Source organism: Oncorhynchus mykiss, chromosome 22 (assembly GCF_057628025.1).
Source record: "Oncorhynchus mykiss isolate SJ-2025 chromosome 22, ASM5762802v1, whole genome shotgun sequence".
NCBI classification, from domain to species: domain Eukaryota; kingdom Metazoa; phylum Chordata; class Actinopteri; order Salmoniformes; family Salmonidae; genus Oncorhynchus; species Oncorhynchus mykiss.
In genome coordinates, this window is record NC_143043.1 from 30,345,888 (window position 1) to 30,490,066 (window position 144,179).

A 144,179-nucleotide genomic window follows, 5' to 3' on the forward strand; every position below is an offset into this window, starting at 1 on the left:
AGACATTACTGACACTCCCCTGGGTTCAGTTTTCTGTCCTGTTGGCATTATAGATTTACACACACCCCAGTTTCAATCCAAATATGTTTTGTTTTCTCAGAAGGCCATTAACTATCCAAACATGGATTCAGAAAACAGGCAATTTCATTGTCATTCTGTGCCAGCATACGTTGATTGGGAGGTACAATGAATCATCCTTCACAAAGCCAATGAATCATCCCGTAAAAGCAGCAATTAGTGTATCTGCCCCATTATACAAAGGAACAACTGAGATTAGAATCTGTAAAGTGTTCTAACATGTCTCTGAGGGAACTCCTCCTTTAAAATAACCCTGATGATGAATGACATTCTGCCGTGGAGCAGTGGCATCTCTATCTCTCATTGATACTGACATAGGAAATTATACAAATTAAACACAAAATATATGTAATATCTGTAGATTAAAACAAGGCTGTGTGTGTGTGTGTGTGTGCGTGTGTACATGCAAATGACTTTCGGTGTCATTTTCATTTCCTTTGTTCACTTCTGAAAATAATAAAGGGCAAATTGTTTGTGAATCTGTCGAATCCCTGTGACAGTGGGTCTGACCGGACATATCCTGTGTTTTTGGTGCACTTAAATGCCACTGTGAGGACCAAATGAATTGCGTCTTGTTTTGTGTGTGTGTCAGACACTGACCTTTTCTAAGGATATTATTCTAATAGCTTTCCCATATGAAATCAAGTCCTGCATTATCACTAACCTTTAGAGGACTTCTACTATGTTTTCTTCCTATTCGCTTCCTCAGGCTGTTCAGTCTACAGCACATTGGAAGAGTTTATAATGTGTATAATGATCGGAGTATGTGGACAGCTGCTCGTCGAACATCTCATTACAAAATCATGGGCATTAATATGGAGTTGGTCCCCTCTTTGCTGCTATAACAGCCTTCACTCTTCTGGAACGGCTTTCCACTAGATGTTGGAACATTGCTGCAGGGACTTGCTTCGATTCAGCCATGAGAGCATTAGTGAGGTTGGGCGTTGATGTTGGGCGATTAGGCCTGTCTTGCAGTCGGCATTCCAATTCATCCCAAAGGTGTTTGATGGGGTTGAGGTCAGGGCTCTGTTTAGGCCTGTCAAGTTTTTTCACACTGATCTCGACAAACCATTTCTGTATGGACCTCGCTTTGTGCACGGTGGTATTGTCATGCTGAAACAGGAGAGGGCCTTTCCCAAACTGTTGCCACAAAGTAGGATGCACGGAATCGTCTAGAATGTAAGGTTATGCTGTAGCGTTAAGATTTCCCTTCACTGGAACAAAGGGGCGTAGCCCGAACCATGAAAAACAGCCCCAGACCATTGTTCCTCCTCCACCAAACTTTACAGTTGGCACTATGCATTGGGGCAGGTAGCATTCTCCAGGCATCCGCCAAATCCAGATTTGTCCATTGGACTGCCAGATGGTAAAGCGTGATTCATCACTCCAGGAACGCATTTCCACTGCTCCAGAGTCCAATGGCAGCCAGCTTTACACCACTCCAGCTGACGCTTGGCGTTGCGCATTTTGATCTTATGCTTGTGTGTGGCCATGGAAACCCATTTCATTAAGCTCCTGACAAAAAGTTATTGTGCTGACATTGCATCCAGAGGCCGTTTGGAATTCGGTAGTGAGTGTTGCAACCGAGGACAGACAATTTTTACGTGCTACACGCTTCAACATATGGCGGTCCTGATCTGTGAGCTTGTGTGGCCTACCACTTCGTGGCTGAGCCGTTGTTGCTCCTAGACGTTTCCACTTCACAATAACAGCACTTGCAGTTGACCTGTGCAACTCTAGCAGGGAAGAAATTTGACAAACTGACTTATTGGAAAGGTGGCATCCAATGATTGTGCCACATTAAAAGTCACTGAGCTCTTCAGTACGGGCCATTTTACTGCCAATGTTTGTCTATTGAGATTGCATAGCTGTGTGCTCAATTGTACACACCTGTCAGTAACAGTGTGGCTGAAATAGCACTAGTTTGAAGGGGTGTCCACATACTTCTTGTTTACGTACTGCAGTGTATTTTGTTTTGCTATCTTTGTGACGGAGGATAATATAGAAAAAAAGAAAGAAAGGAGACAGTGTGAGTGTGTGTAGCAAAGTCATAACACTGAACATTCTCTCTGCCACCATTGGAAAATCAGCATCTCTTATCGGACGTTAAGGAGGGCTTTCCAATCCTGGACTACCTCCCCAATGCATTAAGCATTCTGTAGGCACACGCCACCAGCAGAGGCATTAATATCTCATGTCTCTTGTGTGTGTGGGTGGGTGTGTGTGAGTGTGTGTGAGAGAGAGAGATCCCACTCATTTACCTCTGTTTCAATCTGTTCCACAGAATGACGCTACCACTGGGATAGAGAGTAAGTAAGTCTGTGTTATTTGTCTTTGTTCTCATAAAAAATCATAATGGAAGGAGCTAGAGAGGTCATTGTAGTAGTGCATTGCTTTATCTTCCTACAAGATGTAATGCAAAGATGCACTCACAAAATGAAATCAAAATCAAGATCGCAGTGTATAAATCAGAGCCACATCCCGCCAAGTTACTTTACACCTTTGCCTGAATCTGGTGAATGTTCCTCTCTCTCCCCCGCACACTCTATCATGCTCCCCGGGCTCTGCTCTGACATCTGGGGGACATCTGCTTAAAGTACATTCTCTCTCCAGCCTGTATGTCTGCCTGAAAACCCTCTCTGCTCACTACTCTGCTCTCTGCTCTCTCATGCTGTCCCTGCATACACACTCCAGGCTGAAGCCTTCCCCACGACTCTGACATCTATGCCACAGTTAGCAGATGAAAGGGGAACAGAGAGAAACGGATGAGGCAGAGAAGGTCAGTGGGCAGATCTGAGTGCCTCCGGTGCGCTGAGGATGAGTAGTAATTAGTCAACAGTGTCCATGTGAGTAAAGCTTGGGGAAGGCTTTGAGTGTGACTCCTCTCCCCCTCTCTCCCTGGAGGGGACGATTTTTAACACAACACACTCTGTTTTTTTGCTGGAGGAGGAGGAGCGTGAGCAGCAGATGGTTGTTATTCAGCAGCGATAATGTTGAGCCAAGGAGATACTGAATAATTGTTTTTCAAAGAAAACCTGTCCTATACCCTACACTCAGCCTCAGAGATGAAGGATGAAGGCCCCATGCCATCTAATCACCGTCTCTTGACCCAGTCCCCTAGATTAAGGCAAAGTTCTGTTTCTACATGGTCTACTCACAACACAATATCAACAATGGAGATTAAATCAAATCATGAGAGATTTTAGATTCCATACATGCATTTGGGGCAGCCACACAGAACAGGCAGGCAGTCTGTACTGCTCAAATACATTATGGACCTGCGCTCGTCAAATATTACCTCACAAAAGCACACCATACATCTTTCTTTGTGAAATTGACAGCATTCCACTCTCAAGGGCTGAGATCACAATAGATCACAACACAATTAGTACAAGCAGAGTGGATGAGGCAGAGACTAAGGGGTTTGTCTGAAATGGAACCCTATCACCTAAATAGTGCACTACTTTTGGCCATAGTGCATTATTGTAGGGAATAAGATGCCACTTCTGACGCAACCACATGCATGAAGGAAACCGCCAACCTGACCAAGAGAAACGCCCAAAAGAGACCATCTAATATGAAGAATAAGGTGTCGCATTCTGTAGCCAGATTAAAGACAAGACATAATAAGGGTATGTTCGTAACTCAGAGAGAGCAGTCATGTCCAGTCAACAACATCTGATTTGAATTTGAAAACGTCAGCCTCCAAATAGTATAATCTACAACATGATGTCATTTTTACACAGCTGCATAAGCAGGTGATTTGGGCTAAATCGACACTGTAACAAATTGCCGTAGGAGGAGAAAGAATCTCATTTACATACTGTATACTGTATTGAGGCATCTCCCATTGGTGAGAATGCTATATCTCACAGAATATTTTTTGTCTAAAAACTTGCGTAAAAACGAGATAAACACGAACATACACACTGAGTGTACAAAGCATTAAGAACACCTGCTCTTTCCATGACATAGACTGACCAGGTGAATCCAGGTGAAAGCTATGATCCCTTATTGATGTCACTTGTTAAATCTACTTCAATCAGTGTAGATGAAGGCGAGCCAATTGAGACAGGGATTGTGTAGGTGTTCCATTCAGAGGGTGAATGGGTACGACAAAAGATTTAAGTGCCTTTGAACGGAGTATGGTAGTAAGTGTCAGGTGCACCAGTTTGTGTGTGTCAACAACGACAATGTGGCTCGTTTTTTCACTCTCAACAGTTTGCCATGTGTATCAAGAATGGTCCACCACCCAAAGGACATCCAGCCAACTTGGCACAACTGTGGGAAACATTGGAGTCAACATTGGCCTGCATCACTGTGGAACGCTTTTGACACCTTGTAGAGTCCATGCCCCGACGAATGGAGTCTGTTCCTAGGGCAAAAGGGGGTGCAACTCCATATTAATGTTTTGTACACTCAATGTATATGTTTTATTGTCACATATACACTGTAGATTCTAGAAATACAGCATGTGGCTGTAGTCAGGTGTTCCAGTAATATGCTGTAAATTGATATTTTAGTAAAGGTCCTGTAAATCTACAGGCTTCTGTGCTGCCAGTGTTTTACTGTATGAATTACAGGACATTTTTGACAGTTTAGATGTTGCTGAAGCCAATCAGTAATGTCTGTTGAATCTTTCCCCTGCTCAGCTGAGTAACTTTACACACCCTGTTAGCAGCAACACAAACACACACACCAACAGTGCAGTGGATACATGGACAACATGGCGCTTTAGATGGCAACAGAGCACATACACTGTACACAGCAGATCAATGATATGCAACACAAGTTGTTGTGTCGTCAGTTTTCTGCAGAGACCGAGCTGTTTTTGAAAAAGCAAGGATGCACCTCTAAAAGAGACAAATGAGCTGGATCCAGACTAACAGCCTAAATATACAGTAACAGTACCTCCCTAATACCCCACATTACTTACTTTCATTATCGCTGCTGTCTTCGGTAAGGTTGGGTTGGTTTGGTCGCAGTTGAGTCTGGCCTCCAATCCACATCCAATCCAGTCTGGCTAAGACCATGATGTAGCAACACCGTATTTACAATGTCCGTCATGAAATACATAGTCCACAGCACAGCAAACAGATGATACTCGAAGAAAGATCAGCATTTGCAGGCACGCACTTATAGTCCACAACAGAGTTTCTCATCATCAGGACATTGACAACACTAATAATAAGCACATCATCAGCATTGTAAAAACCCAAAGCAACGTGAAAATAAGTAGAAACTTTGCAAATGGTATTACTAATACCTGTTCCACAAGCTACTGCACCTCAACCTCATAGCGTATCATTCAGGAATATACCCCCATACCAACACATAACCCTTTTATTCTACCCTGATGTTAGTTCCCATCCTCTATCAGGGGTTCAACAGTAAAAATGAATGCAAGCTGTTTTAATGAGTCCCAGATGATAACGAAATAACTACATAGGCTACATACCATTAAATGAAACATTGTTTTCCATCGCTTGGGACAAATGCTAATGAAAAACAGTGCTATTATATTTCCATTATTTTCTTTTGTTTTTCAACTATTGAACTGTGTATAACTGTCCTTTTCCTTTGGGTATGTTGGGTATTCATTTTCCATAGGCCATGAGTATTTTCCCTTTTTAAAGGACTACAGGTTGGATCTACCCATTGACATACAGTAGGTTAGTTTAACTAGATAATACATCTCTGAGCCAATTGGTCTTGACATTAGCATTACAGTCATGGTCTTGTGTTGACTTCCCTATAGACTGTGGGTGCATCTCCCCTAGCCTTGGGCGGTATACCGGGGGAATTTTGAAATTCCGACAGTATGATTTTGAATACCGTAAATATATAAATGCTACGCCACTGCTCATAACTATATGTTAAATAAGTCAATCCCCTCCTGGATCCTGCCCAAATTTGTTTTGTGAGTAAAAAAAATAAGAATTGTTTAAATGTTTTGTTGGTGTTGTTTTTTGCTTTCGAAAATAAATAGCCCCCCTTGTGTGCAATGCCGGTAATAACTTGTACCCCGGTATGGTACAGGAATGGTAGGAAGGTTTGAAAATCTGGATACCGCCCAAACCTAATCTCCCCCATACTTAATGACCACAGGTTAATGTTTTCCCCTATAGAAATGACTAAACCGATCACATAACCACATATCTCTCTGGTCTCCCCTGTCCCCCAGTCAGTCAGTGGTCCCTCCCTCAGCACGCCCCATAGTGCTGACTGTGGTGTAACTAAACTTGGACATGGACACCCCCAAAGCCATTGCGTCCTCCTCTCCATCCCGCAGCCCTTGGCGTCGGCAGGGAGGACGACAGCAGCAAGCAAAGGTGGCAAGCAGCGACTTGCGGAAGCGAGTGTTCATGAAGCAGTAGATGATGGGGTTAACGCAGGCCGAGGTGTAGGACAGTAGGTGGATGAAGGAGATGGGGGCACCAGAGAGGGCACGGCGGGCAGAGGCTGGGTGGAAAGCCTTCCAGGTGTTGGCGCAGTATAGTGGCATCCAGCACAGGAAGAACAGAGCCACGATTACCACCAGCATCCGGATCACACGCTTCTTGGCTAGGAGCTTGGCCTCTGAGGAGTTGCTGCGGGCATGCTCCACTTTGGATGTGCTCGCAGTAGATGATGTCAGGGTGGACATCTCCATGGAGTGTGGACGCTTGGAGACCTGGACGTAGCAACCATCGCCGTCGTCGCTGCCGCAAGACACGGTGCCGGTCAGGCCATTCTTTAGACCTGTGAAGGGGCGAGCAAAGAAGAGTAAGTAGAGGTCCAAAACTGTGGTGAGGGGTCAGATCAATTACGTTCCGTAACTAATCATTTCAGAAGTTCACAAAAGTCTATGATCCATTTAACACCCCATACATCTGAATTGAGGCAAAACGAGCCACACACACACACACACACACACACACACACACACACACACACACACACATATCCCCTGCTTATCTGTACTTTCCACCTGTACCAGGTTTCTTCTCTTCCGTGTCTGATAATTGGCACAATTAAAGATCCCAGTGGAAATTGTTTCTGTGAATCATGCCTCTTAAAAACAGTCGCTCACCTTAATTGATACGGCGATGAATCACCAAAAAACCTGCGTCATCTTACATCTGAGGGCTAATGTGCCTTCGCATTCTCTCTTTCTCTATATCACAACTCCCTTTGTCCCTCACTCTCTCATATTGGACCGACAGATGGTGAAGGCGAGGCATACTGCCATCAGCCAGTTTCATCCTCTAATGAAGCATCAGCAGCAAATACACTCTACACATTTGATCATCCCAGCTATTTCACTTAGGGGCCGATTACGACCTGAGTTAAACATGCTTAAATGGAACATCATTTCCTTTTTATGCACCTTTCCTTCTACGCGTATTCTGACCTTGAACAGGTACGAGAATAGCATACTATTCACCCACTAGATCAAAGAAGTTAAGGTGTGGCAGAGGTGCGTCTATAGATACGCCATATTTTGACCTTGACTTAATTCCCTAATAATTCCACCTTTGCCCACAGTGAAAAGATGAATAAGGTCAAGCAACCTGTTGGTTCCAAGTGGAACAACATCTACTTTTTTTTTTATGATAAAAATAACACCGTTCTCCATGCACTGTAATTTACAAATTGATAGTAGCTATTGATAAGAGCTAGGTACATGAGTAAGCCATTTGGATAAGGGGATTGTAAATATAAATTGCAATTGTTTTAATCTATTTTATCTTATGATCGCTGGAGACAAATGTGAAACCAGCTACATGGCAGCAGACTGAAGCACATCAACATATCACCTTTTCCACAGTGAAGTTTATGAAATGCTGGCCTTATAACTTGCAGATATGAAATGTGGAAACCCAAGCTATAGGCTTCTGTAGCCATGTGCAAATGCCAGTATAATGCCAACCTACCGAGTTGATTTATGATTTCTATAATATTTTAATTATATAATTATATTCCCAGACCTTTCGCTGTATTTTTTACATTTTGTATTATGTTAAATATTAGCCACTATCGGTAGCCACCATCAGTTATACCAACATACATTAATAACTGTCACTTTAGTGTTAGTTTCCTTACATTTTGCGTCATCCCATTACATTGTTCGTTTACCTTTCTTTCCTCACATTTGTGTGGTTGTTCCTGAGGATTTCTAACAACGGATTACAAGTTGTACAATCATTTGGAACATGTAACCTTTTGAATCCTTTTGGAACGTAGACCACACGTAGCAGTTTAAACCCTGGAGCCTGGTATATGCTTCCCTATGACTGAACAGTTGTCATCACAGTTCTATGGTTAGTGAGGATTATTAAGGTAGATATATAGGAATACTGGTCAACCCCTATTGTACACTTTAATCACTTTACAATATTTAATGGAAAGAAACAATTGAATATAGCTACTTTCAGGATATATATTATGTTCATTTACATATTTTGTGTGTAAAAGCTCTCTAAACCATTTTTTAAAATTCATAAATACTTTCCTAACCCTAAATAATATACAAGCTCAGAGTATCTACCAATTGGTACTGAAAAGGAGACAAATGTGCATGTTTAGATGGTTTCTTTCATTGATCCCTATTCTGAACCCGTTTTCTCAATATATATTCTAGTTTGTCTTTCTAGAAAATTCTAACATGAGAATTCAAGTTAATGGAACACCATATTTAAAGGAATGGCTTTAGATACAGTAAATGTACTGAAAACACTATTGAATGAAAACTCCTTGAGAAAATCAGTTGGACAGAAAGTGGGAGAGTTTTCAGCAGTTGAATTCAATTAATTCAGTGCGTGCCATGGAGCCCCACCTGCAAAGCCTGTTACTCACCTGCATATAGTAAATCTGAATACCAACTTCTAATAAGTGCTTAAATCAAAACGTGTAAAAAAGGTTTTGTAAATCTGAACTGAGCCCTTTCGTACTGACTAAAGAGTATTTTGCTCACACCTGCAACACATGACCATGATTGTACTGCTAATAAAATGTTTATTCTGTGTGACCATAATTAGGATTATCATGCTGATAAATCAGAGAGAGAGAGAGAGAGAGAGAGAGAGAGAGAGAGAGAGTGCACTCAAATCCAAGATAATCTGGATCATAAAAACATCTGGGAAGCACTAATGGGCAGAAACTAGAAGACACACAATATGTTCAGTACTAAAATTAAAACATTTGTTGTTCATGCCAATTCCGCATTCTAATGTCTTCTTACTTACCCAGCTGCTGAAAGAAGTGAATACATGTCTGAATAATTAAATAGCAGTAATGAAGGACTCACTGGGGGATGATGTCTTCTGACCCAGCTCAAACTGGATTCCCCGGTACAGCTCTCTGGAGATAAGTCCATAGGCTACGATCATCACCACACCCGGAACAACAAAGAGCGTAAGCAGCAACATCATATTCCTGGGACACACACAGGAACTGGGATTAACAAGTCAGTTGTACCTTACCCCTCTAATGATTGAGGTTAGGATTTTTGGAGGATAAGCTGATCCTAGATCTGTGCCTGAGGACAGCTTCCACAAGGAGTACTGATATTTTATTTTTTATTTAACCTTTATTTAACTAGGCAAGTCAGTAAAGAACAAATTATTATTTACAATGACGGCCTACCCGGCCAAACCCTAACCTGGACAATGCTGGGCCAATTGTGCACTGTCCCATGGGACACCCAATCACAGCCAGGTTGTGATACAGCTTGGAATCTAACCAGGGTCTGTTGTGATGCCTCTAGCAGTAATATGCAATGCCTTTAGACCACTGTGCCACTCGGGAGCCCATGGTAGATGCATAAAAGAAGAGGGCTTGCTCACGGGAGACTTCCAGAAAGAGGTTAGGTAGAGGAAGTTCTTGAATATCTATGCTGGGATACAACCGGTGGAGACATGACATAATGGTTACTACCAATGTTTCCTCTAAGCTGTGCGCGTGTGCGGGCTTGCAGCTCCCCTTGGACTGCCATGCAGAAGATACATCAGCCCGTGCTGAGAAGCACGAGATTGAACTCCACTCATCTTTCTAGTTTTCCCCTTTAGTTAAGACTATCAATGTTTCCCTCTACTGTGGGAATTGCCAATATTAGCCACTTTCAATGCAACATACCAAAACAAAACGAACTTTGCAAGACTTAGTATGCAAATTGATCTATGCAATAGATTTTATTGTAGGGAGAATGCACCAGAGTAGTATTCTATTGCATTGACAGGCACAACTCAGCCCGTACTCTACAGACCAGTGCAGTATAACCAATCAGAGCTGCAGTACCCCTATATGCAAATAGACCATTGCTATATATGGTCTGTGCCATTCACTTTGAACTGGACTGTGTTTACAGCATGAGTGGTCGTGAGTAGATGCACTTGTTGTGAGATCAAAGCGAGAGCTGCATGTAGCCATGTGTTCACATTTGTTCATATTCTTTGCTAGTAAGGGAGTTATTACCCGAGTTATAGCTAATTTCTAGTCAGCAAAGGGGAGTATTTGCTTCCTACAAGAGCACAAAACGTGTGCATTTCTAGCCATCTTTGAAAAGTCAGGTAAAGAGCATTTTTTCTATGTCAAAGGGGCAGGGTTACATTTTAAGGCAGGCTTGAATAAACTAAGTAGCCAATAGACAGAGGGTAGCATAATTTGTCTGATTCTCTGTAATAAATGTATGGGAATAATAATGAGCTTTATTTTGTAAAGGGGTTTCTTACATCAAACAACACATTTTCATCATGACTAAACAGGTTATTGTCAAGCCCTACATATCTTTTCCTAAAGTTTCATAGAATGTAGGCCAACCACACATTGGCTGCTGCTGTAGGCTGAATTATAGAACAGCTGTTTCCATAAATGTTGTGGGATGCATTTTCACCATTGTTTTTGATGGTAGGCCACTCTGATAGGCCTACATTGTTATCAAATAGCCACAGTAGCCTACTTCGCCACTGTTATTGGTAACTTAAAGCAGGTACAGCCTCACTGTTCACAATAAAAACACATGCCAGAAGTTGCACAGAATGTTCACAATGTTGGAGTTTATGCTCAGTAGATCTGAAATTTGCTCAGTGCTGAAAAAAGGAATATTGGTTACTACTCTAACACTATAGAAGACACCACGATGTTGTTTCTTATACTATCCATTCCAACCAGTTGTCATCATGAAGGACAAAATATCTGGAAAGAGGAACTCTAAATACATTTGTAAGCGTAATGTCTTGATTGTGAATATTCTATATATTATAGTCTCTTCTCCAGAGGACACGTGGGACTTAGAATAAAATAACTCACAGGTTACAACAGATAAAGTATTTAGTCTTGTATTAGTTCTCCTTCACAAGAACAGCCAGGAATCACATCAACATAATAGCTCCTTCTCCTTGACTCTGACACAAGCAGGTGGCTTCTGGGAATAATTAAGTGCTTCACACTAAAAGCCTTAAACGGGTACAATCAATACTAGTGACTAAATACAATTTCAGAATACAAGTAATAGTGCCAAAACCAAGGCTACATCTTCCTAGAAACATTGATCTGGTGAATTGAGAATGGGAATTGTTAGAATTTAACTACCGCTCTGGGGAAAGTCACATGAATGAGAGCCTCAATAGCTCATTGAAAAAATGTTGGGTTTTCCTTTGAAGAGTTACCACGGCCATTATAATTATATTCCTCAATCATAAGAGAGCCGGTAGCAATTTAGAATAATTTGATTTGCATGCATTTTCCGTTGCAATAATTGTTCTCATATTTGGTTCGTAGTGTTCTAGACTTTGTAACTCACAATTAAACCCTGAGTGGAAGAAAAGGTCAAGAGAACGTTTTGTGCATTTGATTCATCTCAATAGTGGTTTCAAATGGATGTCTGACAACCGAAAGGTTGGAGAGGAACCCCAGAGAGCCCTGTGAATGACAGCACTGGATGTTAACACACAGTGGAAGACAGAACCCCAGAGAGCCCTGTGAATGACAGCACTGGATGTTAACACACAGTGGAAGAGAGAACACACTTAACAAGTTAACATTTACATGTATGGTTGATTTAGGTCAGAGTTCCTCAGAGAGCGGGGATGAGGGATGAAGAATGAGGAGATGAGGAATGAAGGGTTGAGAGAGACAGATGGACAGACAAACAGATGGAGAAGGGATGAGGAGGCAATAGAAAGAGGGCTATGAAGAAGAGGGAGAAGAAGAATTAGAGGGTTAGAGAGATCGTAAGATGTGAAAGAGAGTAAGGGGTTGAGAGGTTAGCGAGGCCGAGAGCGGAGTTAGTACTGGTGGAGATACTGGAGGGCGATGCATAAACCGTGAGACACTAGGCTACCCCTGAGCCTGCTTTGTAGGGAAAGACCAAAACAAAACAAAACTGTTGAGGTGTGTTTCTCTCTTAAGGCTCTTTTACTGACTATAACAATGGCAGTCGGTGCCATTTAAGATGAGGGAGGATGTAAAAATTTTTTAATGAACATGGCCTTATTTCTATTACAGCATATTGGATGACTGTTATTCATATTCCATTCACCTAGTTTAATGTAACATCATTGATACTCAACTTTCCCATATACCCATCATGAGGTTACTAGAACCTAGCCTAGGAATGAAAGTTTACAGCATAGGTCCACACAGGTCGAGAGAAAGATTTGAGGTGACAGACATTGACAGATGGACAGACAGTGACACATTCTATACTGCCTTGCACACTCTTGCCTGCATCTAGCTGACCTAGGCTGTAATCATTAGTCCAACAGTTGCAAATGAGAATTTCTATTGAAAGAATTCAGGTATGTTTATCCCCGTTTCGTTACGTTTGCTTCCATTTAAGAAACGTTTTTCAACAGAATCTACGGAATGAACACACCCCTGATCAAACGCAAATAGTTCACTTTCATAGCCACAGAAACAGCCTGTTGTATTCCTTCTCGCATCTACGTGGTCTCCTCCTCTCGCCTTTCCCTTTGCCTGTGGACTTCAATGCACAACACATCAGCTGTCTGTGACCAGGCAAAAAAAAACTTTCCAAAATCAAACCTTCATATCATAACCGCTACAGACAGCCTACATTGTTGTCACCACATTGGCTAAAATAACATAGCTAATAGAACTAATGCATTAGTAAACCCGCTACAATCATGCAGTACAGTGTACAGACAGTAAGTAGTTTAGCAGTTACACGGCGGGCAATAATTTAGTCAAACCAGAAGCTTACCTGGAAGAGTTCCAGTGTTGAATAGTCATAGCCAGCTTGCTAACATAGCATCCATCTGGATGAGCTGGTTGTTTGAGTTGGCAAAACTGGCTAGCTGCATTTGCTAGCTAAGTAAGTGAAAGTGAAAAAAAGGACAAAAAAGGTGACTATTTTTATTTTTATGAAATTCACTGAGGAGGATGGTCCTCCCCTTCCTCAACTGAGGAGCCTCCACTGGACTATAGTTGTTATTTTCTGTAGACTGGAAAGCCTCAAGTTTCTTTTTCTCACAGGACTGCACTCCACCAATAAGGGGTTATGGCAGTAGGCTACCAATATAAAATAATAATGAGAGAGCAGCAGTGCGTCTTGTACTGTACACAGGCTGTGTCTAATTCCTCCCCCAGAGGAGCCCTACAGTCATCCACAATGCACCTGGTGACCTGGGATGCACTTCTACTACAATGACACATTAATGGCTTCTCTGGTGGGAAATGGTCAGCTGAAGGACAAGTTTAAATTATTTTGCTGTTGAGAGCATTTTAGTGATTGTTTTATATTCTACTGTGTATACAAACACAATATTTCTGTATCATCAATTCATAAGTGTAGGAAGATTTTCCTTTCTTTGTAAATACAGTTCCACCCAAACCCCATAAAATGAAGTAGTAGGAAAACAGTAGTAAGCAAAAAGTAAGATGAGTATGAGTATGTACACACCCACACTCCCCACCCAAACCCCCCCCCACCCCACACACACACACACACACACACACACACACACACACACACACACACACACACACACACACACACACACACACACACACACACACACACACACACACACACACACACACTCACCAGGTCTGCTCCACCTCCCTGTGGGGCCAGATATGGCGACACATGCGTGCGATGGTGATGTTGTCCTTCAGGGGGACATGGACCAGGTGGCTGAACACCGGGTAGGGACTCATGATCATGAAAGACAGCAGCCAGGTGGCAGTAATCACCCGGTAGGCATGGGAACGGGTCTGCCACGCCCGTGACTTTAGCGGGTTGCAGATGGCGCTGTAGCGCTCAATTGCTATGGCAACCAGGCTGAAGGTGGATATACTCACGGAAACACCTGTTGGAAAATAAAGAAAAATAAACTAGATAACAAACAAAATTTAAGAGTTTAGATTATATACAGTTGAAGTCGGATGTTTACATACACCTTAGCCAAATACTTTTAAACTCAGTTTTTCACAATTCCCGACATTTAATCCTAGTAAAAATTCCCTGTTTTAGGTCAGTTAGGATGACCACTTTATTTTAAGAATGTGAAACGTCAGAATAATAGTAGAGAGGGATTTATTTCAGCTTTTATTTCTTTCATCACATTCCCAGTGGGTCAGAAGTTCACATACACTCAATTAGTATTTGGTAGAATTGCCTTTAAATTGATTAACTTGGGTCAAACGTATCGGGAAGCCTTCCACAAGCTTCCCACAATAAATTGGGTGAATTTCGGGCCCATTCCTCCTGACAGAGCTGGTGTAAATGAGTCAGGTTTGTATGCCTCCTTGCTCGCACAAACTTTTTCAGTTCTTCCCACAAATTATCTATAGGATTGAGGTCAGGGCTTTGTGATGACCGCTCCAATACCTTGACTTTGTTGTCATTAAAGCCATTTTACCACGACTTTGGAAGTATGCTTGGGTCATTGTCCAATTGGAAGACCCATTTGCAACCAAGCTTTAACTTCCTGACTGATGTCTTGAGACGTTGCTTAACAATATCCACATAATTTTACTTCCCTCGTGATGCCATCTATTTTGTGAAGTGCACCAGTGTCTCCTACAGCAAAGTAACCCCACAACATGATGCTGCCACCCCCGTGCTTCACGGTTGGGATGGTGTACTTCAGCTTGCAAGCCTCCCCCTTTTTCCTCCAAACATAACTGTGGTCATTATGGTCAAACAGTTCTATTTTTGTTTCAACCAGACCAGAGGACATTTCTCCAAAAGTATGATCTTTGTCCCCATGTGCAGTTGCAAACCGTAGTCTGGCTTTTTTATGGCGGTTTTGGAGCAGTGGGTTCTTCCTTGCTGAACGGCTTTTCAGGTTCTGTCGATATAGGACTCGTTTTACTTTGGATATAGATAGTTTGTACTTGTTTCCTCCGGCATCTTCACAGGGTCCTTTACTCTTGTTCTGGGATTGATTTGCTGTCATGCCCTGACCTTCAATATCTCTGTTTTCTATATATTTTGGTTAGGTCAGGGTGTGACTAGGGTGGGTACTCTAGGTTTTTGTATGTCTAGGTTTTTTTTGTATGTCTATGGGTTTTGAATGTCTAGGGGTTATGTATGTCTATGTTGGCCTGATATGGTTTTCAATCAGAGACAGCTGTTTATCGTTGTCTCTGATTGGGGATCATATTTCAGGCAGGCCTTTTTCCCACTTTCTGGTGTGGGATCTCGACTATGTGTAGTTGCCTGTCTGCACACTATTGTATAGCTTCACGTTTAGTTTTTTATTTTGTCAGTTTGTTTGGTGTTCATTCTTTTAATAAAGAGAATGTACGCATACAACACTGCGCCTTGGTCTCCTTCATACAACGAATGTGACAGAAGATCCCACCAAAAATGGACCAAGCAGCATGTTCAAGAGGAATGGACCTAGGAGGAGATTCTGGAGGGAAAAGGACCCTGGACGCAGGCCGGGGAGTATCGCCGACGTAAGGAGGAGATAAGAGGCAGCAAAAGCGGAATGGCGACGATACGAGGAGATAGCTCAACAGAGCAAGCATGAGAAGCAACCCCAAGAAAATTTAGGGGGGAGAGCAGTCGGCGGGGCCGAGGAGCGAACCAGAGCAAGTCAGGGAGTTGGATGAGGAGCTCAACGCAAGATTCCGGGGAGAGGTGCTAGTTTTGAGAGCGCTGCAGAGCGGGCGTGCTGAGGTGCATGTTATCAGCCCGGTGTTGCCTGTTCCGGTCCCACGCATCAGGTCACCAGTGCGCATTCATAGCCCAGTGCATCCTGTGCTAGCTTCCCGCACTTGCCGGGCTGGAGTGAGCATCCAGTCAGGAAGGGTGGTGCCTCCACTCCGCACTCGCCCTGAGGTGCGTGTTATCAGCCCGGTGCCACCTGTACCGGTCCCACGCATCAGGTCTCCCTTGCGCCTCCACAGTCCAGTACGTTCTGTGCCTCCTCTCCGCACTCGCCCTGAGGTGCGTGTCATCAGCCCAGTGCCACCTGTACCGGTCCCATGCATTACGTCTCCAGTGTGCCTCCACAGTCCAGTACGTCCTGTGCCTCTTCCCCGGACTCGCCCTGAGATGCGTGTCATCAGCCCGGTGCCACCTGTACCGGTCCCAAGTATCAGACCTCCAGTGGGCCTCCACAGTCCAGAGCTTCCGGCGACAGTTCCCAGTCCAGAGCTTCCAGCGACAGATTCCAGCCCAGAGCTTCCAACAACGGTCCACAATCCGGAACCTCCAACAATGGTCCCCAGTCCGGAACCTCCTGCGACGGTCCACAGTCCGGAACCTCCAGCGACGGTCCGAAGTCCGGAGCCTCCAGCGACGGTCCCCAGTCCGGGGCCTCCAGCGACGGTCCCCAGTTCGGGGCCTCCAGCGACGGTCCCTAGTTCGGGACCTCCAGCGACGGTCCCCAGTCCGGGGTCTCCATCGACGGTCCCCAGTCTGGGACCTCCATCGACGAGCTGCAGTCCAGAGTCTTCGGCGAAGAGCTGCAGTCCAGATCCTCCAGCGGTGGTTCCCAGTACTGAGCCTCCGGCGATGATCCACGGTCCGGTTCCTCCGACAACGATCCACGGTCCGGTTCCACAGAAGCGGAGGGATCAGTGTAGGGAGCGGGGACTGCGTCCAGAACCGGAGCCGCCACCGAGGGTAGATGCCCACCTGGACCCTCCCCTATAGGTTCAGGTTTGTGGCCGGGAGTCCGCACTTTTGGGGGGGGGGGGGGGGGTTGTATGTCTAGGGCTTTTGTATGTCTATGTTGGCCTGATATGGTTCCCAATCAGAGACAGCTGTTTATCGTTGTCTCTGATTGGGGATCATATTTCAGGCAGGCCTTTTTTCCACTTTCTGGTGTGGGATCTTGACTATGTGTAGTTGCCTGTCACCACTCTATTGTATAGTTTCACGTTTCGTTTGCTATTTTGTCAGTTTGTTCGGTGATCATTCTTTTAATAAAGAGAATGTACACATTCCACGCTACACATTGGTCTCCTTCATACGACGAACGTGACATTTGCACTTTTCGCACCAAAGTACATTAATCTCTGGGAGACAGAATGCGTCTCCTTCCTGAGCGGTATGACGGCTGCGTGGTCCCATGGTGTTTATACTTGCATACTATTGTTTGTACAGATGAATGTGGTACCTTCAGGCGTTTGGAAATTGCTCCCAAGGATGAACCAGAGGAGGTCTACAATTATTTTTCTGAGATCTTCCCTGACTTCTTTGGACTTTCCCATGATGTCAAGCAAAGAAGCACTGAGTTTGAAGGTAGGCCTTGAAATACATCCACAGGTACACCTCCAATTGACTTAAATTATGTCAATTAGCCTATCAGAAGCTTTTAAAGCCATGTCATCATTTTCTGGAATTTTCCAAGCTGTTTCAAGGCACAGTCAACTTAGTGTATGTAAACTTCTGACCCACTGGAATTGTGATACAGTGAATTATAAGTGAAATAATCTGTCTGTAAACAATTGTTGGAATAATTACTTTGTGTCATGCACAAAGTAGATGTCCTAACTGACTTGCCAAAACTAAAGTTAATTAACAAGAAATTTGTGGAGTGGTGGAAAAATGAGTTTTAATAACTCCAACCTAAGTGTATATAAACTTCCAACTTCAACTGTATGTAAGTGTATGTATGTACAATTCAAGTCAGAAGTTTACAAACACTTCGGTTGGAGCCATTTAAACTCATATTTCAATCACTCCACAAATTTCTTCTTAATAAACTATAGCTCTCGCAAGTGGGTTAGGACATCTACTTTGTGGATGACACAAGTCATTTTTTCAGCAATTGTTTAAGTCTTAAAGTTCAAACTTTTCAAACCATCAGGGATCAGATTAAATGTGACCCTAACTGCAGCTTGTGAATCAGAGATCAGTATGCACAGTGGACTTCTAAATGAAGATGTGATTAAGGTCATATGGATGTGTTAGTAAAACATGATTGGGAGATTTGGCTAGATAGAGTGGATCAGAAAGTTAGACAGATATCCGTCCGTCCGTCCGTCCGTCCGTCCGTCCGTCCGTCCGTCTGTCTGTCACTCCAGCCTCGATATCTCCCACACGCGCCCTCAACATTTCCAGTCCCCCATTCTTACCCATGAGGTAAGCCACTATCTTGCACATGGTGGGCCCGAAGATGAAGTCCTCCAGGAGGTTGGGTATGAGGGTGAAGGGCATGCAGAAGATGGCCATCATCAGGTCGCTGACCGCCAGGGACAGCAGGAAGGAGTTGGTGACCGTCCTCATGCGCTTGTTGACCGTCAGGACCACAATGATTAGCAGGTTGCCAAACACACTGAGGAGGAAGATTACCGAGTAGAGCAGGATACGCAGCGAGTCCACCTCTGGAGGGAGGAGGAGATGGAGGAGGATAAAAAAGAGAGAGATAGAGAGGGGGTATAAAAGAAAGAGGGGGGAGCATGAGAGAGAGGGGTTGACAAAACCTGATTAAAGCAATAAAATCCCACCATTCACAATCCAACACAGTATTTGTGTTGTGTTCTTCAGCCACAGGTGGTTAGATACATGGTTATTATGTCATGTCACCAGAACACTACTCTTCCCCCTGCCAAGCCTGGAGGAGGTCAGGTAAATTCTTTATAGAAGCCCATCGAGCGAGAAAGTGAGTGAGGACAGGAGCCCTGGTCCAGTTTAACAGATTAATCAGCACTGTTGAACATACAGCTCAATACAATCAGCCTGTTTCACTGTGTTTCTATTGATTTCTACATCTAACTGGCTTCTGGGTGCACCATAGTGATAGTGGTGGGAGGGAGGGAGTGAATGGGACACCATTCACTTACAGACCATGGCCTAATGCACGCAATGAATTACACAATTACATTTCCAACGGGGTCGGTTAGTGATGAGAAAGTAATTGTGAAGAGAAGAATGTTTCCCATAATGATTAATTAAAAGGGATAAGGAATGTTAATTGGAGAGAAGTGCTGATAGTGTACAGTAAAACACTATTTGAATGTCACAGAGTATGTTATCATGTATGTCTCTGACACAAACTCACTGTGGGCCAGATCAGATCTAGTTAGCACAACTCAAATATTAATGGGATTATAACATACTTACATATCTATGTAGAGTTCATGCAACCTCCTTTTTCAAACAAATGTCCTACCTACTGTACCAATGCTTTCTCTGCCTTTCTGTTCCACTCAGACATACTACCCACTGGGCACACTCTGGTTGAATCAACGTTGTTTCCACATCATTTTAATGAAATTAAGTTGAACCAATGTGGAATAGATGTTGAATTGACGTCTTTGCCCAGTGAGTATCTCCCTCCCCTCCACTGACTCTGGCAAAGAGTCCATGTTCTCTCCTCTTAGTACAGTATTTGGGTGGTCAAATTATAGGAGAGCCAGCATGAGCTCTGAGGATTAGGATCCCCAGTGGGTTGTATCCTGTTAGTGCCCCATCTTCCTCTGTATAAAAAACCTCCAGTCCGTTCCACCATGTTGTTTTCACCTGCAAAATTATCAGACCAGTGAAGGGGAGTCAATGAGGGAGGGAATAGATCAAAGCTGAGGGTGCAACTGTTTGAAATGAAATGCAGCTCAGGTTTAGAAGAGAAAGAGAAAGAGAAAGAGGTGTTTGGTTAGTCAGGTTTTAGAAGATGCAGCGACAGCAGCCCCAGTGTATTTTGGGCTCCAGCGGGTCATATCCTGTTGAAGTCCCGTCTCTCTGCCTGTCACTCAAATCTCAGCCTGCCACCCCACCCGTCCCCCGCTGACACATAGACCATCTAAGCACGCTCCAAGGCATCCATGCCCAAGGGATAAGAGCCGCTCTGTATGTTCAACTACAAACACTCACCCTCCGGGCCTGACAGCCTCAGGCCTGCGTGTTTGTTCGTGTGTGTGGGTGGGTGTGTGCTCGTGTGTGCATGTTTGCGTAAACGTGGCATGTGTGTGTTTGTTGGTTGTGGTGCTAGTGAGCTGACACACTGGTATTGCAGATAGGGTTTGGATTTACTCTTATGCAAGACTGCACCCCAATTAACAAACTGTCTCTGCTGCTCACTCTGATTGTCTTTCACACATACAGTACACTCTAGCTCTCATTCTCTGCATGCTATTATATCACAGGTCTTTCCTCTCCTTCTTTATTGCTGTATTTCTTTAGCTCTCTCTCTGTCTTTCTCTCTCTCCGTCTTTCTCTCTCTCCGTCTTTCTCTCTCTCTCCATCTTTCTCTCTCTCTCTCTGTCTCTGTCTCTGTCTTTCTCGCTTTCTTTCTCTCTCTCTCTGTCTTTATCTCTGTCTTTCTCTCTGTCGCTCTCTCTCTCTGTCTTTCTTTCTCTCTCTCTCTGTCTTTCTTTCTTTCTCTCTCTCTCTCTGTCTTTCTCTCTCTCTGTCTTTCTTTCTCTCTCTCTCTCTCTGTCTTTCTCTCTCTCTCTCTGTCTTTCTCTCTCTCTCTATCTCACAACCTCTACCCATCTCTTTCCATGTCTATCACTTCCTCTCTCTCGCTCTCTTTGAGACCTCCCTGCTTATCATCCACCTGAGATGCAAGCTGCATCAATCTCTTTATCTCAATGCAGTTCTGATATCTGTGCCCTGGTGAAATACTTTTTGGGGGGAGGATAACATTTGTTATAGATTAAGGGTCTTCTTCCAGCTTATACATACAGTACTATATACATTTATGGACACAGTATATTTTACATGAGTTATCTTTTGTTTGTTTTTTGCCACATATTTTTTGATTGTTCTGTAATGTATCACAAAAGTTCTAAACCCATAGAAATTTTCCAGACATAAAAAAAAATATTACATGAGTTATTTTGTATTTTTTTATTTTATATTTTTCACCCTTCAGATCCCCTCAACCCCTCCCATCTCTCTCTGAACACTATCCAATTTTGATTTGTTTTGTTTCTATTTGCCATATTCAACTGTGCTGTGATGTTTCACAAAATAGAAAAACTCTGTTTTGAATCAGGCGTCGTTCATATACCATATACCATGGAATCGGTACGTTGAAAATCTTTTACCAACTACTTTAAAATCTGTATGGCACAACTGTCACATTTTTGGTCCTTCAATGAAACTTGTATTCTTTTTAATTTCTCATAATTTTTCTTCAACCTATTTTGGTATTTAATGCAGGGTGACAGACAAGTTTCTTACTTTCTCCCCCTTCCGCTTGCCTCTTCCATTTTTGATGTAATGCTGCAAATAGTTGGTTGTAATTTTGGATAGAGCAGACATTTGCACGTTTTTGTTAGCTGCATGCGTGACATAACCCCACCAGTGGTATTTCTGATATAATTTTCAAAGATTATACTGTTTATAAACACTCTTTCTAAAAAATAATGATATATATATATATATATATATACAATTGAAGTTGGATGTTTACATACACCTTAGCCAAATACATTTAAATTCAGTTTTTCACAATTCCTGACATTTAATCCTAGTAAAACTGCCCTGTCTTTAAATCAGTTAGGATCAACACTATATTTTAACCTTTCGTGACTAGGGGGCACTATTTTCATTTTTGGAAAAATAACGTTCCCATAGTAAACAGGATATTTTGTCAGGACAAGATGCTAGAATATGCATATAATTGTCAGATTAGGATAGAAAACACTCTAACGTTTCCAAAACTGTAAAAATATTGTCTGTGAGTATAACAGAACTGATATTGCAGGCGAAAGCCTGAGAAAAATCCAATCCGGAAGTGCCTCATGTTTTGAAAGCGCTGCGTTCCAATGCATCCCTATTGAGCAGTGAATGGGCTATCAACCAGATTACTTTTTGTCCATATTCCCCAAGGTGTCTACAGCATTGTGACGTAGTATTACGCATTTATGCTGAAGAATACCCGTAAGCGGCTACATTGCGCAAGTGGTCACCTGATGGCTCCCAGAGTGATTCTCCCGTAAAATGCAGAGGTAGCCATTATTTCAATCGGTCCTACTGAAAAACCAATTGTCCCGGCGGATATATCATCGAATAGATATTTGAAAAACACCTTGAGGATTGATTATAAACAACGTTTGCCATGTTCTGTCGATATTGTGGAGCTAATTTGGAATATTTTTAGAAATTTTCGTGACTGCAATTTCCGGGCGATTTCTCAGCCATACGTGAAGAACAAACGGAGCTATTTCGCCTACAAAAATAATATTTTTGGAAAAAAGGAACATTGGCTATCTAACTGGGAGTCTCGTGAGTGAAAACATGCGAAGCTCATCAAAGGTAAACGATTTCATTTGATTGCTTTTCTGATTTCCGTGACCAAGTTACCTGCTGCTAGCTGGACAAAATGCTATGCTAGGCTATCGATAAACTTACACAAATGCTTGTCTAGCTTTGGCTGTAAAGCATATTTTGAAAATTTGAGATGACAGGGTGATTAACAAAAGGCTAAGCTGTGTCCCAATATATTTCACTTGTGATTTTCAATAGGAATATTTTCTAGGAATATTTATGTCCGTTGCATTGTGCTAATTAGTGTCAGTCGATGATTATGCTCCCTCATGCGGGATGGGGAGTCACTAGAAGCTTAATAATGTGAAATGTCAGAATAATAGTAGAGAGTGATTTATTTCAGCTTTCAATTCTTTGATCATATTCCCAGTGGGTCAGACGTTTACATACCCTCAATTAGAAGTTTTGTCTGTCTGGCTAGACTGTAAACTCTCCTTCCAGACTCACATTAAGCATCTCCAACAAAGCATCCTTCACTCATGCTGCCAAACACACCCTCGTAAAACTGACCATCCTACCGATCCTCGACGATATCACTTACAAAATACCATCCAACACTCTACTCAACAAATTGGATGCAGTCTATCACAGTGCCATCCGTTTTGTCAGCAAAGCCCCGTATACTACCCACCACTGCGACCTGTACACTCTCATTGGCTGGCCCTCGCTTCAAACTCATCACCAAACCCACTGGCTCCAGATCATCTACAAGACTTTGCTGGGTAAAGCCCCGCCTTATCTCAGCTCACTAGTCACCATAGCAGCACCCACCCATAGCACGAGCTCCAGCAGGTATATCTCACTGGTCACCCCCAAAGCCAATTCCTAATTTTGCTGCCTTTCCTTCCAGTTCTCTGCTGCCAATGAACAAACTGCAAAAATCACTGAAGCTGGCACTCAAGCTCATATCTCCCTCACTAGCTTTAAGCTGTCAGAGCAGCTCCCAGATCACTGCACCTGTACATAGCCTATCTGTTAATAGCCCATCCAACTGCCTCATCCCCATACTGTATTTATTTATTTATCTTGCTCCTTTGCACCCCAGTATCTCTACTTGCACATTCATCTTCTGCACATCTATCACTCCAGTATTTAATTGGTATATTGCAACTACTTCGCCACCATGTCTATTTATTGCCTTACCTCCCTTATCTTACCTCATTTGCACACACTGCATATAGACTGTTTCTACTGTATTATTGACTGTATGTTTGTTTATTACATGTGTAACTCTGTTGTTCTGTGTCGAACTGCTTTACTTTATCTTGGCAAGGTCGCAGTTGTAAATGAGAACTAGCCTACCTAAATAAAACATTTAAAAAATTGGTCGCATTGCCTTTAAATTGTTTAACTTGGGTCAAACGTTTCGGGAAGCCTTCCACAAGCTTCCCAAAATAAGTTGGGTGAATTTTTTGCCCATTCCTCCTGACAGAGATGGTGTAACTGAGTCAGGTTTGTAGGCCTCCTTGCTTACACACGCTTTTTCAGTTCTGCCCACAAATATTCAATAGGATTGAGGTCAGGGTTTTGTGATGGCCACTCCAATACCTTTTTGTGGTCCTTAAGCCATTTTACCACAACTTTGGAAGTATGCTTGGGGTCATTGTCCATTTGGAAGACCCATTTGCAACCAAGCTTTAAACTGATGTCTTGAGATGTTACTTCAATATATCCACATAATTTTCCTACCTCACACATCTATTTGTGAAGTGCACCAGTCCCTCCTGCAGCAAAGCACCCCACAACATGATGCTGCCACCCCCGTGCTTCACGGTTGGGATGGTGTTCTTCGGCTTGCAAGCCTCCCCTTTTTCCTCCGAACATTACGATGGTCATTATGGTCAAACAGTTCTATTTTTGTTTCATCAGACCAGAGGACATTTCTCCAAAAAGTACGATCTTTGTCCCCATGTGCAGTTGCAAACCGTAGTCTGGCTTTTTTATATACAATTGAAGTTGGAAGTTTACATACACTTCGGTTGGAGTCATTTAAACTCGTTTTTCAATGACTCCACAAATGTCTTGTTAACAAACTATAGTTTTGGCATGTCTGTTAGGACATCTACTTTATGCATGACACACGTAATTATTCCAACAATTGTTTACAGACAGATTATTTCAAGTATAAGTCACTGCATCACAATTCAAAAGGGTCAGAAGTTTATATTCACTAAGTTGACTGTGACTTTAAACAGCCTGGAAAATTCCAGAAAATGATGTCATGGCTGTTGAAGCTTCTGATAGACTAATTGACATCATTTGAGTCAATTGGAGGTGTACCTGTGGATGTATTTCAAGGCCCACCTTCAAACTCAGTGCCTCTTTGCTTGACATCATGGGAAAATCAAAAGAAATCAGCCAAGACCTCAGAATTTTTTGTTGTTGACAAGTCTTATTCATCTTTGGGAGCAATTTCCAAACGCCTGAAGGTACTAAGTTCATCTGTACAAACAATAGTATGCAAGCATAAACAGCACGGGACCACGCAGCCTTCATATCGCTCAGGAAGGAGACACGTTCTGTCTCCTAGAGATGTAATGTACTTTGGTGTGAAATGTACAAATCTATCCCAGAACAACAGCAAAGGACCTTGTGAAGATGCTGGAGGAAACAGGTACAAAAGTATTTATCCACAGTAAAACGAGTCCTATATCAACATAACCCGAATGGCCGCTCAGCAAGGAAGAAGCCACTGCGCCAGTACCGCCCAAAAAAAAAATCTGAAAAAGACGACGTCTTTAATCTTGCGTTGTTTTATATATCAACTCATACATCCTGTACCATGGAGTCGGTACATCAAAAATCTCTTCCCAACTATTTTGCAATCTGTATGGCACAGTTGTCAACATCCTGGTCCTCAAATGAAACTGGTATGCTTTCCTGTTTATGATATTTTTATTCCTCCACCAGTTTTGATCCTTTATATTGGGCAGACAGACTAGTTCCCTAACTCCTCCCATTGCCACCTGCCTCCTCCATTTTTTTGCTATAATCAATTGGTTGTACTCTTGGATTATGCAGACCTTCCCGTACAATTCTGATCACTCCATGAAGGACATAACTCTATCATTCCAATGTACAATACAATTTAAGAACAAAATACCCATTTCAAAGATCTTTCCCAAAAATACAGGTATTTTATCAACCAGCACATGAGTTGAGCCATAATATTTGTTCTATCTTTTCAGGGGGATGAAATTGAAATTGTAGCCAGCTCTGCAATGCTTGTTTGAAAAAGCGAGATACTTTGAAAAAGGTATCATTGTCAATTAATCAAAAATGAGACACGGCAATCTGCACAAAGGCAAAAAGGCAATTTTTAAACAATGGATAAGCTTTTCTTAGTAATCTACTTGAGAACCATTTAGCGTTCAAGGAAAACTTTTGAATACGTAAAGCTTTTAGAGAGAGGTTTAGTGCTTTTATATTTAATAATCTCAACCCACCCAATTCATATTACTTTTCTAAATAGGCACGCTTTATTTTGTCTGGTTTAGCTACCCAGATTAAGCTAAATATTTTCTGCTCATATGATTTGAAAAACAAATCATCAGGAGTAGGCATAAGCGAATAAACTGAGATATGACAAAGGAGTTAATCAGGGCAATTTCTCCATAAATAGACAGGTATTTACCTCTCCATGGTTGCAGGATCTTGCCTATTTTTACAAGTTTTCTATTGAAATTCATTGTGGGGAGCATATTTATATATTTTGTGATATGAATACCGAGTATGTCTACTTCACCATCAGACCATTTTATAGGTTAACTGCAGGGTAATATAAAAGTTGTATTTTTTAAAGATGCAATATGTAATATTGTACACTCATCATAATTAGGTTTTAGTCCAGAGAGTACAGAAAAGTTATCTAGAGACATTGCAGGGATCTAGCTTTCATATTTAATATAAAACTTGAGTCATCGGTATACATGGACAACTTTGGATCTGATTTTAATAGCTAGCATTCCGATGGCCATGCCGAATAGATATGGTGACATTATTTTATAAGAGAATCACCAAAATTGAAAATATACAGGCATTTATACATAATATCCAGACTTACTTTATCAAATGCCTTTTCAAAACCGCTATAAATACCAGGCCTGGCTTCTTAAATGTTTCATGATGTTCTATTATTTCTAGTAGTTCTCATATATTATCTCTGATGTATTGCCCATATAAAAAAACCTGTCATATCAGGATGAACAATACCTGATAAAACCCTTTTAATTCTGAGTGCTATGCATTTCGCTACTATTTTCGCATAACAACATTGAAGTGTAAGGGGCTACCAGTTTTTTAGATAGACTGGGTCTTTATATTTGCCATCTGGGTCTTTATATTTGCCATCTGGGTCTTGTTTTAATAATAGAGAAATCAGACCTTCCTGTTGAGTCCCTGACAGATTATCCTTTCGATAGGAGTAGTTAAAACAATCTAACAATGGAGCTTTTCGTATATCAAAAAGGCTTGATATACCTCTGCAGGTATTGTCACGGTTTTCTTCCGTCGAAGGAGAGGAGGACCAAAATGCAGCGTAGTTCGTGTTCAACATATTTAATAAAAGATGATAACGTGAACACTACACAAATACAAAATAGCAACCGTGGCAAAACTGAAACAGTCCTATCTGGTGCAGAGAACACAAAGACAGGAAACAATCACCCACAAAGTACCCACAGAATATGGCTGCCTAAATATGGTTCCCAATCAGAGACAACGATAGACAGCTGCCTCTAATTGAGAACCAATCTAGGCAACCATAGACATACAATATACCTAGAAAGGAGGCAGCCCCATAAACATACAAAACCCCTAGACAAGACAAAAAGCACATACATCACCCATGTCACACCCTGACCTAACCAAAATAACAAGGAAAATAAAGAATATTAAGGTCAGGGTGTGACAGGTATGCCATCAAGCCCTGGGGTTTATCCAGGCTGAAATGATTTTACAGCCTCTAAAAGTTATTCCTCTGTAATTTCACCTTCGCACTGATCTTTCTGTACATTTGTTAATTTTCTATTTTTTATATTATTTGGAAAGAATTCCTTACTGTAATCTTCATTCAGTGGGAGAGGATGAGACAGGAAAGAGAACATCTGTGTCACGCCCTGACCTTAGATATCTCTGTTTTCTTTATATTTTGGTTAGGTCAGGGTGTGACTAGGGTGGATACGCTAGTTTTTGTATTGTCTAGGTTTTTTTGTATGTCTAGGGTTTTAAAAATAAGTTGTCCTCCAGTAAACTTTGATTACATTTCCAATATCCTCATCCACGTGGAAAATCTGTAAGAGTTTTGTGAATGCCAATTAGATGATGATCCGATCGCATTCTGTCTACTATTAATAAAACTATTTTAACCTTTGATGCAAGAGAGAAAGAGACAAGAAAGTTGTCAAGACTAGCTTGATTAAGTCTCCTCCATGTATATCTCACTAGGTCAGGTTTTTTAGTCTCCAATATCCACTATTTCTAATGTGTCCATAATATTTGTGATTTCCTTAAGGGCACGGTGATGATAGTTTGTAGAGTAATTACCTTTACGGTCCATTGAGATACTTAACTCTGTCTACCGTAATGATTTGATCATTTGTTGCCTGTAAATTCAATAATTTAGAAAAATGTTTTCAAAGAAGTATGGATCATCCTGATTTGGATCATATAGATTAATGAGCCAAATCTCTTTTTTGTCCAATTTCATTTTAAAAAAGATCCACCTTCCTTGCAAATCATTCCTGACTATTTGCACATTCATTTTTGTTAATTAATATCATCACACCTTTTGAGTTCCTTTGTCCATGACAGAAAATTATTTCACCACTCCATTTCTTTTTCCATGTGTAGTAAATCTGAGTAGGTTGATGTGTATGATATTGGATGTGATTTAGTGAGAGTGTGTACAATGTCTGTATAAGAATAAGACTATGATATGTGATGTCCAAATATATAATAACTCCGCCAATTTGCATGGTTGAGTGTCTGTGTGTGTAACATGTATTGCGTATAGCTTTAATATTCATGATGATAATTGTAGTCCATCGTGTCACCGTCATAATTGCATCATAATTACCTTTAAAATCATTGAAAAACACATCCCAGCATTTACAGAGCAATTGACGTTTCACATGATCATTAAAAAGACCCTGCATTACTCTAGAGACGGCTTCACAACAGTACAAATGTATTATATGTTATTATTCCCCAATGCCCCTATTTTGATATCTTCCCCTTGCTTGTTGTAAACATATATAAACTTGTAGACAAATACATAAAAAATAGACAAACAATAAACGTATTCAATTATAAAACAGTTCTCGACAATAGAGAGAGGAGAGAAGAGAAGAGAAAAGAGAGAAAGAGAGAGTGAGAGAAGAGAGCGAGATCAGGTGTGTGTGCATATGTGTAAGTCTGTATGTGTAAGGCGAGCACGTAATTGAGTATGTGTGTGTTCATATCGACTTCGTAGTGTTCAGATATTTTTACAGTTCCCATAAAAAAAAAATGTGTAACCTGAAGTCCCTGTAGAATTTAGTAAGGCCATGGTGTCATGGCACTGTCTATGAATAGCTGTCCATCTATAAAGAGTTTGTCCACAATGAGAAAGGCACGCTTACCCTTCTCCTTTTTTGCCTTTGTACCGGATACAGTCTTTTATGACGTTAATTTATGCCCCTTGGAAATTGGTAATTGAGACCGAATTTGGTCCCTTTAAGCTCCCTTCCCCTGCATTTGATCAGCTCCTTTCGTTGGTAGTGTTCAAATTTTGCGGTGATCGGTCGGGGACCGTTGGTCTTGTTGCTCCGAGCTCCAAGTATGTGTACTCGGTGGAAAGCTACCTTGTTTACACTCTCTATAGGAAGTTTTGAGCAGATTGCATGAATTCTCTGATTGCGCCCTCTGGATTATTGGATGCGTCCTCAGGAATCCCAGATTTTTTATTTATTTTTACGCCTACTAAGAGTTTGTATATCTAGTAGCGACTACTTCATCACCCTGTTTTCCCTGAGTAGACAATCCTTGTTGGAATTGTGGATTTTTACCTTGGCTATGTGCCTTGTTTTCTCCTTGGAGAGTGAGAATTTCACTCTAGCTAAATTCCAAACTCCCCATCAGCCCTGCTACCTCCACACACAACTTTTCCAGTGTTGCATGGATTCCAGCAAGAGCACTAGCCTCTACTTCAACGGTAAGTAAATCGTCCGTGTCTGTAGATGAATCTGTTTTTATTTTTTGGGGTTTAAACTCTGGTATGTGGGACGCTATCCAGTTAGATTGCAGAGTGCCAAATTCAAATAAAGAAATACTAATTATAAAAATTCAGAAAACAAAACATATTTTACATAGGTTATAAGATTAACTTCTTGTGAATCCAAACACGGTGTCAGATTTAAAAAATGCTTTACAGCGAAAGCATACCTTACGATTATTTGAGAACATAGCCCAGCAGACAAATCATTACAAACAGTAACCAGCCAAGTAGAAGCGTTACACAAGTCAGAAATAGAGATAAAATTAATCCCTTACATTTGATGATCTTCATATGGTTGCACTCAGAAGACATTCATTTACTCAATAAATGTTCCTTTTGTTCGATAAAGTCTCTTTATATCCAAAAACCTATTTTTGTTTGCGCGTTTTCTTCAGTAATCCACAAGCTCAAACACAGTCAAAACAGGCAGACAAAAAATCCAAATTGTATCCGTAAAGTTCATAGAAACATGTCAAACGATGTTTATATTCAAACTTCAGGTTGTTTTTAGCCTAAATAATCAATAATATTTCGGACAATAACGTCATCAATATAAAAGGTAAACAAGAAAGGCACTCTCTAGGTCGCGCGCATGAAAAAGCTCTGTGACACGGCAGGGTCCACTCATTCAGACTGCTCTTACTCCCTAATTTTTCAGAATACAAGCCTGAAACAATTTCTAAAAGACTATTGACATCTAGTGGAAGGCATAGGAACTGCAATTTGAGTCCTAAGTCAATGGATACTGTAATGGCATTGAATAGAAAACTATGGAATGGATTTTTCTCAGAGTTTTGCCTGCCAAATTAGTTATGTTATACTCACAGACACTATTTTAACAGTTTTGGAAACTTTCGAGTGTTTGCTATCCACATCTACCAGTTATATGCATATCATATATTCTGGGCCCGAGTAGCAGGCAGTTTAATTTGGGCATGCTTTTCATCCAAAATTCAGAATGCTGCCCCCTTTTTTATTTATTTATTTATTTCACCTTTATTTAACCAGGTAGGCTAGTTGAGAACAAGTTCTCATTTACAACTGCGACCTGGCCAAGATAAAGCATAGCAGTGTGAAAAGACAACAACACAGTTACACATGGAGTAGACAATTAACAAGTCAATAACCCTAGAGAAGTTAACGTTCTTTTGTGAGGTAGTCGGATCTTTCCATGATGGAGTATGTTGTTCCTCCATAGCGTAAAGCTGTTGGTACTCGAGCGTAAAGCTGTTGGTATTCGTTGATTTCCCTCAGGATCTCCATAGAATCCAGGTTGGCTCTTTACTGCAACCAGTTGTTTTACGAAAAGATAACAATGAGTCTTTCCCATGACGATGACAGGTGTCTGTAGTACAGCCAGCTAGCACTCGCGGAATCCACGCAAAAAAATGGAACACAAACTTGCAGTCCCAGCCATAAAGGCTAACCACATCGTGGAATCCTTAGCAACAAAACATTAATTCTGATTAAAAATCTATTTAATGAAAAAAATGTTTATATACAACAAACCGAGTGTAGACAGTACAATGTTCTGTTGCGCGCTTTGATGACGTATTAGTGGAGTTAATTATTTGAACCACAGTCGACAATATATTTTTTTTATCAATTCGTATATTCGAGTTTAACCATTATATTTGTTGTAATATTTTTATGGTGGGTTAACCTGAAATTGCAACCAACATTCTATGGCTTGTTTTCAAAATGGCGATATTTTTGAGATTATTTCATATTCAAATAACCGAAAGTGAGAGGTAATCTGAATAAATGGATAAAGACCATTCTTGAACATGCGGTGAACCATTCTTACTAATCTGCTGAACAATCAGTTCCGATTTAAGTATAGCTTTTGTATGACTGAAGCCTTTAGTGAGAGGTCTAATGATTTAATATAAAAAATGTCCGCCCCCCCCTCCACCAAATTCATTTCCATTATATAAATAAGCATGTTTATTTTTGTCTGGTTTGCCATTCCAAATAAAACTTTTGCCATTCCAAATAAAACTTCTTTTTGCTAATAGAATTTAAAAAAACAAGTCATTAATTGTAGGCAGGGCCATAAGCAAATAGGTAAACTGGGTATGACTAAAGAGTTGATCAGGGTCATTTTTCCACAAAAGACAGTTATTTTCCTTTCCCATGGTAGCTACTAGATCTTATCCATTTTTGCTATGTTTCTATTAAAATGTATTGTAGTGAGAATTTATTTCTTTCGGGAAATGAATACCAAGTATGTCCACTTCTTTATTGGTAAGTACATTTGTATTTTTTGTGATCCAATATGTAATATAGTAAGCACACTTATCATAATTTGGTTGAGGTTAGAGAGGTTAGACACATTATCTAGATCCTCTATGAGGCTATTGAGGGATCCAAGTTGTGGATTTAAAAGAAAACATGAATCATCAGCATATAATGCCACCTTTGTTTTTAAGCCCTGGGTTTCTAGCCCCTTGATATTATTGTTGGATTTGATTTTAATAGCTAACATTTCGATGGCTCTAACAAATCGATATGCCGATAGTGGACAACCTTGTTTAACTCCTCTTGACAGTTTAATACTTTCTGAGAAGTAGCCATTATTTACTATTTTACACCTGGAGTTACCATACATAACTTTAACCCATTTTATAAGAGATTCTGCAAAATTGAAATATTCCAGGCATTTAAATATAAATTCCAGTCGTACTTTATCAAAAGCCTTTTCAAAGTCAGCTATGAATACCAGGTCTGGTTAACCAGATTTTCCATAGTGTACTATTGTTTCCAGTACTAGACTTATATTATCTCCACTGTATTGTCCATGTAAAAAAAAAACTGTCTGATTAGGATGAATAATATCAGAGAATACCTTTTTTAATTCTATGCGCTATGCATTTTTCTAGAGTTTTTGCATACACTTCAGTGTTGTTAGTGGCCTCATTTTTTAAAAATGAACTGGATCTTTATATTTACCACCTGGGTCCTGTTTCAGTAATAGTGAAATCTGACCTTCTTGTTGAGTATCTGACAATCTATCATTTTATAGGAGTGGTTAAAACATGCGAATAACTGTCCTCTGAGTACATAAAAAAAGGTTTGATATACCTCAACTGGTATGCCATCCTTACAATTAACTTCAATTGGTGGAGATGGAGGAAACAGAAACAAAAAAACACATTATTAAAGTACTTTGCTTCCTCTTTCAAAATATATTTTGGTGAGACATGGGTGACTCATTTGTAACAAGTTTCAGTAAATTATTTCTGGTAGCACTTCTATGCATTTCTATGTTGAAGAAAATAAACCACTCCATTTGTCTCCAATTTCCATCCAGTTCGCTTTCTTTTTTATAATATACTACCCTTGATATTTCTTGAATAGTTTCCTCCAGTTCTTTTAGATTTTGTCTCTAACTTTTTCGATGTCTCTGTCATACAGTTTTTGCTTTCTATCTGTAATGTTAATCTGTCTATTTCATTTGTTAATATGAACTCTTTTTTTTACCTAAATTGCTTTTGATTTAAAGTTGAGTGTTGAAATGCACTGCCTCCAAAGGCATTTTTAAAAGTGTCCCATACAATAAGGGGACCTGCTGTACCTATGTTATGTTGGAAAAGTCAGTTATAAATCCTTCTGTCCTGGTTAAAAACAAGTTGTCATCCAATAGGCTAATTAAATTTCCAATATCCTTGCCCACGTGAAAATTCTGTAAGAGTAAGGTATATGCCAATTATTTGATGGTCCGATCGCATTCTGTACCCTATTAAAATGTTTAAAACTTTTTGTGCCAGTGAGAATGACATAAGAAAGTAGTCAAGACGACTAGCTCAATTGAGCCTCCACCATATCACTCGGTCAGGATATTTAAGCCTCCATATATCCACTAGTTCCAATACATACGTGATATTATTAAGTGCATGAGGGTGATAGTTTGTAATGTGAGTTCCTTTATGACCTATTTAGGTCTTCAAAACGATATTATAGTCTCCAAACAAAATAATAGAGTATTGTATTGCTTGTAGGCTTGATCAATTATTATATATATTTTCACAGGAGTGTGGATCATCATTATTTGGACCACATAGTCTAATGAGCCAAATGTGTTTATGGTCCAATAACATATTTAAAATAATCCATCTACCTTGCGGATTTGATTGGGTAATGTACAAATTCGGATCAAAATTATTGTAAATTAATATCATCACCCCTTTGAGTTTCTTTGCCCATGGGAGGAGTATATTACAAATTTTGAATGAGTTTCCTGTAAACAATATACATTATATTCCTTCTATTTTAGTCAAGTAAACATTATTGTATTTTCTTATTATCTGCTAAGCCATTACAATTATAGCTGATACATGTTTCAATTCTATGTATCATAATATATGTTTGTAAACTTACCATTAAAAAGTACCATTATGATTGAGTATCCATATAGCTGTACCATTATACAGTGCCTTGCGAAAGTATTCGGCCCCCTTGAACTTTGCGACCTTTTGCCACATTTCAGGCTTCAAACATAAAGATATAAAACTGTATTTTTTTGTGAAGAATCAACAACAAGTGGGACACAATCATGAAGTGGAACGACATTTATTGGATATTTCAAACTTTTTTTAACAAATCAAAAACTGAAAAATTGGGCGTGCAAAATTATTCATCCCCTTTACTTTCAGTGCAGCAAACTCTCTCCAGAAGTTCAGTGAGGATCTCTGAATGATCCAATGTTGACCTAAATGACTAATGATGATAAATACAATCCACCTGTGTGTAATCAAGTCTCCATATAAATGCACCTGCACTGTGATAGTCTCAGAGGTCCGTTAAAAGCGCAGAGAGCATCATGAAGAACAAGGAACACACCAGGCAGGTCCGAGATACTGTTGTGAAGAAGTTTAAAGCCGGATTTGGATACAAAAAGATCTCCCAAGCTTTAAACATCCCAAGGAGCACTGTGCAAGCGATAATATTGAAATGGAAGGAGTATCAGACCACTGCAAATCTACCAAGACCTGGCCGTCCCTCTAAACTTTCAGCTCATACAAGGAGAAGACTGATCAGAGATGCAGCCAAGAGACCCATGATCACTCTGGATGAACTGCAGAGATCTACAGCTGAGGTGGGAGACTCTGTCCATAGGACAACAATCAGTCGTATATTGCACAAATCTGGCCTTTATGGAAGAGTGGCAAGAAGAAAGCCATTTCTTAAAGATATCCATAAAAAGTGTAGTTTAAAGTTTGCCACAAGCCACCTGGGAGACACACCAAACATGTAGAAGAAGGTGCTCTGGTCAGATGAAACCAAAATTGAACTTTTTGGCAAAAATGCAAAACGTTATGTTTGGCGTAAAAGCAACACACCATCCCCACTGTCAAACATGGTGGTGGCAGCATCATGGTTTGGGCCTGCTTTTCTTCAGCAGGGACAGGGAAGATGGTTAAAATTGATGGGAAGATGGATGGAGCCAAATACAGGACCATTCTGGAAGAGAACCTGATGGAGTCTGCAAAAGACCTGAGACTGGGACGGAGATTTGTCTTCCAACAAGACAATGATCCAAAACATAAAGCAAAATCTACAATGGAATGGTTCAAAAATAAACATATCCAGGTGTTAGAATGGCCAAGTCAAAGTCCAGACCTGAATCCAATCGAGAATCTGTGGAAAGAACTGAAAACTGCTGTTCACAAATGCTCTCCATCCAACCTCACTGAGCTCGAGCTGTTTTGCAAGGAGGAATGGGAAAAAATGTCAGTCTCTCGATGTGCAAAACTGATAGAGGCATACCCCAAGCGACTTACAGCTGTAATCGCAGCAAAAGGTGGCGCTACAAAGTATTAACTTAAGGGGGCTAAATAATTTTGCACGCCCAATTTTTCAGTTTTTGATTTGTTAAAAAAGTTTGAAATATCCAATAAATGTCGTTCCACTTCATGATTGTGTCCCACTTGTTGTTGATTCTTCACAAAAAAATACAGTTTTATATCTTTATGTTTGAAGCCTGAAATGTGGCAAAAGGTCGCAAAGTTCAAGGGGGCCGAATACTTTCGCAAGGCACTGTATTTGCACTGCTACTGAGTAAACCTCCAATAGTTATCCACAATTCCACCCACTGAAACCTACCCCCATCCCCATATTGGATTGTCATCCCAGTGACTGGTAGGCCACCCCTGTCCACCTGGATCCTAGGACCTTTGAGAGATTGGAGATTAACAGCAAAAAGCTTTTCCAACGCCCTCACTTCGATTGTATTGCATACTGTTACTTTAAAGATATACATATCAAAATTTATTTCCACAATTAACTAATAATATGCGTAATAATGTATGCAGTTAATACGAAGGATTTAGAACTATAACCAGGTCTGACATTACAAAAATAAAAGATTTTGGTCAGCAATTATTATTTGGGAAATTCATCCTATACTGTCCCTAACATCATTACCCCTTAACAACAGATGTGGGATACATACACGCCCCCCACCCTTCCCCCACAAACAACCACAAGCTCAGATGTTCAACAGTTGTTCCATCCACGAGTCCAACTTAAGAGAAGACTTAATATGCAAATGCGTGTACAGATATAGCTGTTTGAGAAGGCATGTAAGAATGGGGACATTTGCTTAACCAAAGTCAAATCCTAGCTGACGAAGCTCAGATGCACCCCTTTCCCCTAAAACACATACACGCGCTGGTCCCCCGTTGTGACCATTTTCCCAAGCATCTCTGAGCAGTCAGACCTGTTGAATATTTTGTGCCGCCAGGCCACAATAATTTACCCCCTCACTTATTGTCGGACTGTGACCCCCTCCCCATGGGCTACTACATCTAGTGTTGCCAGAACTGGGTGGGGGTCTCCACCGGAATTCCCACAAGCTAGGTATAAGGTCGTCAAGGTTCTCATCAACATCTTTGAAAAATTCCCACCCAGGGGCTTTGGCTTTGTTGGACTAGCCCTGCCAGGCAGGCTCAGACTCTTAGTTGCTTAGTGGGTCTCTGACCGTGTTTATCTTTTTGTCTTGGCTGCATATAGGCTACTTCCAGTTGGCTTATAAAACAGATAAGGACTTCTCCTTAGTGTGTGTGTCGCTCAGGTGGGTGTCTACTGGTACAGGGTTGGGGACCGCTCCATCATCATAAGACAATGAATAGACTATATTTGCTATTTATTTTAAAATGTATATCCCATATCTGCACAAAATGGAAAACTCTCTGTCACAACCCATGCTCGCAGACACACATGGACTATGGCATATGCAACTATTTTCCTTTTCCACTCACTTAGCTCACCATACTTTTCCAATCACAAAAACACACACCCCATCTTCAATCACAAACACACTCCCCCCACATATACACCCGCACATACCCACATACAGTACTGTGCCTTCAATGTCCTCTGTTTGCTGTGTTTTTATCTCTACCATGTTGATTCCTACCCAATTTCGGGCTTTTGAGTACTTTTGTGTTCTAGTTCCTTGTATTTGAAAATATATTATTTCAATAATTGTCCTTTCTTCTAATTATGTTTTGTGTAATCTATTAGCAGGGAATTTGGAAAGTATTCAGACCCCTTGACTATTTCCACATTTACGTTACAGCCTTATTCTGCAATGGATTAAATACATTTTTTCCCTCATTAATTTACACGCAATACCCCATTTCTTTGGGGGGGGGGGGCTAATGTATTAAACATGAAAAACAAATATACCTTTTTTACATACTGTAAGTATTCAGACCCCTCTGCAATGAGACTCGAAATTTAGAGCAGGTGCATCCTCTTTTCATTGATCATCCTTCAAATTTTTCTACAACTTGATTGGAGTCCAACTGTGTAAATTCAATTGATTGGACACGATTTGGAAAGGCACATACCGGTCTATATGTGACTCATTTCAGGAAACAAGGCAAACGTCACATTTCACTACTTCACAGGAGAGGCATTTGAATGTAAACTTTCATTTTTTATCAAAATGTGTTTTTTGGGCAGAAATGCCTTTTGGAACATACAAACTTTCATGTGCCTTATTAATTAACAAACGTGTATTTCATCTGTAAATATGAATACAATTGTTAACTTAGGAGCCAAGTTGGTTTAGACACAGAAAATACAGGAACCTTCCCGCTAGCCATGATTGGCTGAGATAATGGATGGGCTGGACATGCCGAGAGTTTGGATTGGTCTGCCATGTAGCATGCTTCTGTCTATAATGTGAGCTGTTCAGTATGTGTTGATAGTCCTTTCTACTGTGCCGTTTTTGAAAGATATAACATCAGACATTGTGAACAAAAAAGGTTTTGCTACTTTTCTCAAAAACATTGATGCCCTGAATTCATCAGGCGCTATCAACAGATCAGCTGGAAAAAGTGATGGGATACTTAATGCACACGTCACGGTCAGTGTGAACTAAAATGACTTGACACACTGCTGGCCAAACAAGATGTAGTGACAAACATAACAGAGTTAAATCGTTCCAGTCTGCTGTGAAGTGTTCATCCATGTATACTGGTAAGAGTCTAGCTACATTTTCAAATACACATTTCTAATTTTGTCAGATAGGTGTTTTCATTGCAAGGTAAAGAGTACTGTTAGTTAGTTAGAAAATGTTTGCATGCTGGCTCGCTAACTAATGTTACGTCTATGATCTGTGAAGTAATATTCTAATCAGAAAATGATTTGCATTGTTAGTTATAGAATAATGCTAGCTAGCTAACATTGAACCTAGTTTGTTAGCTTTAGCTACCTGTAGATTCATACTACAGCTATGACAATGTTTGTATTTGTATTAGTATGATTTGGGATTATGCCAGTTCATTGTTTAGCTAGCTACAGTAGCTAGCTAGCTACTGTACGTCTAATCAAAAGACTCCACTTCGGTCGGATTATTACATGACCCATCAAGTTAGCCAGGTGTGTCTGGTGGTGAACACGGCCATCTATTTTATTTCATAAACATGTGTACATGTCTAGACAATAGTGAGCCATCCACTTAGCTAGATGTGGCTGGGGGGTGGTTATAGCATTTCCGTCAAATGACCCATCAATTTAGACAAGGGTGTTGGGTAAGCATCATCTAATAAGTGAAGAATATTCAGTAAATATGGTATATCTAGACAATTGTGTTTGCCACAAGGCCTCACATGTGAATCTTTAAAACCTGTTGCGACTCTAGGGGGCAGTATTTTCATTTTTGAAAAAAAAAACGTTCCCGTTTTAAACGGGATATTTTGTCAGGTCAAGATGCTAGAATATGCATTTCCAAAACTGTAAAGATATTGTCTGTGAGTATAACAGAACTGATGTTGCAGGCGAAAGCCTGAGAAAAATCCAATCCGGAAGTGCCCCATATTTTGAAAGCGCTGCGTTCCAATGAGTCCCTATTGAGCTGTGAATGTGCTATCAACCAGCTTACACTTTCTACGTATTCCCCAAGGTGTCTACAGCATTTTACGTAGTTTTACGCATTTATGTTGAAGAATAGCCGTAGGCGGCTAAGGTAAACAATTTAATTTGATTGCTTTTCTGATTTGTGACAAGGTTGCCTGCTGCTAGCAGGGCATAATGCTATTCTAGGCTATCGATAAACTTAGACAAATGCTTGTCTAGCTTTGGCTGTAAAGCATATTTAGAAAATCTGAGATGACAGGGTGATTAACAAAAGGCTAAGCTGTGTCTCAATATATTTCATTTGTGATTTTCATGAATAGGAATATTTTCTAGAGATATTTATGTCCGTTGCGTTATACTAATTAGTGTCAGGCGATGATTACGCTCCGCGGGATGGGGAGTCAGTAGAGGTTAAAGAGATGGGTGTGGCTAAGGCTTAAGGGGGTGTGACTGATGTTAAATAGGTGTAGACAAAGAAGAGCTCTCCTGTAGGTATACCAAAATATTCAAGTGTCATTTTCTCAAAAGTGGGGTTACAAATTCATCAACTTTCAAAGCAGAATTAATTTCCTATTGTTCCTCACTGCAGTGTATGATACACTATTTTCTAGCTCTGAGTCTCTACTTTTATCCAATGTAAAAAACACTATTTCTAATTTTGCTACAGACCAAATCAAAGCATTCGGTCACATAAGGTCCCACAGTTGACAGTGCATGTCAGAGCAAAAACCAAGCTATGAGGTCAAAGGACTCTGCATAGCTCCGAGACAGGATTGTGTCGAGGCACAGATCTGGGGAAGGGTGCAAAAACATTTCTGCAGCATTGAAGGTCCCCAAGAACATGGTGGCCTCCATCATTCTTAAATGGAAGAAGTTTGGAAACACCAAGACTCTTCCTAGAGCTAGCTGCCCGGCCAAACTGAGCAATCGGGGGAGAAGGACCTTGGTCAGGGAGGTGCGCTAGAACCTGATGGTCACTCTTACAGTGCTCCAAGAGTTCCTCTGTGGAGATGAGATAACGTTCCAGAAGGACAACCATTTCTGCAGCACTTAACCAATCAGGCCTTTATGGTAAAGTGGCCAGACGGAAGCCACTCCTCAGTAAAAGGCACATGACAGCCTGCTTGGAGTTTTCCAAAAGGCACCTAAAGGACTCAGACCATGAGAAACAAGATTCTCTGGTATGATGAAACCAAGATTGAAGTCTCTGGCCTGAATGCCAAGCGTCGCGTCTGGATAAAACCTGGCACCATCCTGGCACCATGTTTTTCAGCGACAGGGACTGGAAGACTAGTCAGGATCGAGTGAAAATGAACAAAGCAAAGTACAGAGAAATCCTTGATGAAAACCTGCTCCAGAGCACTCAGCACCTTAGACTGGGGCGAAGGTTCACTTTCCACCAGGACAGCCACCCTAACCACACAGCCAAGACAACGCAGGAGTGGCTTCAAGACAAGTCTCTGAATGTCTTTGAGTGGCCCAGCCAGAGCCCGGAATTGAACCCGATCGAACATCTCTGGAGAGACCTGAAAATAGCTGTGCAGGGAATCTCCCCATCCAACCTGACAGAGCTTGAGAGGATCTGCAGAGAAGAATGGGAGAAACTCCCCAAATACAGATGTACCAAGCCTCTAGCGTCATACTCAAGACTCAAGGTGACCACAGGTAGCCTAGTGGTTAGAGTGTTGGACTAGTAACTGGAAGGTTGCTAGATCGAATCTCTGAGCTGACAAGGTAAAGATCTGTTGTTCTGCCCCTGAACTGTTCTGCTTTCTCATTATGGGGTGTGTCTAGATTGATGAGGGGGAAAAAATTTGAAAAAATCAAGAGGTCTGAATACTTTCCGAATGCACTCTATAAATTATGTAAATATAAAGTTGAACACTAATTATTTTATAACATTACCTGTCTTGAATGGTATAGTGTATCTAGTTTATTTCTTCATCAATTGTTGTATTCTCTTCCATGGATAGTATTGGGTGTTCCATTATTCGTCTCCTCTATGGGAACTTTGTATTATTTAGAATGGCCTTGGAGTAGTCTTGGTGTCTCAGAACAGTTGGTTATCAATGTACAGTTTGTTGACTACAAGAGCTACATGTTTCCCTTTTAGTCTATTCACTTTGAAGAGTGGGTTCCGCTATTTCCTTCGGGAACTGATCATCCATGCCTATTTTCGTGCCAGCGAGTCTTTTGCCCAGGCTTTTAACCATTATTTTATCCTTAAAAATGCAAATATGGCAACGATTGGGCGTTCGTATCGATATCCTTTCTGTCCGAAATGGTGTACACCTTCGAGCTTGATTTATTTTGATGGTATCTGTAGCGCTTTAACCAGGATATCTTTCACCACACTCTGGATCTTCACCCGGCTTCTCTGTAATACCGGTAAGTACCAGATTTTCTCGCATAGATCTAGTCTGTATTTCAAGTAACGTCCATTTCAGTAGTATTGACTGTACCTTTTAGCTTGTTTGTTTCTTTCTCCATTGTCGCAGCTTTTTTGTCACTCATCTCGAGGCTTGCCTTCAACTCCTTTATATCGTTACTGACTAGTTCAAGTATTCAAAATGTATTATTTATCTTCTTTAGCAAGGCGGTTTCTACACTTACCATTCCAGGTGGTGAAAAGCATAAATCGTCAGTGTCAGTCGAGGAGTCTGGTTTTCTTTTGGGAATTGGTTCTCCATGCTTACTCTCTGACATGTTTTGGAGTTGACTGTGTTGGTATTATTGGTCGAACAAATTCTCTAGCCTTATAATTTATTTTTTCTTGTTATCCAGATTGAAGGTTATTTCCCACGAATGTACGAGTATGTGGATTGAAGTGCTAATATTTACTCAGATTTACAGATATTAAATATTATGTTTTCATCTTGAGGCATTCTTATCCACTGTCTTCAGACCTGTTCTTTCCTACCCTCCTGTTCCTGGCTAAAGACATAACTTTACCTGATACTGAAAACCCAACAGGAATTTTAGGAAGAACTCCAGGAGGAGGTCTCTCTCTGTTTCATCAGAACAGCTGTGTGCCACTGATATCACACACTGAGGTTTTAAGAGGAAGTATTCCACCTACTTTCTTTGACGACGGTGAAAGTAACTTCAGGAGCTTATGTGGTGCTGAGGAAGTTTGAATCCACCCACACACTCCTATTACACAACACATGTCCTAAAAGATGACAATATGCAATAACAAAAATATCTTCACACACATACACACACACTTTCTCTCTCGCAATACACTGATGCTGTATCAGCTCTAACTTGGAAGCACCTCAGTGTTGGCTCAGAATGTGTTTGGAGGCACCTGCAATGAAACACATTCGCATTAATAAGTTGAGCCTAAGTAGGGTGTGTGTGTTTATGCGTTTGGGTTTGTGGTGTTTATGTGTGCGTGCGTGTATTTATGTCTGTGCCTACATGCACACCACAATCAGGTAATGGAGAGGGAAGACAACAAAAATACACTCAGCCTCTCCTCTCTCTCACTCTCCCTCGTTCTTTCTTTCTGTCTCCCTAATGAAATATGTTACACAGGTTTCAGCCTAATCGAAGCCAATTACTTTCCTGTTTGCTCAGTGGCTGTGCAGGGAACAGCCATAACTCCCTGACCACATTTACTTCTGTCATCCTGCTGTTTGTACCAGGAGAGGAGAGGAGAAACCTCTCTCCTTAATCACCCCTGGTATACAACTTGGGGGGGTGGAGGGAAACAGAGACATAGGTAGAAAATAAAAATCAATACAGCCCATTACAAACTCATCCTTATGGCACTGAGACAGAGGGCTTTGTTTTGACACAATGGTAAATCTTACCGTTGGCGGTGGTGCTATAGGTCCAGGGGAGTATCCGAATGTTTTTAGGAATTAGGAGCTCAATAGGTGGTGGTGGCATGAAAGGGCTGGGATCGATGAATAAAGAAAATTGTAGGTGTGGCGAAGGCCTGGCCACTCACTGGCCAATCAACACATTTCATGGCTTAATACTGCATGTGTCGCACCTCCTCAAATAAAAAATACTAGGCTCCCATAAATTGTATGTGTGAGGCACATTCTCAATAAGCCATATAGTTTAGCCTAGGACTGAATAATTTGAATATGTTTGGAGGAGCGCGTCTTTGGTTACCAGACAAGATTCCGATTATGATCACTGTATTGGTCAATTGCAATTGCAAGGTCCAACAAACATTTGACTTCCACTTTTAACCCCTCCAAAAGACACATTACATTTTTTGGAGAGGTGCGGGGACTGCCAAACTGGGCAAACTGTTGTTGTGTGGGGTTAAATGCCTTGCTCAAGGGCACAACGGCAGGCAATAGCATCTAGGATTTGATACCAGCAACCCTCTGATACCAGCAACCCTCCACTTCCCAACAGATTTCTTTTAACGTCTGATTCGGGATTTGAACTTTATGCTGGCTCACCTCTCTAACCGATATGCTACCTGCCAACTACCTGCTGCCTACAAGAGGCGCTCTTTGGAAACGGTGATGAGGATACTTGGCTAATGCACTTGGCTCACCTCTCATTCCATGATTGTCATATGGACATGTAGCCTACATGGAGGGGGTTTTACGCACATCCAACACCTTTTTTATTTTCATTTTATCTTTATTTAACCAGGAAGGGCTCATTGAGATTTGAAGTCTCTTTTTATCAAGAGCGTCCTGGCCAAGATAGGCAGCACCAAGTCATTACACAATTACAGACAGACAACATGAAAAACTACAAGTAATCTAGTTAAAACCATAGAATTCACAAGAGTATAACAAAATCATAAAACAGCTAATTAAAAACATTGACAGGTCAGGGAATCAGCCTCAAATCCTTCAACAGTGATTTAAAAACACAAATTGGGATAAGTTCTTCCAGTTTAAAAGTATTTTATAAGGCGTTCCAAGCCGATGGCGCAGAGTACATAAAAGCCCTTTTACCAAATTCAGTTTGGACATTTGGAACAGTTAGCAGGATGAAGTCCTGCAAACGAAGAGAGTACCCACCACATTTCTGAACAATAAAAATGCCCAAATAAAATGGTAGTGAACCCAAAATGGCTTTGTAAATAAAAGTATACCAGTGACTGAGCCTACGAGTGACTAGAGAAGGCCAGCCAACCCTGATATATAAAGTGCAGTGATGTGTAAGGGTTTTGCAGTTTAAATAAAATCTCAATGTGCCATGGTAAACGGTGTCAATTGATCTCAATTACTTAGTGGAAGCATTCATATATCAAATATCCCCATAGTCTAGTAAAGGCATAAATGTAGCTGATACTAGCCTGCTTCTGGCTTCAGAAAAAAATGTAACAGGAGCTGGCTAAAATAATGTACAATACATAGATAAAAAGTGGATGTCCGCTCACTGTTTTGCTGCTCCCAAACTCTATCTTTTAACGTCTAAAAGTCTAAGTTGTTGAATTTTAGGACTCCTTTAGGTATCCAATTAAAAAAATATAGATATATATTTGATAACATATTGAATTGAATTTGGCCTTTACTACTATAGCCCATAGAAACGCATTGATTAACACATTCATAAATGGCAAAAAAAGACAATCAAAGAATAAATCCTAAGTAATAAGGTTTTGAAGTGTCTGTCCTATATCTAGGAGAAATATTTTTTTTTTTGGACACATATTTAACCCCTTATTTTTGTTGCCACAAATGCTTCCATTTGTTTGTATAGGCTACCTTCAAACAAGTCCTGTGACACTTGTGGGGGTTGTAGAGCAAAATGGAGAACACCATCGTGTTCGTGCTCCGCGAAGCGCAAGAAGTATGAATGCACTGACTTCTGCAGAGGCCATATCACAGTAAATGCTGTATGGCCACTGCATATTTTGGATTGATCATGCAGAACTGCACTGCACAGATATCTTTCACAGTGTGCTTAGCTTAAACAGTCAGCAGGGAACAGGGTAGCAGATAAACATGACACCAACTGAGTCTGCTTCGTTGGAATCATACGATTCTTACCAGTGGTGGAAAAAGTACCCAATTGTCAAACTTGAGTAAAATTAAAGATCACTTAATAGAAAATAACTCAAGTAAAAGTGAAAGTTACCCAGTAAAATACTACACTCTAAAAACGAGGGGTTCGACAAGGGTTCTTCTAAGATCCTCAAAGTTCTTAGAAGAACCTTAGGGTTCTTGGCACTGAAAACTGCCCCCAGAGGGTTCTTCTAAGAACTGCCCAACTGAAACATTTGGATTTGAATTTGAAAGGACAGCAGGTGCAGGCACTAACTGAAAAACGTAAAGATCTCAATTTAAGGTAAGGTTGTTTTATGATGACACCATCTATCTTTTAAAATTTGTTCAAATCTTTCTAAAACAGAAAATGGACACAAGTCAATGGATATCAATCAACAAATAGCTAAGAATGTGTAGGCTATAAGAATTTGTTGAAGGCCAGCTGTATTGGGAGCAGATGACTGAACTGCTCACTTTTGTATCTGTGCCTTCCAGTATATAGATGATTTGGCATACAAAGGTATGTCTATTGGCATTGGTATGTTATGTTATGCAGATCACATTTACCATCCTCCTCCCTTCCCTTAATGAATATCCCATGGGCCTCTACATTATGGACAAGGTATTATTATGAAAACCATTATCAAAATATTTTTTTTTCATTCACATTTACCTACATAAACTAGAGTATGAATTCTGTCATGTGCATGTTTTGTTAATCATCTGTATAATTACTATAACTCCCAGAAGAGCCTCAAGTCCAATGGGTTTATCCTCTGGCATGTGGATGTTAATGTGTTGATGTTCTCTGTATCCATAGCCAGAATGATTTTGCAGTGCATGGAGATCAAACAGGTTTCCTGTTATATTCATCAGAGGTGGAGGGAGGGTGAAGTTTGTGAATCCATATTTAGATTTTTTGAATACAGCTTTGCCACTAAAATCATAATAAACACTGACAACTAAAATATTGGGTTATTGTTTTGCATATTATTAGTATTATTTGTAGTAATAACAATAACAATAATACTAGGGGAGAGGGGGTAGTTCAAAAATTAACCCCAAAGAACAGTTTTAATTTGAATAAACCCGAAAGGAATATTTTATTTTTAGAGTGTACTTGAGTAAAAGTCTGAAAGTATTTGCTTTTAAATATACTTAAGTATCAAAATTTGAAGTATACATAATTTCAAAGTCCTTATATTAAGCATCATTTGTTAGTTTTTTATTTATTTACAGATAGCCATGGGCATGCTCCAAACACTCAGACATAATTTACAAACAAAGCATGTGTTTAGTGAGTCCACCAGATAAGAGGCTGTAGGGATGACCAGGGATGTACTTTTAAAAAGTGTGTGAATTACCCCATTGTATTGTGCTGCTAAGCATTCAAAATGTAATCAGTACTTTTGGGTCTCAGGGAAAATGTATGGAGTAAAAAGTACATCATTATCTTTAGGAATGTAGTGAAGTAAAAGTAAAAGTTGTCCAAAATATAAATAGTAAAGTAAAGCACAGATACCCAAGTACGTAAGTACTTTACACCACTGTAACTTACACACACATACAGAACACACACACACACACATACCCAGAACATCTGCATGGTTCAAATAACATTAGCATTACTATGAAACATGTGGTTGAATATATTATGAATTTCAACAACACAACAACAGTATTTTAAATTGCCTGTTTCTCGCCTAACATAAATTATACTGTATTACAGCTTTTTTCTGTGTTTTATGTGAGATGTCTTTCATGAACACCTGATCATGTCAGCTACTAAGGCTATAAAGGCTGTAAGGCTGTGAGTTCCTTTGTTTAGTTCCCAATTTGCTCTTTTCACCCTCATCACACTGTGCAAATGTAATGGAGTTAAGAGCATACTGTAAGCTCACTCCACAGCTATCTTGAAATGTAGTGGATGGAGCCATCCAATTAGTACCTTTTGGATGTCTCAAACTGTTGGAACGTTGTCAAGGAGGGCGGTCACATGTGTTAGCAAAGCAGAGGTTCCGAGTTCGAGCCAGGTATAAGTCAAATCGAAGGGGATGTGGTACTCGCTAAGCAAGCAACGTGACATCCGTAACAGTGGTGCCGTGACCCAAATGCGCAGTTGGGCTTAGCTGAAGAAAGGTTCTCCTCAGAGAGTAAGATACACGTAAATGTTATAGCTAATGGCTAATCTACCACAGTAAATGTCATATCTGTCTCTTCTAACCCAAAATTCTACTTAAATAGACCCGTTCAGCCAGTGAGGGAGATGGAGTGAACCCTTTGGTGTGTTCAGTAAAGACATGAAACCGTGTGTTATTAGTTTAAGCATACTATGTTTGTCTATTGTTGTGACTTAGATGAAGATCAGATCAAATTTGATGACAAATTTATGCAGAAATCCAGGTAATTCCAAAGGTTCACATACTTTTTCTTGCCACTGTATATCTACTGTATAAGCAGGGTACACTGTAACCGAAAACTGTCATTTTTTGTTTTATCAACAGTAAAATACTGTGAAGCGATGATAGTGTAAATTATTGTGCATTGTGGGAGAATATTGTGGGCGGGGAAATAATTGCTATTTTGTGGTTATAGTGCCCCATCGATTTAAAATGTATAGGGGAAGACAGGAGTTGCAACAAGCCTTAAAGCTTTAATGGTTGAGCATTTTGCCATGTCCTTTAGGTCTGTTTTTCCCCTGTAGTCTATGCCAGTTTGGAGGCCTATTTTAAGGCCTCTTGAAGTGCAAGTAATATAAAACACAAAATATTCCTTGATATGCTGTACTGTGTAAACACATTAACAAGAAGCCAACCTGCTTGCACCTATCCCCTGTAATATCAGTAAAATACTCTATTGTATAATACAGTCAAATGTACGGAATTGTACTCTGTGTCACTACACAGTACTTGCTTTGATACTGTATTACGATTACAGTAGGTATACTGTAAAATGAAATACAGTAACTTACTTGCGAATTAGCTGCCTATAAATTACTGTCAAATTCACAGCATAACTCTGCAAATTCACAGTGATGTGATAGACCACCTCCATTAGAGGAATACAACAGAACTTGAGCAATGTGTGTGAAAGAGAGGGGGTTGAGCAAGTGTGAGAGAGAGAGAGCTAGAGAGAGAATGAGAGAAAAAGAGAGGGAGAGCTAGAGAGAGAAAGAGAGAAAAAGAGAGGGAGAGCTAGAGAGGGAGAGCTAGAGAGGGAGAGCTAGAGAGGGAGAGCTAGAGAGGGAGAGAGAGAGAGAGAAAGAGAGAGAGAGAATCATTGTGCAAGTGTGTGAGAGAGAGGGGGAAAAGGGGAGAATGGGACAGAAAATGGATGAGAGCAAGAAAGTATGAAAGAGAATGATGGAGTATGTGCAAGAGAAAAATAATGAGAAAGAAACCTGGAGGCAGTGTGCCAATATCTTACAGATACAAAGCCTGGGTCTCAAATGCCAGCCTATTCTTACACAATACACTACTTTTGACCAACCTACTTTACGATGTCATAAGCATGATACGACAGGTGTCAACTGTCAAGTACTTTCATAAAAGACAATATCCATTATGAGCAGCTATAACACTGTGAAATTGTATGTAGTGATGTACTGTGGCTAGTTAGAGAGATTGCCAGAAGACCTGAGTTGCTGTGTGTTTCATTGCCATGTTAGATGACTTGTGGGGGTCACTTCTCTTGATATGATAGCCCATGCAGTCTACAGTCATGCATGATGGCAGTCTTTACCTTAACACAAACCAGGGTCAACTACATTTCAACTCCATCGATTCACATGATGAATTTAAATGTAATTGCTTGGCAACCGAAGTCAATTGATGTTGAAGTGATGGAATTTACATGGAAACGATCCCAGTCCTGTGAAAAATAGTTTAAATCAGGAATGGCCGTCTATTTTACAATGAGTAGAGCGTTGACAGTGAAGCTGGTGTGGGTAGTCTGAATCCGTTAGAGCTGATCCGATAGTCCTCTGGTCACGGAGGATTGCCATGAAATCACTCAACCCTCTATGTGATTCAACCAGCTGCACTGTATGTCTGTCTGCATCAGTCTACTGCTTTATAAATACTTTGCATGGAGCAAAACACATAGGGACAGAGAGACAGTGATAGAAACAGAGGGACAGACTGAGAAATTGTTAAGGTGACTGAGTGACTAAAGATGATGGCAGCAGCTGCGATCACAGTCCTCGTATGTGTGTGTGTGTGTGTGTGTGTGTGTGTGTGTGTGTGTGTGCGCGCGAGTCTGATAATGTTTGTGTGGTCCAGTTGGAACTTGTGGCAGATCCCGAGGGGTATGCTAAATATATAGCCAGGTCATTCAAGATCTACTGCAAAATTTCACGTCGGTCCAGATTAGTGGATAGGGATGGCGGATGGGCGTAAGCCACGAGGTCCGGCTCTGAGGGTTGCGTGTTCAAGGAGCACTTGTTTGTTAACTCTTAACTTCACCATTCGGAATTCATGCCTAAACTTAACCGTTGAGTTGTTTTTGTTTTAACGCTATCACAATCCTTAACCCTTAACCATTCAGAATGATTGCCTATAATTAACCTTCAACATTTGACGTTTATGGACAAACGTTGGATGCTGCAGTGAGACTGTGAGAGCTTGTTGAAATTTTGTGTTTGTTACAGACAGGACAGTGAAGAGCACAAAACTCTCCCCTTTCCCTCCGCAGCCTCAGTTTGAACCAAATGCTGTTGTTGACAGAGAGCTGGTCAAACACACACACACCACACATGCAGACACACACACAAAGACCACTACAGAAAGGAACACAAGGTGTGGTATGGACCAGTATCGTACTGGCTGGTGTCAAGACTGAATACACTGAACAAAATGAAGGTCCTGAAATGGTTATTCCCCAGCTCTTAAGGTTCCTTGGAGAACTCTTGGCCGATAAAGAACCGTTGAGGTAAGTGTGGGGTTCTTGACGTGGCATCTACGGTTCTTCAGAATTCTAAAAGGTACTTGAAATGTATGGAAGCCTGCAGATGTGTCCCTTTCATATCACACAGCAAATTGGCCAGAGTTCACTAGTGTTGATTTTTCAGTGTAAAATGTTAGTCGTGATCAAGAGTTAAATTAACACTATAAAGAGTCAAGGGTGGCAGGTAGCCTAGCAGTTAAGAGCATTGGGCACGTAACAGAAATGTCACTGGTTAAATCCCTGAGCCGAATAGGTGAAAAATCTGATGATGTGCCCTTGAGCAAGGCACTTAGCCTTAATTGCTCCTGTAATTCGCTCTGGACAAGAGCGATGTAAATGTAGTGTAGCGATATCAGGGGTTGTGTTGGTGGATGGACGGTATGTGCCTGCGAGGAATCTGTGTTGTCTGGCTGCCAGGACCATGGACAGCAATGGGAAGTAATCCCCAGAGGCAGGGCCATGGACAGCTCAGGGGAAACTGCCAGACTGCAGCAGAACAGCAACACCTGTCTCCAGCTGTAATTAGAGACTAAACGGCAGACAGGTGAAACCAATCAGGGTCCTCTACTTAACGGCACCCTGGGTTTGCTTTCTTTGTCTTTTTTTTGAACCCGGCAGGTGAACGAGGAAGAGGAAGAGGAGGAGGAGGAGGAGGAGGAGGAGGAGGCGGCGGCGGCGGCTATTGGAGAGACTGAGCATACAGTGGAGCAGGAGGTTTACCGGAATAAAGGAACTGAAAATTTCAACAAGGAGTGAACCCCAAAGACCAAGAGTGGAGGCTCTTCCACTGATGGCGACGTATTTACTTTGTTTGTTTGGGTTTTGTACATCAGGAACCTTGCCCCTACCTGATTTTTTTTTAAATAAACCGTGTTAACCCTTCCCATGGACTGGTGGTGTGTGTTTTGTATGTGTAAACCCTGCCTTATCAAGATCAGGGCGCGAAAACCGACACAGAAGTTACAGTGACACACATTGGTGTAAAAGAACCGCAGTGTTGCTGTTTAAGAATAGAGTTGAACCAAAACCATGCCGATCATTAACATATCTTTTTTCCCATAACTCTGTTTTGTACATTGATTAATTAATCTTATGCTACTGAAATATTAATAACAAATGTTTTTCAACAATTCCAATAGTGGATTTATTGCACCCATTACTGAAATGGTTGTTCCAGTTTAGATATTTAAGGTAGTATCAGATCTTAGTCTTCCAAACCCAGTCATTCGGAATCAAATTCAAAATGTCAGATATGCCCACTCTGGCTGGATTCCAATAGGAATTACACTCTTTGCAAGCCACCATGATGTGATTTGCAGGCCAGATATGGCCAGTAAACTATTCGTTTCTAAGCACCATATTAGGGTAAAGCTTTGTATTACATTTTAAATACAACAAATTCACTTAGGATATTACTCTGTGAAGTCCTCATGACTGCACATTCATGAATGCAACAACCATGTCTCTATCCGTAGCAAACACAGTCATGGATGGTACTGGTAACTCTCAAATTCACTCGAAAGGCACCCTGGTAAATATGCAAATAATGCCTAAAACCCTGAAAGCAGGGCCATTCAAAACCAGTCATGAACCTCATTTATAAACCGTGAATATGCACAAAATATACCCCAAAATGTGTGTCCCCAGTTTTCACGCAAAAGTTGGCATTCATTTTTTTTTTTAAGTAATTGATGTGAGAATGTGTTCACCTCCTGGCAAACTTTAGACTATGTGTATGCACATCTGCTAGTGGTTGAAATATTGTGTTGAAAGCTGGCAAGTAAATATTTTGTGCAAATGGTGAAAAGCTTATTCATAAAAAAACAAAAATCCGGAAAACATACTAACAAGAATGCCACCATTTGCCATTAGTGAGAAAAGTGAAGTCTAAAATAAATCGATATAGAAATTAGACACAAATATTATTCCTATTTATTTTCATAACCATTGCAGAATGCAGTATGTTCCTCACATTTTTTGGCCTTGATGAGTTAATATTCCCGAATGAGCCATAGAACAAATAACCATGTGCATCTCTCATTCAATTGTACCTTGTAGTCTAGTAAATAGATAGGTTTAATATATTTCAAGTTTTGCAATATCATAGGCAGTGCAGTTTATAATATCGGTATACAGTCGAATTTAACAGTTGATATTTTACATTGAAGTAGGCCTATGTATCAAGTTTAAAGTTGTTATTGTCACGTGCACAAGTGCAGTGAAATGCCTTTATTACTTGCTCTTTCCCAACAATGCAGTAATGAATATCAATAATACTTTTTTTTTAAAGTAAAGAAGAACAAAAACAGTAATACTGCAATTGCATTTTTTTTGTAGCCTCCCATACAATGTTTCAGAATTCGCGGGGGGTCCCTCATATTTCGTTTGGGGGGAAAGTTCATATACAACATTGTTGAATTCAAACGTTCTGCTGACAGGTCCACAACAGTTTGCCATTGTTTACTCGTTCGGACACAGTCATTTTCCAGATAGAGCATAAAGTATTGCTAATACAGTAAATACAGTAAAGAGACCGGTAGTTTATGTCAAATATTTGACATCATGTGCAGCCTACAGTATCGCTGTGCCTGCCTATTGCCTATTTAATCTCATAGACTATATCAAGGCAGGTCATATAAACCCAATAATCTATTGGTAAACTAAATATTGAAGAACAATTCGTATTTTGCATTCCCTGTCCTAATAATTCCACTAATTCCAAATTATACAGGTGAATGGAGGCTTGTTCACGCGAGCACAGTTTTACAAATCCGATTTATAACGGGAAACATGCGTGCGCTATGTTTTGTCTCAATATTTTCGTACGTGGGCATTTTTGTATGGTTCTTCAAAGAACCATTCCATGTATCGTTCTTCAGAAACCATGCAGATAATGGTTCCCCTATGGCATCGCTTTCAAGAACCTTACTTGGGTACAACTTGCACTTGTATTTTTATGAGTGTAGATATAGCCTATTTAGAGACAAACACAAATCTATTAACATTCTGCTACCCAAAACATATTTCTGACTAATGTTCCCATCCCCCCTTAGGATGTGACTCTATTCCATACAGGTTGGCGCGATGCACGACTCACTCCCGCTCCTGTATGACAAGAAACCTCAATCATGTCATGACGAAAATTTGTTTGTAATAATAATTGTTTTGTATCACCCCTCGCTATTTCCAGGTTAGTATCATTTATTTGATTACATTTTCTGACACCTGACACCAGCCCATTTCTCATTGGCAGTAGATTTTTATTATGGTGTGAGCATGTCAAATTCAATCACTGAGAGAAGCAAATTAACGCAAGGGAATGCGGTCTTTGCCACATTTCACTGGATATCAAATGTCTCTCGTCATCTGTCCATGATTGATCTGAGAGACGGTCTCTCACATACACACACGCGCGCGCGCACACACACACGCGCACGCACACGCACGCACACGCACACACACACACAGCTCTAGCTGTGAACAACAGCGTGGGAAGGAGACACTTTGTTAGAAGTGGACAAATAGGTCTTCAGCTGAAACATTTAGTCTAAGTGCAATGCTGACCTTTTGGTATGAGGGTAAAGCCTCAGTCTTCTGACTACACTGGATCAATGGGAACTAGCTTAATTTATGGTCGAGAATGCAGTATTGATGTCTGTCAAAGGATGGGTGGTAGTCATGGTTTTAAAGGGGGGGGGGGGGGGTATTCCCAAGCGTTAGAATTTCTGAATAAGTGTGAATTGGTATGGTTTTTGGCATTGGGTTGGATTGTAGCTAGGCTGGATACATGAATGCGCTGTTGCTTTCTCTGCTGTCCCCATATTAATAATCTACATCACTGTACACATACGCGCGCGGGCACACCCACACCACCTGTACACACACTGTATGACAAGTTATTGTAATTCATTTGTGCTATACCTACGCATCTGCGCTAGGGTTGACTCGGTTGTCATACAATTCTTAGAAATAAATGGGACACTGATTACGACAATCAAAACATGATGTTCCAGCCCTTTAAAATGATATTAATTGGGAACCAATTATTATTATATCAATCATTTGATTTGTTATTAAATTAAATTATAGAATATAACCATGGTAAAATGTTTAGACCATTTGCACTTCGCATTTACCAGTTGAGATTAACTTTGCTTAAAATAGGTTTTCTTGTCTCTGGTATTTGGATAATGAGCGAAATATGAACGAATCGGTAGTTTGAGCGCCTATTGCTGTTGAAATTTAGGCTATGGTGAATTGGGTTTTGTGTCAGCTTCGTGAAAATGCATTGGCTTGGCGTATTTGGTCATTTCATTTAGGTTTTTGAATAAAAATAAATATAGGTGGCCCGGCTCCTCACCTTTCTGTTTGACATGTTGCGGTTTGAGGACGACGTAAGCGTTTCCACAGGTGGTGATGTTTGTGAGTTCCAGGCTGGAGTTTGGCGTTCCATTTGACGCTGCGCCTTGCGCTTCCACACACTCCAAGAACACAGAGGTCTCGTTCAGGGTTTGTAAATCCATCTTGAGGGTTAAAGAGAAATGTCAAAAGTACTCATTATATTATTGCTCGTGAGCATTTGCTGTGGTCATATGACTGTCCATAGAAACCCTAAAAACATGTGTAAGTAGCCTAAATCTTTCCAAAAATACTCCAACCAAATTAAATGTTTGTCTGTAGATTTTCCTATTTTGTTCCTAATAAACACATTCACGGTATCCTTGAAGTTGTCAGTTGCCCGTATGGGTTCATGAGTTGAGTGGATCTCTGCACTGCAGGAAGGCTGGGGACCCCGCCGTGCCGCTGCGCCTCGCCCGTTGGAGTGACTGCGGCTCGGACTGAGCGCAGAGTGCAGCGGTCGGGTAATATGGGGAAAGGCTGAGTGCATGGGGGGTGGGGGGAGCGAGGGATTGGTCGTTGGTTCTGTTTGCGGGTACGCTGTTGGGAGTGTGAGGCAATGGTCCTCTGGGGTAGAAAGTTATGAATGGCCAACTGAGTGTTCCAATGGCGCCCTCAAGTGGTGCGCAAATAACCCACATTGATTTTATAAGATTAGTATAATAACAATTGGAGTAGGCCTTCAAAATGAGAAAGCAGTTAGGAACGCTCATTGTTGCAGGGACTAATTTATTACGATAGACTTCTACTTTATGACTTCAGGAGATCTATAGTCTATTATTATTGACATATCTAATCATGTCTTTTTTAATATATTTTTTACAGATGAGCCCTGAATTACATAAATTACTGAAAATACATACATCAAGAAAACGCACAGGTGTTTTGTATTCCATAGATTAGAATTACAAAAACAAACAATTTTTGTATATGCTAAACCATATTATTCCATCACTTACATATTTTCCACATGGAAGTAAGCAGGCAGAGATGAATGGGCCACTGGATTGGCTGTAACACCAGCTTTACTATAATCAAAGGACCTGTTGTACTGTAGCAGCTAGCTGCCTGCTGAGGCGTGGTATTGCTGTGAAGAGAAGGGACTATCACACAGGCCCGTGGTTTAGTGATGAGAATGCAAACTGCTCTCACTCAGAGAGAGAGATGACTGTCCGCTACTTCTCCAGGCCCCAGAACCCAAACTATCCACAGCTTGAATTAGCCTGGTACTTCAATCTGCAGATCCAATTACCCACCTAAACAAGCCAATCAAAGTGCCAATCAAAGGAGGGAGAGAGAGAAAGGGAGAGAGAGAGAGCGAGAGAGATAGAGAGACGACTGTTACTCGCTGGAAGGAGTGTTATTCATCATGGTCTCTCTCTGGGATGACATGTTGATTACACCCGGACGGTATAACAGTAATGACTCCAAATGGTTTAACACTGATGTCGGTATCCACACCAGACCTGGGTTCAAATGGTTTGTTATTCAAATACTTATTTTCTGTGTACAGATATAGGATCTTAATTTGATCCAGTTTGGTACATCAGGGAAATAATCCTGCAGCAACAGGAAATGTGATTTATCATGTGGATTGTAATTAATGGATATTTTTGTAGAGGTTGATACATTGTAATCTCCACTTTCAAATTTCAGCCTTATGAAAAAACTTTGGAAGCCTTTTTAAACATTTAAACAGTTTAAAATGTCCTGCATTGCAAGAACGTTCTCCTGCAACAGGGTGATAAAGCTAGGATCTTCTTCTTACATTATTTCCTATAAATAGCCTACTATTTGAACGTGTTTTCAAATCCGTATTAAAACAATGATTTTCAAATACCTTTGTTAAATGCCTGGGAGTGTATCTGAGTATTTTCAAATACATGCCAACACATTTCAAGTACATTTCCAAATGTATTCCAATATTCAATTACTTGTCTTTTCAAATAAAACATATCTGAATAGTTATTTAAAAATGTATGTGAAAGTAATTGAGATATTTAAAATAGTATTTGAACCATGCAGGTCCAATCCACATATGCACCTATTCACGAGCACACGCGCACGCGCACAAACAGAAATGAGTCAGACAGTAGTGTTTTCTCAAGCTGAAGAGGATCTCTGTCTCTCTCTCTCACATACTAAGTCTCATGGCCCTGCATGGCTCCTGTCCTATCCGATGCCCCTCACATCAATCTGTTCAAACACAGCTCCAGGCCCCTGGTGAGTACCTGCCTGGATCGAGGGTCATCTCTCTATCTCTCTCCCTGGCTGAACAACGCTCCATCTTGTCTCTACTGTTTACCCCAGGGACACACACCTGCGTATGGGGCCTCATCTCTCACCCAGCATTGTGTGTGTGTGTGTGTGTATGTGTGTGTGTGTGTGTGTGTGTGTGTGTGTGTATGTGTGTGTGTGTGTGTGTGTGTGTGTGTGTGTGTGCGTGTGCGTGTGCAGACACCAAATCACTTCAGATTTGACTAATGGTTGAGTGAATGCTGACCTCGGGCAGCCCTTGCCCATCAGACTCTCTGTCTCTGACCTAATCGACAACAAACACACACAATAACACACCTATCTGTGTATGACACACACAAACACACACTTCTTGATTCTCTCCCTCTCTCATCTCACTGTCTCGTTGTCTTCAATCCCATACAACTACAACCAGTTCATAAATCTGGCTTGCAGTTGTCGTACAAAATGGGTTTCCCCTTGAGTGAATATTTATTTATTTTCTCTTCTGTCCTGACAGCAGGAGGCAGAGATCAGCTGGGGGAACCCTCTCAAACCTCTGTTACATGGACCCAGATTACCAGCATCAAGGTATGTATTGGTCCAGGTCAGATTGTAACAGTCCCAGCAAATTCACATTTCAATCTTTAACCCTAAACTCAGTTGTCAAAGATTGTACTTTGTCATACTGATAACTAAGTTGAGATGCGTCTAGATATCATTGGACAAGCTGTGTGTCTGGCTTTATAGTGACCATCAGTGAGTAAAAGACAGACAGATATGAGTGGATTCATTACTTTTAAACTGTTCTAAGCTGTTCACAGAAACTGGAAGAGTTTCATCCAACCAGATCACACCATTTCGATTTTAGCAGACACTTGTATCCAGAGCAGATTTCTCACCTAGTCGGATCGGGGATTCATACCAAGAGACCTTTCGGTTACTGGCCCAACGCTCTTAATGGCTAGGCTATGTGACACCCTAGTAGTAGTACCAAACTGGCTCCCCTGACAATAAAACATTCTTCATAGATCAATCAACCATTACATCGAACACTGGCGCTGTCCAAATACTCATACTATCGTACATTTTAAGTATGTGACATTTTGAAAATAGTACTCCGAATGAGTCATCTAATTCATGATTACGTTGACTCCCCAGTAAAGTCACCCATGATACAAGTCCATATTCTTTGAAATCACTTTGAAATTTGACCTTTGGAACAACTTCTGGTGCCAATGGTTGCATGTTTGAATCCATCGATTGAAAGTTGTTTTTGCGATTTTTGTTTCAAAGCCTATCCAAAACCCTAACCATTACCTTAACCATTTGGAGTTAATGCCTAATCTTAAGATTTCAGAGTTAATGCCTAAACTTAACCCTAACCTTAAACATTATTGCCTAAACTTAACCTTAAACAATTCAGAATTTGACATTTGGGACAACTTTGAAATTTGACATTTGAATGAATATCTAATTCTGACATGAGACTGTGCGAGCTTATTGTAGCCCCGCCATTCATTCATTTTGGTAGTGTGTCAATATAATCTGATTATCAGCTGTTGTCAAACACGAGTCAGAAAAGATGAGTGAATTGTACTAGATCAAACACCGAAGTGAGTATGCAGTTTAAGAATGTAGTAAGCTAGTACGGTATTCGGATACACCCATTGACTACAGAAGCATCATGATATGCCTATTGAAACTGAAAAGGAACGTGCCTCTCTTTATTCAATTGCGGATATATATTGAACAAACGTAAACACAACATGTAATAATTTCAACGATTTTACTGAGTTACAGTTCACATAAGGAAGTCAGTCAATTGAAATAAATGCATTAGGCCTTGATCTATGGATTTCACATGACTGGGCAGGGGCACAGCCATGGCTCGACCTGGGAGGGCATAGGCCCACCCACTGAGGAGCCAGGCTCAGCCAATCAAAAGTATTTTTCCCCACAAAAGTGCTTTATTACAGACAGAAATACTCCTCAGTTTCATCAGCTGTCCAGGCCTCAGATGATCCCGCAGGTGAAGAAGCCGGATGTGGAGGTCCTGGACTGGCATGGTTACACGTAGTCTGTGGTTGTGAGGCTGGTTGGACACTGCCAAATTCTCAGAAAATAAGTTGGAGGAGAACTATGGTGGAGAAATTGACATTCCATTGTCTGGCAACAGCTCGGGGACATTCCTGCAGTCAGCATGCCAATTGCACGCTCCTTCATAACTTGAGACATCTGTGGCATTGTGTTGTGTGACAAAACTGCACATTTTAGAGTGGCCTTTTATTGTCCCCAACATAAGGTGCACCTGTGTAATGATCATGCTGTTTAATCATCTTCTTGATATGCCACACCTGTCAGGTAGATAGATTATCTTAGCAAAAGAGAAATGCTAACTAACAGGGATGTAAACAAATGTGGGCAAAACATTTGAGAGAAATAAGCTTTTGTGGAACATTTCTGGGATATTTTGTTTCAGCTCATGAAACACGGGACCAACAGTTTACATGTTGCATTTATGTATACAGTATAAATATGCAGTACAAACTATATTTTCAAGTTTCCTATTCGCACAAAATATTTTCAAAGATATTACATTTGGCCTCAGCCATTCATAAGATGGGTGTGACTCCCCTCATATTGGTGGCTTGGTTTGTTCTGATGCACCTTATCTTCATTTACTTCCATCATCCATGGAGAGAAATCGTACTATAAGGAGGACTATACCACAGATAAAGTCAATTTCCATAATAAAACACGCAATTCTTCCATCCTGGCAATATGCCCACAGTCAGCTAGTCTTCGCTCCCATTAACCCTGCATTATGTAGCTTTCTCCACCATTTTCTGTCACCTTTGACCATCTGAACAGATGACTGGGTTGTGATTGTGACAGTGGTTTTTTAAAGGGTTACCTGGACTGGGCTGTTGAGACATTTTATTTTTTATTTTTTTAACCTTTATTTTACCTGGCAAGCCAGTTAAGAACAAATTCTTATTTTCAATGACGGCCTAGGAACAGTGGGTCAACTTCCTTGTTCAGGGGCAGATCGATTTTTACCTTGTCGGACATGCATCTCCACTCCTGCCATGAGACACTGTTAAATAGCTCAGCATTTAGGTCAACCTTTGGACTGTCAAAGTCCTTCAGAGAGAGAGAGAGAGGGGGAAAGAGGGAGAGAGAGAAGACTCAGATAGAGATAACACCTGAGCATTAGGTGAGCTCCTCCTTCGGACTGGGAGTAGAGACAGGAGGAGGTGAGTGAATGTTCTACTGTTTCTCTAATTAATGCTGTATTTATTAACATGGTCAATTCTACGATTTGCTCATTATTTTGATATTGCATGTCCTGGTTATCTTATTTGTGGCAGGTGTTGGCAGGTGTTTTCTGTAAGAGTGTAATTGACATAGAGAAAGATCAGAGATATAGGAGCAGTGGATAGAGGGGTTCCATATCACACTCTAGCGGTGAGACTTTAGGGTTAATATGTGACATGTACCCCCACACTTAAGTGAGGATTCAAACTCATGGGATATCATCCCTCTAAATAGCATCATGGTTCCACTCAAGGTTTCTTCCCAAATGTAGATAAAGTTTCCTTGCAATTGTCATCTTGGGCTAGCTTAAAGGAGTTGAGGACTCCATCTTCTTCCAGCAGACACTGCAATCTACAGTGACTATGTGATGGATTAAATGATACAACTTGACATATTACAGTGTTCACCATAATCTAACAGTTGGAAATAGATGAGCAAACTGTAGGACATATAAATATCAGCACAGAACCACACCCAGACTTACACTACACTTACACCTGAACACAGTTACGCCCATCACATCTTTCTTTCTCCCTGTGACAACAGTGTATTTATTATACATTATAAGGATTCCTACGTTGACATTCTTTATCTGGGGGTCAAAGTTCACACATTCTAGTTAAAAGAGCCCTTCGCACCTTCAGCTGGCCCTGGCTGCCGTTAACCATTAACACCCCGCTCGCGGCCACGGAAAAGTTGGCATAGCAGGTTAACCTTCTTCTGGAGATGTCAGCAGTTGGCTAAACTATCCAAAACAAAGGTCTTCAAGAGTGTAGATCTTGGTGTGTGTGCGCATGAGTTAGGGACTCGCCCGTAATGATTGTCAGAATACACCCCAGAGGTCTGTCAGTAAAGTATCAATCTGTGTAATCAATGACCACGGTCTTCAGCACAACCCCCACACTGTTACATCTCTGTGTAAAATCTAGTATTTTTTGTCTCTCTGTTCATATCTCTGTTTCTATATGACCAATCAGATTTATGTTGTGCAATTGTTCCACTCCACACCCAATTGACTTCCATTTATCTGAGGGTGTAGTTACCGTACAGTATGTACCTGTGAGCTGCTACAGAATAGCTACGTTTTACAGCACATTGCGTTATTGAGGTAATTTGGCAAGTCTGACAATGTGGAAGTTTAGGACATTGAGATTAGATCAAATCGGCTTTACCACTGCTACACACGGGAGGATTTGAGGGTGAAAACAAAAGTTTTGTTGGGAGTAGAAGGGAAGTTTGTGTGTATTAGCATTCTCACACTCTTGTCTGCATTGCATGATATGGCTGGGTAAAAATAGAGGGTGACTGTGTGCATCAGTATGTGGTGTGGCATGTTGTGTTCTTACCCTGTGGTGTCTGTTGTAGGACATGGCTGGGTACAAGCCCAGGGTGATAGTTCTGAGTAAGAAGCCAGGTCATAGCTTTGGCTTCTTCCTGAGGGTGGAGAAAGGCGAGGATGGTCACCTGATCAGGAACCTTGAGATGGGCGGGCCGTCCGAGCTGGCGGGTTTGAAGGATGGAGACCGCATTCTCCGGGTCAACGGAACCTACGTGGATGAAATGGACCACTCACGGGTGAGGAGGGGTGGGGAGCTGACAGGGCTAGTAGTTGTCCAATTACACATGAACCCCTAGCTTCTTCCACTGTTATTGTATTGAAATTCTACAGGTGTAAGCAACATAGTAATAGTAAGGTTGGTCCTGTAAGATAATAGTATGGTAATAACCTTATCCTCTGGTATTGTTCACACCTATCAAATCTTGTAAAGTGCCTTGAGTAGGTACCATTTTGGGTTTGGTAAATGTGGAATTACTAGATAACTCTAGAGCCATAGGTACTGCTGTAGCAACATACCATGCTTTGTCCCATCTATTTGTGCTGTGTGCCCTGGGTTAGGTGGTGGACCTGGTGAAGGAGAGTGGTGCATCCGTCACCTTCCATGTTCTGGATGTGGCATCCTACAAGCAGGCCAAGACTGAGGGGGTGGATCTTTCTGACCCTCACCCCAAACCCACCCAGCCCACCATGAACGGAGTGGCAGGAGAGGCACCCAAACCTAAACTCTGCTACCTAGCCAAGTCTAGCGGGGGTTACGGCTTCTCTTTGCGCTCTGTCAAAGGTGAGAGGGGTGGGGCACACACACACACACACACACACACACACACACACACACACACACACACACACACACACACACACACACACACACACACACACACACACACACAGATGTAATCTCTTTGGTTATTTCTTTGATTGTGTGTGATACAGCTGATAGGACACATAGCAAGTCTTGTCATCTCTGTTTTGCTTGTTGATCAAGCAAGAAATAAACACATTATCATTGTCTCGCATAGCCAGAAGCATACCACTCTCCATCCCACTGCTAGCTTCCCTATGAACCTAAGCAGGATTGGTCCTGGTCAGTCCCTGGATGAGAGACCAGATGCTGCTGGAAGTTGTTTTGGAGGGCCAGTAGGAGGTTCTATTTCCTTTGGTCTAAAAAATGTATTCCCCAGAGCAGTGATTGGGGACATTGCCCTGTGTAGGGTGCCATCTTTCGGATCGGTGTCCTGACTCTCCTTGGTCACTAAAGATCGCATGGCACTTATCGTAAGAGTAGGGGTGTTATACTGTTCGTCTTTTGCATATCCAATGATAATGATTTTATGATTCTGTTTTAAACTCCATTTTCTTTCCTCCATTTCCTGATCCAGGTGAGGTGGGCATGTTCATGGCAGAGGTGAACCCAGGGGGTGCGGCCGAGAGGGCAGGGGTCAAGGCCAACGACCGTCTGATAGAGGTCAACGGGGAGAATATGGAGAACGCCACTCATGACCAGATAGTAGAGAAGGTTAGGATTCACCCCATATTTACACTACTCTGTGGTGAACTTTAAGTTCAATATCTGTCATGTTATTCTACAGCCTGTCAACACATCATGTTCAAATCAAATGTTATTTGACACATGCTTGGTAAACAACAGGTGTAGATTAACAGTTACATTCTTATGGGCCCTTACCAATACACAGGGAAAAAAAGAGAAATAGAAAAATAATAACACATGGAAAAAAATACACAATGAGTAACATTAACGTGGCTATATACATGGGGGACAAGGACCGAGTCGATGTGCAGGGGTACTTGAGGTAGATATGTACATACAGGTAGGAATAAAGTGACTAGGCAACAGGATATATAATAAAGAGTAACAACAGGGTATGTGATGAGTCAAAAGAGCTAGTGCAAAAAGGGTCAATGCAGATATTTAAATGGTTAACCACTTAAATGGTTAACCACCTGGACTAACTATTTAGCAGCTTTATGGCTTGGGGATAGAAGCTGTTCAGGGTCCTGTTGGTTCCAGTCTTGGTGTATAAGTACAGCTTGCCGTGCGGTAGCAGAGAGAACAGTCTGACTTGGGTGGCTGGAATCTTTTTAGGGCCTTATGTCACCTCCTGGTATAGAGGTCTTGGATGGCAGGGAGCTCGGCCACAGCGATGTACTATGCCATACGCACTACCATCCGTAGCACTTTGCGTTCGAATGCCAAGCAGTTGCCATGCCAAGAAGTGATGCAGCCAGTCAAGATGCTCTCAGTGGTTTAGCTGTAGCCCACACCAAATCTTTTCAGCCTCCTGACAGGGAAGAGGCATTGTCATGCCCTCTTCATGACTGTGTTGGTGTGTGTGGACCATGGCAATACCTTAGTGATGTGGACTCACTCAGAATGCAAGAGTTGGGACAATGATAATTCGGCAAATCAGTTTTCCTGATTCCAATCTTTGTTCTAAGGGCAGCTTTGCCTTGAGAGCAGAAACAAATGTGATTGGTCAAGTTAAGGAAAGATGTCATAAGTCTTTATTCTACATCAGTCTATTCTTCACAATTCATTTCTATCTGCTAATTATTTGACATTACAGCATCCTTAAAGAGCCCCTGTTGTGGCCTCTCTGTCAGGTCAAGGCATCAGGCAGCAGAATCATGTTTCTATTGGTGGACGAGGGCACAGACAAGTTCTACAAGAACAAACGCATCAAGCTTGGTGCGGGGCTAGCCACAGTGAAGTTCCTCCCACTGAAGCCACGCATTGTAGACTTGTTCAAAGGATCAGACGGCTATGGATACTTCCTAAAGGCTGAGCCTAACAAGACAGGTGTGTGTGCTTGTGTGGTGTGTGAATTTTGAAAACTTGGTTACACTTTACTTAAAGTCAACCAGTATAATGCATTAAGATGCGGTTATAATGACTTTTCAGAATGTATGAATCCCTTATAACAACACATTTACTAATAGCCACATAGGATTATTAATATTTGACTATTCACCAACAGCAGTCATCAGTCTGCGTTATTTTACACAATAAGGACATGCATTGTAAATATCGTCCCACCTGCAGGCCATTTCATCAAGGACATTGACAGGGGCAGCCCAGCTGATAGGGCGGGACTAAAGGAGATGGACAGGCTGGTTGCCGTGGAGGGAGAGGAAGTGGACAGCTGCAGCCATGAGCAGGTGGTGGACAGGATCAGGCAATGTGGCAACAAGTGCTGCCTCCTGGTGGTCGATGAAGACACGGACATGCTCTACAAGATGGTGAGTAGTCAGGGAGAAATCTTTCCTGTTGGATTTAGGAAATAAATGAATGAAACGACAGTCAAAGGAGTTGGCTAAAGCACATAGGCCAACAAATCTGGGGCAGTTTAAGTGTCTCAGAGCAGGAGTGCTGATCTAGCATCAGTTTTTCCTTTTGGATTATATTAAATGAGAGGGGGGAGTTGATCCTGATGAGCACTCAAACTTTTTGAATACTCAGTGAAAGTAACCTCCTTTTCCACTTTACTTCCAGATCATGTCACTTAATCTTTAATAATAATGATAATAACATTCAATTACATTTGTTGAGTGCTTTTCATTTTCAATCAAAAAGCTATATCGAACAGGCTTCACAATTATATCATTTTATATATATATGTAAAAGTATGTGTTATTTACTTCTGCCAGATGCATATTATAAACATTTTGCACTTAAGTCCATTGTGCTACATTTTTGCCCTTTGAAGACCATACAAAAAGCCTACAGAATTGTTTTTTAAATGAAAGGCTGAGAGGCAATCATTTCCTGGTAACTATCATAGCATATATTACAGGCTCAGGAAGTGGCCAGAGAGACAGTGCAGTAAAGAAGACTATAGTGGGGATTGAGATGTAGGTCTGAGATTAATTGTGATATTCCACAGGGAGGCGTGTCTCCTCTTTTCTACTTGGAAGAGATGGGATTCCTCCTTCCAGCGAGCCCTCCACCCAGCTACCCAGAGTGCATCCCGGCCCTTGCCCCAGCCACCACAGCGCTCCTCAAGCTGTGTAAGATGGAGAAGACCTCCGCTGGGTACGGCTTCCACCTCAACAGTATCCAGGGGGTCTGTGGCCTGTACATCAATGAGGTAAGTACAATGTAGAGCACCTACTATACCCAATGGGTAGCCGAACGGATAAGATACTGCATCCCAAATACATGAACTTAACAAGACTGTTAATCAGATATGGGAAAGATCAAGGGAACAAAGCACATAATAAACCTCAATTTCATACACAACATGACCAAAAGTATGTGGACAGCTGCTCGTCAAAACATCTCATTACATAATCGTGGCCATTAATATGGAATTGGTCCCCCTTTTGCTGCTATAACAGCTTCCACTCTTCTGGGAAGGCTTTCCACTAGATGTTGGAATGTTGCTGCGGGGACTTGCTTCCATTAGTGAGGTCGGGCACTGATGTTGGGTGAATAGTCCTGGCTCACAGTCTGCGTTCCAACTCATCCTGAAGGTGTTCGATGGGGTTGAGGTCAGGGCGCTGTCAAGTCAAGTCAAGTTCTTCTACACCGATGTCGACAAACCATTTCTGTATGGACCTCCCGTGCACAAAGCGAAACAATTCCAGACAAATTGTCATGCTGAAACATACTATTGCCACAAAGTTGGAAGCACAGAATTGTCTAGAATGTCATGCTGTAGTGTTAAAGTTTCCCTTCAATGTAACTATGGGGCCTAGCCTGAACCATGAAAAACAGGCCCAGACCATTATTCCTCCTCTACCAAACTTTACAGTTGGCACTATGCATTCGGACAGGTAGCGTTCTCCTGGCATCCGCCAAACTCAGATTGGTCCGTCAGACTGCCAGAATGTGAAGCATGAGACATCACTCCAGAGAACGCGTTTCAACTGCTCCAGAGTCCAATGGCGGCGAGCTTTACACCACTCCAGCCAACACTTGGCATTGCACATGGTGATCTTAGGCTTGTGTGCGGCTGCTCGGCCATGGAAACCAATTTCATTAAGCTCTCAACGAACAGTTCTTGTGCTGACGTTGCTTCCAGAGGCACTTGGCTGTCCCGTTTTGTGAGCTTGTGTGGCCTACCACTTCGCGGCTAAGCTGTTGTTTCTCCTAGTCGTTCCACTTCACAATAACAGCAGTTACAGAAATTTGACGAACGGACGTGTTGGAAAGTTGGCACCGTGTGACGGTACCACGTTGAAAGTCACGGAGCTCTTCAGTAAGGCCATTCTACTGCCAATGTTTGTCTATGAAGATTGCATGGCTGTGTGCTCGATTTTATACACCTGTCAGCAAAGGGTGTGGCTGAAATAGCCGATTCCACTCATTTGAAGGGGTGTCCACATACTTTGTATATATTGTGTACCTCTGAAACACTCCGGTCATTCAGCAACTGTCAACTGTTTACATTTCAAACCATTCCAAACTCAGCTCACCACTTGCGGTGTTCTCTCCCTCAGGTGGTGAAGGGCGGAGCTGCAGACAGGGTGGGTATGGAGGACGATGACATTGTGGTGGAGGTGGACGGTGTAAACGTGGAGCAGAGCAGTCACCAGCAAGTGGTGGGGTTGATCCGTAACAGCGGCAGCTCACTGGTGCTCCTAGTGGCTGGGAAGCAGGCCTACAACCACTTCAAAGCCAAAGGGGTGGCCATCACACCCCAGCTCCTCACCCCCGCACCCACAGCCAGGTCCCCATCCCCACCCCCCTCCCCCACAGCCAGGTCCCCATCCCCACCCCCCTCCCCAGCCCAAAGACACACACCAGCCCAGATAGACACGCCAGCCACTCTGGAGGAAGTCCGAGAGGAGGTGGAGGAGGAGGAGGAGGAAGCCATACATAAGCCATACATCCCACTGCCCCAGACACGAGAGAGAGTGAGTGACATAACATAAATGTGCTCGAGTGCCTTGGTACCTTCTGAACTAGATTCAAATTACTCTGAATGTATAGACTAGAACCAAAGTATTCAGAAGCAAGTTAGTATCAATTGTATTTGCCCACAATTCTATTGCAGACAATTATTTGACTCTTTCTCTCCCTTAGACTCCATCTGTGTCTTCAGCAGCATCATCTTGCTCGAGTGTTGATGAGAGACTCTGAGAAGTCACCAATTAGAAACAACTTCCTGACTTTTTCTGTCTCCCGTCAACCTTTGTACCATGCAGGATAATGTGGATATCTTGGCATAAAAACTCTGATCAAACTAAATACATTCCGATGAGTCTGTTTAAAGGTATGAATGCAATTGGTTTAAAATAGTAATAAATTGTTATATATTTATTGATGTATAATTGCATTGATCAGTTAGATGCCACTGTTACCCAACAAACGTATGGATTCATATGATCTTATTACAAGCACCTGCAATGTAGAAAAATAACACTAGTAATACCAGTTCAATGTGTTATACTATAACAAAAACCATATAGAGACATCGGCCTGCACCTTAATCATAAAGCTGTCTTTTACATAGCATTTAAATGGTCATTTATTTTAGCAGATGCCAAATACCGCTCTCACAGAGACAAAGTATCCAGTCCCAGATCTTTCTATAAGTCACTATTCACTTATTCTCTGTTTAACTGGTAAATGTAGTGGCATTGCAGTACTTAAAAGAAAGGGAACGGAGTAACTAATAACCACATAAATTGGTTTATTCTGTAGCTTTCCCACCTGTGTGAAAGCACAGTAGAGTACAGTAGATATTCGCACACATACACCAACAAACAACCCTAGGTACATGTACAGACTGGACACAATGAATGATGCTAGCAAATAGCATCATGGACATTGGGGATACATTTCTTCTTTAATTTTGAGTATTCTGTTTATCAAAAATAGAGTGTACACTTCAGGTAGTGATGGTCTTTACAATCCATTCATACAACAAAGCTAGTGTTTGCAGTGAAGCTGGTCTGTGCTGTATACTATGCAGTTCTCCTGTGGTCAGATTCATTTAAGGCTAGACAGAACCTGTGTCCAACGGCTCAACAGCACGATGACACATCCACATTGTTTTAGTCATTCCACCCCCACGTTCACCCCAACATTAGTCCAGCGTTCCATGGCACCAATTCCCCTCCATTGAATCCCCCCGACACCAATGGTCCACATGGCCAAGCGTCGGCCCTTCCTGATTCAGGAAACACAGGCAAAACGTCTTCTTCTCGCCACCACACAGACGGACCAGAGATTTAAAAAGAGAAAATCTAAATCCCACAGACTCAAAGTTCAGATCTGGACGCCAGCTGAGCTTCCAGGTAAAGGGTCAAGTTCAAAGTGGGGTCAGGGGGTCATGTGCTTCTCGGGAGCCTGTTTGTGGGCGAGGTAGAGGAAAAGGATGCTGGAGAGGGCACGGACGAGAAAGATGACGTCGAACCATCGGTGGTAGAAGTTGAACTGCAACTCGCCCAGCACCTCGGTCACGATAGAGCGATACTCTAGAGGCATGCTCATCCTCATGAGGAGAACGGGCGAGACAAAGTACATCCCCTAAGAGAAACAAGAGAGAGACACGCAGGATGTCAGTTGTCTTTTGCACTAACTTATCTAAAGATTGAATAGACAACTGACCACAAAAAAAGCATTTGAACTGAAATATATGCCCTCTGCTCTTTGTCACAAATCTTGCATATAACAAAACACATACCGACCATGATTTGAGCTAGGACCAGCACTATAACATTGGAGGACTTGCTGCTGGAGATGGCATAGAAGAACTAGAGAGAAACAAGATCAGTGTTAGGATACATCATAACATGCCTCGGTAGACTGACTACTTCCTGTCTGTAGTTGGCTTACCTTGGTGAGTGTGATGAGAAGGCCTCTAATAGAAGTGACGATGATGATGCCCACCAGGATGAAGGAGATGTGCTGAGACCAGATCTTTAACTGCCGAGGAGAGGATATGTAAGGAAAACTGGAGCAACAATAGAACACACCAATACAACTTACTATTTCCATTTGGAATGATCCCATAAAAGTGAAGATTGAGTACAGAAGGACATTTTAATAAAATGACAACCATTAACATTACTTGAGGTGTGTGTGTGCATGAGCAGCAGAACTCACATCAAACTGAATGCCTAGGTAGTTAACAGTGATCTCAATCCCTCTAATCACTGGATCAGTCTTCCCAACACAGTCAAGCACAATGTTAATGGTGGCCTTAGAGGGACAAAAAACAGGGTTACTACAGATATGGTTTTGGGGCCTGATGTGGATATGATAAACTGACTGTATGTGAAGTATAAGGTCATTCTATTTGAAAGCAAAAACAATATGGGTAGAATAACAAATGTTTTAACTTAGACACAATACATGTTACTAAATAGAGATCAAAAGACAGTGAATATTCTCTAAACTGACAGATACCAAACTCAAACTTGATTTTCTCAGGCTGTCAAGCAAGCTAACCAGTGGCTAGTCGGGCCGAGGTGAATCTAGGTCTCAGTCAGACTATGTCTGTAACTCTTACCATAAAGATTTTCTACACACAGTAGATGGAGAAGAAATAACCCAGGAAGTTGAAGTATTTCCCCTGGAATGTCTTGGAGTATTCAATCCGCTCCTACAGTCCAGGAAAGAAAGAGTGAAGAGAGGGACAAAGACACATTATTACAATCAACCAAACGTACATAACAATAGGCTTAACACAAAATACAACACAACACTACACACGCTACCAGTCAAAAGTTTGGACACCTACTCATTCAAGGGTTTTTACGATGCTTTTACGATGTTCTACATTATAGAATAATAGTTAAGACATCAAAACTATGAAATAGCATATATGGAATCATGTAGTAACCAAAAAACGTGTTCAACAAATCAAAATATAATCTATATTTTAGGTTCTTCAAAGTAGCCACCCTTTTCCTTGATGATAGCTTGCATACTCTTGACATTCTCTCAACCAGCTTCACCTGGAATGCTTTTCCAAAAGTCTTGAAGGAGTCCCCACATATGCTGAGCACTTCTTGGCTGTTTTTCCTTCACTCTGCGGTCAACTCATCCCAAACCATCTCAATTGGATTGTGGTTGGGTGATTGTGGAGGCCAGGTCATGTGATGCAGCACTCCATCACTCTCCTTCTTGGTCAAATAGCCCTTCGACAGCCTGGAGATGTTATGGGTCATTGTCCTGTTGAAAAACAAATGATAGTCCCACTAAGCCCAAACCAGATGGGAAGGCATATCTCTGCAGAATGCTGTAGTTGTCATCCTGGTTAAGTGTTCCTTGAATTCTAAATAAAAGTTTCACCAGCAAAGCACCCCGACACCATCACACCTCCTCCATGCTTCACGGTGGGAACCACACGTGCGGAGATCATCCGTCCACCACTCTGCATCTCACAAAGACAAGTGGTTGGAACCAAAAATCTCAAATTTAGACTCACCAAAGGACAGACTTCCACTGGTCTTATGTACATTGCCTGTGTTTCTTGGCCCAAGCAAGTCTCTTATTGGTCTCCTTTAGTAGTGGTTTCTTTGCAGCAATTCGACCATGAAGGCCTGGTTCACACAGTCTCCTCTGAACCGTTGATATTGAGATGTGTCTGTTTTGGGCTGCAATTTATGAAGCTGGTAACTTTAATGAACTTGTCCTCTGCAGCAGAGGTAACTATGGGGCTTCCTTTCCTGCGGCGGTCCTCATGAGAGCCAGTTTCATCATAGCCCTTGATGGTTTTTGCGACTGCACTTCAAGAAACTTTAAAAGTTCTTGAAATTCTCCGGATTGACTGACCTTCATGTCTTAAAGTAATGATGGACTGTCGTTTCTCTTTTCTTATTTGAGCTGTTCATGCCATAATATGGACTTGGTCTTTTACCAAATAGTGCTATCTTCTGTATGCCACCCCTATCTTGTCACAACACAACTGATTGGCTGAAATGCATTTAAAGAAAGAAATTCCACAAATGAACTTTTAACAAGGCACACCTGTTCATTGAAATGCATTCCAGGTGACTACCCCCATGAACACTTTTTGGGTTAATACATGATTCCATATCTGTTATTTCATAGTTACTATTTTCTATATTGTAGAATAATAGTGAAGACATCAAAACTATGAAATCCAAAAAAGTATTAGACAAGTCAAAATATATTTTAGAATCTTCAAAATAGCCATCCTTTGCCTTGATGACAGCTTTGCACACAATTGGCATTATCTCAACCAGCTTCATGAGGTAGTCACCTGGAATGCATATATATATATATATATATATATGTGTGTGTGTGTGTGTGTGGGGGGGGACCTGCATGACTTTATGTGTGACAAAGAACATAATATGGGGGGAAATTCTTCAGGTACTGCATCTTGAACTCCTCTGAATGAATAATATTTACACACATTTTTGGGGCACTCAATTATTTTTAGAATATGGTAACACAGAAAACAGAGTATGCTTTGAACATAAATACTGTTTACTTAAGTACTTAAGTTGAACTCAATGATTTGGGACTCAGTTTTGGTGGCAACAACCCCAAGACTAGATGTGCAACTTGTTTCTGCTTTTCCAAGACTATCCAGTCCGTAGCACTTATGGCAAAGGGAGATCAATATCTTCCGGCAGAACCGTCAGATTCCATCAACAATGTTAAGAAATATTGTACAGCACACCTGTGGGTTGAATTTCTAGCTGCGTGGACCTGACCGGAGAACAATGAGCCCCGCACACAACACAGACCTCAATGCAACAAACTAGTGTGAACCGGATCGAAGCAGAGAGGTGGCCTTTTGGGGTGAAACGTGTTCACCCTTCCCCAAGTTAAGTAGCCTGCACCTCTCTCATTTAATCCGCAGCCATCGACAATCCTCAAATTCTATTTAGCCATTGGATTGAAAGACAAGTCATTGTGAATTACAGCTGTTTTTCTGGCTGAACACTACCAGTGTCTCCCCCACTGGCTTTTGCTCCAAATACTTTGAATACCTTCACTATTGTGAATAGGCATTGTCCTCTAAAAGATCCCCAATAACACTAACCTTGCATCACCTTATCAAATTTGGTTGATTTTACCATTGAGTTGTGTGAATTTATTATGCATTATTGTTTGTTTTTGCTTTGGTATTAGTATTTTGATGTATCAGTCTGATGTATCAGTCACTTTCTGTTTCATGCTGGTTCTCACAACTGGTCTTATAGGCAGTTCCAGGAACAGAATGACAGCAATCCATCTAGCTACAGAAATAAAGTCACGGCCAGTAGACTAGCTAAATATCCTTTTCCAAATGTTTTTTGTCACTGGCCTACACACCCCATAATGTCAAAGTGGAATTGTATTTATTGAAATGTTCACAAATTAATAAAAAATGAAAAGCTGAAATGTCTTGAATCAATAAGCATTCAACCTTATATATTTTAGTGCAAGCCTAAATAAGTTCAGGAGTAAAATGTAGCTTAACAAGTCACATACGTTGCATGGACTAAAGGTATTTAACATGATTTTTGATTGACTACCTCATCTCTGTACCCCACACATACAATTATCCGTAAGGTCCCTCAGTCGAGCAGTGAATTTCAAAAACATAAAGACAGGGAGGTTTTCCAATGCCTCTCAAAGGGCACCTATTGGTAGATGGGTAAAAAAATAAAAAAGCAGACACCGAATATCCCTTTTGTCCTGAAAACAAAGTGTTATGTTTGGGGAAAATACTGAGTAGCACCCCCCATATTTTCAAGCATAGTGGTGGCTGCATCATGATGTGGGTATACTTGTAATAGTTAAGGACTGGGGAGTTTTTCAGGACAAAAAAGAAACAGCTAAGCACAGGCTAACCCCTAGACCAAAACTAGTCTCTGTCTGAAACTGGGAGATGAATTCAACTTTCAGCAGGACGGTAACCAAAAACAGAAGGCCACATCTACACTGGAGTTACTTACCCTGAAGACAGTGAATGTTCCTGAGTGACCAAGTTACAGTTTTGACTTAAATCTACTTGAAAATCTATGGAAAGACCTGAAAATGGTTGTCTTGCAATGATCAATAACCAATGTCAGAGTTTGTAGAATTTTGAAATGAAAAATGGCAAAATGTTGCACAATCCAGGTGTGGAAAGCTCTTAGAGACTTACACAGAAAGAGTCACAGCTGTAATCGCTGCCAAAGGTGCTTCAACAAAGTATTGACTCAGGGGTGTGAATACCCATGAACAAGGCAGATAACCCACTGTTCCTAACCCACTGTTCCTAGACCGTCATTTTAAATAAGAATTGGTTCTTAACTGACTTGCCCAGTTAAATAAAAAGTTTATTTGGACATTTATCCAGAAAAACTTATATCAACAATATCAGCTTTGTTGATACTGACAAGTTGAGCTGAGCCTTGCTGTTGGAAAACCACTAGTGTCCGACTTTCAGCTAGATGCACCTCCCCAGACTTTACTCGTCAACTTTCGTCTACAGTAGGCTTCATTAGGCTATCTGCTCAAACCCACCCATTGATTTCCTTACCATGTAAGACGTCTATGGATACAGTCTGGTCTCATAGTCAGACTAGACATAACATACTAAATGTAAATCCAGGACACTCAAATTAGTATGACATGCTACATTTGGTATGGTTACAGAAGACAGAAGGTTACTTAAGGCAAAAACAAAGGTAGGGAGGTTGGTTGTGTAGCTCGAACATCTCATCACAGACAACTTTAGCACTAGCAACTACTTACTACATTTTAGCTACTGTGCACTGCTTAGCATGTTAGCTAACCCCAACCCTTTAACTTAACTCCTAACCTTAACCCTAGCCTAGCTAATGTTAGCCACCTAGCTAACATTAGCCACAACAAATTGTAATTCATTACATAGAAGTTTTGCAAATTCGTATGAATTGCAAATCATACCATATTGTACATATTGCAATTTGCAGCATACCATACAAATTGTAATTCGTAGCATATCATATGAAATGGATGATGGACATACACAAATTAATACACACATAACATATCAGACAAATGAGTGTCCCGGATTTATCCTTACTATGTTACGTCTATCCCTGAGTCCAGGTTGATGGACAAGGTTTGACAGCAATTCATGCTTTGGTTTAGTTTCACTGGCACTGTTCCCACATGCTAACATTTTAGCATGTGTGGCACAAATCCCATTCAAGTCATGGGACCTATATGAGCATTTTTCACTCATCATGTTCATAGCATCTATAAGTGACTCTGTTCAGCTTCACAATCAATTGTAGATACTTTCGGATGATTTGGACATGACCATGACATGGGTAGCCATACAATAGCATAGACCTACATTCCAAACGTTTTTTATAAATTCCCCCCTATACCATACTTAGTTTGAACCCCGGGAAGTTTGGCGGGAGGGTCTACCTAGAGCTCTACCCTCCACTAAAAGACCTTAAAATCTTCCAAACCTGGATTGAGTTCAGTTCAATTGAACGTTTGCTATGTTGTGGAATGTTTTGTTTCCCAAAACGTTCTTGAACAGACTTTGAGGTACGTTTTCTCAATTTGATGGGTGTTATGGGGTGTCGCTTGAAGCAATGAGTGATGTATTTAACCCAACCCCTGCCCATTTTTCAACTGGTTGTTTAGTACAGTACCATTTCCGTTTCATTTAATGTTCTATTATGTTTTTTCGTACTGAACATAGCCCAGGTTTGCCACTGTACTATTATGATGGGAAACAGACAAGTGTTCAATGGCTACAAACAATTATTATTTCAATGATTTAGAGCAGGGGGGTCAAACATTCCATGGAGTACCTAGAAAACCAGGTGAAGGGAGTTCCTTACTAATCTGTGACCTTAATTCATCAATCAAGTACAGGGAAGGGGCAAAAACCCGCAGGCACTCGGCCCTCCATGGAATGACTTTGACACCAGGGGTGTATTCATTATGCCGATTCTGTTGCAAAACTTTTCTTCACGAATTCGTCTAATAGAAACTCTTGCAACTCTTTGGACTAATAATTACACCTGTAATTTAGAGTAAAGATTAGCACACATGATTTGCAATAGTTTATAAAAAATATGGTTAGGCCTAATGATAATGACTACAATAAGATCGATAGCCTATATGCATAATGATATGCACAAGGAGGGCGGTAGTTGCTAGGTTGGGCCTCTTCTGACTGGGCTTCAAACAAATGCTTCCAAAATAGAGTACCACAGTATGAGTCATAATACCCACAAAACCTAGCTGTCAAATAGGAAAGTGGTTCCAATCGTTTTTCCACTGTTCATTTTTCCCAAAGGGGATTTTAGACTTAAAATAAGGGCTATGTTTTGTGTAGGCTTACCCTGCGGTATGGTTTTGATAACTGTGTAAATCTCTCTAGGACAAGGTGACTATCAATATATTTGCCTGTATTTACCATACAAAAATGAAATGCTAATTAGCTGCTAATGTGGCTATCATAAAGAACTACAAATGCCATGGTGATCTGGACGAGACTATCAACTGTTAGCTAAATGTAGTATTGAATACATTTGCTAAATTTCTTTAAATGGTTTATTCTGTGAACTGTCTTGTGCAAGTTTTTAATTGGCACAATACCTGTTAGCAAAGGTGACAGCTAGATATGATATGCAGGAGCTTGCAGGGATAGTTTGGCATGATCTCTACTTTGATACCTAATTAACATTTTCGAATGTCAGAGTAAACAGAGCCCAATATATTGATAAAAGTCACCTTGTCCGAGAGATTTACATGGTTATCAAAACATCATGCCAGGATAAGCCTACACGAAACACTGCCCTTATTTTAAGTGTTTTGAAAAATCCACTATGGGAAAAATGATTGGAACCATTGTCCTGTTTGACTGCTAGGTTTTATGGGTATTATGACACCTCCACTGTGGGGCTCTATGATCATGGAATAAAGCCCATAAATGTATGGATTATGTGAGCAGTGCTAACAATATTCAGGTAATTATTACAAACATGTTCTGACATAAATTAATATTATTTGTGTATGTCGGTGCTTCGGTGATGTATGACAGGCTTCATACGTTTTTCACTTTAATATGTCATAGAGAGAGCAATACAAGCTAGCAGACACATATGGCAGGAACTTGCAAAACATTAAACCACTGGGGGCTGTATGTCAGTCAGAATGGACTTGGATGTAATAAATGATGCTTATCTGCAGAGATCACGGTTGTGTTCAGGTCATAGAGCCTACTCAATAGATCAACACACCTCCAACCACAACCTAACCATCTCCTCTGACCCACGCTGGCAATGGCCTTCAGCCCTATACTGTGTAGGGTTCTAACTTTAGTAACCACATCCTTGTACACAGGAAGTAGTGGCACGAGTATGCAATTTATGCTCTAGAGGCTCTGCAATTGGAGACTGTGTTGCTCTCTGTAGCCATGGCATTAGAGAAACCATTTTGTGGTTCAGCGATGTCGTTTTATGTAAAATAGAAAAACCCATGGTAGCACTGAGGTGTGAGAGAAGAGCGAGCGAGAGATACAAGGGAAAGAGGGATACCTAGTCAGTTAGTGCATCGTCAAACAGTCCTACCTGACACAGATTTCATAGGATCAGCTTCTGGGACAAATGAAGCCCCATCATATCATCGTCTTCCTCACTCTCCAGCTTCTCTCCATAGGTAAGAAACATTTATTGATTGTCTTACGATGACCTATTTACTTTAAATTTCCACTAACATAAACATCTCCTCCTTCCTCCCTACAGAGGTCCCAGAGGTGTTGGCTGTGGCTGAGACAAGGACAGCCTTTGAGGGTCAGTCCATCATTTTGACCTTACCTAGTGAGCAGATTGAACCTCAAAGTCGGGTTGAATGGAGATATAGCCTACCTGGAAAAAATAAGCTGCTGTCTATAGTACAATTTTTCAAAGATGGTGACCACAAGACAACCATCTTTAACAACCGGATGCAGATCCAGAATAATGGATCTCTGAGTATCCAGGGTCTCAGTTGGGGAGATTCAGGGGATTACACCTGCAGTGTGGTCTCCACAGGCAGAACCATCCAGACACACATTGTTAGATTGAATGTGCGGGTGGACAGGGAATCACACCCAACTGTCAGTGTCATCTCCGGTAAGAGCAGTTTATTTGTATTTTCTGAGGCTATTTTTAGCTTAGAGTTATTTGCAGGAACAGACAGAAGCTCAGAATCTGAGTCCTAATTTCCTTCAGACCCCAATCTTCAGTGTTATCTGGATGCTGTCTACCCCTTGAGCACTTTATAAATGATTTAAGTTCAAAGGCTTTATTGCCAATTTAGGGTAAAACATTTAATTTCTTTGTGTTTGAGATTATACAAAAAATACTGGGTGGTTTGGTTGACCCAACTGCTGTGTTGCAGGCATTGGGTCACTTAGTTAGGTAATTTGCATTAAAGATGTGACCCAGTGTGTCAGATCAGAAGACTGGAGGCATAGTTTAGTAGGGGTGTGGCTTTTTATTCACCCATGAGAGTAAATGTCATTCATTAATGTTCATCTATTCTGTTCTATAGTTATCAAACATTAGCATTTTTGTAGCTTCAATGAGCCTTACAGAAGTGTATGAATTCCCCTAAAAGCCTATGTAAATCTCACTGTTGGGATACAATAAGGTAGTATGTTTATTACATATTCTAATGAGGTAATCTTACTATTCTAGATGAATGTGGAAAATGCACACAAAATAAGGGGAAATTTGTATGTAAACTTTACATGATGAACAGGCATGACATGGGTGGCCAATATGATCTACCTGAAAGCCAAACTCCTAACTAGCCACACATCCTGAAAATAACCTAAGGATTACTCTAAAAAGAGCCAGCTGCTAAGCCAACCCACTATGAGAGTTAAAAAATACCCAATTGATTGTTAAATTAACCCATGTTTGGGTAATCCCAACAACCCAACTGTCTGGGTCAAAATTTACCAGTGTGTGTTCTGTCCAATATTTACCCAGCGCTGGGTTACCAAATAATCAAAATGTAGTTGATTTTAACCCAGCATGTTTTAGTGGCCTGGATATTTATTCTTAGATTTTCAGATTCACAGAACATGACTGCAACCAACACTTCATCTAGCACCCCAGATGTGTCAGTTGGTGGGGATACAGGGGTAGCACTGTGGATTGTCATCACAGCGGGTGGATGCTCAGCAGTGTTTCTTACTAGTGTGCTGGCTGTGGTTGCATTTCAATGGAGAAAGAGGCAAAGATACAGCACAGGTAAACTATTTTGACAATCTTTTTGGGGAGAAAATTGAATCTCAATTTACAATGTAATTTTAAGTTATGTATGTTGCATAATGATTACATCCTAGAGCTTCACACAACCTTGTAACCTGACCAAAAAAAAAACTCTGGACCCTAGAATTGAATGTATTTAATGTACAGTGACTTGCGAAAGTATTCGGCCCCATTGAACTTTGCGACCTTTTGCCACATTTCAGGCTTCAAACATAAAGATATAAAACTTGATTTTTTTGTGAAGAATCAACAACAAGTGGGACACAATCATGAAGTGGAACGACATTTATTGGATATTTCAAACTTTTTTAACAAATCAAAAACTGAAAAATTGGGCGGGCAAAATTATTCAGCCCCCTTAAGTTAATACTTTGTAGCGCCACCTTTTGCTGCGATTACAGCTGTAAGTCGCTTGGGGTATGTCTCTATCAGTTTTGCACATCGAGAGACTGACATTTTGTCCCATTCCTCCTTGCAAAACAGCTCGAGCTCAGTGAGGTTGGATGGAGAGCATTTGTGAACAGCAGTTTTCAGTTCTTTCCACAGATTCTCGATTGGATTCAGGTCTGGACTTTGACTTGGCCATTCTAACACCTGGATATGTTTATTTTTGAACCATTCCATTGTAGATTTTGCTTTATGTTTTGGATCATTGCCTTCTTGGAAGACAAATCTCCGTCCCAGTCTCAGGTCTTTTGCAGACTCCATCAGGTTTTCTTCCAGAATGGTCCTGTATTTGGCTCCATCCATCTTCCCATCAATTTTAACCATCTTCCCTGTCCCTGCTGAAGAAAAGCAGGCCCAAACCATGATGCTGCCACCACCATGTTTGACAGTGGGGATAGTGTGTTCAGCTGTGTTGCTTTTACGCCAAACATAACGTTTTGCATTTTTGCCAAAAAGTTCAATTTTGGTTTCATCTGACCAGAGCACCTTCTTCCACATGTTTGGTGTGTCTCCCAGGTGGCTTGTGGCAAATTTTAAACAACACTTTTTATGGATATCTTTAAGAAATGTCTTTCTTCTTGCCACTCTTCCATAAAGGCCAGATTTGTGCAATATACGACTGATTGTTGTCCTATGGACAGAGTCTCCCACCTCAGCTGTAGATCTCTGCAGTTCATCCAGAGTGATCACGGGCCTCCTAGCTGCATCTCTGATCAGTCTTCTCTTTGTATGAGCTGAAAGTTTAGAGGGACGGCTAGGTCTTGGTAGATTTGCAGTGGTCTGATACTCCTTCCATTTCAATATTATCGCTTGCACAGTGCTCCTTGGGATGTTTAAAGCTTGGGAAATCTTTTTGTATCCAAATCCGGCTTTAAACTTCTTCACAACAGTATCTCGGACCTGCCTGGTGTGTTCCTTGTTCTTCATGATGCTCTCTGCGCTTTTAACGGACCTCTGAGACTATCACAGTGCAGGTGCATTTATACGGAGACTTGATTACACACAGGTGGATTGTATTTATCATCATTAGTCATTTATGTCAACATTGAATCATTCAGAGATCCTCACTGAACTTCTGGAGAGAGTTTGCTGCACTGAAAGTAAAGGGGCTGAATAAGTTTGCACGCCCAATTTTTCAGTTTTTGATTTGTTAAAAAAGTTTGAAATATCCAATAAATGTCGTTCCACTTCATGATTGTGTCCCACTTGTTGTTGATTCTTCACAAAAAATACAGTTTTATATCTTTATGTTTGAAGCCTGAAATGTGGCAAAAGGTCGCAAAGTTCAAGGGGGCCGAATAGTTTCGCATGGCACTGTAATGTAACTGATTTGGAGTGAGAGTAACTGATCTGATGTGAGATGATCCCTTCCACAGATGAACCAGTCTACAGTAACACCGCCTACATCAGACACCGGCTCCGTCATGCCAGGGACGCCTGCCAATCATGTTAACACTCCGGGAGTTACCAGAGCAATGACAGGTTCTAGCGCAGGAAGGGGGATGATAGGAGAAATGTCTTGAGGGAGAAGGATGAGAGGGAAAGGAGAGAAAAATATGTAGAGAAAATAAGAGAGGGATGCAATTCCAGCTTGATGGTGGAGAGCAAGACCAGGTGATAGGGTGAGATCGGAGATGCATGAGAGGAACTTAATTAAATGTCAAGTTTCAATAAACAATTGAACTGAACTGCAACGTCTTCTTAGTGTCTCATCAATATGCCTCAGTGTGTAGAATGCAGCTAGGTGAAGTGAACATCTGCGCTCGCATACTCCCTTAAAATAACTTGGCTTGAAAAACTAGAAAGAAGAGTCAATATTACTGTTTGTCCGTCTTGAGACGCTGTAGCCAAATCAGCAAGTACAATTCCTCAAAATAGTCTGAAATAATCTAAGATAACTCAAGAAATCTGTAATTAATTTTGATGTTTGCAGAGGTCTTAGTCACACCCTTTTACATCTAAGATGTTTTGTGTAGTATATTTCAAGTGAAAAAAATTAGCATGAACATGGTCGTCTCTCATTGAATGACAACAAACACTTCATTGAAGGATCCCTACTGTTGACCAATCCCCAATGAAGGGGCGTAGACTTCAGCTACCTAACTCTGAACGCTGGCGAACACCAAAACAAACAAAGGCACTTTTTTCATAACATGACCATCAACCCGGAAGCACTCGCTTCTGTCATGATGAAGTGCTTTGAGAGGCTAATTAATACTACCATATCACCTCCACCTTACCTGACAACCTAGATGCACTACAATACTGCCCCAACAGATCCACGGCCAACGCAATTCTGATTGCACTGCACACTGCTCTATCCCACCTGGACAAGAGAAATACAGTACCTATGTAAGAATGCTGTTCATCGGCTACAGCTCAGCCTTCAAAATCATAGTGCCCTCCTAGCTCATCACTAAGCTCAGGGCCCCAGGTTTGAACCCCTCCCTGTGCAACTGGGTCCTGGACTTCCTTACGGGCTGACCCCAACTGGTGATGGTCGGCAATAACCCTTCCACCACGCTGATCCTCAACATGGGTGCCCAACAGGGGTGTGTGCTAAATCCCCTCCTGTACTCCTTGTTCACTCATGATGGCGTGGCCACGCACGCCCCCATCTTCATCGACGGGCCGCAGTGGAGAGGGTCAAAAGCTTCAAGTTCCTCGGTGTGCACATCACTGACTACCTGAAATGGTCCCTTCACACAGACAGTGTGGCGAAGGAGGTTGAAGAAATTTGTCTTGGCCCCTGAGAATCTCAAAAAATTCTACAGATGCACCATTGAGAGCATGCTGTCAGGCTGTATTATGGCCTGGTACAGTAATTGTATCATCCGCAACCTCCGGGCTCTCCAGAGTGTGGTGCTGTCAGCCCAATACATCCTCGGGGGCACACTGCCTGCCCTCCAGGACATCTACAGCACCCAGTGACACAGAAAGGCCCAAGAGATCAAGACGTCAGCCACCCGAGCTATGGCCTGTTCACCATTAACCGGCCTTTGCCCAGTACCCTGCCTTGAACCTTAGTCACTGTTATTACTTGGCTACCACCCGATACTCTACCCTGCACTTTAGAGACTGCTTTGCCCTATGTAAACTCGTCAAAAAAAGAAACATCCTCTCACTGTCAACTGCGTTTATTTTCAGCAAACTTAACGTGTAAATAATTGTATGAACATAAGATTCAACAACTGAGACACAAAGTGAACAAGTGCCATAGACATGTGACTAACAGAAATTGAATAATGTGTCCCTGAACAAAAGGTGGGTCAAAATCAAAAGTAACAGTATCTGGTGTGGCCACCAGCTACATTAAGTACTGCAGTGCATCTCCTCCTCATGGACAGATTTGCCAGTTCTTGCTGTGAGATGTTACCCCACTCTTCCAACAAGGCACCTGCAAGTTCCTGGACATTTCTGGGGGGAATGGCCCTAGCCCTCCCCCTCCAATCCAACAGGTCCCAGACATGCTCAATGGGATTGAGATCCAGGCTCTTCGCTGGCCATGGCAGAACACTGACATTCCTGTCTTGCAGGAAATCACTCTATAAATGACCCTATAAATGTGGAGGAGTGGTCCGATAGCCCCTCCCCTACTATTAATATAACATAAGCATAATCAATTATTATAATACATCAAACATTTGGTGCAGCCCCTATCATGACCCCAATTTGACCCCATCATTCCCCCATTTCCCCCTACACCTTCCATCATATTATTCTCCTCTGAAATCAAACAGATTTGGCAATCCTCCGGATCCATTTGAATTCAGGGATGGCCTGCTAAAGGTAGAAACAACTCCTGAGGTTCCTGGAATGCTGGTGGGGGTGGGGCGTGTCTGTCTATACTCCCATTTCCTCCTGAGTTCTGGGAAGAACCACACGAGTTGAATAAACAATGGGATTATGAGAAACCAGAACAGCACCAGCACGAGTTGTATGCTTCCACCAACACCATTACTCCAGCATGTTCAAGAGCAGTTACAGTCAGTCATGTTCTTACAAATATAAACTGTAGACAAAATCATGAAAACCTCCTACAAGTATAGGAGTAAACAATGAAAAAAGTCAACATAACTTCCCCCATTACATTTCCAAATTTAGCATTAAACCAGTCACCAATTTTGTCAAAAACAGATTTTTCAGATTTTGAACATCTAATGAGAGTTCGCTAAACCCTCGGATCATTAAATTCATATGAGCTTGTAGAGAGTAGGTAAAATTGTTTACCCACTTTCCCAGGACAGCCACACCCCAGGAGGGTATGACGAGCATACCAGAAATCTCTCGGGTGTAGGACATGACCATAGGCTTCCTGATTGTCTGGGATGAGTCGTTTGGCATGCTTCAGTTCCCCAGAGTTGGTTTTACCTGTCTCATTGGAAAGAATTCTTAACATGTACATTTCTGTTCTCCCCAAATAACAGCATCCCCCTCATCCCGGAGGTAAAGTGAGATACCCCTTATCGCTGCATACCCACATCCATCCAAAAGGTGCTGTCATGCCTTCCTCTATCCTGGAAAGGTTTACACCTGTCGCTGTAAGTCACATTAAAATCCCCTTTAGTATAGTTTATCCTATCACTATACTCGTCTCTCAGTTGACCCATATGTACACAATCTACCTACTTCCCTTTACCACATTAGGTACATTTGCTCCCTTCTTCTGACATCCCCAAATGTTCAATAGTTTTTTAGCCAAGTACTTTATTATACAGAAAGCAACAGCAAAACACAGTAGTCCTACCAGAAGTGGAACAATCATGGCAGACAGGAACATCATTACCTTACCCATCACGTTTCCAAATACACCATTAAACCAGTGTCCAATTTGGTCAAAGATGGTTTTGTTGTCACGCCCTGACCGTAGAGAATGTTTTAGGTCTCTATTTTCGATTGGTCAGGTTGTGATTTGGGTGGGCAGTCTATGTTCTATGATTTTCTATTTCTATGTGTTTGGCCGGGTGTGGTTCTCAGTCAGAGGCAGCTGTCTCTCGTTGTCTCTGATTGAGAAACATACTTAGGTACCCTTTTCCCCCACCTGTTTTGTGGGAAGTTGTCTTTGTTCAGGGCACATAGCCCAAAGCTTCACGGTTTGTTTTTTTGTTCTTTGTTCTGTCGGGGTCATTTTTGAATAAAGAAAAAATTTACGCTTACCATGCTGCACTTTGGTCCAGTCCTTCAGCCAGCCGTGACAGTTGTCAGCTTTTCCCAGAGTACAACTTAATTTAGCCAGGTCATCAATAATAGTGTTGTCAGAGGAGTCAGTAAGCAACATCACACAGTAATCCTCATCGTCTATTCCAAGGGCCCTGCAACCAATATATACTTGAGTGCCATTTTGTCTCTGGTCACTACTGCCTTCTATTTCTGCACATTTCGTGACAACTGGGTAAAACCCTGTACAGTCATATTAGTAAGGGCCTGCATGGAGTATGTCAAATTGTTAATCCCCTTACCCTTACTACAACTCCTGCACCTGGAAAGATTACTAGGGCTGCCATCTCTACCTGAGACGGCACGTGTCCATAAGCCTCATTAATTTGAGCCACTGCTCTTTTAGCTCTGCCATTCGATCTGAAACTAATTTGCAAAGAACTGTTCAGCAGCTCAGAAGCAGGTAACGATGCTGCTGTCAGTTCAGTTTTCTCCAGATAACATCCTTTCCATCCCATGGGGAGGGAAATGTAGCCATTACACCCACAGATCCAGAGGTGTCCCCATGCATTTGCCTATGTTTGACATATTTACCCTCAATATAAATTGTTTCCAAACAAGTACATAAAAATTATTGGTATCTGTTTTTAGGCCTGTGTAAGACAGGCAATTAGTGGTGTTTCCTACATCCACATTCCCTGAGTTGCAGATACATAACTCTTCAGGTTCTGTGGCTGAACCCTCTGTTGGTTCTTATGGCCTTTGGTCTCAGCCCTCTGGTTGTGGTCTTCCCCTTTTTCTCCTCCGGCCCTTCTCATCAGTGGATCTCAGCCTCTTTCCACCTCTGTGTCCTCCAAGCAGGATGGTTGCCAACATGGGAGAAGCCTGGAATGGGAGAGGTGGTGCCATCCGGACCTCTTGGATTGGTTCTGCTGCTTTCCTAGTGTGAGAGTGGAGAACACTTACAACAGAAGCTAGTTCCTTCATTTACTCAAAATGGTCACACTATGTTTTAGTTATGTCTATCTGTCGGTCAGTCATAGGTCTCACCCCTGGGGTGTTCATTGGTCGTCTTATTAACATTTCATAAGGTGTACAGCCAATACCTTTGTTAAGGCTGCTGCAGATTTTCATAAGGACAAGAGGTAATCCCTCTACCCATGTCATTCCTGTGGAATGGCTTAGTTTGGCAAGGGAGCCTTTCGGGGTCTGATTAGCCCTCTCAGTAACTCCCGTTACGCCGCGGTTGATAGATTGACACAAACTTCTGGTCAACACCCATCATTTTGGCCACTTGGATAACCACATCTCCTATGACATGGGTCCCATTGTCTGCAGACAAACCTAAGGCACTCCGAACCTGAGTATACTTTCCCTAACTAGCAATTTTGCAACTGTTCGGCAATAACAGTTGGTAGTGGGATGGTTCCACCCACCTGGTAAACCTGTCAATTATCACCAGGCAGTATCTCTTTCTTTCTTTTCGCTCTACCATGTCTATGAAATCCGTAGCAATCCATGAGCCAATCTGCAAATATTAAAGATCATGGTTGATGGTAAACAGGGCATGCCAGACAAAAGATGTAGCCATAAGCCAGACCTAGGACAGAGAGCACACCCTCTCTCCCTCCACACTTTGAGTGATTGAGAATATCAGCCTGCTGCTGTTTCTCAAGATCAGTAGTTTCAGATGACACAAACGACTATAAATAGAATGCATGTGTGTGACAACAGGAAGCAGCCAATCTGGCTGTCTCATCAGCTATGATGTTACCAATTCTAGCATAATCACACCAACACGTGTGTGCCTCAACCTCAACAATGTGTTAGGTTTTCAAATAGCTTCAATCAACTCTTCAACATAAGGTCTCTTTTTAATAGGTGTGCCTGTGGTATTAGTAAACCCTCTTGCTTTCCAAATCCCAGTAGCATATGCTAAATCTGAGTAGAAAGTAAGGGCCTTCCCTTCCCCCAATTCACAAGCTGTGGTCAGAGCTAATAAATCTGCCTGTTGCGCTGATAAATGGTCTGGTAGGGGCCGTATAACCTCAATCACCCTCCACATCTACCACAGCTAATCCTACATGTTTCTTCCCTGTGCTTTGATCTATATAAGCAGAACCATCAACGAACAGCACCATGTCAGAGTCAAGCAGAGGTTCATCATACAAGTCTTTGTCCAGTACACATTCCTAGGCTGTCCCGATGTCCCTGTTATTGTTACTGATGATTTGCTCAGAGAAGTCCAAACAACTTGTCCAGGTTTGCCTAAACAGGAACAGTGAGCTCTAATGTCTGTTAGAAATGGTAGGTCATATCCATTAACATTAAGAGTAACCATTGGCTCTTCTCTTCCATCATTGAATCCATACTAGGGACACTGGAGCAGGGGAGTCGGGCGCCTTCTTTGTTGATTCTGAGGGAAATATGAGCTGTTGGTGTTCTGATTTCCCATTGGCCATGGTTGTCCTCTATCATTAACTTGTCCTCCTTGTCCATAGGTAGCCCCTGGGGGCATTTCCAGCTCCGGGTGAGTGGAACTACGGCTGAGTTTCCTCTTCCTCTGCCAGACCCAAAGTATCCTCTGCCCCTGTTGTAACCTCTTCCATTTCCCCCACAACTGCCTACAGGTCCAGCATTGAGTGTTGTTCCATTCACGAAGGGCTCTGGCGGGCCCACCTCCTCTCCCAGTCCATGTTTGTGGGTCACCATAATGTTGAGTGGTGAAAAGCACATACCTTGCAGGCTGGGATTGTGGTGAGCCTGTAGAAACAACTTTAGCAGCGAGTAATATCACCACTTCCTTTCTCGATCTGTGCAAGCTGGGCCTTCTCCAGTGCAGTGTCTAGTCGTCCTCATGTCACACTCTTCAATCTCCCTCGGGTATTGTCTTTACCATATCCGTGGCTTGTCTGACCTCCTCTTTTAGCTTTTTACTTTCATCCACATCATCTGTGTCCATTGTCTCTTAAAATCTTATCAGCAATTAGCACTTGCAGATCTTCTATCAACTTCCTCTTTTCATAATGTATACAACTTATCATTTTCCAGTCTTCTTTCTTCTCTTTCTTTCTTCCCTTTCTCTCAGGTCTCTGAATAGGTCACCCATGGATGGTGACACATTGTACTTTTCTTTTACTTCTTTAGTAGTTAGTTTGTTTTCTACAGGCTTCTATGTCTAGGGTCTTCCACTCCTTTTTGTGGATTGAACTGTGCCTCCTTTTTCTTCCAGCATCATCATTCCCATCACAGTTTCTCATACAAGGGCACTTCTCTTCATCTCCTTATCCATTCTTCCTGTCTGAATTATCTCCTTGACTAAATCCAACCTAGTCTTGTTGAATGAACCAGCCATTGGATATCTATGTTCTCCTGCCATCTCTGTCCAGACATGCCATTTCTTAAAAGTGAATGTAAATTCCACAGCAGGAAACTTATTTTGCATATATTCAATAGGCGTGACAGGCTTCATTGCGCCTATCTCCTCATTATGGTTTGACTGTGCGATGGTGCTCCGGCTTTTTATTTAGTCTGCGTGTAATGTATTTAGCAATTTCTATAGGGTAATCCTAAAGTGGGTGTAATATGTATGAATATACCTATATAAATTATTCTCTATCTCCTTTCAGTGTGGTTTAAACAACAGTGGGTGACACTGAAATCCTAATTCTACTCTCACTTACTCCAGGCTATAGTAAATGGTTCTACGAAACTCAAATATATTTCACACACGAGCCTCACATAGACAACTACATGCTAGACTTCAATTCCTAATATTATCTTAAGGGTGTAGATTAAAAGTAATACACTGCTCAAAAAAATAAAGGGAACACTTAAACAACACAATGTAACTCCAAGTCAATCACACTTCTGTGAAATCAAACTGTCCACTTAGGAAGCAACACTGATTGACAATACATTTCACATGCTGTTGTGCAAATGGAATAGACAACAGGTGGAAATTATAGGCAATTAGCAAGACACCCCCAATAAAGGAATGGTTCTGCAGGTGGGGACCACAGACCACTTCTCAGTTCCTATGCTTCCTGGCTGATGTTTTGGTCACTTTTGAATGCTGGCGGTGCTTTCACTCTAGTGGTAGCATGAGACGGAGTCTACAACCCACACAAGTGGCTCAGGTATGGCACATCAATGCGATGGCACATCCAGGATGGCACATCAATGCGAGCTGTGGCAAGAAGGTTTGCTGTGTCTGTCAGCGTAGTGTCCAGAGCATGGAGGCGCTACCAGGAGACAGGCCAGTACATCAGGAGACGTGGAGGAGGCCGTAGGAGGGCAACAACCCAGCAGCAGGACCGCTACCTCCGCCTTTGTGCAAGGAGGAGCAGGAGGAGCACTGCCAGAGCCCTGCAAAATGACCTCCAGCAGGCCACAAATGTGCATGTGTCTGCTCAAACGGTCAGAAACAGACTCCATGAGGGTGGTATGAGGGCCCGACATCCACAGTTGGGGGTTGTGCTTACAGCCCAACACCGTGCAGGACGTTTTTCATTTGCCGGAGAATACCAAGATTGGCAAATTCGCCACTGGCGCCCTGTGCTCTTCACAGATGAAAGCAGGTTCACACTGAGCACATGTGACAGACGTAACAGTCTGGAGACGCCGTGGAGAACGTTCTGCTGCCTGCAACATCCTTCAGCATGACCGGTTTGGTGGTGGGTCAGTCATGGTGTGGGGTGGCATTTCTTTGGGGGGCCGCACAGCCCTCCATGTGCTCGCCAGAGGTAGCCTGACTGCCATTAGGTACTGAGATGAGATCCTCAGACCCCTTGTGAGACCATATGCTGGTGCAGTTGGCCCTGGGTTCCTCCTAATGCAAGACAATGCTAGACCTCATGTGGCTGGAGTGTGTCAGCAGTTCCTGCAAGAGGAAGGCATTGATGCTATGGACTGGCCCGCCCGTTCCCCAGACCTGAATCCAATTGAGCACATCTGTTACATCATGTCTCGCTCCATCCACCAACGCCACGTTGTACCACAGACTGTCCAGGAGTTGGCGGATGCTTTAGTCCAGGTTTGGGAGGAGATCCCTCAGGAGACCATCCGCCACCTCATCAGGAGCATGCCCAGGCATTGTAGGGACGTCATACAAGCGTTAGCTTGGTTTTATTTGACAGTCAGCCGTGTAATGATACTGGTGTAGGTGCCCTATGTTAGCCTTTCCTACCTATTATCTAACCTGTAATAATATCAATAGTGGCTGTTGTATCAGTTGTATCTCTATTTCCTCCACTGTCTTCTCATGTGTCCATAAAACACAACCTCCTCTTCACCAATTCCACTTAAAAGGCTCCTTAACTATCATTCAACAAGTAATTATAGGTCGTATTTCAACTAATACAAAATATTTTGAGGTTATTACTAGTTCCTCAGGGTGTAGGGTAATATACGTCTTATAGGTATTATCTTTATCAAACTCGTCTTTTCTTATACAATGACAGAACTCCTTCCTGCCGTCCTCACTTCCAAAAATCATTTTCTTATACTATTCCAATTGAATGCCTTTATCTATATACTGTTCCTCGTCCTCCTCCTTATCAAAAATCCACTTAACGGCTCTCAGTCCTCAGACCAAATAAACAAATCGAGAATTGGTTATCTCCTCACCCACTGCGCATTTCACTCACACCAAACACATAAGGACAAACAACATATTATTCCCATCTTCCAGGTGCCCCATAGGCCTGTTTCAGAACTTTCACGCTAGATAAAGCTTCTGATCCCTAACTACTCTTGAGTACCCTTGAAGTTACCCCAGCACCCCCAACAAGCTAGAAGGCGAGCTACTCTTCTTAATACATATAACATATAATACACATTGACATACAACAATTACCACACATTCATTGACTTATACATGCACATTTTAGGTTCCTTTGCTTTTACAATTACAAGAGGGAGGCAGCGCTTTTACATACCAGCGAAACACTGAACACACAATTCTTATAAATTACGGACTTCAATATAACAGTTGACTGCTTACATTATAATTTGGTGATCAGAGAAGGGGGTTCAGGTTCCGTCCAGTAGCGTTGCACTCACTCCCTCCTGGCAAGCTCGCCAAATGTTTTTTTAGTTTTTCTGTGCTCTGTTTTAATTACTTAACAAATAAGGAACACTTAAAATGTGCACTTATAAATCATAACAATTTTTATCAAAATACAGCTGTAGACAGAAGTCAAAGATCAAACATCACACATACAACTGATGTCTCTCCTGAGTTCTGCAAAATAGGAAAAGTCCCAAGTTGCTTTTATCATGCTTGCAGTCAAACCCCTGTGATGTGACTGCCTACATCATTACCTTCTACTCATGAGACCAAGCCCATGCATCCACAGCTATACAAACATAATTTCAGTGTTATCTAAAGGCTTAGCAGTAAATGTCCACTCCTCAAGTTGATTTATAGTGGTATGTCTAAGTAACTTTTCTCCCAGACCGTTTCTTTATAAGAGGCGGAGACTAGAAAAGAACTGTGAAACAATTTTAAATCTTATAATGTGTATATACAGTGGGGAGAACAAGTATTTGATACACTGCCAATTTTGCAGGTTTGCCTACTTACAAAGCATGTAGAGGTCTGTCATTTTTTATCTTAGGTACACTTCAACTGTGAGAGAAGGAATCTAAAACAAAAATCCAGAAAATCACATTGTATGATTTTTAAGTAATTCATTTGCATTTTATTGCATGACATAAGTATTTGATACATCAGAAAAGCAGAACTTAGTATTTGGTACAGAAACCTTTATTTGGGGGGCTAGGGTCAGTTTGTTATATCTGGAGTACTTCTCCTGTCCTATTCGGTGTCCTGTGTGAATTTAAGTGTGCTCTCTCTAATTCTCTCTTTCTCTCTTTCTTTCTCTCTCTCGGAGGACCTGAGCCCTAGGACCATGCCTCAGGACTACCTGACATGATGACTCCTTGCTGTCCCCAGTCCACCTGGCCGTGCTGCTGCTCCAGTTCCAACTGTTCTGCCTTATTATTATTGGACCATGCTGGTCATTTAAGAACATTTGAACATCTTGGCCATGTTCTGTTATAATCTCCACCCGGCACAGCCAGAAGAGGACTGGCCACCCCACATAGCCTGGTTCCTCTCTAGGTTTCTTCCTGGGTTTTGGCCTTTCCAGGGAGTTTTTCCTAGCCACCGTGCTTCTACACCTGCATTGCTTGCTGTTTGGGGTTTTACGCTGGGTTTCTGTACAGCACTTTGAGATATCAGCTGATGTACGAAGGGCTATATAAATACATTTGATTTGATTTGATTTGCAATTACAGAGATCAGACGTTTCCTGTAGTTCTTGACCAGGTTTGCACACACTGCAGCAGGGATTTTGGCCCACTGCTCCATACAGACCTTCCTGCAGATCCTTCAGGTTTTGGGGCTGTCGCTGGGCAATACGGACTTTCAGCTCCCTCCAAAGATTTTCTATTGGTTTCAGGTCTGGAGACTCTCCAGGACCTTGAGATGCTTCTTACGGAGCCACTCCTTAGTTGCCCTGGCTGTGTGTTTAGGGTCGTTGTCATGCTGGAGGACCCAGCCACGACCCATCTTCAATGCTCTTACTGAGGGAAGAAGGTTGTTGGCCAAGATCTTGCGATACATGGCCCCATCCATCCTCCCCTCAATACGGCGCAGTCGTCCTGTCCCCTTTGCAGAAAAGTATCCCCAAAGAATGATGTTTCCACCTCCATGCTTCACGGTTGGGATGGTGTTCTTGGTGTTGTACTCATCCTTCTTCTTCCTCCAAACATGGCGAGTGGAGTTTAGACCAAAAAGCTCTATTTTTGTCTCATCAGACCACATGACCTTCTCCCATTCCTCCTCTGGATCATCCAGATGGTCATTGGCAAACTTCAGACGGGCCTGGACATGCGCTGGCTTGAGCAGGGGGACCTTGCGTGCGCTGCAGGATTTTAATCCATGGCGGCGTAATGTGTTACTAATGGTTTCCTTTGAGACTGTGGTCCCAGCTCTATTCAGGTCATTGACCAGGTCCTGCCGTGTAGTTCTGGGCTGATCCCTCACCTTCCTCAAGATCATTGATGCCCCACGAGGTGAGATCTTGCATGGAGCCCCAGACTGAGGGTGATTGACCGTCATCTTGAACTTCTACCCTTTTCTAATAATTGCGCCAACAGTTGTTGCCTTCTCACCAAGCTGCTTGCCTATTGTCCTGTAGCCCATCCCAGCCTTGTGCAGGTCTACAATTTGACCCCAGATGTCCTTACACAGCTCTCTGGTCTTGGCCATTGTGGAGAGGTTGGAGTCTGTTTGATTGAGTGTGTAGACAGGTGTCTTTTATACAGGTAATGAGTCCAAACAGGTGCAGTTAATACAGGTAATGAGTCGAGAACAGGAGGGCTTCTTTAAGAAAAACGAACAGGTCTGTGAGATCCGGAATTCTTACTGGTTGGTAGGTGATCAAATACTTATGTCATGCAATAAAATGCAAATGAATTACTTAAAAATCATACAATGTGATTTTCTGGATTTTTGTTTTACATTCTGTCTCTCACAGTTGAAGTGTACCTATGATATAAAATTACAGACCTCTACATGCTTTGTAAGTAGGAAAACCTACAACATTGGCAGTGTATCAAATACCTGTTCTCCCCACTGTATATATTGTTAATCTGTTAGTCTAGGACTCTATAAATGTGGAGGAGGAGGGTCCCATAGCCCCTACCTTTCTATTAATACAACAAAAGCATAATCAATTATTATAATAAACCAAACATTTTGTGCAGCCCCTATCATGACCCCAATTTGACCCCATCACTTACAACAGACCTACAAACCCTCAGTCCAGCCTCTCTCAGTCTATTGGCAGGGTAGCCTAGGCAGGGTAGCCTAGTGGTTAGAGCATTGGACTAGTAACCGGAAGGTTGCAACTTCAAACCCCCAAGCTGACAAGGTACAAATCTGTTGTTCTGCCCCTGAACAAGGCAGTTAACTCATTGTTCCTAGGCCGTTGTTGAAAATAAGAATTTGTTCTTAACTGACTTACCTAGTTAAATAAATAATAAATAAAATTGTGGACAGTCTGAACACTGATTGTGTGTTCCTGGTGTAACTCGGGCAGTGTGTTGTTGCCATCCTGTACCTGTCCCGCAGGTGTGATGTTTGGTAAATCTGACCACAACTCTATTCTCCTGATTCCTGCTTACAAGCAAAAATTAAAGCAGGAAGCACCAGTGACTCGGTCAATAAAAAAGTGGTCAGATGAGGCAGATGCTAAATAATAGGACTGTTTTGCTATCACTGACTGGAACATGTTCCGGGATTCTTCCGATTGCATTGAGGAGTACACCACATCAGTCACTGGCTTTATCAATAAGTGCATTGAGGACGTCGTGCCGCTTTCAAGGTGCAGGACTCTAACCCAGAAGCTTACAAGAAATCCTGCTGTGCCGCCACCATCAAACAGGCAAAGCGTCAATACAGGGCTAAGATTGAATCATACTACACCAGCAGACAAAAATTCCAAATAGTATCCGTAGAAACAAGTTCGTAGAAACATGTCAAACGATGTTTATAATCAATCCTTAGCCTAAATAACCGGACAATAGCGTCTTCAATATAAAAGAAGATTGCAAAGATTGCGCACCAAACAGGTTGGGGACATTCCACTGGCTTCTCATTGAAAATGCCCAATCTCCCTAATTTTTCAGAAAATAGGCCTGAAACAATGTCTAAAGACTGTTCACAGCTAGTGGAAGCCATAGGGAACTGAATCTGGGTCCTATCCCTTTAAATGGTGGATAGGATTTCAATGGAAAAACATCCATTTCAAAATAATAGCACTTCCTGGATGGATTTCCCTCAGGTTTTCGCCTGCCATTTCAGTTTTGTAATACTCACAGACAATATTTTAACAGTTTTGGAAACTTTAGTGTTTTCTATCCAAATCTACCAATTATATGCATATCCTAGCTTCTGGGCCTGAGTAGCAGGCAGTTTACTTTGGGCACGCTTTTCATCCAAAATTCCAAATGCTGCCCCCTATCCCAAAAAAGTTTAAGAGGTCAACATACACAAGGCTGCAGGGCCAGACGGATTACCAGGACGTGTGCTCCGGGCATGTGCTGACCAACTGGCAGGTGTCTTCACTGACATATTCAACATGTCCTTGATTGAGTCTGTAATACCAACATGTTTCAAGCAGACCACCATGGTCCCTGTGCCCAAGAACACAAAGGCAACCTGCCTAAATGACTACAGACTCGTAACACTCACGTCCGTAGCCATTTAGTGCTTTGAAAGGTTGGTAAGGGCTCACATCAACACCATTTTCCCAGAAACGCTAGACCCACTCCAATTTGCTTACCGCCCAAACAGTACCACAGACGATGCAATCTCTATTGCACTCCACACTGCCCTTTCCCACCTGGACAAAAGGAACACTTATGTGAGAATGCTATTCATTGACTACAGATCAGCGTTCAACACCATAGTACCCACAAAGCTCATCACTAAGCTAAGGATCCTGGGACTAAACACCTCCCTCTGCAACTGGATCCTGGACTTCCTGACGGGCCGCCCCCAGGTAGTGAGGGTGGGTAGCAACACATCTGCCACGCTGATCGTCAACACTGGAGCTCCACAGGGGTGCATGCTCAGTCCCCTCCTGTACTCCTTGTTCACCCACAACTGCATGGCCAGGCACAACTCCAACACCATCATTAAGTTTGCAGATGACACAATAGTGGTAGGCCTGATCACCAACAACGATGAGACAGCCTATAGTGAGGAGATCAGAGGGTGGGGCCAGGAAAAAGAGGACCGAGCAAGCCCCCATTCTCATCAACAGGGCTGTAGTGGAGCAGGTTGAGAGATTCAAGTTCCTTGGTGTTCACATCAACAACAAACTAGAATGGTCCAAACACACCAAGACAGTCGTGAAGAGGGCACGACAAAGCATATTCCCCCTCAGGAAACTAAAAAGATTTGGCATGGGACCTGAGATCCTCAAAAGTTTCTACAGCTGCAACATCGAGAGCACTGGTTGCATCACTGCCTGGTATGGCAATTGCTCGGCCTCTGACCGCAAGGCACTACAGAGGGTAGTGCGTACGGCCCAGTACATCACTGGTGCTAAGCTGCCTGCGCACGTTACAAATAAACTTTGATTTGATGTTCCGATCCTGCGAGGACGATCAGCTATCCATCCTGTCTCCCTGTAGCGTTGTCTTAGGCGTCTCACAGTACGGACATTGCTATTTCAGCCACATCGGTTGCTGAAAGGTGTTTAAAATTGAGAAAACAGCCATGCAATCTCCATAGACAAACATTGGCAGTAGGATGGCTGGTACTTAAGAGCTCAGTGACTTTCAACGTGGCAAATGTCTGCCCTAATAGAGCTGCCCTGTTATTGTGAAGTGGAAATGTCTAGGAGCAACAACGACTCAGCTGTGAAGTGGTAGGCCACACAAGCTTCCAGAACGGGACCACGGAGTGCTGAAGTACGTATAAATGGTCTGTCCTCGGGTTGCAACACACTACCGAGTTCCAAACGGGCTCTGGAAGCAATGTCATTACAAGAACTGTTCGTCGGGAGCTTCATGAAATGGGTTTCCATGGCCGGGCAGAAGCACACAAGCATAAGATCACCATGCTCAATGCCAAGCGTCGGCTGGAGTGGTGTAAAGCTAGCTACCATTGGACTCTGGAGCAGTGGAAACGTGTTCTCTGGAGTGTTGAATCACGCTTCACCATCTGGCAGTCCAATGGACAAATCTGTGTTTGGCGGATGCCAGGAGAACGCTACCCAACCCAATGCATTGTGCCAACTGATAAGTTTGGTGTAGGAGGAATAATGGTCTGGAGCTGTTTTTTATGGTTCGGGCTAGGCCCCTTTGTTCCAGTGAAGGGAAATTTTAACACTACAGCATACAATGACATTCTAGGCAATTCTGTGGTTCCAACTTTTTGGCAACAGTTTGGGGAAGGCCTCTTCCTGTTTCAGACCATTTCTTTCAGCATTGCAATGCCCCTGTGCACAAAGCGAGGTCCATACAGAAATGGTTTGTTGAGATTGTTGTGGGTGAATATGACTGGCCTGCACAGAGCCCTGACCCCAACCCCATCGAACAACTTTGGGATGAATTGGAACGCTGACTGCGAGCCAGGCATAATTGCCGATTGGCTGAATGGAAGCAAATCTCCATAGCAATGTTCCAACATCTAGTGGAAAGTCTTCCCAGAAAAGCGGAGGCTGTTATAGCAGCAAAGGAGGGACCAACTCCATATTAATGCCCATGATTTTGGAATGAGATGTTCGACGAGCAGGTGTCCACATACTTTTGGTAATGTAGTGTGTATTTAAAAGAAATCAAACAAGATCCTATAAGATACCAAGAGTAATTAAGAAACAAAAAAAAAGATACCTCAAGAGAAATTAAATTGGTGTGTTGAGAGACCGATTGGAAAGTGGTGTGTTGTGAAATATGATATTATACAAGATGTTGAAAAACCATGAGTCGTGAGGGAGCCAACCGATTATTTTGGCCAATGAGAGAGGACATTGTATGGTACAGTACCAACCAGAAAATGTGCTTGGGCTTGTCTCTGAGCCTCATCCAGTGACAAAATGGCATGTGATGCTTGATGGCAACATCTGGGAGGAGATTTGGTCTCTCGTTAAGCAATAGAGTGATCGGACCCCTTTTTGCAAATTTTTGCCTAAAATGACATACCCAAATCTAACTGCCTGTAGCTCAGGACCTGAAGCAAGGATACATGTATGCATATTCTTGATAGAATTTGAAAGGAAAAACTTTGTTGAAGTTTGTGGAAATGTGAAATGAATGTAGGAGAATATAACACATTAGATCTGGTAAAAGATAATACAAAGAAAAATATTGGGCACATGTAGATTTTGGCCACTACATAGCAGCAATGTGCAAAGTTTTAGAGTGATCCAATGAACTATTGCATTTCTGTTCAAAATGTTGTATCAAGACTGCCCAAATGTACCTAATTGGTTTATTAATACATTTTCAAGTTCATAACTGTGCACTCTCCTCAAACAATAGCATGGTATTTCACTGTAATAGCTACTGTAAATTGGACAGTGCAGTTAGATTAACAAGAATTTAAGCATTCTGCCCATATCAGTTATGTCTATGTCCAGATGGGGTTTTAAGGGCAAAACCTCATCTTAAGTGAGCACACACCTGTCTCATGTGTCTGAATCAATAGACTGCAGCCAGTGAACAATGATTTGTTTAATGTCAACCAGTGTTTCCAACCTTGTATTTATGCCTATTGCATTGAATCCCAAATTGTTATAAAATATTCTTTACGTTCTTGAGGCATGTGACCTTTTAGTTTTTTGAGGTTTTGAATGGTCTGTCCCATATCTTCAATAAAATTACTGTGACATAATATTTAATTGTATTTTTCAGCAGTTGTTTATGATATGTAATTTCCACCACACTCTGTCATTACCACAATACTAAGTCAATTACAACTGATATTGATGATTTTTCCCATATGCTAACCTTTATACTGTATGCATGTTCTTAATATTTTATATTTTAGGAATAATCTTAACATTTTGATTTGGTAAATACATGTTTCTGAGTATCATCAAGGCATATGTAGACATGACAATGATGTATACATATAATTAAAACTTCTAAATAGTAAAACAAAAAAAAATATATATGTATATATATATATATATATATATATATATATATATATATAATGTGAAATGTTATACAAAATACCTCAGGTACAATTTCTGTAATGACCTTTTCAACTAAAATAGCACATTTTAGGACATGGTGGTAATGACATTTCCCTTTTGGTATGCGGAAACCGATTTTTAAAAATCATTATGTTCTTAAAAGTATGGTCTCAGTTACTTAGATCTTGTTTCCAGACAGAGTGAATAAAATACGTTTCAATAGGTTTTATTTTCAAAAACATTTTACATACAAAAGTGTCCATATTTGCAAAATCAACCTTATATTGTTTGGACTGATTTTACCCTATTTTCTACCAACAGGAAATCAGGATGGCAGACATTTTAATGGTTGACTGACAGGCTACCAAGACTGCCTCTAATATTTTAAAATTTCTCAAGGTAAGGTATCTAGTATTCGTGTAACAAGTTCGATAGTTGTCATTAAATTGAACAATTATCAGCTGGACTACTAGGAGTAAACCGAATCTACTGTATATGCCTTTGAACTGTCAATACGCAGCACTAAAGGGCAGCCTGCCCACACCAGAAGCTGTTGAGTGATAGCTGTGCCTTCTTGTCAGCACCACTATTTTGCACACAAGTGCGGTAAAAGGACATGCAATTATTTGACCCGAAGCATGACCAGTGTTGGCACCATGACATAAACCTACAATTTCATGCATTACAACAAAACCGGTATTTTCCTCTGTTGCCCAATGCCCTTTCATATAGATGGGTTAGCGGACAAGGTCACGAAAACAATGTCTGCGCTTCAATGGGACAGCATGTTTCTATGATTCTGGATGGCCAGATTACAAGAAAGATTGACAAAACTCCCATGTGGGGAATTGTAAGTAGCTCCTTTCATCTTGTTCTTGATACTATAGCTTGTTTTGACGGATGTCATGTACTTGTGCAAATGTGTTTGTTTAAAAAAATATATTGGAGACGAAATATAGTTTACATGTTGTCAACAATTTAAATCAATTTATTTTGCCCCATAGTTGCGCAAGTAGACAATGGACCTGATCGGTCAGCTCAGAGCCTCTGCTCTTTTCTGTCCATAAGAAACATAGTTGCCCTCGCGTCGGTTTAGTTTTGTAACAAATAACCCGTCCATTCACTCGGTCCTGATTTGACTGGACTCTCACAGGTAGGCGGGATTTTACCCGGACCAGCTCTAAATACACCCGTTATAGACACTCAATGGAATACACGGACCATGAGAGTAAAGTGTGCAATCTAGCTATCAAAGTAACGCCCGCAGACTACACCACACACAGAGGTAAGCTATTAAATGTATTGTATAAGAGAACGTTTCAGGATAGTGCAGTTAATCCACGAAATGTGCGCGTTTTACGTCGCTGTGATATTTTAAGTAGAAATTGACCACCAATATTGCATTTTTAAAGCTTTTATTAAATGAAGTGCACTTTAATATAGACCACACGGAGAGTCGTTTTTTTAATGTGAATAAGGATTCTGCATTTTGACATGTCCCTCGGTGCACCCTCTGTGACATCTAGGAAGATTTTAACCCCAAAATGTCTCAAGTTTTTACCATCATTGTAAAGCTAGTTATTTTGTTGCTTTGACAAATTAATTTCTGAAGATTATTTAATGTGATTCATTTACTTTTGTCTCTCATTTGAAGGTAAACCCTGTTTTGTGAACTGAGCTCAGTGAAACGATTCCTTTTTTAAATATTCGTTTCAAAAGAAACATTGAAGATATAATAGTCAAATCATAGTGTAAAAGCAGGTGAGCTGGTTCTACTCTTTGTGGTCATTTGCTGGTGTCTCTTTGTGGCCATTTGCTGGTGTTTCGTGATGGGGAAACTAATTGATTCTAGCATAACATGTCAATGTTGTTATGCATAGACAGGCTAGACATGATAACCAGACTTTGCATCTGCACTGTTTTTCAAGTTTTTGTCAAGTATCTGTAAATTGTTAAAAGTCGTCCTTGTGGATAGAGTTGCATGGTTTGTTTAACTTTAATCATTGGTGTTTGTTTGGCATACATTTTAAAGTGAAAAATCTGAGTCTCAGCATCACTCTGTTACCTTGGAATTGGCCTCGCACTTAATAGGCACATAGTGTTGTTCTTTATTTGACCTCTTGAGATGGCAACTTGTTTTTTTATGAATTAATGGTCAAATCAAGTTTTTTTTTCTCATTTTTTAAAATCTCCCTGTACCTCTGAACCCATTCCTGCCAAATCTGATAGTGGGGGTGCAGCCCAAAGTTTTGAAAGCACTGGTCTAAGTGTTCATAGGATAACAGGTTATTTTTCACAATAACTATTTCAAAGCTGGCAAGTGGCCTAATCTTATTCAAGAAAGTGAAGCGATTGCATTTTACAACACACACCTTTCCATTTTAGGCAAAACTCAAAACAGCCTTTGTTTTTCTTTTGAGGTGGGCTTTATTCAATTGGATATCTCAAAAGCAAATGCTGGGTTCATGATCATTTGTCCTCAATGGACTCAATTGTAGCCTCGGTCTGGTAGAGCATGGCAACCATTGAATCAAAGGAAAGGCTTGTGTGTAATGGGCGTGGCTGATCCCTTGATGATGGAATGATGCCCTGCATTTTGCCTTAAAATGTCTAATTTAGTTAACTGATCCTATATCTGCACTTCAAAGGCAGATTTCAATACTGGCTTAACCCAAATTCATGTGTGTCATCTTTCCTAGGAGACAGAGCGTAAGATGAGACTCCTATAAACCACTCAAGAAGCGTGTTCAGACCGTAAGTAAACATTTTTGGGATGATGGCACAGACAGAGGTTATTTGGAACTATTTTAGTTAGTGACTTACCCTGGTCTTGGAGCTTTGAACTTTGACCCCAGTCCCTCAGTCCAATGCCTCTCTAATCTGCCCAAAGCAGACTATGATGTGTGAGTCCTCCCTGATGCGATGCCTGCAGCTGTGTGTGTCCCTACTGATGGTGGTCAGACTGCAGTGTGAGTGGACATAGCACACGAAATATTGACACATTTTTTTTTTTTATTAGGAAGTTCACATATATTGTGGCAATGCACGTTTCCACCAACCAATATGTTGTATACAGTGCTAGACATTTTACATGCCACAAGTGCATGAGTTGTTTGACTGATCTGTAAACCCTGTTGTCCCCACCCCTATCCGTGTCCCAGGCAAAGTAACGGCTCCTGAGCGTGTGGAGGCCCCAGTGGAGCTCCCCTTCACTCTGTCCTGCATGGTATCCAAGGGGCGTGGGGACACCCTTAAACAGGTGCGCTGGCTGGATGTCCAGAACAAGACTCTGTTGACCTACGAGCCCAGCCAGAAGGACAGCGTGAGCGGCCAGCAGCATGTCGAGCTGGCCCCCTCCCCCAAGGACACCTCAGCCATCACCATCCGCAGGGTGGGCTTCAGAGACGAGGGCTGCTACACATGCATTTTTGACCTGTACCCGGGGGGATCGCAGGAGGGACACACCTGCCTCACCGTCACATGTAAGTAGAGGAGACCATTCATATTGACTGTTTAAGAGGAGCCTGTTATTGTTTCTGAATAAAATGTAGACTTTATTTTCTGGTGCCCTACGTTGTTCTCAGTGAACTCTCAGTGTATGCTACTTATTTGCAGATTACAAAAACAAATCACAAGCCTTTCCCTATTCACTCCTCTTTTGATAAACCTCTGTACCAGGGTTCCCAAACTGGCGGGTGATTTTTATTTAATTGTTGAACATAAAAGACTGAAAAAACACCAACATGCAACATTTTCTCCAGCGTGCCAGTGGCCATCGAAGGTGAGCATTTTCCCACTGAAGTCTTTTACAACGCCGAACTGCAGTCAGGTCAAGACCCTTGCGAGGACGACGAGCACGCCGATCAGCTTCCCTGAGCCAGTTTCTGACAGTTTGTGCAGAAATTATTTGGTGTTGCACACCCACCATTTCATCAGCTGTCTGGGTGGCTAGTCTCAGACAATCCCGCAGGTGTAGAAGCTGGATGTGGAAGTCCTGGCCTGTTTACACGTGGTCTGCAGTTGGGAGGCCGGTTGTATGTACTGTTAAATTCTCTAAAACAACGTTGGAGGCAGCTTATGGTAGAGAAATGAACATTCAAAGGCTCTGGTGGACATTCCTGCAGTCAGCATGCCAATTGCACGCTCCTTCAAAACTTGAGACATCTGTGGCATTCTGTTGTGTGACAAGTCATTTTAGTGGCCTTTTTAGTGGCCTTTTATTGTCCCTTGCACAAGGTGCACCTGTGTAATGATTGTGCTGTTTAATCAGCATCTTGATATGCCACACCTGTTAGGTGGATGGATTATTTTGACAAAGGAGAAATAAAATTCAATTTGTCACATGCGCCGAGTAAAACAGGTGTAGACTTTACCGTGAAATCCTTACTTAAGAGCCCTTAACCAAAAATGCAGTTCAAGAAATAGAGTTAAGAAAATATTTACTAAATACAAAGTAACCAATAAAATAACAATAATGAGGCTATATACATGGGGTACCGGTACAGAGTCAATGTGTGGGTGTACAGGTTAGTCAAGGTAATTTGTACATGTAGGTAGGGGTAAAGTGACTATACATGTATAATAAATGCTCACTAACAGGGGTATAAAAAAAATAACATTTTGAGCGAAGTAAGCTTTAGATGCGTATGGGAAATTTCTGTAATCTTTTATTTCAGCTCATGAAACATAGGATCAACACTTCAAATGTTGAATTTATATTTTTGTTCAGTGTAGTTTATGATCCCTGTTCTATACTATAGAGATGTCAAGACTCCCATCCCCATGTGTTTTGTTTTATGTTCCCATATCAGCATTTTAAGTAGAAGCTGTGGGAGCCTACTCATGTGTTATTGATGGGTCCTGTGTGGTTACTGACCACTGACTGAGGAGGGGAGGGGATGCACATACTGACAATCAGAAACAGCTGTTCCAGACAGAAAGTTAGACGTACAGATAGCATACCATAGTGCGTGTGTGTGTGTACTTGTCTGTCTGCCCGTCTCTCTGTCTGCCCTTTTAATCCTGTGTTAGCATGTTCTTTCCCGCCTCCTCCAGCCCGTGTGACTGCGGAGGGTAACAAGACAGCGGTGAGTGGTAAGGCGGCAGCCCTGTCTTGCTCCTATGGCCTGCCAGAGAAGGTACAGCAAGTGCTGTGGAGACATACAGCAAAGCAGCGGGACTCAAGCGGAGTAGCCTCCTATGCCAAATACAGCGACCCCATGATCGAGCCACCCTACCAGGAGAGGGCCTGGCTGACCCCCTCCCTCTCCCACAGCCAGCTGTCCATCAGACCAGTCATCATCCAGGATGAGGGCTGCTACACCTGCGAGTACCACACCTACCCAGAGGGCACCAAGAGTGCTACCGTCTGCCTCACTGTCTTTGGTAGGGTTAAATTAAACATCCTCCTCACTGTCTATAGTAATGAGAGTAATCTATAGTAATGATAGTAGATTATAATGCCAGCATACCTACCTTCAGGTGCTTGTGTTTTACACTGTGCTGTATGGGTGTAACTCAGTGTGAGCCTGAGTATTGCATGATGTTTGAATCCCCAGCATGATAGTTAATATGATACAGACCTGACTGTGCTGAACGAACCAGACTGGTGAATGCTCTTTCACTCCATAGAGTACAGACCCTAAGGTGAGGAATAATATGATATGCTGCTATTGTGTTTGGCTGATGGTGGTCAATGTATTCTGAAATATTAGATTACAGCAGTGGGATGTTTTTGTTTGCTTTTGCATAGTTTCACCTAGTGAAGAGGGGGAGAACTTGATGTGGGTGTGAATGTATGTGCTTGTATGGGCTCTGACCTCTGTGTTCACTGACAGCATTCAGTCTTAAATGATGGAAACTATAGTAGTGACAGTGAAAGAGGCAGTACAACAATATGCAGCTCCTCCTAGTTTGATTACTGCTGCTACAGTATGCTATAGCACCGAGGTGCTCCCTGAACAGCCATATATTATATATGTGGGCTGGGACTGGGTAGGTCAGGAGTACTGCACCCGCAGTCAGCTCTGAAGGGATCGAGGTAGAAAGGAGTGTCTCTAGACACTGCTTTTCCTGACATGGTTATGGCTGAGATGGAGAGGTACAGTCTGTAGGGCTGCGTTATTAATGGATGTTGCTGTTAATGACTCTTCAGTGATGAGGTTCAGATGGGATTACATCCAGGTGGATTATTTCCCTGATTGACTGTAAAAAGCACGAGACCCACATGTACGCGTGCATGCACATACAGTACACACACACACACACACATATTGTTCATTTCCGTGTCAAATCAGTGTTTGATTATCATTCGTTTTCTGTCTGTTTGAAGTGGTGTTTGTGTGATTAAGTGAAACAGAAACCCAGGCTGGTGGTGTGTCTGCCTGAGGGAGCACTGCCAGAGAGTTTACATTAGCACTGAAGAATGGATCTATTAAAAGGAGAGGGGGGAGTAAATTGTGACACCCAAAGTCATGACTGTATTACTGTTTCACGCAGACACTGCTCCCTACTGTCTCATCAACCCTCCCTCTTTCGTGGCTTTCACCTTTCTATCTCTCACTCACTCTCCATCTTTCAACCCAGTCAAACAGCAAGGCTTTTGTCTCAAATGTAACTGCCAACGATTCCAGCAGAAAAGCGTGCGAGATGCCGGAGATAACAATTGTCTTGCACTTTCTTCACCACTGCCATCTCTCTCTCTCTCTCTCTCTCTCTCTCTCTCTCTCTCTCTCTCTCTCTCTCTCTCTCTCTCTCTCTCTCTCTCTCTCTCTCTCTCTCTCTCTCTCTCTCTCTCTCTCTCTCTCTCTCTCTCTCTCTCTCTCTCTCTCTCTCTCTCTCTCTCTCTCTCTCTCTCTCTCTCTCTCTCTCTCTCTCTTTCTCTCTCTCATATTGATTTACTGTATGATATCACAGTGCAAAGTTCTGTTGTTTGAATTCCTCCAGGGTTTGCCCCACCTCTACCACAGATCTTCTCCAGGTTGTTGGTTTATATGATTAAGTGTAGAAACGCCTGTGAAGACACTGCTGCTGTCAGGGCCAAATATCTGTGGCCAATTCCATTGAATAGCATTCCTTCCACAGCTCTGAGGACACAACATTTTAAACAGAGGCGATGTGTTGCTTAAGGAGCTCAAGTACACACGTACAGTGCATTTGGAAAGTATTTAGACCCCCTCGCTTTTTCCACATTTTGTTACGTTACAGCCTTATTCTAAAATGGATTTTAAAAATCCCTCAAATTCCCTCAGAAATAACCTTGTTTCCATAAGTATTCAGAGCCTTTGCTATGAGACTTGAAATTGAGCCTAGGTGCATCCTGTTTCCATTGATCATCCTTGATGTTTCTACAACTTGATTGGAGTCCACCTGTGGTAAATTCTATTGATTGGAAAGGCACACACCTGTCTGTAAAAGGTCCCACTGTTGACCGTGCTTGTCAGAGCAAAAACCAAGCCATGAGGTTGAAGGAATTGTCCATAGAGCTCCGAGACAGGATTGTGTCGAGGCACAGATCTGGGAAAGCGTACCAAAACATTTCTGCAGCATTTGCATTTATTAGGGATCCCCATTAGCTACTGCTCTTCCTGGGGTCCAAACGCATTAAAGCACTTACATTACATATAAAACAAAAGATACAACAGTACATCATCACATTATTACACCACTACATATCGACAATACAAAATGTTTAATACCACCATACAACAATTTCACAATGTGTCTCCTCACAATCCCCTTTGATCCACAAGGTGTATTTTTACCTGTTTTTTATGATTCTACTGCTTGCATCACTTACCTGATGTGGAATAGAGTTCATTCAGCTTGTCAGCAGCTCTTACAAAAACAAGTAGTGATGAAGTCAATCTCTCTTCCACTTTGAGCCATGAGAGATTGACATGCATGTCATTAATGTTCACTCTCCGTGTACTTTTAAGGGCCAGCAGTGCTGCCCTGTTCTGAGCCAACTGCATTTTTCCTAAGTCCCACTTTGTGGCACCTGACCAAACTACTGAACAGTAGTCTAGGTGTGACAAAACTAGGGCTTGTAGGATTTTCCTTGTTGATAGTATTATTAAGAAGGCAGGGCAGTGCTTTATTATGGACAGACTTCTCCCCATTTTAGCTACTGTTGTATCAATATGTTATGACCATGATAGTTTACAATCCATGGTTACTCCAAGCAGTTTAGTCACCTCAACTTGCAAAATGTCTACATTATTCATTATGAGATGTAGTTGAGGTTTAGGGTTTAGTGAAGGATTTGTCCCAAATACAATGCTTTTAGTTTTGGAAATATTTAGGACTAACTTATTCCTTGCTACCCATTCCCAAACTAACTGCAGCACTTTTAAGTGTTGCAGTCATTTCAGTTGCTGTAGTAGCTGACGTGTATAGTGTTGAGTCATCCTCATACATAGACATGCTGGCTTTATTCAAAGCCAGTGGCATGTCGTTAGTAAAGATATGAAAAATCTAAGGGGCCTGAACAGCTACCCTGGGGAATTCCTGATTCTACCTGGATTATGCTTGAGAGGCTTCAATTAAAGAACACCCTCTGTTCTATTAGACAAGTAACCATTTATCCACATTATAGCAGGGGGTGTAAAGCCATAACACAAGTTTTTCCAGCAGCAGACTATGATCGATAATGTCAAAAGCTGCACTGAAGTCTAACAAGACAGCCCCCCACAATAATTTTATCATCAATTTCTCCCAGGCTTGTGTTGTGCCTGTTGAGTGTCCTTTCCTATAAGCTTCCTGAAAGTCTGTTGTCAATTTGTTTACTGTGAAATATGATTGTATCTGGTCAAACACATTTTTTTTCCTGAAGTTCACTAAGGGTTAGTAACAGGCTAATTGGTTGGTTATTTGAGCCAGTAAAGGGGGCTTTACTCTTCTTGGGTAGTATAATGACTTTGGCTTCCATCCAGGCCTGAGGGCACACACTTTCTAGTAGGTTTAAATTGAAGATGTGGCAATATCGTCCGATATTATACTCAGCAATTTTCTATCCAGATTGTCAGACCCTGGTGGCTTGTCATTGTTGATAGACAACAATCATTCTTTCACCTCTTCCACACTGACTTTTCGGAATTCAAAAGTAGAATTCTTGTCTTTCAGAATTTCGTCAAATGTACTTGGATGTCTAGTGTCAGTGTTTGCAGGCATGTCATACCTAAGTTTGCTTATGTTGCCAATGAAAATAATTGAAGTAGCAATATCAGTGGGTTTTGTGATGACTGAGCCATCTGATTCAATGAATGATGGAGTCAAGTTTCCCTTTTTTCCCAAAATGTCATTTTAAGGTACTCCAAAGCTTTTTACTATCATTCTTTAAATGATTTATTTATGTTTCATAGTATAGTTTATTTTTATTTAGTTTAGTCACGTGATTTCTTAATTTGCAGTACGTTTGCCAATCAGTTGTTCTGTCAGACTTATTTGCCATACCTTTTGCCTCATCCCTCTCAACAATAACATTTTTCAATTCCTCATCGATCCAAGGGGATTTAACAGTTTTTACAGTAATTTTCTTAATCGGTGCGTGCTTAATAGTAACCTGAATAAGCAATTTCATAAATGTGTCAAGTGCAGTGTCTGGTTGCTCCTCATTACACACCACAGACCAGCAAATATTTTTCACATTATCAACATATGAATCACTACAAAACTTATTGTATGACATCTTATACATTATTTTAGGCCCAGCCTTTGGAACTTTGGTTTTATTAGATATGGCTACTTTATTGGGATCACTACATCCTATCGATGTGGATACTACTTTAAAGCAAATTTTGACAGCATTAGTAAAGATGTGATCAATGCATGTTGATGATTTCATTTCTGTGCTGTTTGTAAATTCCCTCGTAGATTGGTTGACAACCTGAACCAGGTTGCAGGCACTGGTTACTTTTTAATTTTTTTTCTTGAGTGGGCAGCTTGATGAGAGCCAGTCAATATTTAAATCACCCAGAGAATATACTTTTCTGTTGATATCACATACATGATCAAGCATTTCACACACATTATCCAGACACTGACTGTTAGAACTTGGAGGTCTATAGCAGCTTCCCACAAGAATGGGCTTAAGTGAGGCAGATGAACCTGTAGCCATATTACTTCAACAGTATTTAACATGAGATCGTCTGTCAACTTCACAGGAATGTGGTTCTGAATATAGACCGCAACACCGCCGCTGTTGGCATTTCTGTCATTTCGGTAGATGTCATAACCATTTATTGCTACCAGTGTATCATCAAAGGTATTATCTAAGTGAGAGTCAGAATATGAATGTCATCTGTTAAAAGCAAGTTATTGACTTCATGGACCTTGATCTCAGGCTACATATGTTAATATGGGCTATTTTTAGCACTTCTGGGTTGCTTGATTATTTGTAATGCTTTACTGGGAAGCTTATCAGAAGTAGACTTTCTCATGTTATTTATATTGGAGCTGATAGTGCAAGGTGAGCTGCACACAGTGGTCTTCCTACTAGGGCACACTGCCTCAGTGCTTTCAGTGTAACTCTTGTTCATAGGCTCATGATTACTGCATACAATAGCTGTAGGATCAACAGAGGTATCAAATCCAAATCTAATTTTATTGGTCACATACAGATGTTTAGCAGATCTTAATGCGAGTGTAGCGAAATGCTTGTGCTTCTAGTTCCGACTATGCCGTAAAATCTCACAAGTAAACTAACAAATTCACAACAACTACCTTATACACACAAATGTAAAGGAATGAATATGTACATATAAATATATGGATGAGCGATGGTGTGCGGCATAGGCAAGATGGTGTAGAATACAGTATATACATATTGGGTAATGTAGGATATGTAGACATTATTCAAGTTACGTTATTTATAGTGGCTAGTGATACCTCTATGTAAAAATTATTTAAATTGACTAGTGATACCTTTATTAAGTCCATTTATTAATGTGACCAGAGATTTGAGTCAGTATGTTGGCAGCAGCCTCTGTTGATGATGGCTGTTTAACAGTCTGAAGGCCTTGAGATAGCTTTTTTTCAGTCTCTCGGTCCCAGCTTTGATGCACCTGTACTGATTTTGCCTTCTTGATGATATTGGGGTGAACAGGCAGTGGCTCAGGTGGTTGTTGTCCTTGATGATCGTTTTGGCCTTCCTGTGACATCAGGTGCTGTAGGTGTCCTGGAGGGCAGGTAGTTTATCCCCAGTGATGCGTTGTGCAGACCGCACTACCCTCTGGAGAGCCTTGCGGTTGAGGGCTGTGCAATTGCCATACCAGGCGGTGATAGGTAACAGGTTGCTCTCGATTGTGCATCTGTAAAAGTTTTACGTGACAAGCCACATTTCTTCAGCCTCCTGAGGTTGAAGAGGCGCTATTGCGCCTTCTTCACCACACTGTCTGTGTGGGTGGACCTTTTCAGTTTGTCTGTGATGTACAGTGAGGGAAAAGAGTATTTGATCCCCTGCTGATTTTGTATGTTTGTCCACTGACAAAGAAATGGTCAGTCTATAATTTTAGTGGTAGGTTTATTTGAACAGTGAGAGACAGAATAACTACAACAAAAAATCCAGAAAAACGCATGTCAAAAATGTTATAAATTGATTTGCCTTTTAATGAGGGAAATAAGTATTTGACCCCTCTCAATCAGAAAGATTTCTGGCTCCCAGGTGTCTTTTATACAGGTAACGAGCTGAGATTAGGAGCACACTCTTAAAGGGAGTGCTCCTAATCTCAGTTTGTTACCTGAATAAAAGACACCTGTCCACAGAAGCAATCAATCAATCAGATTCCAAACTCTCCACCATGGCCAAGACCAAAGAGCTCTCCAAGGATGTCAAGGACAAGATTGTAGACCTACAGAAGGCTGGAATGGGCTACAAGACCATCGCCAAGCAGCTTGGTGAGAAGGTGACAACAGTTGGTGCAATTATTCGCAAATGGAAGAAACACAAAAGAACTGTCAATCTCCCTCGGCCTGGGGCTCCATGCAAGGTCTCACCTCGTGGAGTTGCAATGATCATGAGAACAGTCAGGAATCAGCCCAGACCTACACAGGAGGATCTTGTCAATGATCTCAAGGCAGCTGGGACCATAGTCACCAATAAAACAATTGGTAACACACTACACTGTGAATGACTGAAATCCTGCAGCGCCTGCAAGGTCCCCCTGCTCAAGAAAGCACATATACATGCCCGCCTGAAGTTGTCCTCTGAATCATTCAGATGTTCATTGGCAAACTGGGTGAAAGTGTTGTGGTCAGATGAGACCAAAATGGAGCTCTTTGGCATCAACTCAACTCGCCGTGTTTGGAAGAGGATGAATGCTGCCTATGACCCCAAGAACACCATCCCCACCGTCAAAAATGGAGGTGGAAACATTATGCTTTGGGGGTGTTTTTCTGCTAAGGGGACAGGACAACTAGACCGCATCAAAGGGACGATGGACGGGGCCATGTATCATCAAATCTTGGGTGAGAACCTCCTTCCCTCAGCCAGGGCATTGAAAATGGGTCGTGGATGGGTATTCCAGCATGACAATGCCCCAAAACACACGGCCAAGGCAACAAAGGAGTGGCTCAAGAAGAAGCACATTAAGGTCCTGGAGTGGCCTAGCCAGTCTCCAGACCTTAATCCCATAGAAAATATGTGGAGGGAGCTGAAGGTTCGAGTTTCTAAACGTCAGCCTCAAAACCTCAATGACTTGGAGAAGATCTGCAAAGAGGAGTGGGACAAAATCCCTCCTGAGATGTGTGCAAACCTGGTGGTCAACTACAAGAAACGTCTGACCTCTGTGATTGCCAACAAGGGTTTTGCCACCAAGTACTAAGTAATGTTTTGCAGAGGGGTCAAATACTTATTTCCCTCATTAAAATGCAAATCAATTTAAAATTTAAAATTTTTGCAAACTTGATGATGGAGTTGGAAGATTGCATGACCACACAGTCATGGGTGAACAGGGAGTACAGGAGATGGCTGAGAACGCACCCTTGCATGTCCCCCAGTATTGCGGATCAGTAGGGTGGAGATGTTGTTTCCTACCTTCAACACCTGGCGGCAGCCCGTCAGGAAGTCCAGGACCCAGTTGCACAGAAGATTATATATTTTTTTTATGAATCACATTTTTATTTGGCATACCCCTGACGGCATTGCTCGTTCCCAAGTTTGGGAATACCTGCTGTAGAGTATCTTCTGTTTCCAGAAGGTGTCAGTTATCTTTTTAAAAGTGATTCCAGCAGAGCTACAGTAATCTTTTAGACAGATGTGTAATGCCAGTAGCCTGCTGAATCTTTCACACCAACGGCCCAATGACGGTACTGGACCTGAAATTATTGGCCGTTTTTTTAAGTCTTTTAATGCAAAAATCAGTTCTTTAAAATTCATTTTCAGATGTTCCATGCTAGCCCTCCTGATGTTGTTTGACCCCACATGGACTACGACAGCGTCCGCTCCCAGCATCTGTCGTAGAACAGACGGACTGTGCTCCTGAGTAGCACAGGGTTTTTGCATTGGGAACTGAGATGTTTCCCACCTTAGAGCTGCTGGTGATGTTGAATGGGCCTCACGGTCTGATGAGGGTGGGAGCTCTGAGGATCTGAACCCGAGGTAGAAGCTACAGGAAAGAGAGACAGAACAGAGGACGAAGACGCAGGTACCTACAGATCCGATCTCAAATGGGAATGGAAATCAATAAACCAAGGTCTCTCGTTCAGCTTTCGTTCAGCGTTCAACAGCATACGTTGCACTCAGATGAAGTTGTATATTAAGCAGCATTGAAGGTCCCAAAGAACACAGTCGCCTCCTTAAATGGAAGACGTTTGGAACCACATAGACTCTTCCTGGAGCTGGCCGCCAAGCTGAGCAATCGGGGGAGAAGGGCCTTGATCAGAGAGGTGACCAAGAACCCAATGGACACTCTGATGGAGCTCCAGAGTTCCTCTGCGGAGATGGTTGGCTTTCTGGAAGGTTCTCCCATCTCTGCAGCACTCCACCAATCAGGCCTTTATGGTAGACTGGCTAGACGGAGGCCACTCCTCTGTAAAAGGCACATGACAACCCACTTGCAGTTTGCCAAAAGGCACCTAAAGGACTCCCAGACCATGAGAAACAAGATTGAACTCTTTGGCCTGAATGCCTAGCTTCGTCTGCAGGACACCTGGCGGATGGTGAAGCATGCTGGTGGTAGCATCATGCTGTTGGGATGTTTTTCACCGGAAGAGACTGGGAGACTAGACAGGATCGAGGGAATGCAAAATCTAGAGATCCTTCATGAAAGCGCTCAGAACCTCAGCCTGGAGCAAAGGTTCACCTTCCAAATTGCAGAGGAGAATGTGAGAAACTCCCCAAATGCAGGTGTGCCAAGCTTGTAGCGTAATTCCCAAGAAGACTCAAGGCTGTAATCGCTACCAAAGCTGCTTAAACAAAGTACTGACTAAAGGGTCTGAATAATTATGTAAATGTGATACAGTGCCTTGCGAAAGTATTCGGCCCCCTTGAACTTTGCGACCTTTTGCCACATTTCAGGCTTCAAACATAAAGATTTAAAACTGTATTTTTTTGTGAAGAATCAACAACAAGTGGGACACAATCATGAAGTGGAACGACATTTATTGGATATTTCAAACTTTTTTAACAAATCAAAAACTGAAAAATTGGGCGTGCAAAATTATTCAGCCCCCTTAAGTTAATACTTTGTAGCGCCACCTTTTGCTGCGATTACAGCTGTAAGTCGCTTGGGGTATGTCTCTATCAGTTTTGCACATCGAGAGACTGAAATGTTTTCCCATTCCTCCTTGCAAAACAGCTCGAGCTCAGTGAGGTTGGATGGAGAGCATTTGTGAACAGCAGTTTTCAGTTCTTTCCACAGATTCTCGATTGGATTCAGGTCTGGACTTTGACTTGGCCATTCTAACACCTGGATATGTTTATTTTTGAACCACTCCATTGTAGATTTTGCTTTATGTTTTGGATCATTGTCTTGTTGGAAGACAAATCTCCGTCCCAGTCTCAGGTTTTTGCAGACTCCATCAGGTTTTCTTCCAGAATGGTCCTGTATTTGGCTCCATCCATCTTCCCATCAATTTTAACCATCTTCCCTGTCCCTGCTGAAGAAAAGCAGGCCCAAACCATGATGCTGCCACCACCATGTTTGACAGTGGGGATGGTGTGTTCAGCTGTGTTGCTTTTACGCCAAACATAACGTTTTGCATTGTTGCCAAAAAGTTCACTTTTGGTTTCATCTGACCAGAGCACCTTCTTCCACATGTTTGGTGTGTCTCCCAGGTGGCTTGTGGCAAACTTTAAACGACACTTTTTATGGATATCTTTAAGAAATGGCTTTCTTCTTGCCACTCTTCCATAAAGGCCAGATTTGTGCAATATATGACTGATTGTTGTCCTATGGACAGAGTCTCCCACCTCAGCTGTAGATCTCTGCAGTTCATCCAGAGTGATCATGTGCCTCTTGGCTGCATCTCTGATCAGTCTTCTCCTTGTATGAGCTGAAAGTTTAGAGGGACGGCCACGTCTTGGTAGATTTGCAGTGGTCTGATACTCCTTCCATTTCAATATTATCGCTTGCACAGTGCTTCTTGGGATGTTTAAAGCTTGGGAAATCTTTTTGTATCCAAATCCGGCTTTAAACTTCTTTACAACAGTATCTCGGACCTGCCTGGTGTGTTCCTTGTTCTTCATGATGCTCTCTGCGCTTTTAACGGACCTCTGAGACTATCACAGTGCAGGTGCATTTATACGGAGACTTGATTACACACAGGTGGATTGTATTTATCATCATTAGTCATTTAGGTCAACATTGGATCATTCAGAGATCCTCACTGAACTTCTGGAGAGAGTTTGCTGCACTGAAAGTAAAGGGGCTGAATAATTTTGCACGCCCAATTTTTCAGTTTTTTATTTGTTACAAAAGTTTGAAATATCCAATAAATGTCGTTCCACTTCATGATTGTGTCCCACTTGTTGTTGATTCTTCACAAAAAAATACAGTTTTATATCTTTATGTTGGAAGCCTGAAATGTGGCAAAAGGTCGCAAAGTTCAAGGGGGCCGAATACTTTCGCAAGGCACTCTATTTCCATTTATTTTTAATACATTTTCAAAAATGTCTAAACCTGTTTTTGCTTTTGTCATTATGGGGTATTGTGTGTAGATTGAGGGGGAAACTATTTTATCAATTTTAGAATGAGGCTGTAACGTAACAGAATGTGGAAAAGTCAAGGGGTCTAAATACTTTACGAATGCACTGTATTCACAAGCTTAATGTATTCACACATTGATATCATCTGTGACATTGATTCTCTGCCCAAATAAGTTTGGATATCCTCTATATCTTTCTTAAGTGTACTCCGTTATTGACATCAGAATCACAAAACTAGACGCATCTCAGTGGTTAACTTGGTGTAACCCAAATAAAGCTTTTAGATTTTCTTTTGTGTTCCAGGTAATCAAAAATAGTCTCTATCCAGGACCTAGTCATAATAACAGTAGATCACCCACCTGAAAAACATTGATTCAGTAAACCCAATATTGATTTTTGGTTGCATCTGTGTCTTCCCCAGTACTGCCCAAACCCCAGGTGAGCTACAAGAGCACATCTCCAGGGGTTATTGAGGCCAACTGTACAGCTGTGTCCCGGCCCCCGGCGGAGATAGTGTGGAACGTGGAGAGGGACAACCGAACTATGGGACCCCCTGTGACATCACAGCTCCAGCAGGGGGATGGGACCACCCTGGTCATCAGCACCCTCACTGTCCAATCAGGGCTGCTGAAGGATGTGTCCGTCAAATGTCTCGTCCACCATAAGGGTCTGGAGTCACCCATCGCTGTTTCTATGAACACCAAGAGTGAGTGAGACACGCACACACACTGGAAGGATGCAAATATCTCAATTTTTATTTGCTCCGAGCTTACACTCTTTTTTAAGTTAGCTACTTTTGGAAAATGTAGCCTGACCAAACCAGACCAAAGCCAAGAATACTGATCCCTAAGGGATGGATGAAAATTGTCTGGCAAACAATAATGACTTATCGTAAACAGTGTGTAAGAGTTTAGATCTGTTCTGTTGAAGTCATTGCCAAGCAGGTTTAGTATACACGCCCAAAGGGTCTCCTCCAAAATGTCTCCCTTCTCTCCCTTGATAAAGATGAGCAAAAAAGACTATGAAATAAATAATACAAAATACTGAGCTGTATTGCTATTTCGTTTAAGAAGTCATTTTTTCTCTTTCAATAAAATAAGGGTCAAAATGATTGGCACCCCTGTTTCAGTACTTTATGCAACTTCCCTTGTGAGGATAACGGCACTGAGCCTTTTTCTACAGTTTTATGAGAATGGAGAACACATTGGGAGGGATCTTAGACCATTCCTCCATACAAAATCTTTACAAACCCTTTAAATTCTTTGGTCTGCGCTTGTGGACTGCCCTCTTCAATTCAAACCCCAGGTTTTCAATGGGATTGAAGTCTGGAAACTGATTTGGCCACTGTGAAATTTAGATTTTGTGGTGAAATTACCATTTATTTGGGGATTCTGACTTGTGCTTGGGGTCGTTGTCTTGCAAGTTTCAGCTTCCTTTCAGAGGCATCCAGCCCAATAAGATAAAAAAATCATCACCATATTTTATTGTAGATATTAGGTTACTTCCTGCACAGGCATCCTTTTCGATGCCAAACCCACTGCTGGTGTACATGACCAAAAACTATATTTTCGACTTATCTGACCATTGCACCGAGTTCCCATCCTAGTGCAAGTGCCATTTAGCAAACTCAAAACTCAAAGCGTTTTACATTCTTGGCATTCTTAACATTCTTAACATTCTTGGTTAAGCCTTTTTTTCTGACAACCCTTCCAGAAAGCCTATTGGTGTGCAGTTTGCGTCTAATTGTAGATTTGGAGACCCCAATATGCGACACAGTTCTGTAGTTCTCAAAGCTCTCCCTCCATTTGGCAAATCTGACTACAATTCTATCCTCCTGATTCCTGCTTACAATTAAAGCTGGAAGCACCAGTTACTCTGTCTATAAAAAAGTGGTCAGATGAAGATGCTAAACTACAGGACTGTTTTGCTAGCACAGACTGGAATATGTTCCGGGATTCTTCCGATGGTATTGAGGAGTACACCACATCAGTCACTGGCTTTTTCAAGAAGTTCATCGATGACGTCGTCCCCACAGTGACGGTAAATACATACCCCAACCAGAAGCCATGGATTACAGGCAACATTCTCACAGAGCTGCCGCTTTCAAGGAGTGGGACTCTAACCCGGAAGCTTATAAGAAATCCCGCTATGCCCTCCGATGAACCGTCAAACAGGCAAGCTTCAATACAGGACTAAGATCAAATCGTACTACACTGGCTCCGACACTCGTCGGATGTGGCAGGGCTTGCAAAATATTACAGACTACAAAGGGAAGCACAGCCGAGAGCTCCCCAGTGACACGAGCCGACCAGACGAGCTAAATAACTTCTTTGCTCGCGTCGAGGCAAGTAACACTGAAACATGCTTGAGAGCATCAGCTGTTCCGCATGACTTTGTGATCACGCTCTCCGCAGCCGATGTGAATAAGACATTCAAACAGGTCAACGTTCACAAGGCCGCTGGGCCTTATGGATTACCAGGACGTGTACCCCGAGCATGCGCTGACCAACTGGAAGGTGTCTTCACTGACATTTTCAGCCTCTCCTCGTCTGTCTGTAATACCAACATGTTTCAAGCAGACCACCATAGTCCCTGTGCCCAAGAACACTAAGGTAACCTGCCTAAATGTCTACCAACCCGTAGCACTCACGTCTGTAGCCATGAAATGCTTTGAAAGGCAGTTCTATGGCTCACATCAACACCATTATACCAGAAAGCCTAGACCCATTCCAATTTGCATACCGCACCAACAGATCCACAGATGATGCAATCCCTATTGCAATCCCTCAAAGCTCATCACTAAGCTAAGGATCCTGGGACTAAACACTTCCCTCTGCAACTGGATCCTAGACTTCCTGACGGGCCGCCCCCAGGTGGTAAGGGTAGGTAACAACCTCCGCCACGCTGATCCTCAAGACGGGGGCCCCTCAGGGGTGCATGCTCAGTCCCCTCCTGTACTCCCTGTTCACTCATGACTATCCGTCAAGGCACGACTCCAACACCACCATTAAGTTTGCCGATGACACAACAGTGGTAGGCCTGATCACCGGCAACGACGAGACAGCCTATAGGGAGGAGGTCAGAGACCTGACCGTGTGGTGCAAGGACCACAACCTCTCACTCAATGTGATCAAGTATAAGGAGATGATTGTGGACTACAGGAAAAGGAGGACTGAGCACGCCCCCATTCTCATCGACGGGCTTTGGCGTCCTTGGCGTCCACATCACAAACAAACTAACATGGTCCAAGCACACCAAGACAGTCGTGAAGAGGGCATGACTAAACCTATTCTTCCTAAAGACTGAAAAGATTTGGCATGGGTCCTCAAATCATCAAAGGTTTTACAGCTGCACCATCGAGAGCATCCCTGCCTGGTATGGCAACTGCTCGGCCTCTGACTGCAAGACACTACAGAGGGTAGTGCGTACGGTCCAGTACATAACCGGGGTCAAGCTTCCTGCCATCCAGGGCCTATATATTCCAGGCGGTGTCCAGAGGAAGGACCTAACAATTGTCAAGGACTCCAGCCACATTTGTCATAGACTGTTCTCTCTGCTACCGGAGTGCCAAATCTAGGTCCAAGAGGCTTCTAAACAGCTTCTACCCCCAAGCCATAAGACTCCTGAACATCTAATCAAATGGCTACATCGACAATTTGCACCCCCCTACACTGCTGCTACTCTTGTATTATCTATGAATAGCCACTTTAATAATCCTACCTGCATTGTACATAATTACTTCAATTACCTCTCCACCGGTGCCCCCACATTGACTCTGTACCAGTACCCCCTGTATATAGCCCCACTATTGTTATTTACTGCTGCTCTTTAATTATTCGTTTTTCTTTTTGGTATTTTATTAAAACTGCATTGTTACTTAAGGGCTTGTAAGTAAGCATTTCACTATAAGGTTGTATTCTGCGCATGTGACAAATACAATTAGATTTTATTTGTATCTGTGGCCCTTGAATTTCCTTTGCCTCCTGAACCAACTTCAGAACTGTTTGTGAGGACAATATACTGTACATATGCTTCCTTTTACAGCAAGTTTACCACGGTTCCAGTGGTTTTCAATTTCTTATTATTACCCTAGTAATGGTAAGTGGTATATTTATTTATATAAAACATTTTTTTTTACCCATTGTTGGATTCATGAAGGCCATGTAATCCTAGCTGTTTAAGAGCGTTGAGCCAGTAATCGAAAGATTGCTGGTTAGAATCCCCAAGCCGACTACGTGAAGAATCTGTCGATATGCCTTTGAGCAGAGCACTTAACCCTAATTGCTCCTGTAAGTTGCTTTGGATAAGAGCGTCTGCAAAATTACTTAAATGTAATGTAAATGTCTAAATGTTTTTGTTCTTTGCCTTTCCCCATGGTAAAGGATGACAAAGGGTTTATACCCCAGTGAAACAGGAAGCCATGGAAGGCCACAATTCTGCTGTTTCTTAAACTGAAATTAATTTAAACTACTATGTTATTACTGATTTTATTTTATTAATATGAATATTTAGGTGTGCTGATAATAATGACACCTATCTGTTCGAGATTAGTTGTATTACTTGTTCAACAAAATCTCTCTCAAAGTAATTGTATTAATGTAAAATATTATAATTTCCCATTCTTTTGTTGTTGCATACAATATACCGTAGTTCAGTGTTTGTTTTGTTTATTTTTGTACTTTTTGCTCCATCTTTGTCAATTGTACCAATAATTTGGGAGGAGACTGTACATCATGAAATGAAAACTATGTTAATCTGAAGCTGTTTAAACCAATTAACATTCTTGATACTTTTATGAAGTTTGATTTGTTGCCAGATTTTTTTCCTCTCTCAAATCTCTCTCGCTCACTGAATCTGTCTCTCGATCCTGTCTCTCGATCCTCTGTCTCACCTGTTTCACTCTTTCTCCCTCCCTCCCTGTCTAGTTGGGACAGCTTTGACCATCCTGATCTCGGTGACCACTGTAGCTGCTCTGCTTGTCATAAGTCTCTGCTTCTGCCTCTGGAAGTGTTTCTTGCGGAAAGAAGACGGTGAGTGTGTGTATCCCCCTCCATCGACCGATCTCAATGGACAACCATAAGAGTCCTTATCCAAGAACAATACTTTTTAACTCTGGCCCAGAGGAAAGTGGGAGAAAGGTCCTCCTCGGTTTCTGTATGAGAAATGTTCTGACCTCATTGACCTTGCTAGCTGTTTTTGAGCGCTCAGGCTAATAGTTGTCACCACCATGATTCCATGCAGCTGCGATAAGGTTTTTCTCCAGGAATCAATCAGGGTGTGTTTCTGTGCATATTGTGGGAATTGTGTAACTACAGTGTGTTTATCCTGTGTGTTTCTCTTGTGTGAGTGCTACAGTATATTGTTCCGGGTCCTTCAGTTTCCTGGTATGTTCTTGCATGTGTTGGAGCTTTTCCTGACTGCCTCACCACCTTGACATTCATTTCAGAGGAAGTTGATCTTGAATGACCTGGTCGCTGCTGTTTGGATGAGAGGTTTATGATACCACGGTGTGTGTGTGGCTGGTGCCACCCTCATAGTACAATACTACTGTTTGGATGAGAGGTTTAGTGTGTGTGTGTGTGTGTGTGTGTGTGTGTGTGTGTGTGTGTGTGTGTGTGTGTGTGTGTGTGTGTGTGTGTGTGTGTGTGTGTGTGTGTGGAAACGCCCTCATAGTACAATAGAAGATGGATCCGAGGTCATTATCACCTTCATTAATTTTGTGTGTTTGAGCATGTACAGTAGGCATGGAAACACCCTGGGATTTAAGTGAACCAATTGTGTGCCAGAAGGCAAAAGGAAGTGTGATACCGGGGGACAAAAGGGTTATGGAATTATGCATCCTTGAAAATATTGAACCTGTGGTTGGCATTTGTATGATTTATGATGCTACAAAGTAAAGAGGACCATTGTTTGCTAAATATAACCAGAAACGGGGACAAAGGTGTATCCATTCTTGGCTCTTAAAATTGCCAGGCATGACTTGTGAGTTGGAGAAATTGAACTCTGTCCATGTCCCTATGCTGACAGCTGTTTCCAGTCACTAGAGTAAATACAAATATGAAACATTGCAGCTGGCCAGATATAGCTGTTTTAGATGCTATAGTTGGTACAGAGAACCAATACAAGAAGCTACCATCCTAACTCCACATGGGGGGGAATTGAGTCTGCTTGCCAGTTACCTACACTCAACCTGAAAAGCTACCGAGGATGGTAAGGAGTGTCCATAGAGTCAGCTATACAGTATCTTTAATCTGAGTCTAGAGGAAGGTGTTTGTCCTCAGGCCTTGAGGGAAGCCAAAGTCATTCCGCTACACAAGAGGTGTAAAGCGGCCCTTACTGATTCTAACAGCAGACCTATCAGCTCGTTGCCTGCTCTTAGCAAACTTTTGGAAAAAATGGTGTTTGACCAAATACAATGACATGTCTCTGTAAAAAAAATAAACGAGCCCAGAAGATATGATATGCATATACCTGGTAGATTTGGATAGAAAACACTCTAAAGTTTCCAAAACTGTTAAAATGGTGTCTGAGTATAACAGAACTGATTTGGCAGGCGAAAACCTGAGAAAAATCCATTACAGTATCCATTGACTTAGGACTCAATTTGCAGTTCCTATGCCTTCCACTAGATGTCAACAGTCTTTAGAAATTGTTTCAGGCTTGTATTCTTATAAATGAGGGAGAAAGACCAGTCTGAATGAGTGGACCCTACCGTGTCGCAGAGCTTTTTCATGTGCAATCTCAAGAGAGTGTATTTCTTGTTTACCTTTTATATTGACAAAGTTATTGTCCGGTTTAAATATTACAGATCATTTAGGCTATAAACAACCTGAGGCTTGAATATAAACATTGTTTGACATGTTTCTATGAACTTTACAGATACAATTTAGATGTTTTTGTCTGCCTGTTTTGACTGCGTTTGAGCCTGTGGATTACTGAAGAAAACGCGTGAACAAAACGGAGGTTTTTGGATATAAAGAGACTTTTTATCGAACAAAAGGAACATTTATTGAGTAAATTAATGTCTTCTGATTGCCACCATATGAAGATCATCAAAGGTAAGGGATTAATTTTATCTCTATTTCTGAGTTTTGTAACGCTTTTTATTTGGCTGGTTACTGTTTGTAATAATTTGTCAACTGGACTATGTTCTGGGCTAGGTATGTTCTGGGCTAGGTATGCTTTTGCCGAAAAGCATTTTATAAATCTGACACCGTGGTTGGATTAACAAGAAATTAATCTTTAAACCTATGTAAAATATGTTTTGTTTTCTGCATTTCTGTATTTGAATTTGGCGCTCTCCAATCTCACTGGATGTTGGCCAGATGGGACGCTAGCGTCCCACATACCCTAGAGAGGTTAACGAGGTTGCATTCAATTCTGGAATAGGTGGCCAGTAATAAACTTATCCTGGACATCTCTAAAACTAATAATTATATTTGGTACAAATCATTCCGTAAGCTCCTCAACTGAATCTGGTAATTAATGGTGTGGCTGTTAAACACGTTTTGGAAACTCAATTACTTGGTATTACTTTAGATTATAATCTGTCATGGTCAAAACATAGATTCAATGGTTGTACAAATGGGGACAGGTACAGTGCATTCAGAAAGTATTCAGGCCCCTTCACTTTTTCCACATTTTGTTAGGTTACTGCCTTGTTCTAAAATACCGCATAATGACAAAGCAAAATAGGTTTTTATACATTTTTGCTAATTTATAAAAAATAACAATCTGAAATCACATTTACATAAGAATTCTGACCTTTTACTCAGTACTTTGTTGAAGCACCTTTGGCAGCGATTACAGCTTCAAGTTTCATTGGGTATGATGCTACAAGCTTGGCACACCTGTGTCATGACTCTCCTGTGAGGATCCAAATATCAGGTTACCATGGATCAACTTCTACCAGACCCCTCTCACCCGCAGAGGTGAGGAGTAAGTGATGTGGGGGTTTTGTGACACCTCACACCTGGTCGTAAACTTATGCAGCAGAGGACCCTTTTTAGCTTTTAGTATTGGAACGTTAGTTGGTTAGTTGGTGATTGGAACGTCCTTTTGTTACAAAGACTTTTTGCTGCCCAAAAACTCTAACGTCCAAAAGTGGACACTGGAACAATATTCCTAACATCCGAATGTGGGGAATGATGAGAGGTGGTCTATGGAATACAAATGTCGATTTCGTAATGTCATAAAAAAAATTATAACGAAAATATTGTAACTTGAACAGTATGCACACTGTAAATGTCAGGGTTTCATCCTTTACGCTGTGTCGGAAATTTCAAAGATTATGATAATGTTTTGTTAAGGTAGGAATGTGATTTTAGTTTTCTAATGAAATCAGTTTTTCATGATACTTTGTCCCAGTAAGTAGCCACGCTCGAGGGAGGTCAGAGTGTATCACGGTGACGGAAACGTCCCTTTTTTTAACCAGAGTGTAGGAAGGATTAGTTGAGAATTAACATATGGGACCAGAAGGACTCAAGCTGCAGGTTAGGTCTCCATTGGTTGTGACCCTGAAAACCAACACGAGGTGAAGATGACAAAGTAGCCTCTCTAACAATCAATGTTACGGCTGAGTACATAGAAGAGCTACTTTCTAAGAAAGTGAATAAGTAGAACCATCCTGTTCCTCTCTTCAAATCATCGTCAACTACACTGCTCTCATCAGTCCACTGGGGATCATCGACATGGCTGATTTAGTTGTCTTCAGAGGGCGCCTCTTCCTGGGAGTGAAAGTGAACACCACCCTGTTAGTCTGCTTCAGACTTCAGGATAAGGACATTGTGACCTCTTGTGGACAATCAGACACTTACACTTAAAGGCTCGGGCGAAGGACAACGGAACCATTTCCACGAAGGCCTGGGTGCAATAGAGATAAACGGTGAAGGAGGACATCCAAACACGTAAATACATTAATTACTTCTTACCCTAAATGGGCGGCGGTTCGGGCAAAGTATAATGATTACTGTGAGCGTAGTTCCGAGTGTATAAGAAACTAAAAAAACATACAAATAACTTCACAGATCTTCATTGTAAAGGGTCCCTGCTGATCTGCCTGAATGTGCCTTAGGCATGCTGCAAGGAGGCATGAGGACTGCAGATGTGGCCAGGGCAATAAATTGCAATGTCCGTACTATGAGACTTCTAAGACAGTGCTACAGGGAGACAGGACGGACAGCTGATCGTCTTCACGGTGGCAGACCACGTGTAAAAACACCTGCACAGGATCGGTACATTCGAACATCACACCTGCGGGACAGGTACAGGATGGCAACAATAATTGCCAGAGTTACACCAGGAACGCACAATCCCTCCGTCAGTGCTCAGACTGTCCACAATAGGCTGAGAGAGGCTGGACTGAGGGCTTGTAGGCCTGTGTAAGGCAGGTCCTCACCAGACATCACCGGTAACAACGTCGCCTATGGGCACAAACCCACTGTCGCTGGACCAGACAGAACTGGCAAAAAGTGCTCTTCACTGTCTCACATGGGGTGATGGTCAGATTTGCGTTTATCGTCGAAGGAATGAGCGTTACACCGAGGCCTGTACTCTGGAGCGGGATCGATTTGGAGGTGGCGGGTCCGTCATGGTCAGGAGCAGTGTGTCACAGCATCATCGGACTGAGCTTGTTGTCATTGCAGGCAATCTCAACGCTGTGCGTTACAGGGAAGACATCCTCCTCCCTTATGTGGTACCCTTCCTGCAGGCTCATCCTGACACGACCCTCCAAGCATGACAATGCCACCAGCCATACTGCTCGTTTGTGTGGGATTTCCTGCAAGACCGGAATGTCAGTGTTCTGCCATGGCCAGCGAAGAGCCCGGATCTCAATCCCATTGAGCACGTCTGGGACCTGTTGGATTGGAGGGGGAGGGCTAAGGCCATTCCCCCCCAGAAATGTCCGGCAACTTGCAGGTGCCTTGTTGGAAGAGGGGGGTAACATCTCACAGCAAGAACTGGCAAATCTGGTGCAGTACATGAGGAGGAGATGCACTCCAGTACTTAGTATCTGGTGTGGCCACCAGCTGCATTAGCTGTTGCTTTTTGATTTTGACCCCAACTTTGTTCATGGACACATTATTCCATTTCTGTTCGTCACATGACTATGGAACTTGTTCAGTTTGTCTGTTGTTTAAGCTTATTTTCATACAAATATTTACACAGTTGACAGTGAGAGGATGTTTTTTTTGTTTGCTGAGTTTAGATTGTTGATTCGATACATAAAAGTCATCAGATTAATGTTTAGTCACGTCACAACACCTGTATTTGGAGTTTTTCCCATTCTTCTCAGCAGAGCCTTTCAAGCACTGTCAGGTTGGATTGGGAGCATTGCTGCACAGCTATTTTCAGGTCACTCCAGAGATGTTCGATCGGTTTCAAATCCGGCCTCTTGCTGGGCCACTCAAGGACATTTAGAGACTTATCCCATAGCCACTCCTGTGTTGTCTTGGCTGTGTGCTTAGGGTCGTTGTACTGTTGGAAGGTGAACCTTCGCCCCAGTCTGGGTTCCTGAGCGCTCTGGAGCAGGTTTTCATCAATGATCTCTCTCTGTACTTTGCTCTGTTTATCTTTCCCTCAATCCTGACTAGTCTCCCAGTCCCTGCCATTGAAAAACATCCCCACAGCATGATGCTGCCTCCACCATGCTTCACCGTAGGGATGGTGCTTAGTTTGGCTGGGCGGCCAGCTCTAGGAAGAGTCTTGGTGGTTCCAAGCTTCTTCCATTTAAGAGTGATGGAGACGACTGTTATTGGGGACCTTCAGTGCTGCAGAAATGTTTCGGTACTCTTCCCAAGATCATTTCCCCGGCACAATCCTGTCTCGGAGCTCTACGCACAATTCCTTCGATCTCATGGCTTGGTTTTGGCTCTTACATGCACTGTCAACTGTGGGACCTTTATATAGACAGGTGTGTTACTATCCAAATCAATTGAATTACCATAGGTGCACTCTAATCAAGTTGTAGAAACATCTCAAGGATGATTCATGGAAACATGATGCACCTGAGCTCAATTTCGAGTCTCATAGTAAGGTTCTGAATACTTATAAATATAAGGTATTTCTGTTTTAGATTTTTAATAAATTTCTAAACATCTGTTTTTGCTTTGTCATTATGGGTTATTGTGTGTGTAGATTTGATGAGGGGGAAAAAATTCAATACATTTTAGAGTAATGCTGTAATGTAAGACATTTTGGAAAATGTCAAGGGGTCTGAATACTTAACAAATGCACATGTCCATAATAGAAATACTCTACCTTTTTGACACAACACTTCAAAAAGCAAGTCCTACAGGCTCTAGTTTTGACTTACCTTGATTATTGTCCCGCCGTGTGGTCAAGTGCTGCAAAGAAAGACCTAACTAAGCTGTAGTTGGCCCAGAACAGAGTGAGATGTCTTGCTCTTCATTGTAATCAGAGGGCTAATATATATTCTATGCATGCCAGTCTCTCTTGACGAAGAGTTGAGGAGAGACTGAAGGCATCACCTATTTTTATAAGAAACATTCATGTGTTGAAAATTCAAAACTTATACACATTTCTGACACACACACTTACCCCACCATGGGTCTTTTCACAGTCCCCAAATCCAGAATAAATTCAAGAAAGTGTTCAGTGTTATGTACAGGCGTTATCTCATGGAACTCCCATCTCATATTGCTCAAATGAACAGCAGACCTGGTTAAAAAAAAGATGAACCAACATCTCACGGCGCAACGTCTCTCCCCTATTTGACCTTGATAGTTTGTCTCTGTTATGTAGGCTGTGCTGTTTTTTAAAAATTGTATTCATGTAGGTCTGTCCTTGAGCTGTTCTTCTTAAACAATGTTCTGTGTTATGTCATGTTTTTTGTGGACCCCAGGAGGAGCAGCTGCTGCTTTCGCAAAATAAAGTAATAAAATACCTGTAGTGTACTTGCTGCCCTACCTTTGGCCTCTTTCTGTGGGGTAAACTAAATTAACCTCTGTTTCATCGCTGGTTTTAGCATTGCCACTTTATGGCTCTATGGAGAATGGAGGTATTATACACAAAGGATCGTATGGGGACAATAACAAATAACAGTGGGTACAAGTATGACAGACATTTGTGGTGGAGAACCATGGTCAGACTGCCAGCCAGGTTTAGATGGGTTTAACACTGTATAACACGTTTAATTGAGCACAATATTCTGATCTTAAAATGAGACAGAATAAGTCTCCGAAATCTTCCCAGAGTCCTCACACAGTGCCAGTAAATTAGAGGGGAGAATTTGAGTTACAGTATGTGTTGATTGTCTGTGTGTTTCTTGTCTGTGTGTTTCCTTGATACTGGTTAACACACTTTCAGAGGCAGTTATAGGCCTGAAGTGGAAACTTGATTTAAATGCCTGGTTGGTCTCACTGCGTTATGGAGCCTCTATCACACATTGACCATCTGAACCCAATGACCCAGCACTGACTTCTATCTGACCTTGTTCATTTCATTTACAGTTATTATATAATGTAATTTTGGTCTACTTGCTTTAGTGTATCGTATCTCTCTCTTTCCTCTCTCACCCTCGCTCTCTCCTCTGCACAGATGGAGTCTAAAAGGAGGAAGTGAAACTCAGCCACTCAGCAACTGTTCCTCAACATTCTACTGCACTTTCAGAAGTGAAGCAAGTCCCACCTCAAGACGGCACAGAATACAATCTGTCATGACCAACATCACAGGGTCACTGAGAAACTGAATCCATCAACACAACATCTTTTGTTTAGTCACAATGGTTCGTATACACGAGTTTGAAGTGTTTCAGAATAGAAGTGCTGATATGCATTCAGATTTCCCTTTTAGATCGTAATGAATAAGATAATATTGACTGAGGAGACCTGATTCTAGATCTGCACACCCACTCAGACTATTTTGTGAATACTGGACAGTATGATCACCACAGATCCTAACCGAACAGATCTGAACCTAACCTTGTCCTCCGGCAACCCTAATTGTTATCCATATCTATCATGAAGTATTTTGTTCTTGTAACTGCCTTGGTTTCATTGTGCCATTTTAAAGTATGTTCCCAAGATGAATGTGGTTTTCACGACCTAATGGACCGAGGTTGTGGGAAAACTCTGAATGAAGTGAAAATACATTTTAGTATTCAGTGATCCTAATGTCTTACGATACACTGAATGCAGATGAGTAAAGTTATTGTGTTGGATTTTACACTTTAATGTCCCACTTTAGACCACTGCAACGCAGCTCCTGTTGAAGACCTACCCTGTTTGAATCCCCCAGAACACCTTATTTTGATTCTACTCTTAATGTACTCTTAATTTATCATAGCCTCATAGGCTATCTGTAAGCTTTCAACCCCAGGGCCCAGATTCACAAAACACTTCAAACGCAAAACTTAAGAAGCTTCTTAAGAAAAAAAACTGGTTTGTTAGTACAAATCCTTAAGATTCATGCTTTTCTCACGAACGTCTCATATCTTTTACAAACTTTCTTTTTTAAGATGATTGTCGCTAAGCAACTGAACTAGCTCGCTATCTTGCCGGCAAGGGCAATCTTATTAGCATATTTCTTACTGCGATAACTGGAGAGAAAATTGGGGGTGGGGGATTTAAAAACAATCAATACTGGAACTTTCAGATGAAGTTTGAGTCAAGTAAACATGTTCAATTGCTTTCATCTTATTTTCTCACTTCCATCCATTTAAGAGCAGGCTTTAGCTATCTCGGAATTAAGAACATTTCCAAGAAGAAATCCAGTGACTTTATTTTCAAGAATCACATTTCTTAACAATTTCCTTAGGAAGAAACTTAAGAACATTTTCAATAACTTTATTGAGGAATAGCAACTTTTTGTAATTTTTTTCAGTATAAAGTGAAGAAAAAATTGCACTTAAGAATACATTTCCTTTTAAAGATTGTTTTGTGAATCTGGGCCCAAATCTCAGACATACTGTAGACCTCTTACACATAACTGTAGCAGGGTTGGAGAGTGTGTGGTAGACCATGGTCAGATAAAATTATTTTATATCCATTTGAGGATGAATAAATGTGGTTATAAGTAAGAATGTCAGCGTGTGTGTGTTTTCAGATCAATCAATCAAATTGATTTATAAAGCCCCTTTCACATCAGCCGATGTCACAAAGTACTATACAGAAACCCAGCCTAAAACCTGAAAACGCAAGCAATGTTGATGTAGAAGTACTGTAGCTTAGAAAAACTCCCTAGAAAGGCAGGAACCTACAGTTGAAGTCAAAAGTTTACATACACCTTAGCCAAATACATTTAAACTCAGTTTTTCACAATTCCTGACATTTAATCCTAGTAAAATTCCCTGTTTTAGGTCAGTTAGGATCACCACTTTATTTTAAGAATGTGAAATGTCAGAATAATTGTAAAGAGATTTATTTCAGCTTTTTATTTCTTTCATCACATTCCCAGTGGATCGGAAGTTTACTTTCAATTAGTATTTGGTAGCATTGCCTTTAAATTGTTTAACTTGGGTCAAACATTTAGGGTAGCCTTCCACAAGCTTCCCACAATAAGTAGGGAGCATTTTGACCCATTCCTCATGACCAAGCTGGTGTAACTGAGTCAGGTTTGTAGGCCTCCTTGCTCGCACATGCTTTTTCAGTTCTGCCCATGTAGCCGATGTGAAATTGCTAGCTGGTTAGCGGTGGGTGATGCGCGCTAGTGGCGTTTCAATCGGTGACGTCACTTGCTCTGAGACCTTGAAGTAGTGGTTCACCTTGCTCTGCAAGGGCCGTGGCTTTTGTGGAGCGATGGGCAACGATGCTTCGATGGTGACTGTTGATGTGTGCAGAGCGTCCCTGGTTCGCGCCCAGGTCGGGGCGAGGGGACGGGCGTAAAGTCTATACTGTTGCACCAACACATTTTCTATAGGATTGAGGTCAGGGCTTTGTGATGGCCACTCCAATACCTTTAATTTGTTGTCCTTAAGTCATTTTGCCACAACTTGGAAGTATGCTTGGGATCACTGTCCATTTTGAAGACCCATTTGCGACCAAACTTTCTTGAGATGTTGCTTCAATATATCCACATCATTTTGGGATGGTGTTCTCCGGGTTGTAAGCCTCCCCTTTTCCCCCCGAACATAACTATGGTCATTATGGCCAAACAGTTCTGTTTTTGTTTCACCAGACCAGAGGACATTTCTCTAAAAAGTTTGATATTTTTCCCCATGTGCAGTTGCAAACCGTAGTCTGGTTTTTTTATGGCGGTTTTGGAGCAGTGGCTTCTTCCTTGCTGAGTTGCGTTTCAGGTTATGTTGATTTATAGGACTCGTTTTACTGTGGATATAGATACTTTTGTACCTGTTTGCTTCAGCATTTTCACAGGGTCCTTTGCTGTTGTTCTGGGATTGATTTGCACTTTTCGCACCAAAGTACATTAATCTCTAGGAGACAGAACGCGTCTCCTTCCTGAGTGGTATGACGGCTGAGCGTTCCCATGGTGTTTATACTTGCGTACTATTGTTTGTACAGATGAACGTGGTGCCCACATGCGTTTGGAAATTGCTCCCAAAAACAAACCAGACTTGTGGAGGTCTACAGTTATTTTTCTGAGGTCTTGCCTGATTTCTTTTGATTTTCCCATGATGTCAAGCAAAGAGGCACTGAGTTTGAAGGTAGGCCTTGAAATGCATCCACGGGTACACCTCTAATTGACTCAAATGATGTCAATTAGCCTATCAGAAGCTTCTAAAGCCATGACATAGTTTTCTGGAATTTTCCAAGCTGTTTAAAGGCACAGTCAACTTAGTGTATGTAAACTTCTGAACCACTGGAATTGTGATACAGTGAATTGTAAGTGAAATAATCTGTAAACAATTGTTGGAATAATTACTTTGTGTCATGCACAAAGTAGATGTCCTAACCGACTTGCCAGAATTATAGTTTGTTAACAAGAAATTTGGGACAGCAATCTGTTTTCAGATTCAATGGTCAGATGTTTTGATGTGATGTTTAGTAGAATACGCAATGGTGAGATTCTGTGGGTGCCTTCTGAGGAATTCATTATGGCTGGTTATGGCTGCCAGTACTGCTAGGGGGTGTATAAAAATAAAATGTGTGTGTGGAGGGGGGGCTTTCCTTCTGAATCCCAGCCACCAACACATTTTAAAGTGGCCAGGTCATCAGTATTATTAGGTCTCTGCAGATTCAAGCTTCATGAAATACTGACCTTATTTTATTAACTTGTATAAGCGTAGGACATGAAGCAGTCAAGGTTAATTTGCTTTTTAGGAGAAAACTGTCATGGTTTGCTATCATATTGCATCGTCTGGTATTTCTCTGAATCGTCATACACATCACTACTAGTTCGGATGTTTATTTCTACTCCATACATTGACTGCTGTGATCTGGGATGTAAGCATTGAATATGTGTGTGGAGGGCTGTCCTACCAGGTAACATGCTTTTCATAATGTCAGTCACTTCACATGCAGAAATGCAACTAACCACATTAAAGGTGAACACAGCTCCCCCCGTATGAAGGAAGATGCTGTTGCTTGGAAATGTATGATGTCATGAAATGTAAAATAAAGAAATTAGAAATAGGCGTAGTGTGTTATTGCTTGTTGAATACACTTGCAATTTACACGGAAAATGTCAAGTTGAAATATTTTCTGAAGGTTTTTGATTATGTGCCTCGAATGGAATTCTGGGTGCAGTCTCTGTACACCTGTATTAACCTTAGAGAAAGAGAAAAAGGTGGAGGTATTCTCTTGGCTGCTGTTTGGACAGATCTGGCTTCCATATGCACTTTGTTCCAAGTCTGTTTTATCCTGAGCCAGGGGTTCGAGAGGGTTACGGAGCTTTGGAGAACACAGTCACAGCTGCAAATCGTCCAGCATCAATCTGTAAGGCCAGTTCTACAGTGAAGGTGGGTTGGAGTGTTTTAGTTCTGCACCCTTTTTTTCCAATGTTTGTAATAGAGCCTCTAGCATGGCTGGGGATATGATTGTGTGTCTTCAGAACTAAATCAAACATAATAATAATCAAACTAGTAATAATCAGCTGTAACAGTTTTCACAGGCTCATTGTAGACACAAGAAGATTGGATACTTGCTCCACCAGTATAAGGTTTGGAATCTGACAAGATTCTCATGTTTTCCTCCCATTATGCTGCACTGGCCTCCAGTGACGCAAACCGCTTCCCTTATACTAAGAGATGTATTCTAATGTGCTGCTTGGATTGATTATGTACCAAACCCACAGTAATACGCCTCCCACACACCTTTTCTGCTCTGTCATAAAGAATGACTTCAGTCCGGTTCCAGTCTGCCATGTCTCTCCAGCTGTCCCCATCTACCACCCCTCCCTCGATTGTGCATTCTCTCCATCCTTCTGGTGGCTGAAAGAGAGCTTTGTCCACTAAATAAAACACACACAGCCACTAGTGTGTCCAGGCCTGCAGATAAGACCAACAGGCAGATATTAGAGCATGGGCCAATTTTATGTATGTGTTCGTTACAAGGGAGAAGGTCAGAGGCAGTGACTGACATACGCTCATATTAGGAGGATGAATTCCATTCAGCCCAATATAAAGGGAGATTCATTAACGCTTTGATGATGGCCTTTTTAATTACACTATAATATAAACCCCCTTAATTTATAATGTATGTCCTCATGTCTCAGCAGGTCCTAATGTTCTTGTTTTTATCTAAATAAGTTATGATTGTGGAGCCTTATGCTGTAATAACCAATACGTCCACATGGCGCAGGCAATGGCTTAGTCAGTGACACCGAATGAGAAGGCTGTCGTTTTACGATCCCGTAACCTATTATGTATGTTTTTTCGTGTTATTTGTAAGTTATTTTGTACATAATGTTTCTGCCACCGTGTCTTATGACCGAAAATACCTTCTAGATTCCAGGACAGCGATTACTCACCCCACACTGGAGGAATACTTTTCCATCAATGAGTCGGACGGTAAGGATTTACTTGAGACGCCCGACAAGGCCCTCATCCCCGTCATTCGCAGGAGAAAGAGAAGGTGGTATTTTGGACGAAGATCTGGGTGTCTTGTTAGGATCCGGTAATCTACCTTTACCATCGGTCCTATTAACCAAAGTACAATCAATGGATAATAAAATAGACGAACTACGATCACGTATGTCTTACCAACAGGACAATAAAAATTGTAATATCTTATGTTTCACCGAGTTGTGGCTGAACAACAACATGAATAAATCAAATCAAAGTTTATTTGTCACGCGTGCCGAATACAACAGGTGTAGGTAGACCTTACAGTGAAATGCTTACTTACAGGCCCTAACCAAAAGTGCAATTTTTAAGTAAAAAATTGGTATTAGGTTTACAATAGATAAGTAAAGAAATAAAAACAACAGTAAAAAGACAGTGAAAAATAACAGTAGCGAGGCTATATACACTAGCGAGGCTACAACAGTAGCGAGGCTATATACAGGCATCGGTTAGTCGGGCTAATTGAGGTAGTATGTACATGTAGGTATGGTTAAAGTGATTATGCATATATGATAAACAGAGAGTAGCAGTAGCGTAAAAGAGGGGTTGGCGGGTGGTGGGTGGCGTGAAACAATGCAGATAGTCTGGGCAGCCAATGTGCACCGGTTAGTCGGGCTAAACGAGGCAGTATCTACATGAATGTATAGTTAAAGTGACTATGCATATATGATAAACAGAGAGTAGCAGCAGTGTAAAAGAGGGTTTGGGGGGACACAATGCAAATAGTCCGGGTAGCCATTTGATTACCTGTTCAGGAGTCTTATGGCTTGGGGGTAGAAGCTGTTGAGAAGTCTTTTGGTCCTAGACTTGGCACTCCGGTAGCACTTGCCATGCGGTAGTAGAGAGAACAGTCTATGACTGGGGTGTCTGGGGTCTTTGACAATTGTTAGGGCCTTCATCTGACACCGCCTAGTGTAGAGGTTCTGGATAGCAGGCAGCTTAGCCCCAGTGATGTACTGGGCAGTACGCACTACCCTCTGTAGTGCCTTGTGGACGGAGGCCGAGCAGTTGCCGTACCAGGCAGTGATGCAACCAGGATGCTCTTGATGGTGCAGCTGTAGAACCTTTTGAGGATCTGAGTACCCATGCCAAACCTTTTTAGTTTCCTGAGGGGAATAGGCTTTGTCGTGCACTCTTTACAACTGTCTTGGTGTGTTTTGACCATTCTAGTTTGTTGGTGATGTGAACACGAAGGAACTTGAAGCTCTCAACCTGCTCCACTACATCCCCGTCGATGAGAATGGGGGCATGCTTGGTCCTCCTTTTCCTGCAGTCCACAATCATCTCCTTAGTCTTGGTTACGTTGACCAACTGGCAAGTGTCTTCACTGATATTTTCAACCTGTTCCTGACTGAGTCTGTAATACCAACATGTTTCAAACAGACCACCATAGTCTCTGTGCCCAAGAACACTAAGATAACCTGCCTAAATGACTACTGACCCGTAGCACTCACGTCTGTAGCCATGAAGTGCTTTGAAAGGCTAGTCATGGCTCACATCAACACCATTATCCCAGAAACCCTAGACCCATTCTAATTTGCATACCACCCCAACAGATCCACATATGATGCAATCTCTTTCGGCACTCAACTTTGCCCGTTCCCACCTGGACAAAAGGAACACTTATGTGAGAATGCTATTCATTGACTTCAGCTTAGCGTTCAACACCATAGTGCCCTCAAAGCTCATCACTAAGCTAAGGACCCTGGGACTAAACACCTCCCTCTGCAACTGGATCCTGGACTTCCTGATGGGCTGGGGTGCGTGCTTAGTCCCCTCCTGTACTCCTTGTTCACTCATGACTGCATGGCCAGGCACGACTCCAACACCATCATCAAGTTTGCCAATGACACAGCAGTGGTATGCCTGATAACCAACAAAAATGAGACAGCCTATAGGGAGGAGGTCAAAGACCTGGCCGTGTGATGCCAGGACAAAAACCTCTCCCTGAACGTGATCAAGACATGAGTTCATTGTGGGCCATAGGAAAAGGAGGACCAAGCATGCCCCATTCTCATCGATGGGGCTGCAGTGGTGCAGGTTGAGAGCTTCAAGTTCCTTGGTGTCAACAATACCAACAAACTATCATGGTCCAGACACACTAAGGCAGTCGTGAAGAGGGTACAACAAAGCCTATTCCCCCTCAGGAGACTTGGCATGGGTCCTCAGATCCTCAAAAGGTTCTACAGCTGCACCATTGATGTCACGTTCTGACCTTAGTTCTTTTGTTATGTCTTTGTTTTAGTATGGTCAGGGTGTGAGTTGGGTGGGTTGTCTATGTTCCTTTTTCTATGATTTGGGAATTCTGTGTTTGGCCTGGTATGGTTCTCAATCAGAGGCAGCTGTATATCGTTGTTCCTGATTGAGAACCATACTTAGGTAGCCTGGTTTCACTTTTGAGTTGTGGGTGATTATTTTCCGTGTCAGTGTTTTGTTCCACACGGAACTGTTTCAGTTTTGTTTATTCACGTTGTCGTTTATTATTTTGTTCAGTGTTCATTAAGGAAGAGGAAAGCCGTAACAATTGAGAGCATCCTGACTGTTTCCATCACTACCTGGTATGGCAACTGCTCGACCTCCAGCTGCAAGGCACTACAGAGGGTAGTGCGTACGGCCCAGTACATCACTGGTGCAAGCTTCCCGCCATCCAGGACCTCTATTCCAGGAGGTGTCAGAGGAAGGTACAAAAAATTGTCAACGACTCCAGCCATAGACTGTTCTCTCTGCTACTGCATGGCTAGCGGTACCAGAGGGCCAAGTCTAGGTCCAAAAGGCATCTTAACAGCTTCTAGCCCAAGCCATTAGACTCCTGAACAGCTAATAAAAGAGCTACCCAGACCCCTTTTACGCTGCTGCTACTCTCTGTTTATGATCTAAGCATAGTCACTTTAACTCTACCTACATGTACATATTACCTCAATTACCTCAACTAACCGGTGCCCCCACATATTTACTCTGTACCGGTACCCCCTGTATATAGCCTCACTATTGTTATTTTAATGCTGGTTTTTAATTATTTGTTCAATTTTTCATTTTTCAATTTGACTTTTTTTTTTTTTTTACTTAAGTTTTTCTTCTTAACTTCTTTAAGCTTTGCTTGTTAAGGGCTTGTAAGTAAACAATTCACTGTTAGGTCTACACCTGTTATATTCGGCGCATGTGACAAATAGTGAGTAGTGAGTTGCTTTGAATACAAATTACAGTCTTGTTGTGGTGGTGGTCTGTTCACAGCACTTCTTTTAAACTAAAACACCCCAGTACTTTACAGTAACCTCTCGCTCAGGGTTTTACCAGGACACAACAGGCAGAAGCAATGTAGAACCAAAGACATTAGACCCAAGCTTTATTTCACATTCTCAAAAACTAGCCTGCTCTTGCTTCAAGTGGTAATAATGGTCTATGTCGAATTTCATTATAAAATGAGGGACATTTCTCTGGCACTATTCTCTGTTGAAGGATACTGTATTGTAATTGAGTTGTTGCATAGTAATCATGTAACCTTAACTTGCAGAATTGTTTATTTTGAGGTGTTAAATGAGCATGTTTCAAATTAATTGACAATAACTGAGACTGGAATTTGTCACTGAAAAAAAGGCTGCTATTACCACACCCAGATCATTTTGCAGTTATGCAAACTAATCAAATCAAATCAAATTGATTTGATTTGATTAGTTTGCCTAACTTCAAAAATGTCGCTATTACAATCATGCCACACCCACATCATTTTGCAGTTATGCAAACTATTACCTCTGTCTTCCTATGACCATAGAGACAGTCATATGCACTCACATTACATTCATATTACATTTAAATTGAATTTCCATACTGTCTCAAGAGGGAGAACATCTATTTACAGGGACTCACTGTTTCGGCTATATGGTTCAACATATAGGGCTCAACATTTTACATAAACCATGGAAAGCCCCCAACCTGTAGCCAGCACAAGCATACTAACACATGCATCTGTGCATATACACTCACTCACTCACTCACTCACTCACTCACTCATACTGAGTAAGTCATATACAGACATATAGACACAGGCGCACACACACTTAGTCACACACAGGGACATAAAATGTTCGGTATGAGTTATTTTTCCCTGTTATAGCCCCAAATCATCACTAATAATCACCAAAGTGTCTCAGTGGTTTCTTCATTAAAATATATATTTTGATAGTCAATAACAAATGATGGTTTATCATCATCACGTGTGAGATAACCTTTGTGATACACACTGCTAACAGGTATTATTTTGCTCCTCTAACTCTGAGGTGTGACGTGAAGGAAGGTTCACACTCAGAAGCACATATTCTCTAGCTCTAACCCTTGCCCACCTGTCTCACCACGATCCCCCCCCATCTTTAAATCACATTTTATTCTCTGAAATACTGCTGCACTGCGGTTAACACACTGCTCAACATTTCCATGACACCAGGAAGAGTGTGTGTGAGTTACATATATATAAAAAAAAACATGAATCCCCCAAGGAGTAACATTTTCATCCACAAAATATGTTCAGCTTTCCTCTTTTTCAGTGAGAAGATCCAACAAAGAAGACAACTTAAACAGTCAGCAGCACTCTGCCGTTATGGTCTGGATGAGGTCTCTTTCAGAGCCGATGGGCTCAATGGACTCAGATGGCTGCGTTCTCTGAGCATTCATCCTGGGGGTTGGGATATGGGGAGGTTTGGGGACTCTCTAGGGGTCTGGTGGTTTGACCCTTGACCTCCAGCTGTGATATCCGAGGAAGGCAGAGTTCCGTTTGTCATCAGGAGGCTGTGTGCCGATGCCCTGTTGATGTGTTTGGCATAGGGACCATTGTTGTAGAGATTGTCGGAGTGGGCAGGGTTTGGTGTGAATGGTGATGATGGAAAGGTTCCCTTAGAGCAGGAGGAGAGGTCTGGACATGGTGCTGCCTGTGTGGACATTTCCATAAAACACAGAGAAAAACAATTAGACACAGTCAGGACAGCAAGGCTTCCATTTTGTACAAATGTAGTATATTGAGGACCAGTTTTGTCATGATAGTAAATGAACCAGTGGTTAATAGTAAGATGCTATAAGATTTCCTTACCTGCTCCTTTATGCCGTTATTTGTTGACCTTCTTTGTCCTGAATAATGTGGATATTTTAGAAAGTTAAAGTGACATGTTTGCTGTATTTCAACCTTGTACACAATAAAAGTTTTCAGTATTAAATGGGTCTAATAAAAACCTGAGCTGGCGCACACCAAGAGAATATGATTTAGTGTAGAGGTGCTGACTAACGATGATGAGGTCCAGTGGGTTACAGTATATTATAGCTATAGGTGCTTTAAATGACAATGAGCTTCAGTGCTCGTGTCACTCAGTTAGAGCAAACCAACCGTGGTCAGACCAGGAAGAGGAGACAGAGGACCAGCAGGATGTGGTCAGACCACGGTGGGTCCTCTTTGGTTCTCTATTGCTCTTCTATTGTGCGTCAAGCAAGAGGGAACCTGACCATCAGAACAGCTCCTTGAATCCCTACTTCTTGAAGTTTGCAGATGTGTCTAAAAAAACACTTTTTTTTACCCTTTGTGATGTGTGTAATTTACTATATTTATACTTGGAATGTTGCTTTTCAACAGCAGAAGTAAAAAAAAATCTTTGGAGGATGTCTTTAACATAACATGGACGTGGACAAACTTAGTACAGCAAACATAGTATAGCATCACCTGTGGTAAGAAACATTCACCTGATGACTAATGCTTTCCATTCAGTCACTATCAGAGTTCATTAACAGTTGCAACCATTTTCTTTAGCTACTTTCAGTGTGTTACAATACCGCCATCTTCTGATCAATAAATTACTGAGGCAGTTCTCCATTCTTGACTGTATTAATTTACGCAAGCAACCAAGTTGTGTTCAACAGCTACAGTTGATATACATTTCACATTAAACGTTCTGCCTCAATAGATATTATTCAAGGGCAGACAAAGAGATGTTACACAGCTGATATGATTTTGTCAATTTGATCACATCATCAGGTCATATAGAGTCACAAATACTGCTTTGTTGATCTACATCAGCTTCCTGTATTCTCAGCTCACTCAGTTCCACTTCTGTATCCTGAGATGTTTCTGCAAACAGAGGCAGTCATAAGTATAAACATCCTGCAGATGTACACAACACATCACAGCCGTGGGAAGTAGGTGTGCGGAGGGTGATGCAGCACCCCCTGAAAAATCACAAATTCACAAATAATAACAAAGATTTTTTACATTATTTTTTTCTGCAAAAGTAGTGCACTGGACCTTTACTAGTCCTTTATTAGCAGACTGATATAGGCATTTGTAGCACAGGCAAATAAAAAAAGGTCTGTGCTGGGCCTCCCGAGTGACATAGCCGTCTAAGACACTGCATCGCAGTGTTGCGGCATCACTACAGCCTGTGGTTCGATCCCAGGCTTTGTCACAACTGGCCGTAACCGGGAGTCATATAGGGTGGTGCACAATTGGCCCAGCGTCTTCCGGGTTAGGGGCGGGTTTGGCGGTTGGGGGGCTTCACTTGGCTCATTGCGCTCTAGCGACACCTTGTGGCTGGCCGGGCGATGTTTGTGGCTTGTTGTGGATGAACGATGTTTCCTCCGACACATTGGTGCAGCTGGCTTCTGGGTTAAGCGAGCGGGTGTTGTCACATCATGTTTCTGGGGACGCATGACTTGATCTTTCCCTCTCCCGAGCCTGTTGGGGAGTTACAGCGATGAGACAAGATCGTAATTGGTTCTCTAAATATCATGAAATTGGGGTGAAAAGGGGTAGAATTACCCAAAAAATTAAATAACAAAGGTCTGCGCTATGAACACGTGTGTGTGTTTTGCATGTGTGCGTATTACTGTAACTCACCTTGTATTTGTATTTGTTAAGGATCACCATTAGCTGCTACCTTTCTTCGTTGGGTAAAACAACATTAAGGCAGTTATAAACAATAAAAAATATTACATGACATTATATTTCATAACACTTTTCACAACACATTAAGTTGGTGCCCTCAGGCCACTACTCTTCTACCACATATCTACTATTCAAAATATATGTGTGTGTAGAGTGTATGTGTGTGTCTCTTTACAGTCCCAACTGTTCCATAAAGTGTATTTTTATCTGTTTCTTAAATCTGATTCTACTGCTTGTATCAGTTACCTGATTGTGAATAGAGTTCCATGTATCCATGGCTCTATGTAGTACTGTGTACCTCCCAGAGTCATTTCTGGACTTGCTAGTAGTTTAAACAGACAGCTCGGTTCATTCAGCATAATAGCATAATCATCTCTACAAAATCAACTAGTGATGAAGTCAGTATCTCTGCTACTTTGAGCCATGAGAGAATGACATGCATATTATTGTTAGCTCTCCCTGTACATTTTAAGGCCAGCCGTTCTGACTGTTCTGAGCCAATTGTAATTGTCCTATGTCCCTCTTTGTGACACCTGACCACATGATTAAGAAGTAGTCCATGTGCGACAAAAATAGGGCCTACAGGACTTGCTTTTTTGTAGTGTTGTTAAGAAACCATAGCAACACTTTATTATGGATAGACTTCTCAACATCTTAATTACTGTTGCATTAACATGTTTTGACCATGACACTTTACAATCCAGCGTTACTCCAAGCAGTTTGTAATGTAATTTCTACATTATTCATTACAAGATTTAGTTGAGGTTTAGGGATTAGTGAATGATTTTTCCCAAATACAATGATTTTAGTTTTTGAAATATTTAGGACTAACTTATTCCTTGCCGCCCATTCTGAAACTGACTGCAGCTCTTTGTTAAGTGTTGCAGTAATTTCACTCGCTGTAGCAGCTGACATACAGTGCCTTGCGAAAGTATTCGGCCCCCTTGAACTTTGCAACCTTTTGCCACATTTCAGGCTTCAAACATAAAGATATAAAACTGTATTTTTTGTGAAGAATCAACAACAAGTGGGACACAATCATGAAGTGGAACGACATTTATTGGATATTTCAAACTTTTTTAACAAATCAAAAACTGAAAAATTGGGCGTGCAAAATTATTCAGCCCCTTTACTTTCAGTGCAGCAAACTCTCTTCAGAAGTTCAGTGAGGATCTCTGAATGATCCCATGTTGACCTAAATGACTAATGATGATAAATACAATCCACCTGTGTGTAATCAAGTCTCCGTATAAATGCACCTGCACTGTGATAGTCTCAGAGGTCCGTTAAAAGCGCAGAGAGCATCATGAAGAACAAGGAACACACCAGGCAGGTCCGAGATACTGTTGTGAAGAAGTTTAAAGCCGGATTTGGATACAAAAAGATTTCCCAAGCTTTAAACATCCCAAGGAGCACTGTGCAAGCGATAATATTGAAATGGAAGGAGTATCAGACCACTGCAAATCTACCAAGACGTGGCCGTCCCTCTAAACTTTCAGTTCATACAAGGAGAAGACTGATCAGAGATGCAGCCAAGAGGCCCATGATCACTCTGGATGAACTGCAGAGATCTACAGCTGAGGTGGGAGACTCTGTCCATAGGACAACAATCAGTCGTATATTGCACAAATCTGGCCTTTATGGAAGAGTGGCAAGAAGATTTCTTAAAGATATCCATAAAAAGTGTTGTTTAAAGTTTGCCACAAGCCACCTGGGAGACACACCAAACATGTGGAAGAAGGTGCTCTGGTCAGATGAAACCAAAATTGAACTTTTTGGCAACAATGCAAAACGTTATGTTTGGCGTAAAAGCAACACAGCTGAACACACCATCCCCACTGTCAAACATGGTGGTGGCAGCATCATGGTTTGGGCCTGCTTTTCTTCAGCAGGGACAGGGAAGATGGTTAAAATTGATGGAAAGATGGATGGAGCCAAATACAGGACCATTCTGGAAGAAAACCTGATGGAGTCTGCAAAAGACCTGAGACTGGGACGGAGATTTGTCTTCCAACAAGACAATGATCCAAAACATAAAGCAAAATCTACAATGGAATGGTTCAAAAATAAACATATCCAGGTGTTAGATGGCCAAGTCAAAGTCCAGACCTGAATCCAATCGAGAATCTGTGGAAAGAACTGAAAACTGCTGTTCACAAATGCTCTCCATCCAACCTCACTGAGCTCGAGCTGTTTTGCAAGGAGGAATGGGAAAAAATGTCAGTCTCTTGATGTGCAAAACTGATTGAGACATACCCCAAGCGACTTACAGCTGTAATCGCAGCAAAAGGTGGCGCTACAAAGTATTAACTTAAGGGGGCTGAATCATTTTGCACGCCCAATTTTTCAGTTTTTGATTTGTTAAAAAAGTTTGAAATATCCAATAAATGTCGTTCCACTTCACGATTGTGTCCCACTTGTTGTTGATTCTTCACAAAAAAATACAGTTTTATATCTTTATGTTTGAAGCCTGAAATGTGGCAAAAGGTCGCAAAGTTCAAGGGGGCCGAATACTTTCGCAAGGCACTGTATATAGCATTGAGTCATCCGCAAACATAGACACACTGGCTTTACTCAAAGCAAGTTGCATGTCATTAGTAAAGAATTAAAAAAGCAAGGGTCCTAGACAGCTGCCTGGGGAATTCCTGATTCTACCTGTATTATGGTTAAGAGGCTTCAATTAAAGAACACCCTCTATGTTAGACTGGTAACTCTTTATCCACAATATGTGATCGACCGCCTTGATTCGGTCTTAAGTAGCAACATTTTTAATTGTGTGTTTTTTTTTTAACATTGGATGAAAGCAGAGACACAGAGCTACAAAATGATATATTATACACTGCATTTGAGGATCAATGGGAAAGTCATTCTGCTTTAAAAGGTTGATAAACTTGTAACCTCACTTTTGAGAAAATGGCCATTGAATGTTTTGGTACCTACTGGTGAGCCCATCTTTGTCTACACCCTTCAGCATCGTTCACACCCTCTTAAGCCCCACCCATCTCTTTAAGGGTTGATCTGTCAGTTATTCTGTCAAACTTTCTGTCAGAATTAGAAACGTATAATATCTGAAAATGTAGCTAGACTATCTTACCCGTATACATCATGGATGAATGCTTCTCCCTGTCACAGATGCCATGGTTGCCCTTAGTTTGAAGATGTAATCTGGAGTTGTTTTCTCCATCTCCTTAGCTCTCATACTCTTATTCCACTGATTTCAAAACTCGGTCCTCCAGAAAGTCTAGAGCAACACTTATGCAGTTGTACTACGTGATATATTTCAAAACAAGCCCGTTAGACAGGATTACCTACAGATACTGACCAGCTCAAATAGACAGAAGCGTGCAATATGGCAGACCTATCCAAACTCATCTCTCAGCATGTCTAGCCCACTCGTTATCTCAGCCAATCAAGGCTAGCTGTCTTTTTCTGTGGCTAAAACAACTAGGCTTGTAATTTAACCCCTTTATTTATATTTTAGATTGCATACAATTTGTTATTAAGGCACATGAATGTTCACATGTTCCAGAAGGCATATCTGCCCCAAAAAAACGCAGTTTAATTGGAAAAAAAGTTTACGTTCAATGGCTCTCCTGTGTGGTCCGCGACATATGCCTAGTTTCCTGAAAAGAGTCACACATAGCAGAGGGTGTGAAGCCATAACACATACGTATTTACAGCATCAGACTATGATCAATAATGTCAAAAGCCACACTGAAGTCTAACAAAACAGCTCCCACAATCTTTTAAGGGGGTGGTAAGTTTTTGAAAGAAAATTCACATTTTCAAAATTTGACCCTTGGGTACTTGACTTGATGTGCATTTGCAATATGAAAACTTACTGTGGAGCGCGCTCGTCATCTATTGGATTTTTGCCGTGTGACACTTGGCATTTGCCATATGACATTTGCAATAAGTTTTGAATGAAAAGGCTTCCATTTGAGTGGTATTGCACATTGTGTATGTTTCGTACGGTGCCAATAAGTTCCCATTCATTTTTGTTCATTTCAGGGGGGTGTTCCCTTACATGAGACAAAGGTCCCCAGTGGACTGACAAGATATGACAGCTTGTTACAACATAGATGGGGGGGGAGCACACTTATCGTCGAGACATTTCAGAATGATTCTCACAGTAGCGTTAATCATATAGTTGGCTCACAAACCGCCACCCATTTGGAGTAGGAAATCGTGAATGTATTTACGTGTGAAACGCCTTGCTCGTTGTTCCTTCGGAAGGTTGTGGGCCTTCCAGGTGTATGGCTCTGATTGTCTGAAATAGGAGTCTCCCCTTTCCCGTCTTCTACTTTTGTTCACTCTGGAAGATAACCAGCCATGTCGACGGTTCCCATTTGTGATGAGCGTAGTAGGATAGTCTCACTTAGATTCACTTTCTCAATATCTGATTTAAGACAGCTAATCAGCTGTATCAGATATTGTCTGAGGTGAGCTTCTCGCCTCTTCCTCCTCGCGTTGGTATTCAGGATTCGGACCACGATGGACATGAGCTGCAGCTCTTTGTCTCTCTGGTCTAAAATAAAGTGAGTTTATTTTATTTGTGTTGAGGTTCAGAGTTTCAACAATTTAAAATATGTGGCTCTCGCCTCACATTTCCATAATGTTCATTTTGTTACCAAGGCTTTTTATGCACTCTGGCCAAAAGGAGCGTTCCGTCATGCTGACAAGCTCTCTGACCTCACTCGAGGCGTAGCTACTTAATGTGCAAAGGATATGATTAGAAGTTATCTCTTATGACTTCTAAATCACATTCCTATCATAACAAAAAATACATTTTTATTATTATGTGCACAATGTATTGGATGGAAACTTAACAGATAAAGATGTTATGCTTTCCAAGTTACAGTATTTGGTCCATACAGTTTTTAATATCATCCCAAAATGAAAAACAATATGACGTTAGTTTTCTACATCTCCCCCCTGACCATTTCCCACAATCCCCATGTTAGAATTATTGTTCCATTATCCACTTTTGGACATTAAGAGTTTTGGGTGGGCAAAAGTGTCTGTAAAC

The 144,179-nt window shown here is 41.7% G+C and overlaps 3 protein-coding genes and 1 long non-coding RNA gene across 20 annotated transcripts; 2 read left to right on the forward strand and 2 right to left on the reverse strand.

Moving 5' to 3' along the window:
* Positions 1 to 4,783: 4,783 nt before the first annotated feature.
* Positions 4,784 to 55,152, reverse strand: LOC110501610 (cholecystokinin receptor). The gene is made up of 5 exons (XM_021579294.3): positions 54,660 to 55,152; positions 18,619 to 18,867; positions 14,126 to 14,390; positions 9,368 to 9,495; positions 4,784 to 6,819 (listed from the first exon to the last, which is right to left on the reverse strand). The coding sequence occupies exons 1-5, from the start codon at positions 54,820 to 54,822 to the stop codon at positions 6,263 to 6,265; spliced, it is 1,362 nt and encodes a 453-aa protein (XP_021434969.1). The 5' UTR covers positions 54,823 to 55,152; the 3' UTR covers positions 4,784 to 6,262.
* A 4,624-nt stretch (positions 55,153 to 59,776) lies between these two features.
* Positions 59,777 to 67,803, forward strand: LOC110501611 (Na(+)/H(+) exchange regulatory cofactor NHE-RF3). Its single transcript, XM_021579295.3, has 9 exons — positions 59,777 to 60,192; positions 61,619 to 61,828; positions 62,151 to 62,373; positions 62,972 to 63,108; positions 64,215 to 64,410; positions 64,654 to 64,850; positions 65,495 to 65,698; positions 67,053 to 67,469; positions 67,639 to 67,803. The coding sequence occupies exons 2-9, from the start codon at positions 61,622 to 61,624 to the stop codon at positions 67,693 to 67,695; spliced, it is 1,638 nt and encodes a 545-aa protein (XP_021434970.2). The 5' UTR covers positions 59,777 to 60,192; positions 61,619 to 61,621; the 3' UTR covers positions 67,696 to 67,803.
* Positions 67,804 to 98,405: 30,602 nt separating this feature from the next.
* Positions 98,406 to 128,292, forward strand: LOC110501614 (OX-2 membrane glycoprotein). 17 transcript variants are annotated; one of them, XR_016490594.1, is made up of 9 exons: positions 98,406 to 98,509; positions 98,843 to 98,960; positions 100,810 to 100,864; positions 101,001 to 101,079; positions 101,272 to 101,592; positions 101,872 to 103,495; positions 114,676 to 114,960; positions 119,180 to 119,284; positions 126,813 to 128,292. XR_016490594.1 is itself a non-coding variant. In XM_021579302.3 (9 exons), exons 4-9 carry the CDS (start codon positions 101,007 to 101,009, stop codon positions 126,821 to 126,823), a joined length of 1,149 nt encoding a protein of 382 aa, XP_021434977.2. In that variant the 5' UTR covers positions 98,415 to 98,509; positions 98,843 to 98,960; positions 100,810 to 100,864; positions 101,001 to 101,006; the 3' UTR covers positions 126,824 to 128,292. The 17 variants fall into 17 exon arrangements, 11 of the variants coding, with proteins under 11 accessions (XP_090071934.1, XP_021434977.2, XP_036814868.1 ...); XR_016490591.1 differs by having other exon boundaries at positions 101,004 to 101,079; XM_021579302.3 differs by having other exon boundaries at positions 98,415 to 98,509; positions 103,142 to 103,495.
* Positions 128,293 to 135,560: 7,268 nt separating this feature from the next.
* LOC118943630 (uncharacterized) lies at positions 135,561 to 140,058 on the reverse strand. The gene is made up of 3 exons (XR_005038964.2): positions 139,103 to 140,058; positions 137,312 to 138,940; positions 135,561 to 137,153 (listed from the first exon to the last, which is right to left on the reverse strand). It is a non-coding gene; the product is annotated as an uncharacterized LOC118943630 (long non-coding RNA).
* Between the last annotated feature and the right edge of the window lie 4,121 nt (positions 140,059 to 144,179).

Coding starts and splice junctions, on each gene's coding strand:
- LOC110501610 (XM_021579294.3), bottom strand. CDS start 54,822: ATGGATTTACAAACCCTGAACGAGACCTCTGTGTTCTTGGAGTGTGTG. Junction 14,391..18,618: donor GATAGTGGCTTACCTCATGG/GTAAGAATGGGG, acceptor ATTTTCCAACAG/GTGTTTCCGTGAGTATATCC. Junction 9,496..14,125: donor AGGGAGGTGGAGCAGACCTG/GTGAGTGTGTGT, acceptor TGTGTGTCCCAG/GAATATGATGTTGCTGCTTA.
- LOC110501611 (XM_021579295.3), top strand. CDS start 61,622: ATGGCTGGGTACAAGCCCAGGGTGATAGTTCTGAGTAAGAAGCCAGGT. Junction 63,109..64,214: donor ATGACCAGATAGTAGAGAAG/GTTAGGATTCAC, acceptor CCTCTCTGTCAG/GTCAAGGCATCAGGCAGCAG. Junction 67,470..67,638: donor TGCCCCAGACACGAGAGAGA/GTGAGTGACATA, acceptor TCTCTCCCTTAG/ACTCCATCTGTGTCTTCAGC.
- LOC110501614 (XM_021579302.3), top strand. CDS start 101,007: ATGATGTGTGAGTCCTCCCTGATGCGATGCCTGCAGCTGTGTGTGTCC. Junction 101,080..101,271: donor GATGGTGGTCAGACTGCAGT/GTGAGTGGACAT, acceptor TCCGTGTCCCAG/GCAAAGTAACGGCTCCTGAG. Junction 114,961..119,179: donor TGTTTCTATGAACACCAAGA/GTGAGTGAGACA, acceptor CTCCCTGTCTAG/TTGGGACAGCTTTGACCATC.